This window comes from Phocoena sinus, chromosome 1 (genome assembly GCF_008692025.1).
Source record: "Phocoena sinus isolate mPhoSin1 chromosome 1, mPhoSin1.pri, whole genome shotgun sequence".
Classification (NCBI taxonomy): domain Eukaryota; kingdom Metazoa; phylum Chordata; class Mammalia; order Artiodactyla; family Phocoenidae; genus Phocoena; species Phocoena sinus.
The window spans coordinates 86,261,018-86,405,196 of record NC_045763.1 but is presented as its reverse complement, the minus strand read 5'-3'; the positions used below and the strand labels follow the sequence as shown (position 1 = coordinate 86,405,196).

Sequence of the window (144,179 nt, the reverse complement as noted above, 5' to 3'; positions counted from 1 at the left end):
TGTACCCTGCCAAGTTCCCTGAACAGACTGTGCCACTGTCTTGACTCTGCAGATGGGCAAAGCCACTGGTTGAGACCGTACATGGGTGCTGCAGGTAGGAACTCATTCTGCCAAAATCCAAGTGCTGATTATTGCAAGCCCCTTCTTCCCTTTCCTGTCACAACCAGATTCCTAGTAGTTGAGGCCCGCAGATACCCTGCAATCCCTGTGAGACAAGATTGGAGTGGAGCTTCTCAACAAGTGACCCACAATGCTGGGTGAGCTGAATGTCCACCCTGGGCTCTCTTTTCTTGCTGGAGGAACTGGAGGCTCAGGGGAGACCTCTTGGCATGGTGCTGCCCTAGCCTGGGGGAGGGTCAATGCAGTCAGCATGTTGCCACTCCTCTTATTCTAATATAGGCTCTCTTGGTCTCTGTAGTTTAAAGTGGTGCTTCAGTCTCTCCCCTGTGTTCTAGGATTCTTTCAGTGGTGTCTTGTCCATGAATAGTGGTTAGTTGTTCTCCTTGTGAGGGGGAGCCAAGTCAGGAGCAACCTATGTCACCACATTGGTGACGTCAGTCCTAACAAGAAACTTTACCTCTCTGAACTTCAGTTTCTTTTCTGCAAAGTAGGAATATGAATGAAATCCACTTTGTAATTAAAATATTATGTGAGAATTCTTGGTAAACCATTAAATGCCATTCAAGTGTTGGCTCTTATTAATAAGTAGGAAAAGCAGGCTAGGCGAAAGGACAAATTTGAGGATATGATCAGGAGTATTAACTATTGAGGTAAAGAGTGTTGAGTAGAGAAAGTCCTTGGGATACTTCTGGAAAGGCACTAGATACTGAAAAAAATGGTATAACATTGTCAATAAGAGCAGTGCTTTGGACCAGACTGTCTGGGTTTGGATCTTGAGTCCACTACTTACTATCATTGTTACTTTCCTGAGCCCCACTTTACTCATTTGTAAAGTGAAGAAACTTAGAGCATTATAATGAAGGTTAAATGAGTTAATATACCTGAAGTTATTTTAAAATACTCAGTAAATATTTGGTATTTGATGATATATTAAATATTATATATCATAACTCTATAAAAATCTTGATCTTTCTCCAAAGTTTGGTAGTTAAAAGAAAAGTGATATTTTACTACTAAGATACATGATTATAAAAAAATAATTTTGCTAATAATGCTTCTAAGAGATATCTAATGTTCTTTTAAAACATATGTTTTATTAACAATTTTAAGGATTGTTTTCATTTAGCTGTAAAATACTATAACCTGAAACACTATAACCTGAAATAATATAGCAGATACATAGTCTTTATAGTCTTAAAGATCCAGTGTTACAAATTTCTTATCTTTTTTTTTTCATTTTTAAAAATTTTATTGAAGTATAGTTGATTTACAATGTTATATTAATTTCTGCTGTACAGCAAAGGAACTCAGTTATACACACACACACACACACACATATGTGTATATATATATATATATATATATATATATATATATATATATATATTCTTTTCCATATTCTTTTCCATTATGGTTTATCACAGGATACTGAATATAGTTCCCTATGCTATATAGTAGGACATTGTTGTTTATCCATCTTATATATCACAGTTTGCATCTGCTAATCCCAAACTCCCAATCCATCTGTCCCCCAAACCTTTCTCCCCCTTGGCATTTTCCACATTAAGGATTTTTTCCCCCTTAGGCTAGATTCCCAGAAATAAAATGACTAGGTTTAAGGTTAAGAATATTAAGCCCCCTGAGACACATTTTCAGGCATCTCATTTAAGAACAACATCTAAATAGTGAAGCTACCTGAATGGCACACATGCCATCAAGCCTACTGCTGAGTCATCTTATTTGTGCAGGCTCTCTGGGGCCACCACTTTATCCTAAAATTCGGTCTTTGCCTCTACACTGAACCCCAAACAATTTCTTATCTTTTTAAACATACCATACAGAACAAAACACCACCCAAAAAAGTTGCAAATATTTGTGTTAAAAACTTTTAAAATCTTAAAAAAACACACAAATATTTGCTTAAAGTATTGTCCACAAAAGCAAATATTTGCCTTAAAACTAAAAAAATGTATACTTTTTATGTATTACAGCAAAAATGAGGGTATGTCTCTCTCCCTTTTTTCTCTTAATTGACAAGGATAACTTTTCACAGAGGGGGAGGGTGCTTGAAGAGACCTTCCCAGTGACAGCTACCTTTCAGCCAGGTTGCCCTGGTGTGTGTCACACGTGCTTTAGCTTGGCTAAAGTAGTCTCTTCACTGAGAAGGTGTTGCTTTGGCAAAGGGTTTAGTCTACCTGACAAGTAATGAATTAGAACTCATTCTTCTTTAAAAGCACAGGATCCTGAGGAAGCAAACAGGTTGTAGTTATGGTACATTCAAACACACTGAAAAGGGGATGTTAAAAGATTAAAAGCCTAGCGTTATCTGACCCTCGGGAGGAAGCAGTACTGCAGTTTACTCGCCAATCTTCTCCACAGAGCAACATCTCTGTAGATTAGGGAATTAACCTCAGGTCAAAGGCTAGACCTGATTGGTTTGAGTTTAATCCCATCCCTCTGATTGGTTCAGAGCATGTGTGCTAATTCCAACCTATAAGACAAAAGAAAATGTTTGCTAGAATCTTCAGAGACAGTTTTTCTTTACTCTAAAAAGAATACCATCTCTCTCTTCTGCCCAATTAGTTTCCATTGCTACTGGCAGACATCCAGCTGCCATATTGAGAAGGAGCTAAATCAATTCGAGTTAATTTTATATTACTTACAAAAGTGGACTAACAGATATAGAAAGTATGTTATCAAAACTATATTTCAGGTTGCTGGGTGTTTTATGGTTAAAGGGATTCTGAAAGAGAAAGCAATGTTATAATAAAAGTATTAGAATAGAGTCAGACAAAATTGGTTATTAGTTTTGACTCCACCTCTTACAAACTCTGTGACCTTGGACAAATTACTAAACATCTCTGATTGTCAGTTTCTTCATCTATGAGATATCTACCCTATTTCAAATGAAGATAAATGTGTTTAACTAAAAATAAGGGATACTTATTAAAAGAGAAGTACAAAGCAATGTAAACAAATTTTGCTTTTTTAATGCTTTTCCTAAAAACAGTTATCTCTACCCATATTTCAGTCAGAAATTCCCAGAAACTTCTGTAAGGTGAAAATCTGTATACCATGCACTAATTTAAATATATTTCTAGCAGAACAGGATTTTGTGAAGGGGCAAGGTGACTTTGAATGGAATGCTGTAGGCACAATGCTCTCTAAATTAGATGGTATGAAAAAGGATATTTCAGAAAAAAATAAATCATGTTGGTGGATTTCAATACGTCTCTATAATTAACATTCAAGGGGACTTTATTAGGTGATTACATTATCCTTGTGAAATATTACTTGGTTAAAAATATAATTCTGAAACTGTAATACATAACTGAATGCTTTGGGCAGATGGAATTACTTTCCTCTAGGACCTCAAGGTACTTGACAAACATTTATTCACTTCTGCTTTGCCTCTGTAAGTCAGGTCAAGGTTTTTGTTTTAGGGATGGGAAAACTGAGACCCATGTAGTGTTTGGGAGACTTGGTTATGACAGTCCATCTGCTTCCAACATTGAAAAGCAGATGACTTTATAAAGTTACTTACTTCCATTTCTTATCAATCTACCATCCTGTGTTTGGTGTAAATATTCCAGTATTATATAGATACCTTTCTAAAGTATCAGAGTTGGGATTCTGTCATGGGCTGAATTGTGTCCCCCTAAAATTCAATATTGAAGTCCTAACTCTCAGTAGTTTAGAATATAAATCTACTGTATTTAAAGACATGGACTTTAAAAAGGTAATTTAGTTTTTAGCTTCACTTTATAAGGTACTTAGGGTAGATCTTAATCCAATATGATTGGTGTCCTTAAAAGAAGAGGAGATTAAGACCCAGACACTTACAGAGGGAAGACCATGTGAAAATATAGAAAGACAGCCATCTACAAGCTAAAGAGAGCAGCCTATGAGAGACACTAACCCTGCCCACCATTTGATCTCAGACTTCCAGCCTCCAGAACTGTGAGGAAACAAATTTCTTCTGTTAAACCACTTAGCCTGTGGTTCTTTGTTATGGTTGCTCTAGCACACTAATACAAATCCCATGGGAGTTTGGATCCTGGAGCACAGACGGTTATATATTGCAAATCTTGCCTTCTCCCTAAATTCTTGTAGTCTGAAGGAGTAATTCCTAAGTCCTCAAAACTGCTAGGATTCATATAGGAGGCTTGCATGTTGGGTCTTGTTTTTGGAACTGAGTAAGACTTAAATGTCTGAACTCACCAATTCTAACTCTAGTCGACTTCCACCTGTTCTTAGCCTCCGACTCAGGCTGCACTTTGTGACTTGCAGTTGTAGGAAGTCCCAGGGATGGAGGTTCTACTCTGGGACCTGTCACTAATGAGCTAATTGTAATAGTAGGTGAGTTGACTATCGGTCTCAGTTTCTTTATCTGTACAATGAGTGAAGTAATTTTGACAACAGCTTGAAGTTCATTCTGGCTCTTAAATTTTGGTTCTAATACACAGATAATGATAGTTTAAGGGGAAAAAAAAATTTAGCAAACTATGGTTCATGACCCCAAGCCAACCCACTGCTTGTTTTTACACAACTCATGAGCTAAGAATGGTTTTACATTTTTAGGAGTTTTCTTTAAAAGGTAAAAGAAGAATCATATTTATATCAAGTGCTTTATAATATGTCATGCATGGTACTAAATCTTTGCATTTTTAAATTTATTTAATCTTTACAACAATCCTATGAAGTAGATACTACTTTTCATTTTATAGATGAGCAAACTGAAGTAAGTAATCAAAGGTTACACAACGAATGCATTTCAATTCTACTGGAATTCACACTCAGGGAGTCTTACCCCAGAGCCTGTGGTCTAAAACTGCCTCCCCACTTTAAAAAGAGTCCAATGCTATGAGGTTAGTATATTGTGTACCAAAACAGAGGTGCTGGCAACACATTCTGGAACATTCCCTGGAAAAAAGATCACTGTGTTTCAGAGAAGCAAGAGAAGGCTTTGTAGGAGAATGAGGGAACACTAGATTTCAACCTCAATTAAGCAAAATTCTAACCCCCCCAGAAGAATTCTATTCTTCTCATTGATAGACCCATATTATTTTAAAATGTATTTAATTATTATTATATTAACTGTTATATTGATGAATAATATTTAATTATTATTTTTTAAATTTGTGGACATTTGTTTTCTCTCTTTTATATGAGTCCTTGTGTAATATCCTAGATTTTGCCTCCTGTCCAGAAAACCTAAAATATTTACTCTCTGCTACTTTACAGAAAAGTTTGCTGGCCTCTGCTCTAGAATATTAAAGTGTAAAAATAAATTTGGGTGATTGGAAAGATGATCGACACCATTCATATTAACATTTCTCTCCTTTATTAGCAAATTGTTGTCAGTAAAATTAGGTACATTTCAGCTATGATGCTAATTATATTTTAATTTTTAATATATCATTATAAGTTTAAGAAGTGATTATTGTTTGAATGGCAGGAATAAAAATGTCTTTTGAATGATGACAAAATGGGAATAATTGTGTGCCAAGAAGCATCATACAGTGACTGTTTTAACCAGATATTCATATTTTGTTCCTATCCATGCAATGATAACTGATAACAAACGTTCTATAGATATAAAAAGCAACAACGAGGTAAATCTTTTTGGACGCTCAGGCTCAGCACCCATGGCTCACGGGCCCAGCCACTCCGCGGCATGTGGGATCTTCGCGGACCCGGGCACGAACCCATGTCCCCTGCATCAGCAGGCGGACTCTCAACCACTGCGCCACCACGGAAGCCTAACAATGAGGTAAATCTTAATACAAAGTACCATGAACCTAAGACAGATGTGCTACATCCTCTATTTGGAGTTTAGTTTATTATTTTGCTTATTTATTTATCCATGTACCCCCATATGGAAATTTCCCCACTACACACATTTAAGATCTGCATAAAAACATTGCCATTATTTGTGTGAAATTAAATGTGAGTTAGAAACTGAGCATGAGTAATTCCTATTGCTTTCTCTGGGTTCTTAAACGTTTTAAAAAAAGAATACATATGGTTCAATGAGCTGAGAAATTTTAGTCCTGAGTTCTTTTTCAGTTTGACCTAGGCCCATCAAAATGTTCAAAATCTGTTCTGCAGAAATGCTAACACATTGCTATTTCTCTAAGTGTTGAAAACTGGATTCAGAATTTTTATACAACTGTACTATTTTAGTGACTCTACCCTCACTATATCCGGTAGTGCATGAAACACCTCAAGAGGCAAATTCTAGCAAAATCAAAACCCTGGGTGTTCTATCATCTCTTCAAACACAACATGGGTGAAAGTCCAAGCACCTTGCCAAGCTAATAAATTATCCTCCTGTCTGCTGTATTTCTGAAAAATAGTACTAAAATTCACTCCAGGAATAAAACCTCATAGTCTTTTACTTTTTTTCCTCTATGGCTTCAACAACTAATCAGTTACTAAAACTGTAAACCTTTATCATGGACCTACTACAGGCTTTAACATCTAAGTGTTTCACATATACATATTTCTAATTGTCATCATAATCTTGCAAAGTAGTTTTTATAATTTGATAAAACATCTTAGCCTCAGAGAGATTAAATAAACTGCATGCTTATGTATCTGCTAAATTCTACAGTCTAGATTAAAATCTAGTACGTCCGATTGCAAAGCCTTTATCTTCCCAAGTATTAATGATTTTTCATTCACACAAGTTCTCCTATCCTTCTGTTCCTTTCCACTCCTGACACCCCCCACCAGCTGGATCAGGTGCCAGTCATGTCCCCTTACCAACTTCACAAGCTCCAGTTTCTCCCCATTCAAGCATCTGCCCACTCCCCCTATTACTGAGCTTTCAATAATATGAATGGGGGAGAGACCACTTTGAAAACTTCCCTAATTGACTCCAGAACAATATCTGTCCTTTTGAACTTCTATTGTTCTAATATTAGTTAAATATATGAGTCTAATATAAGGATTAATTTGTCCTTGTATGATAACTTTGTCATCTCTTTTCCTATTAGAGTCAAAAATTTTGGCAGGCAGGGATTTATACCCAGTAAATATTGCTGAACATATGAAAATTCAGCACTTGTTTTTCTGCTCCCTAAAAGAATACATTTGGTTGTTTGTTTCTTCTTTTCTAAGTAATTATTTTCCCCTTCCTGAAACTCAACAAGGCATTAAAGGAAATACAATAACAGAAGGACCTTATCACAAAAAAAACTTTTTTATAAATGTGTGTTTGCAAAGGAAGACAATTCAGCTTTTCCTAGGGAGACTTTTACATCAGTTTGAATACCATTCAAATGACTGTCTTTGCTAAATCTTCCATCTTATTGCCGTCTTTGTGAAAGTCAGGGCACCAGGGAGTTCAAGGTGAGGTTTTACCCACATGGTGTAAAGCAACACTCTGTCCCCACTTGAATTTTCAAAGATCACTTTATATTGTCTACATATCTCAAAATAGCGCTGCCCTTCTTTGCTGTGGCACTGCACTGTGAACTCCTATTCAATTTGTTATCCACCATCCTCCCCAAATCTCACTCAGCATGACAGCTTCCTGAGTAATACCCCCATAATTTGAATCTGTGCTGAGAGTTATTTTCTCTCAGGTGCATATATTATCTTGCATGTCTCTGTATTAAACCTCATTTCACTTTTGTTCAACCAGTGCCCTGAATTATCTATTTCCTGCTGGGTTTGTAATATGTCATCCTCTTTATCTCCCCTACCTGAAAGCTTTGTGCTGTTTGCAAATTTGGTCAATATCGCATTGACCTTCTTTTCAAGGTCAGTTGTAAAAAGGATTGGATGGTAATGATGGGCTCAGGCTCACACCCTAATGGAGCACACAGGACCCATATCCCAATCCTGTGATACCCTGATGATAACCACCCCCTTTGTATCCTCTTTGTAAGCCATTCCAATTTATCCACCAACTCTCATTGTTCTCCAGACAATACTTATCTAATCTCTCAGTGAGTTGTGTGTGATCCGGAGTCAAGTGCCCTGGGAAAAAGAGAAAAGCATCAGGACTATTGTAAGCAACAAGGTGGAAAGGGCAAAGTGGAATACAGTCTCCAAACTTATTTTTAACCTCTCAAATACAGATATTATAAGGATGAACAGCATTTAGTTAAGAGCTGAGGCTGCTTTAGCCACCATTTCGTGTGTAGGGTGTTTTAACCCTACTTGTCTGTTTTTTAACCCAACTGTACTTTCTTTTCTTAGAGTCCCTCATACTTGAAGCTGAATATTATTTATATGTCATTTCCAAATGTGTTTACCTGTTGTCACCACTTTACCTCAGGTTTATTTCAAATTGTTTATTAAATTTTCAAACCCGGCCCAAATGCTTCTCCCCTGTTGTGTTTGGACTCGCCTGTTTGTATTTTTGGAGAGTAGCAGCTAATGTGTGATTCGGAATTCCTTGAATGGGAAGCAGAGCTCTAGTCTGGGGTCAGTGGCCCGAGGGGCTAAAGACAATGGGCTGTGATTAGATACTGCTATGGCCTCAATTCAATTCATCTTTATTCTTACTTCTCCCCTGCCATGGGGACAACTGATGTTATTTGTCATTAAGGTGGATTTTGTAGTATTTTTTACATTTTATTTTTATTTAATTTTATTTTTCCCTTTCTGACTTATTGAGATATAATTGACATACAGCACTATATAAGTTTAAGTGGTACAGCATAATGAATGACTTGACTTACATATAGGTACAAGAAAATGTTTTTTCTTATGATAAGAACTTTTAGGATTTACTCTCTCAGAAACTTTCAAATATACCATGCAGCCGTGTTAACTCGAGTCATTCTGTTGTTCATCACATCCTCAGTACTTATTTATCTCATAACTGAAAGTCTGTACATTTTGACCACCTTCATCCAATCCCCCCACCTCCTACCTTCTACCTAATGGTAACCACAAATCTGATTGCTTTGTCTATGAGTTAGGGGTTTTTTTTTGGCCAGGGGGCTGGAGGGTTTTGTTTTAGATTTCACATATAAGTGAGATCATACGGTATTTGTCTTTCTCTGTCTGACTTATTTCACTCAGCATAATGCCCTCAAGGTCCATTGATGTTGTCCCAAATGGCAAGATTTCCTTCTTTTTTATGATTAAATAGTATTCCATGGTGTGTGTGTGTGTGTGTGTGTGTGTGTGTGTGTGTGTGTGTGTGTGTGTGTACACCACATTTTCTTTATGCATTTATCTGTTGATAAACGCTTAAGTTGTTTCCATGCCTTGGCTATTGTTAATAATGCTTCAATGAACATGAGGGGTGCAAATATCTCTTCAACATGGTGATTTCATTTCCTTTGGATATATACATGGAAGTAGAATTTGTAGTTCTATTTTTAATTTTTTGTGCAACTTCCATACTGTCTTCTATAGCAGCTACCCCAATTTACAATCCCACAGGGTTTGTAACACAAGGTTCCCTTTTTTCTACATCCTCATCAGCCCTTGTTAATCCCTTGTCTTTATTGATGATAGCCATTCTAATAGGTGTGAGGGTGATGTCTCATTGTGGTTTTGATTTGCATTTCCCAGATGATTAGTGACATTGAGCACATTTTCACTACCTGTTGTCCATTTGAATATCTTCTCTGGAAAAATGACTGTTCAGTTTGTCAGCTCATTTTTTAATTGGATCTTTTTGTTTTTGCTATTCTGACTTTTTAGTACTTTTAGTATTTTGTAGTATTTTAATCTGTATGGATTTTAATATCTTTATAATTTTTGACAAAAGGAATGAAATGGCTCTTAATTCTATCTTTATTCCCCCTTTAATAGCTACCTCTCTGACATCTCCACGAACACTCTTTTTCTTTAGACATTTTAAAGAAGTGTTTTAGCTAGAACTGCATCCCCAAGTGAAAGCTATCCATGTACCTGTTATACCCAGAGAAGTCAAGTAATTTCTCAACAGGTGACATAAAATTTCAATCCCTCCTACGCTGGAAACTGGAACACCTGGAATCAGTGTCAGTTCACTATCAGAAAGTTTTCTGCTCCATTTTAGACTCCAGAAATCATAGGGCTAACAACATCAGTCTACCCTCTGAAGCAGTGGTTCTCAACCATGGGGAATTTTGCTTTCCAGGGGATGTGTGGCAATATCTACAAAGCATTTTTGCAGAGAGTGCTAATGGTATCTAATAGATAGAGACCAGCAGTGCTGCTCAACGGCTTACAACACATACACAGGACAGGCCCACATCTCAAAATGTCAATAATGTCAGGGATGACGGAAGATATTAAACCAGAAACCCTGGTTTAATACCTTTACAACACCACACTACAAGAAAAATACTCCAGAAAGAGAAAGCAGCCAGGAAGACAAGTGAAGTGACTCTACACATCACGGCTCCCTGGGTGTCAGTGCCTCGCAGTAAAGTTGAGGTGTTTTCCCCAATACAAGTTTCCCTCTCCATCCGACTCTAGTTGGTCTATAGATCCCTGTTCTGATCTCAGCGGAAACCACGCTACAGCGTCACAATCCTTTCTTAGCACTACAGCCTCATGAAGAGTCCCTTAATTTCCATTTCTCTAGGTGTAGGACCTCTTATGGAAGTCATTTCTCTCCTTCTCTCCCTTCTGGCTCCCATGGAAGGTTTGGGTTTTTTACATCCTCCTTGGACAAAAGTTCCGTAACCTGTGGCTGCTGTTTGGGGTGGAGGAGGCTGGTTGGTGAGAAAAGAGGGAGGAGGGAGAGAATGAAGAGAGGGCAGAGGGTGGGGAGAAAAGAAAGAGAAGGACTGCTGGGTCAGACAGAGCATTTCATTTCCTTCTCATTGGGCAATTAATTTACAGAATTTCTTTTTTCTAGCCATATGCAGCGTGCATTGAGTCACCCCGTTGGTCATCTCACACCTTCATGGTGGGTCTGTTCCCCGATTAATTATTGACCTCATGCAAATAGACACTTACCAGGTATCTGATTAGTGGTGGGAGTGTCACTTTCCTTAATGCCACCGAGAAGTCACAGCCACCGACCTTTCCAAGGAGCCCAACATCCTGCACTGATGTCCCAGTGGCACGCCCAGTAGGTAGCATTGTTAGACCCAAGCGGTCTACGAGGGATTCCAACTCGCCCAAGAACCGCCAAGAGTCGAGAGCCGTTGCAACACGCAAGAGGTTTATTAGGAGCCGATGCACCGGGGTTCCCTGAACCTCACGCAGGAGGCCGATGGGGAACCCCTAAAAGCGGAATCACATACTTTTTATAGGTTTATTTATTCATAGGGCGGGTATATTCTCACAATGATTGGGTAAATGTGGTGACTTTTGAATTCATTGGCTTAGGAACTTTTGTCCCACCTTCTGGCCGTTATAGTTGTCTGTTCATTGTGGCGGTTAGGGCGTATACCTGTTACGGGCAACTGGAAAATTACCCGCTGTCTGGCAAGTCCCCGTCAACTGAAAAACTCCAAGAATTGGTTTCGATAGGGAGAAGGAGTGGCGCACGATAGGGAGAAGAATTGGTTTCGATAGGGAGAAGGAGTGGCGCACGATAGGGAGAAGAATTGGTTTACGGGAACAAGTGAGGGGGTGGAAAGTCCCTAAAGGCCCCACATTCCCCCCCTTTTTTTTTTGTAACTAATTCCAATCATGGAGTTTCAGTTTCTTTTTGCGAGTTTTGGTATTGTTGCCTTAGCATTAAAACTTGTACCGTACTAATGCGTTCTCTAATAAAGGCTATCAGGCGATTCAGAATGCATGGTCCAAAAGTTAAAAGCAACAATAAAATAATGAGGGGCCCTAACAAGGTGGAAACTAAAGTAGTAAGCCAGGGAGATTTATCAAACCATGATTGAAACCATCCTTTTTGATTTTCCCTTTCCTGTTGTCTTTTGTCCAGGCGCTCCCTAAGTTTGTCCATTGTTTTGGTAATAGCCCCAGAATGATCAATATAAAAACAGCATTCTTCTTTTAGTGCAGCACATAGTCCGCCCTCCTTAAGGAACAGCAGATCTAATCCCCTCCTGTTTTGCATTACCACCTCTGAAAGCGAGGTGAGGGATTCTTTTAACTGAGTTATGGAACTTTCTAATGCCCGGAGGTCAACATCTACAGCTTGCCTTAAGGCATCATAATAGTGGGGTTGTTGGATGAGGGCTGTTGTACCCGTTCCTACCCCGGCTGCCATTCCTAGTCCTAGGAGTACAGCCAGGGTGAGTGTTATGGGTTCCCTCTTAAACCTTCCTCTGCCCTCATATTCATCTAGAAAGGATGAATCTGAATGATAAATGAGTCTGGGGACCAGCTGAACTAACACACAAAAATCGGTTGAAGCTTTAAGGACCTCTAAAGAAATGCAGGGGGTCAATCCTGTGTTACATGCCCACCATCCATCCGGAGGAGGGAGGAGATACCCTGAGCCCTGTGGGAGGCTTAAATTGGCACAAAGATGTCGGTGGGACGAGGGGGGCGTTCCTACACATGTACCGTTTCCTAATACTGAGGCCAGGGTCAATTTACTATTTCCTTCTTGTTTCCATCGACATTGATCTGGAGTGTTAACATTATTATAATTAGAATTATATCCTATAGCATCATAATAAGGGGGAGGAGCAGCATAGCAAAGCCAACATGATTTGGTAGCCTCCGGGTTTGTGGCATTTAAAACCTCAAAAGCCGCCTGGACCAATGAGAGCATTCGGTCCCGGGGGGTCTTGGGCTTGATTGTTATTCCTTTTGGCTCAGAAGTTTGGTTTCTTATCTCTGGTAACGCTGTGGGAGGGACCAAAGGTAGCAAAGAGTGCCCTATCTCAGGGTTGGGGCTTATAGGAACTGGAGTAGGGGTTTCAATTTTTAGTTTGATGGTCATTAGTAATCCATCATTATATCCTTCTTTATAAAACCTGATTCCCCATGAATGGCCATTTATCCAGTTTTTATCCTTTTTTCCTGGTTTACTAAAAGAGATCTTAAGGGGATGGCACCATTTAGTACATTCAGGCCTATAAGTTAAGGGGTTGGTTGGGTGTGTATAATTGGCTGTCACCTTAATAAAGTCCCAGCCAGAGGTGGGCTTCCAATAGATGTCTCCTGTGGTTTCACACCCCCAGCTTTTACAATAAAAATGTTCCTTTCCCCCACATTGATAATTTAGGGACCTATGGCGATGAAATCCCGGGCATACATAAAAGGTAGGGTTGCTAAGTTTCTGTCGCGTACCCGAGTTTTGGCAGCCGTATTGGCCGGCCCGACCGGGTATGGATGGGGCATTTTGACGATCATGGGAGTGTGCTGTGTCCCAATTGGGAGCTCCTATGGCTAATTTACAAACATCGGGGAAAAGGTCTGGCCACCAGGTCCAAGGAGCAGCAGTATGGCTAACAGACCATATTACATCTCCAGTTTGGGAAATTACCTGCCAGGTTAAATGCTGGGGCAGGTGAGGACTAAAATTACTCACAGTCAGTAGGGGTAACAGAGTTAAAGTTATAAATCTGATGATCGCAGAAGCTTGAGCTTGAGCGGGTTGCTGGTCTTTTGGGCTCGCCATTCCGATGTTGCAGATGCTGGTGCGGCCTTCACGTGTGAAGCGTGGATCCACGCAGCGATGCCGTCTACCTTTATAGCCGTGGGGGTGGTGAGCAGGACGATGTATGGTCCTTTCCACCGAGGCTCTAGAGTCTGGGTTCGGTGCCGACGGACGTACACGGAATCTCCGACTTGGAAGGGATGAGCCTCTGCTGGTGTTCCTGGTCGGTAAGCCTCTGCCAGCTGGGACCACACCTCCTTTTGGACCAACTGGAGTCCCAACAGCCTAGCATATAAGTCAGTGTTATTCTGGCAGTCAGGACTTAATTTCTCCCTTAGCGTAAAAAGAGGAGGTGGGGCCCCGTATAGTATTTCAAATGGAGTAAGATAATAGCGGGAGGGGGTATTTCTAGCCCGGAACAGGGCTAAGGGAAGGAGCACCGTCCAATCTGTACCGCCAGTCTCTACGGACAATTTAGTTAGGGTCTCTTTTAGAGTTCTATTCATTCTCTCTACCTGTCCTGAACTCTGGGGTCTATAGGCACAATGTAATTTCCAATCAGTCCCCAGGTATTTGGCCACACCCACCCTGACTTACCTGGGCGACGAAGGCGGGACCATTATCTGATCCTATTACCTTTGGTGCCCCGAACCGGGGGAAAATTTCTTCTAAGATTTTTTTGGCCACCACAGTAGCTGTCTCCTTCTTCGTCGGGAAAGCTTCTACCCATCCTGAGAAGGTATCTATAAAAACTAGAAGATACCTGTTACCGTACCTTCCAGGGCATATTTCAGTGAAGTCGACCTCCCAATAGGCTCCTGGGCGGTCTCCTCTAAGCCTTTTTCCGACCTCAAGTTTTCCTTTATGGGAGTTTACCTGTTGGCATGGAATGCACTCTCATGCAATCTGCTCAGCTATTTTGGTTAATCCAGAGGTATCATAACCTGTCTTATGTAATAGGGATACCATCTTCTTGGTTCCCAAGTGTGTCCATCTGTGAATCTGTTGTAGCATGGATTTTGCTTGTTGAGGAGATAATGTTCCTTTAGTTATGGCTGGGGTAATTGTTCCCCTATCATTTGGTTTCCCAGGGCTCTCATCTGATAGTTCTAGTATGATTTCCCGTAGAGCCACTTCTCGTGCCACCCTATCTGCCATGTTGTTGCCTCTTGTCACCGGGGTATTGTCCTTCTGGTGTCCGGGGCAATGAATGATGCTGACTTTAGTGGGGAGCATGAGGGCAGCTAGCAGTGCCACTATTTCTTCTTTGTTTTTAATTTCTTTGCCCGCCGAGGTGAGCAACCCTCTTTGTTGGTAAATGGCCCCATGGACATGGGTGGTAGCAAATGCGTACCTACTGTCCGTATAGATGTTTACCTTTTTGTTTTCTGCTAGTTCCAATGCTCTAGTCATGGCGATTAGTTCAGCCCGTTGGGCCGATGTCCCTTGTGGTAATGCGGCTGCCCAGATGACCTCTTTCCCGTCTACCACGGCAGCTCCCGCCCGACGCTTACCTTCCTCTAGGAAACTGCTTCCGTCAGTAAACCAGGTAACGTCGGCGTTGGGGAGGGGCTGATCCATCAAGTCTGGTCTGCTACGGTGTGCTGCAGCCAGTACTTCCTGACAATCATGGATGACGGTAGTGCTTTCCAGGTCAGGGTCGGGTAGCAAGGTGGCCGGGTTGAGTCCTGTGGCTGAGGTAAACTTAATACGATCTGAGTTTAACAGCAGGGCTTGGTAATGAGTCATCCTGGCATTTGTTAGCCATCTGTCGGGTGGCTGGCGAATTACATTTTCTAATGCATGGGGGGCTGTTATCGTTAGGTTCTGCCCCAAAGTCAGTTTGTCAGCATCTTTGACCAAAGCGGCCACCGCGGCGATTATTTTTAAACAGGCGGGCCATCCTGCTGCCACAGGATCCAATTTCTTTGATAGGTACGCAACCGGGCGATTCCAGGGGCCCAGTTTCTGAGTTAGTACTCCCTTTGCGATGCCTTTATTCTCGGCCACGTACAGATGAAAAGGCTTAGTAACATCTGGTAGCCCCAGAGCCGGGGCTGATAGTAGGGCTCGTTTAATTCGGTCAAAAGCCCGTTGTTCTTTATCACCCCAAGCAAAAGGGATGCCATTTTTGGTCAGGGGATATAAAGGGGCTGCTAATTCAGCAAACCCCGGAATCCATAGCCTACAAAATCCGGCCGTCCCCAAAAATTCCCTAACTTGTTTGGGACTCTTGGGGGCCGGTATCCGGGCAACAGTGTCTTTCCTGCTTTCCGAAAGCCATCTCTGTCCTCCTTTTAACAAGTACCCCAGGTAACTAACCTGTCGTTGACATATTTGTGCTTTCTTTGCTGAAGCCCGATATCCCAATGTTCCCAGTTCTGTTAACAGCCTCTCGGTTCCCTTGATGCAGTCTTCTTGGGTTTCAGCAGCTAAAAGAATATCATCGACATATTGAAGTAGAGTTACCTGGGGATTGGATTCTCTATAAGATGCCAAATCCTGGTGGAGAGCCTCATCAAAAATGGTGGGGGAGTTCTTGAATCCTTGTGGCAGGCGAGTCCATGTCAGCTGGCCTGACATCCCAGAGGCTGGATCCTTCCACTCGAAGGCAAAGTAAGGCTGACTGAGAGAAGAAAGTCTCAGGCAGAAGAAAGCATCTTTAAGATCCAAAACAGTGTACCAAGTGTGCTGAGGTGGAAGAGTACTTAAGAGATTGTAGGGGTTGGGTACCGTGGGGTGGAGGTCCATCACCCGCTTATTTACCTCTCGTAGGTCTTGTACCGGTCGGTAATTATTAGTTCCTGGCTTTTTAACTGGCAAAAGAGGGGTATTCCATGCAGATTGGCACCTTACCAGGATCCCTAATTCCAGTAACCTTTGTATTTGAGGACGGATGCCATCTCGGGCTTCTTTACTCATGGGGTATTGGCGGACCGTTACTGGGGTGGCGGTTGTTTAAGTTCTACCACCACAGGGGGCCGATATTTTGCCATTCCCATACCGGCAGTTTCTGCCCAAGCCTGTGGAAACCTAGTCATCCAATCCTGCATGTCAGCTTGTGGAGGCGAGGGTGTTTCATATATCCTGTGTTCATCTTCCAGTTTCATGGTCAAGATTTGGAGTAATCTCCCTTGGTTGTCAGTTATGGTGGGCCCTTCTGGTTGAAAGTGGATTTGGGCCCCCACCTTAGAGAGTAAGTCTCTACCTAGCAGAGGGTATGGGCACTCAGGTATGACCAAGAATGAGTGGGTTACTCGTCCCACCCCAAGATCTACTGTCCTTCGGGTGGTCCATGAGTACTGCTTATTTCCAGTGGCCCCCTGGACCCATGACCTTTTAGTTGAAGGGGGGCCCTTTGAATGAAGGAGGACTGAGTGCTGGGCTCCGGTGTCCACCAAGAACTGGACGGGTTCCCCCTCCACTTTAAGAGTTACCCTGGGCTCGGGGAGAGGGTCCGAGCCCTGACTTCCCTAATCTTCCTCTTCCAATGTTAAGATTTTATCTCTGGTTGGCCTTCCCCCGTTCCTTTTTTTAGGGCATTCTCTTGCCCAATGACCTTTTTCTTTACAGTAGGCACATTGGTCCTTGTCTAATGGCCGCCTTCTATCCGTTGTTCGCCCTTCCTGTCTATTTCTGTCTCTACTGTTTCCTCCTCTGACTACAGTGGCCAGTATCTTACTCAAATGTCTTTCTTGCCTCTTATCTCGTCTTACCTCACGAGCCTCTTGTTCCTTCTGCTTTCTTTCTTCCCTTTCTTCCTCTGTCTCCCTCTTATTATATACCTTATCTGCCTCTTTTACTAAGTCCTGAAGGGAGAAACCTTGTAGGCCATCCAGCCTTTGTAACTTCTTTCTAATATCAGGGGCCGCCTGGTCAATAAAGGCCATTGCTATGGTGGCCTTATGTTCCTCAGAGGTTGGATCATAAGGAGTGAATCGTCTAAAAGCCTCCATTAAGCGTTCTAGGAACATGGTTGGCGATTCCTGGGGCCCCTGAGTTACCTCTCTTACCTTAGCCAAATTCGTGGGGTGCCTGGCCGCTCCATGGAGACCCGCCACCAGAGCCTGGCGATACATTTTCAGGTGCTCCTTACCTTCCAGGGTATTAAAGTCCCAATTCGGCCTGACGAGTGGAAAACCGGCATCAATCTCATTAGGCAACTGGGTAGGTTGTCCATTGGCGCCTAACACATTCTTTCTAGCCTCCAGGAGAACCCGTTGCCTCTCCTCAGTTGTGAGGAGAGTCTGGAGGAGCTGTTGACAATCATCCCAGGTGGGTTGGTGGGAGAAGACAAGAGACTCTATTAGAGCAGTAAGAGCCTGTGGGTTTTCAGAGAAAGTAGGGTTATGCATCTTCCAATTATAAAGATCTGCGGAGGAAAAGGGCCAGTATTGAAGGGGCCTATTCCCGTGGTTATCGGGGGGGCCATATTCTCTAAGGGGTAAAGCAGTAGAATCCGGGGAAACAGCCCTCCGGCTTCTGGTGCCCGCCGAGGGACCCCCCCTTTCCGCCATAACAGGTGGCCCTACTGGTGTGGAGGGTTGTGAAGCTGGGGGTCCTAGGGGCGACATGGGATTTAGGGCCGGAGGATAAGGAGGTGGGGAATCTAGAAGAAGCAAATCAGACTGCAGGTCAGGATATATCGCCTTTGGCGGGTCCGGGGCAGCAGATGACTTTTCCGTGTCTGGGGTTTTCTTCAGGGCCAATATCTCCGATTGTGCTGGAGCGCATGCAGACGTGCCTGTTGAGGAAACAAAGGGCCGGACCCACGGAGGCGGGGAGAGAACTAGATCTTCCCAGACCAAGATATATGGTATCTGGTCTGGGTGTCCGTGGGGTCCTGTGTTAAAGACCCTAGACTTGACTAGCCCAACCTTATCTAACAAAAAAGATCCTTCGGGTGGCCACCCTGTCTGAAATGTAGGCCACTCAGAGGTACACAGCGTTTGCCATTTTCCTTTCCTTACTTCTACCGAAAGGTTGTGGGCCCTAGCCCTAACTTCGGTCCAGTGGCTTAGGGTAAGAGAAAGAGGAGTCGTCATAGTTTGTCCCATTGTCGTCCGTCAAAAGAAAGATAATAGTACAGAAAAACAATAAAATTTCAAAAGACACACATTGATATTGCCGCCGCGAACTTAAACCCGAAACCAACTCAAATTCAGATGGCAGCTTATATAACCTGCCAGAACCAGCCGCCGCGAACTTAAACCCGAAACCAACTCAAATTCAGATGGCAGCTTATATAACCTGCCAGAACCAGATGAAGGGGAGACAAAATTTGTTTCTCCTTCCAGATGGACCACCAGGGCGTCCCCCGGGGCCCGTGGACACCAGCTTTCGGCACGTCTGCCTAGCCAGGAGTCCAATACAGATTCCACAGCAAGCCGGTTCACACGGCTTTTTCCTAATGGCGGCTAGCAACAAACAAACGACAAACAAACAGACAATTGGGCTCGAGCCTACCTGATACCTCCGACTCCCGATGTTCTTGTGACCCGGGGGCGAGTGGGGATCCCGGACGAGCCCCCAAATGTTAGACCCAAGCGGTCTACGAGGGATTCCAACTCGCCCAAGAACCGCCAAGAGTCGAGAGCCGTTGCAACACGCAAGAGGTTTATTAGGAGCCGATGCACCGGGGTTCCCTGAACCTCACGCAGGAGGCCGATGGGGAACCCCTAAAAGCGGAATCACATACTTTTTATAGGTTTATTTATTCATAGGGCGGGTATATTCTCACAATGGGTAAATGTGGTGACTTTTGAATTCATTGGCTTAGGAACTTTTGTCCCACCTTCTGGCCGTTATAGTTGTCTGTTCATTGTGGCGGTTAGGGCGTATACCTGTTACGGGCAACTGGAAAATTACCCGCTGTCTGGCAAGTCCCCGTCAACTGAAAAACTCCAAGAATTGGTTTCGATAGGGAGAAGGAGTGGCGCACGATAGGGAGAAGAATTGGTTTCGATAGGGAGAAGGAGTGGCGCACGATAGGGAGAAGAATTGGTTTACGGGAACAAGTGAGGGGGTGGAAAGTCCCTAAAGGCCCCACAGCATGACCTGGGATTCAGAGCCGGAAGGGGTGGCTGCTCCTTCCTCATGTGAACTGCAGTCTTCCCTTTCTCCTGTAGAAAGAAAACTTTTGTTTCCTGTCGTCTTGTAAAAGCCCCTGACATCTCCTACAGTGATATAGCCCTGCGTTTCTCAGTGGCCTCTCTAGGAATTATTTTCAAATTTAACCAAATGCCGTAAAAATAAAGAATTTTGATGGGTATCTAGATCCATGTGTGGACTTAGTAGCACTGAGAGTAATTGCACATTCACTAAGCTTGAATCAGGGCCAAAATTTGCAATGGTCCAAGAGATGAAGATAATTGATCTCATATTCCAGATAATGGTGTCTGATATCTTTTTTGTTCCCTGCTGTTCAGATTTGAGGAAGCTTGACAATTAACAAAAGTGATCTCTTCCTCTATTCTGTACCATTACTGCATGAATAGGTTATGTACCACTCTATAAATATAGAGAGAGTGGTATATAATCTATAAATAAACATATTTCGTATGTGCCAATCTTTTCTATTAACTAGATTGTAGAGCATGGTGTGATTCACTGAGCACATATGAGTGTCTGTTTTGTGCCAGGCACCACGCAAACAAAGGTGAACCAGACAAATTAGAATATAATCCATCGAATATCGAGGGCTGTCAATGAATCAGGCACTCTGCTGAGCCTTTTATAAACGTGGTGTCATCAATCCTTATAATAACCTTGTAAAGAAGGAATTTTTTTCTTCTGTTTTTAAAAAGAAAGAGCTCCTCCCTTTCCCAAGGAGAGTTATCATACGTTTCATAAGAGTGATGTCAAAGCTGAGTTAAGGACTTGTATGGGTTGGAATCTCTGTCTGTAAATTCTGATGTGGAATACATCTGATTTGATTTGATTTTTTCATTCAACTTAGTTTTTATCTTGCATGCCCATTCTGCCAGATGGTGAAATCTTCATCTCAGTCAGTTTGGGGTAGCAGCCATCTTTTAGGAATGTTTGTAATGCTTAGGGGTTGTGAGGCTGGGGGTGCTGGTAGCTATAGGGACATCCATTATCCTATCTGTTCCAAAGGGCTGGTCCATGCAGGTCACACTCAGCTCATCCCTCACATCCAATAAAAGACCACTTCCAATCTAGCAAATCCCTCCAGCAGCTTTCTTCCTGCTGCTACTGCTGCTATACTTTGGGAAACTGGTGCTAAAATTTTGTGGCACTTTCATGACATCATTCGAAGATGCCACAGCTCCCTGGACTGGGGCTGCTGCATGGGGCTCCAGGGTTTTCTGCTGAACTGGACGATATCCCTCTCTCTCTCTCTGCGTCTCTTCCCAGGGGTGGGGGGGATATAGCCCCCTGTGCTCTCAGTTACACACACCTCTCAAGATCTGCTTCTCCTGTCCATCTCCCCTGATGCCTCTCATTCCTCATTTCTGCTCCAACTCCTTCCTCCTCAAATAGTAGAGAATTCATCTCTGGTGGCTTCATCTGTATGGTGGAAAACTACTTTTATGCCTTATTATTTTCTCAAACCTATGGCCTCTCTGGGGGCCTGAGGCTTTTAAAAAATCAAAAGGCAAGGATGGACCTTTTCTTGTCTTTTGTTTTCTGCTTTACCTGAGAAAATAGTGTCTGAGACAACTTATTGCTGAGAATAAATGCCCCAGCTGACTGAATAAGGAAAAGTCATAGGGTAAAAAGGGGGAGAGGAAAAAGGTTACACTTGCTATTTTAAAAGAGTAGAAATTATTCAGGTAGACAAGTTAAGGAAGGGATTCCAGCCCAATGGAACAAAATAGAAAAAAATTCATCAGAAAAACACATGGCAGGTGGTTTGGAATAGGTGAGGGGCAACCTGTAAGGTGAGGGATGAAAGCTGGGTTGGGGGGCAGTGTGGAGGCAGGGAGCGGTGTGTGAAAAGGTTTCTAATTCAAGATGGGAGATACTTCTGAGGACTTTTAAGTGAGGAGGTTGTTATGGACTAAATGTTTGTATCTCCCCAAAATTCTTATCTTGAAGCCCTAAGCCCTCATATGAAGGTATTTAGAGGTGGGGCTTTTGGGAGGTAATTAGGTTTAGATGAGGTCATGAGGGTGGGGACCCCATGAAGGGATTAGTGCCCTTATAGGAAGAGAACAGAGCTTCCTCTCTCTGCCAGGTGAGGATGTGGCAAGAAGGCAGCTGTCTGCAGGCTAGGAAGAGAGCTCTCACCAGAACCAACCAGGCTGGCCCCTCAGACTGCATGACCTCAGACTTCCAGCCCCCAGAACTGCTGTTTAACCCACCCAGTCTGTGGTATTTTATTCTAGCATCCTGAGCTAAGACAGAGGTAATGAATAAATCTATGTTTAGGAAGCTTGTCCTGGCACCATGAGAACAGAAACCAGGCCTCAGCATCTTCTGGGTTCCCCACAAGCTCAAGGCTGAAGCACAGAGAAGGTGGCCCATAACTACATTAAAGAGAGAAAGAGTAGAGTTTCCAGATTAGAAACACTGCCAGTAAAACAATCCTGATATTTATGTTAACCGGATTGTAACTCGAGCCTGTGGGCTTGACAGTAACACACCAGAAGGGAAACTTTGATCCCTGCTCCTTAAAATTCCATGCTGTGCTTATCGTCTTCACAAAGGTCTGTGGTAGTTTTTACACTCTTTTATTTTAAATGATGACTATTATCCCCAATTTGACTTTTCAAATTAAAGAAATTGAAATGTAGCTAATACCTAATCAGAATATGGTTTATTTAAGCTGAATTTGAGGGCCTAAGCGCTTGGATTAGTCAATGGGAGATTTTCCCCAGTTTTGTGCCCTAATTTTTAATTAAGAAACAAACCCCTGATTAGTTGCTTACCACATGTACTTAACTAATTCAGAGATGGTGTAGGTAGAATTACAAAAGAATTGCTGAGGAGGGATCCTAAGTCTCTGTATGGGTTATAGTTGATATAAAGCCTTGATTTTCTTTCTCTTGGAGATTTAGTTTTATTATCCAATTTATAATACTCTTATCTGAAAGAGTTAGTCTGTGAAAGTGGGCTGAATCAAACTGTTCTTCCTATAAAGAGGGGCAATTTAAAAATTTCAGTGAAATGGACCTGATTAAGAGATTGCTGCAGAGTGGAGAGGAATGACTGATGGAGGCCAGCAAACTCTGAAAACGCCTGGCAGAGGAAGCTGGGAATCAGTGTTGCCTTTCTTGGTAGCTGCCTATTTTCTACGATTTCAAAAAGGCGTTAACTCCAGGCTGAAGCCGCAAACTCTGATTTTAAGGCAGGTACTTAAAATGACAACTGTTGAATAGAAGCAGTTTCAATTCTACAGCTGAAATAAGGCAGAAAATGCAAACCATATTCCTTTACTGGAAAAACAAAGAACATTGAAATTTATATTACGGTGTTAATCAATGATGTCTGACCTTTTGATGAGTATAGGTTTTGATAGAAGGAAGGAAAATGGAGCAAAGGTATTGGGTACTTAAAGTAAGATAAATCCATAGATGAAGGGTTTTGTTGTTTGTTTAAATCTCAAAAACAATTAGCTGAAACATAGAAGACAAAGACAACATTTTTCACCAGTCTGCTGGGAACATGTCAATCATTAGAAGCACAAAGGTCTTCGGGAACTGTATTTTCCCCCACAAAATAAATCATTTCTGTTGACATTTTAAACTGTTGGCTGTATCACTGTCTCTAATCCAGTTCTTAGTCCTAGAGTCACAACTCACTTGTGTGATGCAGTTACTAGCTGTTGTAATTTGTCACCTTTAATAAATACCAAGATACAGGGACAATTGGGTTTTTCATAAACATTAGACAAGAATCAAGATTATACCCCTGTAGGGCTTCCCTAGTGGTGCAGTGGTTAAGAATCCGCCTGCCAATGCAGGAGACACAGGTTCGAGCCCTGGTCCGCGAAGATCCCACATGCCGCGGAGCAACTAAGCCTGTGTGCCACAACTACTGAGTCTGCACCCTAGAGCCCGTGAGCCACAACTACTGAAGCCCGTGAGCCTAGAGCCCGTGCTCCACAACAAAGAGAAGCCACTGCAATGAAGAAGCCCGCGCACCACAATGAAAGAGTAGCCTCCACTTGCGGCAACTAGAGAAAGCCGGCACTCAGCAACGAAGACCCAATGCAGCCAAAATAAATAAAAATTAAAAAAAGAAATTTTATCACTGTAATAACATGAATTTCCCTCACAACTCAATGTGTTCTCTTGAGTAAAAAAGAAAAAGGTGGACTTAGAACAAGGCTGCCAAGAATTGCATGTAAACTTCACCCAGTCTGATCCTTGCCGGACCCTATAATCTGGGGATAACCATGAGAGTGCGGTGCACTTGTAAAAGCCATCTCTAATATGAGACAAGGAAAAAATTGGGAAGCCATTGATCTAGCGTCACCCAAATCAAAAACAATCTATACTCAGTCCAGGTTGTTTTTCTGAAGGCAGTCAGGCCCCTATCAAGGTCAAACGGAGACCAGGGGCCACGTCCACTTCCTGACCTAGTTAATAAATGTAGAGACAAAGCAAAAGGTGGCATTATACTTAAAACTTCAAAGACCACTTGGCTTTTCCTCTGGCTTTGATGAATTGCATAGATATTTTCCTTAATCAGTTCCGGGGTCTGAGAAAAGCAACTTAAAGCAAACAGAATCTGAAGACAGGCTAACAGATTAATGGAAAGGTTGAAGAGTTGAAAGAGAGTATAGTATGAGATAAAGTGAATAAATAACTAAAGTACCCGCCAGGCTCTCTCTAATAGCCTCCCTAGGACACTGCAAATACATGGGAATTTAATTACACCTGAAGGATGGGCTCTAATGGGCTCTGTTCTGAGAATTTTTAATGTTCTTGTAAACTCTTTGGAATCGTGGTTCTAAAGTCACATATGTTGTTCCCAAATAAATTGGATACACGATGTCCACTGCATTTTCCTGATGCATCAGTGCTGTGGCTGTATCAAAAAGAGAAGTGGGGGTGAGTTTGGCATGATTCACTCTTCATTAACAAGCTTGATTCCTGTTAATTGTGCTTCCTCTTCTAAGTATTTGTAAGCATGTTTTAAAAAGGGAATTCAGTCTAGAACATTGCCCTCCATTGCCATTACACTCATCTGCTTGTACAATAGTTTGAAAGACTTAACCCTTCTCCCCCGACCTTTTTTTTGAAAACCAAGACTATTGCTTCAGTTTGGGGTGCCTCTCCAGGACTCCCCATTTCCTCAAAAATCACTAAGCAGCATTTGAGGGTTGTACCCTTAAGTTCAGAGAGTAATCTGAGATGAAGTCCCTCCACACCAGGACACCTCAGCTTTCCCTTCTCTCAGGTCTTAATTCTCTCTTACATATGTCTCATGTAGTATTTTCTGCTAAAGATAATTTTCCTTGAGAGGAAAGGAAAATGTGAGTTTAATGATTCTTCCCTGTATGTCTCTCACAGGTAGACCCAAAACACTGGTTCCTCTCTTTGCTTTCTTAACCTTTTGAGAGAGAAAGTTGTACAGAACAAGTCAAGGATTTATGTCATCACGTTTTCTTTCAATATGCATTTCTTCTTCTAGGCCAGAAGCAACCTAAAGGTTTAGACTATACATTGTAATTTCCCTTCCTGTCTCTAAAAGCCATGGTACTTAGCACAGTTCCTGGTACAGAAGAGATTCTCAATAAATGTTGAATTGGTGTATTTTATAGAGGTGAATGTGAGTACGAAATGTCAAGGGAGATTGTCTTAGTTATTCAGATTCTGATTCCAATTTCTCCCTGACCAGGAGGGTCAAGGATATCATAGGCTACTGAGGATTTCTGGTTCAGAGCGTTGAGAGGAAGAAGGGTATCTTTTTCCCAGATAAAGTCATCTATTCATGACATGGTTCAGTAAGTATGTGCTTCCTTGATTCTTATTCACACAAGAATAAAGTAGGCTCAGAATTAGTGCAGAGGAGGACCTCATAATCCGTAGCACCCTGTATTAGGGGCAGAAGAAATCCTTGTTTGGTCAGTCATATTTTCTTCTAAGGGTGCACAACGCTTGTGGCTAAGGTTAGACAAATCTGCAAAATTAGGCTAGATGTTGTTCTCTAAAGGTGCTTCCATTCCTAAAAGTCTACGCATCCATAGGAACCTGAAAAAGTTTACTGCTGCTCAGGAAATGCTAAGACTCTCTGCTAATGGGAAATTGCCCTGCTAGAGCCTGGCAATTACTCTGTCTGCAGCTGGGTCTGGGGAACACACAGGCGAGGGGGATGTCATTTCCATTTGGGCGACTTACAGGCACCTCAAAGGCGAAACGTCCAAAACCACACTCATTTCCTCCCCAACAAGCCCAATCCCTCTCCTGTATTCCCATCTTGATGACTGGCACCTTCATCTACCAAGACGCTCAGAAGGGAAATTTGACAGCTATTTCTAATGTTTCCATCTCTCGCGAGACCAACCCCAATTCCTCTCTAAGGCTGTGAGTCATCAGGTCCTGTATATTTTTTCTGCTTAATTGCTGTAATTTGTCCACTTGGATGACTTTCTCACCTGATAATCTAACAGTCCCCTGTGTACAGTCTTACCTGCAGTTACTTTTATCCTCCAAAACTCAGCTTGAGTATCACTTCCTCCAGGCAGGCTTCCTGAACTCACAGTCTGATTTTGGTGCCCTTGAGGGATATATCTGTCAGGGCCCTCACCTTCTGTATTGTGAGTGTTGGCTACCCATGTCTCCTCCACCACCTCCTGAGTTCCTTTGGTGCAGACATGGTGGCTTTTTAGTCCCAACATCCATGAGAATATTTTTACGCTGAAGAAAGGAGGTGTTTCTTGTTTTGCGATTCTTCTTTCTATAGATTCTTGCCAGTAATGGAAATCTTTTCTATTCAAAAACTTCCCCTTCCTTTAACGACAAGAGTCTGTGGCCTTAGGGGTTGCTAGAAAGCCAGCCTGTGAGTCAGCTCCTGGCGTGCAAACTGGGGGCAGCCTATCTACCATGCACACACCTGAATTCTCAGTGGGAGCAGCAAGGCCACAAAAAAGAGACTCTCTCAAGTGGGAAAAATGAGAGAGTGCACCAGAGCTGGGGAAAAGCCCAGGCCATAAAGGGGGCCCTCGTCCAGCAGTCCTCACAAGAGTTGCCTCAAAGAGGAAAGGAAGCATCCTGGCGGCACCTTTGCCAGGGAGGGCAGGAGTGAGCAGGAAAGCAAAGTTGTCAGTATTAACCCATGGGAATGCAAAAAAAAAAAAAAAAAGGGCTGGGGAAAAAAAAATCACTGGTCAGGAAATGGAGTGCACCTAGCCTGCCTCTCTGTACTTAACGGAGGTGATGTAGCTAGTTCCTAACTTGACAGAGAAAGAACTTGGATGAGCCTCAGCTGGCATCTTGAGGCTACAGTTAAGGTACACAAGACTGCCAGCAGCTATAGAGACCTCACCTGTGGAAGCAGCGAGCAAAGATGGCCCTTTTTGGAGAAACAGTAGAAGCAGGCACTGGCAGGCCCTAGTTGGCACCTGGCCCCCAGACGGTTACTCTTCTTAACTACAAATCCTTTTCTCAGAGTCATACTGCCATGTCTGGCTGCCATCAGATAAGCATACACTCCCCACCAGCCAGGGGATGAGTACTTCCTTAATGCAAAGTCGATTCCCCCGGGACAAATCCCTTTGATCAGGAATTTTGTTTTGTTTCAGCTCATGGAGACAGATCACAGTGAGGCTTCTGAGAGTCAATAAGGAAATGTTAATAGATTTACTCTCACTGGGGAGGCCCAGACCAGTGTTTTAATCATCTCATGGCTGCTTAATTAACATTTGTTGGCATTATTTCTGCTACTGTTAGCAAAATGTAAATATTTAAGCGGCATGTATTTTTCATGGAGAGGGAGAGCTGTGAGCAGGGAACTTGAGGCAAAGATCTGGCAACATCTTACTCTCAGCCCTCATCAAACCTCTCCAGCTTTTGGGAAATGTCTCAACCTCCTGACTTTTCCACCTGGGTTTCTTCACCCATACTACAGAGAGAATGCAAACACTTCTAACGGGGGTTATAACGAGTAATCACCAACTATCCAGAAAAATTCTTTGAAGATGAAAATGGGCAAAGGTAGCATTTCCTCCTCTGAGTGAGAGGGCTCAGCAGAGAGAGGACGTGAAGAGACGCGGAATCACACGCGGAAATGTTTCTACGTCCTTTGCTTTCACTCCGTTTTAGCTGCTCAGGAAGCTGCATATTAAGGAGAAGCGCCACAGGATATTCAAGAGGATAAGATAGATAACTCTAAAAATAAAGTTGTTCACCGAGAAGCTGTTTATTTCAAACCACAGCAAATGCCCAGATGAATCCATTAAATCTATTCATATCCCAGCTTTTTGGCTTAAACTTCTAGATTCAAACAGTCTATAAGTCAGGTAAAGAGAAACTGCAGAAATAAGGGTTTTAAGTGTCACAGAGCTAGCAGTCCTCAAGGGGAAACATTATCGTTCACGTCAGCCTATGAGAAGAGAGTTTTTAATGTCTCAGTGGGACTGCACGGAGACTGGTCCATCTTCAGGGGATGCTGGCCCTTACTCGGAACTCATATGATGCAAGAGTTTACGTGAGCAGGGACCCACGACCAAAAGCTGTGGGAAGATGAAAGGGGGTGGAGAGTGAAGTCTGGAACTTCCTACACTGTCTTTAATAGTGAAAAATTACCTTCTTCCTAAGTGCATTTTCATCCTCTCTTCCAGGTTAAACAAAGCAGCTTCCTGAGGGCTTCCATTTTGAATTTAGCCCCAAAGTACTAGGTTTTAAAAGGGAGGTTGTAGGAGGTGGAAAGACCACTAAAATAGGAATTATATTTCTAGCTCCACCACTTAGGCGGAGCCTCTGTTTCCAAACCTGTGAAACAGGGACCCTATAGAGGCTTAGAGCAGGGTGGGGAATGTGCAGGCTTCAGATCTTCTGGGCTGAATTCCCATACAGCTAACATACCTGGGATGAGTTACTGAACTTCTCTCTGTGTTTCCTAACCAGTAAAGCAGGAATGTGATCATCATAGGGGATTCTGTGAGGATGAAATGATAGCAGATATCAATCACTGAGAACTGACAGGGACCCATAGTTAGCGGTCCATTAAAGGTTAGCTGCTCTGATCGTCATCGTCGGCATTATCCTCTAGACTACCTTGGGCCTGTGTAAAGCACAAATGATTGAAGAAATTCATTGCAAACTACAAAGAACCACATGGATGTAAGTTGTAATTATTTTAAATAAAAAGTCCAGACCTGAGAATCTGAGGTATCCCTGACAAGGTAAAACCATAGTAAACAGCTCTCAGAGCGAGGTTGCACATACCACACACAGCTTGGGAGGGATGGGAGCTAGGTGTCAGGAGAGCTCAGCTGCTTATCGCAGCCCTAATGTTGTATGCCGGGAAATTCTTTCACCAGTCTGTGCCTCGGTCTCCTCTTGTCTCCAGAGTGCCATGGCTTCAACTGCCCTGCCCACTGGTCCGCACAGGCAAGGAGGCTACTTGTGCCCTGGGAGAGAGGAGTGTTTCCTGTGTAGAAAGCCTGCAGGAAGTTCAGGAAGTGAAGGAGGAGAGTCAGGCATGGTGAAATGTGAAGGAGAAACATGGGGTCTGCAAACCCAGAGCTGCTTTTCCAGCAGGAGACCTGAGGTAGGTATGATATACCCAGAACAAAGATCAACAGTTGAGGCAGGACAGCCAATCCCAAGTAGGAAGGGAAGGAAAGAAAGAAATGGCAGGTTGGCTTTTTTATGGTAGAAGAGGTATAAATCTCAGTCTGTCAACTCAGGTGAGGAAGAAATGCAACTGTATTTTTCTCTTGCTGAACTAATTATTGAGCCCCTATTTTGAAAGTGGTAGAGATGCTCTCAAGCCATCCCCATCCCAGCCTTTGTGACTCTCTCTCACACACACTGCAGGAACTGCTCGAATGAGCCCTTATTAAGGACGCCTCTCCTGATCACATTCTACAGAATAGCACTCACAACCCTATTCCAATCTCTCTCTACCTTGTTCGGCTTTATTATTTTCTCCACTGCACTTGTCACATTTGATTTATATAGAATTTGTTTATTGTCTGTCTTCCCCAGCCAGAATGGAAGCCCCGTGAGGACTTGGTTGAGAATGGAGACCACCTATGGCTATATGACTTCGATGAGTGTAGACCACTTATGTCAGCCTGACTTAGTTGTCTGTTACAGAAAACCTTTGCCCAGAAAACGCATGGCTGTAAGCCAATAAATAACTTCACTGCTTACTGCAGGAAATTCCCTCAGAACAATTTATCAAAGACAATGACCTGCTCACCTGACAAACACTTTGCTCATCAACCACGGTTTGCTTAGCAAGACTCATTTCAAGACTCTCACTTGTCTGTGTTGGCCAGTCCTGACAGATTATGTCACAATCTCTGTCCAACTTCATTTGAGAGACCCTCCTTAAACTACTTGAGTTCAGACCCCAAAGTCCTATAACATTTTACTTTCGGTTTCTTTCTGAGACACTCTTAACACATTTTTGACCGGAGACGTATTATGGCCACAGGCGTTAGTTTCTGCAAAAATCCCCTGGTCAATAATGTGTTAAAACTCCGTCAAGGTGGTGTTCTCCTTTACCTCAGCAAGTTCTAATAAATTTACCTTTGCTGTATTAACAGGTTGTCTGGTGATATTTTTGGGAGAAACAACATTGTGGTTTATTTCTGTGTTTCCCAGGCCTAGATCAATAATAGAAAACGAATAGGTACTCTGAGAATTTGTGGAATGGATGAATGAACAGAAGAGTGGATGTAGCGTCTCCATCCTCTGGTTCCTGAAGTTCGTTGAAGGGGATTATGCATTGGCACCTGGTCTGTAGTGCAGGTTCACAGCTCAGACTGACATCTGTTACATCAGTCATCCCTTAGGGTCCTTGGCCACTGGGTCCTGAAGGATGCTAACGGGTCATTCCTTTGTTCTTGTCTGTGCTGGCTCCTCCAAGCCCTGATGGCATTCTCAGTTATTTCTGTATAGTCACCATTCTGCTGCTTCCATACCTTGCAAAAGTTGCAAAAAACTCGATAGGACTGTCTCAGCGTTTTATCCATCTTTTTGCCACTTTGAGTGCATGGGAAACTGTCAGATGCATTCGACTTTTATGCGCCATGCTGGTTGTTTGTTTTAAGCCTATCCACCTAAGCGTGCTAGCCATTCATTCTACTCCCAGACAACACTCACTTCTACCTGGGGAACTGGAATTTGCCAATGCCCTAGGCCAAGTGTTGGCAAACGTTTTCTGTGAAGGACAAGGTAGTAAATATTTTTAGTTATGCAAGCCATAAGGTCTCTGTTGCAATGATTCAGGTCTGCCATTATAACATCAAAGCAACCATAGGCAGTACATAAATGCATGGGTTTGTATTTATAAAAGCAGGCAGCTGGCACGTGGGATAGTCAGAGTCTGCTGACCCTGCCCTCAGCTTCCCTAGAGAATAAAATATAGGCCTTTCCTACTCTTGGATTCACAAATTTATCAAAGTTTAATCAGTTCCCCTCAAGTCTCAGCCCACTTTTGGGGGGGGGGGCAGGATGTATGACTTCTATTCAGCCCTTCCAACATTCTAAGCTCTTTACTTTTCCTTTAATCATTTCTTTCTCCCAAGATAAAGTCTTGAGGACAAGAAAAAGCCGGCTTTGACAAATGACTTTTTCTTCCAAATCTATTACTTTATTTTTATACTTCAGCTTGAAGAAATGCCAGGAGTTTGATTCTCTTACCTATTCTTCTTGAGGAAATGATGTGTTATTGGTCCAGTTGGGAGAAAGTAAAAACATAATAGGATGTTCCAGGAGGAAATATCAGCTAATGTTTCAAACTATCATTAGCTTTTTATTATAACACGGTTCTTGGGGAGACAGGGAAGGAAAGGAAAGAAGGCTCAGGCAGCCCACCAGTGAAGTAGCTGGGGGAGTACACTGTGACTGTGGGGTCCCCCGGAGGTCTTGCTTCACCTGGGTTGAAAGCTCTGTGAACCATGACGTGCAGGCTTTTCGTTAACTCAGGTTGGGGCCAACTGGTACGTTTCCTGCCATTCAGACTGAAGAAAGAATTTAGGTGTGGACTACAGACCAGAAGAGAAATTTGACTCTTTCTGGTGGTGGTATCAGAAGAAAAGAGGCAGGTAGAAACTCTAAAATGATATCACCTAGACACTCTGCCCATTTTCTTCATGATTGGAAACTGGATAGTGATGAATTAACAGTTCAGTAAAATCAGCAGAGTGTGGTTTAGCCTGGAAAAAATGATTGTGAGTTAAACCATGGCAGAGGGAGTCTTGCCACGGTTCTCAAACAGGTATAACCAAAGTTACATTATACATGTGGCTGAAGATATCGTATGAGTTTAATGTTACATATCACAGAGAGCGGCTCCTATTTAGAAATGGGCACAGTAGTTCCTTCTCTAAAAATGATTGGATTCCTGTCTGGGAGTAAAGAAACTATCTTGCATTTATATAGTGTCTTATTATTTCCAGTGTGCTTCCTTATCTATGCCCCTGTACAAAAGTATCTCAGAATAGGAGACAGAGACACATAAAAATGGGTCAAAGGTCTGGGATAAAAAAAAAAAAGGGACTTCCCTGGTGGTCCAGTGGTTAAGACTTCCACTGCAGGGCGCATGGGTTCAGTCCCTGGTCGAGGAACTAAAATCCCGCGTGCCAAGCTGTGTGGCCAAAAAAAACCAAGCAAACCAAAACCCCAATATTAAGTTGGGTAATATTTTCCCAAATGAATGTTACAGAAGCTGCTTTGGACAGTGGGGGACACTGTAAGAAGAGAAAGCTGGAAAGGGGAACTTTAGAAAGAGGTAAGAAAGGAGATGGATTTCAGGGGGATGATGACAGCAAAGGCAAAGGAAAAGTTAACTTGACTCAATCAATAGGACAATTAGAAAAGAAAAAGAATACAATTTTAGGTTAAGGAATAAATCCAAATCCTAGAGGAGATAGACATGGGGCTTGCATTTTTTTTTTTTTTTTTTTTGCGGTATGCGGGCCTCTCACCGTTGTGGCCTCTCCCGCCGCAGAGCACAGGCTCCGGATGCGCAGGCTCAGCGGCCATGGCTCACGGGCCCAGCAGCTCCGCGGCATGTGGGATCTTCCCGGACCAGGGCACGAAGCCGAGTCCCCTGCATCGGCAGGTGGACTCTCAACCACTGCGCCACCAGGGAAGCCCGGGGCTTGCATTTTTATGTGTGAGAATTTACATATGAGAAATGAGATAGTGACACGTAAAATGGACAATGTGGCTTTTAATCCTACTTCTACTTTGTCCTCATCTTTGATTTTATTTTCCTTCACTTTTCCTTATGCTATCTGTCATGTAATATATCTTTATACTCTGCCTTTAAAACTTTCTGGGGCAAGATGTGGCAAAAATAAACACCATGTGCTCTGTTCTGATAATAACCAACACTCACTGCCTCATTTGCTTTGAATCCTTTCGGAAGTGGGTATACCATAATTCAGTGCTTCTCACCCTGAGTTCCACAGAGTCCTGGTGGTTATTATAAAAGGTCTACAAACTTTGAAATTATACAAACATTGTATAGGTGTGTGTGTATAGGTGTGAAATTATACAAGCATTGTGAGGTATACTGAAATATTTTTAGTTACATGTGGTTTAAAAAGTAGCAGATCCATTTAAAAATCATAGTTTTCTACTACTGTGTACTCTCTCAATCAAAAGGTACTAAGAGTAGGAGTTTTCATGAAATCATGATTGTTTTTTTGATACAATGATAGGTCCTCAAACACAAAAAGACTGGAGAAATTCTATAGAAGTGGATAGCCCTGTTAGAATAGCACAATTGCTTTGTTTTCCCTATTTATGGATGTTCAGAGAATAGAATATCGAAATAGATTAGTATATTGAAGGTCCCAGTGGAAATTTCTACAGAAAATAATTTTAGAACTTTAATTTAGTGGGTGGGGTACTCTCTTTTGTGTATGTGGGACTCAGAAAATAAAGGGATTGAAAAAGGCATCAGTTCTATTAGGATTACATGAATCTAAGATCTTTCAAGGCAGAATATAAACACTCTTGGTGTGCAAAGACTTTCCAGGGGGTAAGGAGCATGAATGGCCTTAAGGAAATCAGTTTCTGCCCTCAGTTTCCATCGTACTCTTTTGCCTAAGGACCTACCTTAGGTTTGCCTAAGGACCTGCCTGGGTTCATAAAAGACCTTCTTCCCTTTATCAAGTAATGCATACATCTCCTACACATTAAATATTACTATGATTTATTGCTGGAGGTTTGAAAATCTGTTGCCAAAAAAAGGGGAGACATACCTTTCAATAGTTAATCAAGATGCCATAGGTCCATAAAAATTCTTCTATTTTCCTATCATTATATATTCTACTTGGGATAAGCTTGTGTTAGAAATGTGGAATTTTGGTCCATGTTGGGATATCCTGAATCCAGATATTTGTTTCTTCTGTCTTTCAGTTGTTTTCATAGAAGTGGGGAAGGTCTCAAGGAAGCAAAGCAAAGAGAGTTATTGGTAGAAGTAGTGAAATGTAGATGTGGCAAACAGACCCTAAGATGAACCCCAATGGTTTTTTTCCTCTTGGTGCCCTGTCCTTTGAGTGTGGGCACCACTTGGGACTACTTCAAACTAACAGATTATGGTAAATGTGGTGGCATGTCACTTCCATGACTACTCACTCCTCCTTAGAAGACAGAGAGAGATTCTCTTTGCTAACATGATACAGTAAGCAGGCATATTGAGGAAACCTACATGGCAAGGAAGTGCAAACGGCCCCTAGAAGCCATAGGCAGCCTCTAGGACATTCCAGAGGACTCCAGCCCACAACCAGCAGAAAGCTAGACCCTTTAGTCATAAAGCTGCAAGGAAATAAATTCTGCCAACGATCTGAATGAGCTTGGAAGCAGATTCTTCCTTTGCTGAGCCTTCAGAGGAGAACCTGTCTCAACCTCAGTTACATCCTTGTGAGAACCTAAGCAGAGAACCCAGGTAGGCCAGGCCTGGATTCTTGGTTCACAGAAACTGAGATAATTAATGTGGGTTGTTTTAAGCTGCTAATCTTGTGGTAATTTTTACACAACAATAAAAAATGAATACAGTTGATATTTTCATTTTTATAAATATTTTGGTTGCGTATGATGATGTAAGGATAATAATCAGTAAAAAGGAAAGAAATATTTGGAAAAAGGAATAAAAACCCAAAGTGAGGGAGTAAAAGGAAAATTTTTAATTTTTGAATGTCAAAGAAAAGCTGTTACAAATAGATTTTAGGGACTTCCCTGGAAGTCCAGTGGTTAATACTCCATGCTTCCAATGCAGGGAGCACGGGTTCAGTCCCTGGTCAGGGAACTAAGATCACACATGCCGTGCGGTGCAGCCAAAAGAATTAAAAAAAAAAAAAAAGTTTTTAGATGGAAGATGGTGTATATCAAATGATTATGGGTTTTAAATACCATTAGTATTATTTTAAAGAAACACACAGTTTTATTCTTTAAAAAACATAATATTCTGGAAATCAAATCATTTATTTAAATTTATTATTCAAATTTATAACAAAAATTTTCGATGTCAGTTTAAGGTATACCAAGGGGTACACACATTTTCAAAATTGTTTTAAGAGGTACATGAGCATAAAATACTAATGAACACAGTTATATGTTATAAGCTCTTTTATAGTAAGGGCTATGTATGTCTTATTTGTATACTGTACTCCTAGGATCTAATGCCATGCCTAAGATATAGTATAAGTTTCATATGTTTTTGGAATTAAGGAATATTATTTTTCCAGAGATTCTGCTACTATTTTTTTTAAAAAGCAGAAAATACCTTTTGGTGGAAAAAAATTCATAGAATACAAAAACCATGACACATAAACATAAAGGTGGTAGAATTTCCTTTAGGAAAGCACCTTTTCCCTATTCTTAGTTTATGTGCTCAAGGACTCCAGGGATGAGCAAGTGATTCAATCTTAGCCAATCAAAGCATCCAATTCCCCTGGCTACCATGATTGGTTCAGAGGTAGGCACACAACCCCAACTTGCCTAGTCAGAGAAATTTTGTAGTGATGATCTCATCAATTGGTATGTGACTCAAGCTGATCCTATCAGGCTAACTTTTGAAACTTGAAGAATTGTAGGAAGTGGATTTCTTCATCTGCAAAACTGGGATAAGAATATACACTTGATAGGATGTTAGCAAATTAAATGCTGTGACATGTGGAAACTATTTGCTTAGTAAATTGGCAGTTAGAAGGTCATTGATGGACATTAATGATTTGATGAGAGAAATTTCTGTGGAATATTGGTGGCAGAAGTCAGACTGCAGTTGACTGAAGTGGATTAAGTCTTGTGAAATAGTGAGTATAGACTACCCCTGTAAAAGTGTGAATGTGAAGGGGAAGTGAGATTAAATCATAGAAGGGGACATGAGATCAGAGGTGTGTGTTTTATGCAATGTGAATATGTTTGTAGGCTGAGACAGAATCTGTTTTCCCTTATATATTAAGCTTCAGTTTTAAATCTAAAAATTTTTCATAATAGAATAAACATTTTCTAGATGAAAAAATACAGTTGAACTAAATAAATGTAGTAAATTGGGGGCTACAAAGTCTTCATGTTGTATAAATAGACCAGTATAAACAAATGTCTAAATAATTTTTTTTTATTTAGGAAGTGTTTATTAACTTATAAGTTCAATTGATCATTTTTGAACTATATCTTATCTAATCAATTGAAAGAAAAGGCTTAGTTTAATACAACTATCTCTGGGAAAAAAAACACTGCGTTTTTACTCTAGGTAGGATCCTTCCAGTTCATCCTTTCTTCCACATTGACTTCAGAAATGAAATGTTCATTTTAATCTCTAATATTGTATTATTTCAAACAAGTAGTCTTTTTAGGCCTCAAAAATTCTTGTTAGGGCTTCCCTGGTGGCGCAGTGGTTGCGAGTCCACCTGCCAATGCAGGGGACACAGGTTCGTGCCCCAGTCTGGGAAGATCCCACATGCCACGGAGCGGCTGGGCCCGTGAGCCATGGCCACTGAGCCTGCACGTCCGGAGCCTGTGCTCTGCAACAGGAGAGGACACAACAGTGAGAGGCCCGTGTAACGCAAAAAAAAAAAAAAAAAAAAAAAAAAAAAAAAAATTCTTGCTAGAACAAATGTAAATGGAATGGAAATAACCTGTACTTCATAAGGAAAGGTTTGGAATTTAGCAAAAAAACTTAGACATGCCTCTAGGTGCAAAAACAACTCAACATTTAGATGAATATGCAAAAAGAAATCCTATATTATTTGCAATATATTGGTATATATCTTCTGGAATTTTGAAACATGTTAGATTGCAGCTTCCCCCATTTAAGAATAAAATACTTTAAATGTAACAGATATAAGCACACAAATTGTTTATATAATTATGCTTTTTTTAAAAAAAGTTATAGTTTGAGAAATTAAAAGAAATGAAGAGTTTTTGTTCCCACAAAAGGGTATTTTTTGAAACAAAACAGTGTATAAGTATTTGAGCTACATGTGAACAGTTTTAAGAGATATGTATTTGTTCTTGTTTTAGTGAATGATATGTCCTAACTTTCTCATGGATATATCAAGTATTAGATTTGCATCAGTAAATCATGGTTGTTACGAAAGTCACAGCAGCCAAAATTACTTCACAGTAAAATTAATTCCAAAGTGGGAATGATTCTTATATAGCACATAGTACAGTCTCTTATCTCTGTTAAATAGATAGCTGAAAATCAGATTTTTTTAGTTAATATGTATTATACTCAAATCCTTTTACCATCACTACACATCTAAAATCTGTGATATGTAGAGCATGGTAAGCTTCCTGATGTATGTATAGTTAAATAAATAAAGATACACACGTGATGAAAGTAGCAATACACAGAGTACTTACCTTCAGAGAATGCTAAATTGAAATTTATATTAAAAAATAAATATAATAGGTAATAAAACTTCTGTGATTGACTGATAGGCATTCCTCAAGAGATCTATGAGTAAATTTGAACCTCAGAGTCAAAGCAGTATTTTAGCACTGACTTATTTCCTATGATAAAATAGGTTTCCTGAGATTTAACATGAGAATAAATGAAATTTCTAGCAGCTTCATTACAGCAATGAGATGACTTTAAGACAGTGCTTCTTGAAATTACAATCACGACTGTGAATTTTAAACAAAGCTCGAATTCAAAATGACTCAATGTCATGACTATATAATTTCCTTTAAAATACTTTTAAAGAATGGATAAAAACCTGAATGTCTTGTTTTGGTTCCATAATATATATTTGAAAATATAGCACCCTGGGGAACAAAATAGTGTTGAGTTGGACCAATGCAAAGCTTTCAAATATTTTATAAATCAGATCATTAATAATATCAACTAACACTGTAAGTAGTCAATAGCTATAAGAAATATACAGTTACTGCCCTCTATTACTGGCTTGAAAAGTATAGAGTAATGATGTGAAGTGCTTATTACAGACTTGATAGTTATACAGATTTATATTAAGAACTGGCACAAAAATGATAAACTGAACCACAGAAAAGAGATTTTGAAGCAATTACTAATCAGGAAAAGATTCTAATAAATCAGTCAGCATTAAGGTTGCTCTTCATCAGCTAGATTCATGGTATTGCAAATTATTTACATTTTTAAATGGCTCACCTGGCTTAGCAATGATATTCAAATAATTTCCATAATGTTGCCTGACAAGGACATCTTAGAAAATTGCTTATTTAACTCTGAGAATCTAATGGAACAAGTAAGTGGGGGAGGCAGGAGGGAGTAAAGGAGGAGAGGAAAAAAGCCGCACTAAGCCAGGTAGATGAAAATATAAAGAAAAAAATTGCCAAATTTAATGGAATAAAATTTTATCAAGTATCAACAAATATAGATTCAGCCTATCTACATAGAGTGTATATGTAGATCTAGAATTGTGTAAATATTCTGTGATAGTGTATCTAAAAGTAACATATCATTACAGAATAAGCATTGATATTCTAAGCTCTTTTTCATATATTTTGTGAAAACCATACAGTACATAGGCCTATTTGTATGTTGTAGCCTTTCAGATTAGCATATTTTTAAACTTCAAAGGAGAACAATAGAAGTAACAATATATCATTAACATTACTTTCCAAAAAAAAAATAATAACTTTTCTATGTTCTTAAAAAGCCTCTAAGGTGAAACTGTGTTTGGAGTTATATGGCAAGTTCCACAGAACATTCACATTTTTCCCTATGGTGATATTTCATTATATTATACACCTCACCAGAAATTACTTTCCAAATTACTCTCTGTGCTGAATTGAACAGAGAGTGCATAAGCAAAGAAGGAAAAGTGCTTTGAAGATAAGAAAGCAAAGAGGGAAAAAAAATTCTTTAGCAAATACTCATTCCTGTTGAAAGTATCATTTTCTTGTGCTGGGCTCTTAGAAGCATATAAAATTTGAATCAATCCTAGCTCTCAATGAGCACACAGTCTACTTGGGCAGAGAGGACTGATAGAATAGGAAATAGATAAAAATAAAAATCTCTACCCACTCTCTATAGATGACCTTACCCACTCCTATTGCTTAAACTATTATCTATATGGTAAGGCCCAAAGACTCCCCGGACATTATCTCCACTCCCACCTCTTTTACAATCTAATTGAATGTTCCAACAGTCCTTTAAACTGTTGCTCTAAAACTACACTACAAGAGCTACTTCTTTATCTACCTTTAAAATAAAAATAATAGCATAACACTCTGGTCATCAAATTTTCCTTTTCCTTCACATCCTCTCATTTAATTAGTTTCCCTGCCCATCTCTGAAATAGTCCTCAAATTTTCTCCCTTTCCACTGCCAGAATTCATAGCATTATCTTTGGCTTGCTCTGTTCCAAGAATTTCCCCAACTAATCTCAATTACTCCAGGGTCTCTTCCTGCAATCCATCCTCATCATTCCTACCAGTTATCTAATACAAATCTGATCACATAGAGCCCTTATTTAAGTATTCACATTTTCTATCTATAGGGAAGACTAAAATTCTCAGCATGACAGACAAGACTTACCAACTTTTCTAGTCTTATCTCTCCGCACTCCCACCTCCCATACTATATTCCATCAATATTGAACTATTCATATGAGCTGAAAATAATGTCTTTCCATTACTCTGTGCCTCTGCACATATCTTTTATTACATTAAGATACCTTCCTTATCCATTTCTCTTTCTGGCAAGTGCTTACTTAGCCTTTAGTACTCTAGTCAAATGTCACTTCCTCTGTGGCATTAGTTTATCCTTCCCATGTGCTCTCATAGCACAATTTTATATACATCTCTATTATAACCATGGCAATATGGTTGTTTTATGTTTTCTTTGCTAGACTGTGAGTCATTTTTGCAATTTTTGCTTGAATTGAACGGATTTGGCAAGTGCAGTGATTCAGATAAACAGTTTGTTAGGGGAGACAATTTACCAAGTCTAGGCTGAGAAATCAGGGAAGGATTCCAGTAACACAATTCACTCTTAAGAATAAGTACAAAACGGCAGGCTAGGAAAGAGAGAAGAACAGTATAGGCAGAAGGACAAACATGTACAAAAAGTAATGTTATGTACATTGATCCCTAAGTATTTGCTAGTGGTAAAGTTGGGAATAGGTATATATATAGTCTAAGGGAAATATAAAAAGGGAATTGACCTTGGTCCTTAAAATAATTTTAAGATGTGCGAAGTACTCAAAGTTGAGCTAATTTGCGAGGATGTAAGATTTTGTTCAACTGTACTTAGCAATTCAAGCAAAGAACATAGATTTTGATATTGATCTGGGTTGAGATTAGTTGGTCAGGTGTGACATAAATGACAGATATAAGGGAAATGAAGATTTTAGTGAGAATGGTTCAGATGACAATTCTTAGCTCCAGACTAGGTAGAAGAACTGGGAAGAATCAAGGAACATAGGCTCTCTGTTTTCAAAAAACCAGATATACTGAGATTGAAATATTGAAAGTTGTAACTTATGGATCAAATAGGTCTTTATTAAGCCCTTACTATGTGCCAAATACTGTTTTAGGAACTGGGGATATAGCAGAAGAAAAAAGACAAAAATCCCCATAACATTTGTTGAAGTTCAAATTTTCAGGGGCAAAGCAGTTCTGGAAGATACAAAGAGCATACATTGACCTGGGAAGGGATGACTGAAGTGTTGTGAAGGTATGGGTCACTGGAGTTTAGAAGAGCAAGAAACTCTAAGGAGAATTTATTCCATAAGTCATAAACATGGGTAGGAAATCAGTCAAAACATTTGTTAGCACTTGGGTGATAAGATAAAAAGCCAGGTGCAAAAGTCTTCAATGAATGTGAAAGAGTGAACAGGAGGTTGCTATGTTGAAGAGATGAAACTGGGCGAAGGAAGGTGTGGTCAGACGCAAAAGTATCACTGGAGTAGGAATATTTACTTGAAAGTAGATGGAGAGAAGCAGTAGTTGAGAGAAAAAAGCTTGCCCTACCTTCTAATCCCATGGGATATATGTAAAATGAGAAGAATCAGGGTTTAGTTAAGGAAGTGGGAAAGGCATTATGTGAACACTCTAAGGGCTTTGTTCACCATGGAGTGATGAGTGAGGGTTCCACAAAGAGTGTGAAAAGGTCAAGGAGAAAGAGTAGCAGTGGGAAGTTTGTTCAGAAAGAGAAAGCACAGAAAATTATGAGGATTGGTATATGGCAAACAATAAAGGACTTGAGGAATTACATTTTGGGCAGCAATCAAGGAGTGTATTTAGTCGACTCAAATGTTACAAAAAGCATGGGTGCAACAGTTGAGTCCAGATTCTAGAGAGACTTCCTAAGTTAGATTTCCAGCTTTACCACTTATAGACTCTACGACTTTGGAAATTTTATAACATACTTCATGTAGAGCTTGCACATAGCAATTCTTAATTATTAGTTACTATTAATGTGCTGATGCTCAGGGAAGTGTTGGAAGTTGAATGGAGCTAGTTAGTAAGTATAGGCTGACATGCTGGGAAATCAGAGGTCTGAACTGTTGATGTTGAAGCCAGGGCAAGAATAGGTCCTTGGTGGAAATGGAGGCCAGTATATTGAGAAACTCAGAGTGGATTGAGATCTCAGTACATTGATGTCAATTAAAACAGAAATGCCCAACTTAAAGACTCAAGAGCAAAGAATATCATCACCTGGTCTCTGATAACATACTCCCACCAGAAAGTGAGCCTAGTTTTGTGTTTATTTGTCCCATCACTTGGCTCTAAACCCTAGAGCCTGGGGAAGGCAGTAAGACAGGATAAAGAATAAATGTGTCAAAAGCAAATTACACATATTTATGGAGGTGTATGACAAAATGTTATCACTAAAGGTATGTACACTGAGATGATAGTAGAAGGACTGGTATTTAAAACATGGGCTCAGAGGACCTGCAAGATGGCAGAGGAGTAAGACATGGACATCACCTTCCTCCCCACAAATACATCAGAAATACATCTACATGTGGAACAACTCCTACAGAACACCTACTGAACGCTGGCAGAAGACCTCAGACCTCCCAAAAGGCAAGAAACTCCCCACGTACCTGGGTAGGGCCAAAGAAAAAAGAAAAAACAGAGACAAAAGAATAGGGACAGGACCTGCACCTCTGGGAGGGAGCTGTGAAGGAGGAAAGGTTTCCACACACTAGGAAGGCCCTTCGTGGGCGGAGACTGCAGGTGGCAGAGGGGGGGAAGCTTCGGAACCGCGGAGGAGAGCGCAGCAACAGGGGTGCGGAGGGCAAAGCGGAGAGATTCCCGCACAGAGGATCGGTGCCGACTGGCACTCACCAGCCCGAGAGGCTTGTCTGCTCACCCGTCGGGGCAGGAGGGGGCTGGGAGCTGAGGCTCAGGCTTCAGTCGGAGCACAAGGAGAGGACTGAGGTTAGCTGCGTGAAGACAGCCTGAAGGGGGCTAGTGCACCATAGCTAGCCGGGAGGGAATCCGGGAAAAAGTCTGGACCTGCCAAAGAGGCAAGAGGCCATTGTTTCCAGGTGCATGAGGAGAAGAGATTCAGAACACCGCCTAAACGAGCTTCACAGACGGGTGTGAGTTGTGGCTGCTACTGCAGCCACCAAGAATCCTGTGTACAAGCACAGGTCACTGTCCACACCTCCCCTCACAGGAGCCCGTGCAGCTCGTCACTGCCAGGGTCCCGTGATCCAGGGACAACATTCCTGGGAGAACACACAGTGCACCTCAGGCTGTTGCAATGTCACCTCGGCCTCTGTCTCCACAGGCTCACCCTGCATCCATACCCCTCCCTCCCCCCGGCCTGAGTGAGCCAGAGCCCCCGAATCAGCCTATCCTTTAACCCCCTCCTGTCTGAGCAAAGAACAGACGCCAGAGGGCGACCTACATGCAGAGGTGGGGCCAAAACCAAAGCTGAACCCCAGGAGCTGTGTGAACAAAGAAGAGAAAGGGGAATCTCTCCCAGCAGCCTCAGGAGCAGTGGATTAAATCTCCACAATCAACTTGATAAACCCTGCATCTGTGGAATACCTGAATAGACAATGAATCATCCCAAAATTGAGGCTGTGGACTTTGGGAGCAACTGTAGACTTGGGGTTCGCTGTATGCAACAGACTAGTTTCTGATTCTCATGTTTATCTTAGTATAGCTTTTAGCACTTGTTATCATTGGTGGATTTGTTTACTGGTTTTGTTGTCTCTTTTTTTTTATTACTTTATAAATTTTAATATTTTTTTATTTTATTTTTTTTTGCGGTATGCTGGCCTCTCACTGTTGTGGCCTCTCCCATTGCAGAGCACAGGTTCCGGACACGCAGGTTCAGTGGCCATGGCTCATGGACCCAGCCTCTCCGCGGCATGTGGGATCTTTCCGGACCGGGGCACGAACCCGTGTCCCCTGCATCGGCAGGCAGACTCTCGACCACTGCGCCACCACGGAAGCCCTATTTTTTATTTTAATAACTTTCTTTTTTTTCCTCCCTTTTCTTCTGAGCTGTGTGGCTGACAGGGTCTCGGTGCTCTGGCTGGGTGTCAGGCCTGAGCCTCTGAGGTGGGAGAGCCGAGTTCAGGACATTGGACCACCAGAGACCTCCCGGACGCATGTAATATCAATTGGCAAGACTCTGCCAGAGATCTCCGTCTCAATGCTAAGACCCAGCTCCACTCAATGACCAGCAAGCTCCAGTGTTGGACACCACATGCCAAACAACTAGCAAGATGGGAAAAAAACCCCACCCATTAGCAGAGAGGCTGCCTAAAATCATACTAAGTTCACAGACACCCCAAAACACACCACCAGACATGGTTCTGCCCACCAGAAAGATAAAATCCAGCCTCATTCACCAGAACACAGGCACCAGTCCCCTCCACCAGGAAGCCTACACAACCCACTGAAGCAACCTTACCCACTGGGGGCAGACACCAAGAACAACGGGAACTATGAACCTGCAGCATGCGAAAAGGAGACCCCAAACACAGTAAGTTAAGGAAAATAAGAAGACAGAGAAACACACAGCAGATGAAGGAGCAAGGTAAAAACGCACCAGGCCTAACAAATGAAGAGGAAAGAGAATTCAGAGTAACAACAGGAAAGTTGATCCAAAATCTTGGAAACAGAACAGAGAAAATACAAGAAACGTTTAACAAGGACCTAGAAGAACTAAAGAGCAAACAAACAATGATGAACAACACAATAAATGAAATGAAAAATTCTCTAGAAGGAATCAATAGCAGAATAACTGAGGCAGAAGAACGGATAAGTGACCTGGAAGATAAAATAGTGGAAATAACTACTGCAGAGCAGAAAAAAAGAAAAAGGAATGAAAAGAATTGAGGACAGTCTCAGAGACCTCTGGGACAACATTAAACATACCAACATTTGAATTATAGGGGTCCCAGAAGAGGAAGAGAAAAGAAAGGGATTAAGGAAATATTTTAAGAGATTATAGTTGAAAACTTCCCTAATATGGGAAAGGAAAGGAAATAGTCAATCAAGTCCAGGAAATGCAGAGGATAAATCCAAGGAGAAACACGCCAAGACACACATTAATCAAACTATCAAAAATTAAATACAGGGCTTCCCTGGTGGCGCAGTGGTTGAGAGTATGCCTGCCGATGCAGGGGACACGGGTTCGTGCCCTGGTCTGGGAAGACCCCACATGCTGTCGAGTGGCTGGGCCCATGAGCCATGGCTGCTGAGCCTGTGTGTCCAGAGCCTGTGCTCCACAACGGGAGAGGCCACACAGTGAGAGGCCCACGTACAGAAAAATAAAAAATTAAATACAAAGAAAACATATTAAAAGCATCAAGGGAAAAACAACAAATAACATAGAAGGGAATCCCCATAAGGTTAACAGCTGATTTCTCAGCAGAAACTCTGCAAGCCAGAAGGGAGTGGAACATAATATTTAAAGTGATAAAAGGGAAGAGCCTACAACCAAGATTATTCTACCTAGCAAGGATCTCATTCAGATTCAAAAGAGAAATCAAAAGCTTTACAGACAAGCAAAAGCTAAGAGACTTCAGCACCACCAAACCAGCTCTACAACAAATGTTAAAGGAACTTCTCTAGGTAGGGAGGAAACAGCAGAGAAGGAAAAGACCTACAATACCAAACCCAAAACAATTAAGAAAATGATAATAGGTGCATACATAGCGATAATTACCTTAAATGTAAATGGATTAAATACTCCAACCAAAAGACACAGACTGGCTGAATGGATACAAACACAACACCCGTATATATGCTATCTACAAGAGACCCACTTCAGACCTAGGGACACATACAGACTGAAAGTGAGGGGATGGAAAAAGTTATTCCATGCAAATGGAAATCAAAAGAAAGCTGGGGGCTTCTCTGGCGGTGCAGTGGTTGGGAGTCCGCCTGCCGATGCAGGGAACACGGGTTTGTGACCCAGTCCGGGAAGATCCCACATGCCATGGAGCGGCTGGGCCTGTGAGACATGGCCACTGAGCCTGCGCATCCGGAGCCTGTGCTCCGCAATGGGAGAGGCCACAGCAGGGAGAGGCCCATGTACCACCAAAAAAAAAAAAAAAAAACAAAAAAACGAAAGAAAGCTGGTGTAGCAGTTCTCATATCAGACAAAACAGACTTTAAAATAAAGACTATTACAAGAGAAAAAGAAGGATACTACATAATGATCAAGGGATCAATCCAAGAAGAAGATATAACAATTGTAAATATTTATGCACCCAACGTAGGAGCACCTCAATACATAAGGCAAATGCTAGCAGCCGTAAAAGGGGAAATCAACAGTAACACAATCATAGTAGGGGACTTTAACACCCCACTTTCACCATGGACAGATCAACCAAAATGGAAATAAATAAGGAAACACAAGCTTTAAATGACACATTAAACAAGATGGACTTAATTGATATTTATAGGACATTCCATCCAAAAACAACAGAATACTTTCTTCGCAAGTGCTCATGAAACATTCTCCAGGATAGATCATATCTTGGGTCACAAATCAGGCCTTGGTAAATTCAAGAAAATTGAAATCATATCAACTATCTTTTCCAATGACAATGTTATGAGACTAGATATCAATTACAAGAAAAAAGACTGCAAAAAATAGAAACACATGGAGGGTAAACAATATGTTACTAAATAACCAAGAGATCACTGAAGAAATCAAAGAGGAAATCAAAAAATACCTAGATGGGCTTCCCTGGTGGCGCAGTGGTTGGGAGTCCGCCTGCCGATGCAGGGGACATGGGTTCGTGTCCCGGTCCGGGAGGATCCCACATGCCGCGGCAGCGGCTGGGCCCGTGAGCCATGGCCGCTGAGCCTGCGCGTCCGGAGCCTGTGCTCCACAACGGGAGAGGCCACAGCAGTGAGAGGCCCGCGTATCGCAAAAAAAAAAAAAAAAAAAAAAAAAAAAAAATACCTAGATACAAATGACAATGAAAACACGATGATCCAAGGCCTATGGGATGCAGCAAAAGCAGTTCTAAGAGGGAAGTTTATAGCAATATAATCCTACCTCAAGAAACAAGAAAAATCTCAAATAAACAACCTAACTTTACACCAAAAGCAATTAGAGAAAGAAGAACAAAAAAACCCCAAAGTTAGCAGAAGGAAATAAATCATAAAAATCAGATCAGAAATAAATGGAAAAGAAATGAAGGAAACAATAGCAAAGATCAATAAAACTAAGAGCTGGTTCTTTGAGAAGATTAAAAAAAATTGATAAACCATTAGCTAGACTCATCAAGAAATAAAGGGAAAAGACTCAAGTCAACAGAATTAGAAATGAAAAAGGAGAAGTAACCACCGACACTGCAGAAATACAAAGGATCATGAGAGATTACTACAAGCACCTCTATGCCAATAAAATGGACAACCTGGAAGAAATGGACAAATTCTTAGAAAAGCACAACCTTCTGAGACTGAACCAGGAAGAAACAGAAAATATAAACAGACCAGTCATAAGCACTGAAATTGAAAAAGTGATTAAAAGTCTTTCAACAAACAAAAGTCCAGGACTAGATGGCTTCACAGTAGAATTCTATCAAACATTTAGAGAAGAGCTAATACCTATCCTTCTCAAACTCTTCCAAAATACAGCAGAGGGAGGAACACTCCCAAACTCATTCTACAAGGCCATCATCACTCTGATACCAAAACCAGACAAAGATGTCACAAAAAAAGGAAACTACAGACCAATATCACTGATGAACATAGATGCAAAAATCCTCAACAAAATACTGGGAAACAGAATCCAACAGCACATTAAAAGGATCATACACCATGATTAATTTGGGTTTATCCCAGGAATGCAAGGATTCTTCAATATACACAAATCAATCAATATGATACACCATATTAACAAATTGAAGGATAAAACCATATGATAATCTCAATAGACGCAGAAAGAGCTTTCGACAAAATTCAACAACAATTTATCATGAAAACCCTCCAGAAGGTAGGCATAATATAGGCCTACCTTAATATAGGCATATTATAGGCATAATATATGCCATATATAGGCATATATATATGCCATATATGGGCACATAGGCATATTATGTTGCATATAGGCATATTATGTTGCCATAATATAGGCAACATAATAAAGGCCATATATGACAAACCCACAGCCAACATCGTTCTCAATGGTGAAAAACTGAAACCATTTCCACTAAGATCAGTAACAAGACAAGGTTGCCCACTCTCATCACTATTATTCAACATAGTTTTGGAAGCTTTAGCCACAGCAATCAGAGTAGAAAAAGAAATAAAATGAATCCAAATTGGAAAATAAGTAAAACTCTCACTGTTTGCAGATGACATAATACTATACATAGAGAATCGTAAAGATGCTAACAGAAAACTACTAGAGCTAATCAATTAATTTGATAAAGTAGCAGGATACAAAACTAATGCAGAGAAATCTCTTGCATTCCTGTACACTAATGATGAAAAATCTGAAAGAGATATTAAGGAAATACTCCCATTTACCATTGCAACAAAAAGAATAAAATACCTAGGAATAAACCTACTTAAGGAGACAAAAGACCTGTATGCAGAAAATTATAAGACACTGATGAAAGAAATTAAAGATGATACCAACAGATGGAGATACATACCATGTTCTTGGATTGGAAGAATCAACATTGTGAAAATGAATATACTACCCAAAGCAATCTACAGATTCAATGCAATCCCTGTCAAACTACCAATGGCATTTTTCACAGAACTAGAACAAAAAATTTCAGTTTGTATGGAAACACAAAAGACCCTGAACAGCCACAGCAATCTTGAGACAGAAAAATGGAGCTGGAGGATTCAGGCTCCTGGACTTCAGACTATACTACAAAGCTACAGTAATCAAGACAGTATGGTACTGGCACAAAAACAGAAATATAGATCAATGCAACAGGATAGAAAGCCCAGAGATAAACCCACACACATATGGTCACCTTGTCTTTGATAAAGGAGGCAAGAATTTACAATGGAGAAAAGACAGCCTCTTCAATAAGTGGTGCTGAGAAAACTGGACAGGTACATGTATAAGAATGAAATTAGAACACTCCCTAGCACCATACACAAAAATAAACTCAAAATCAATTAAAGACCTAAATGTAAGGCCAGACACTGTAAAACTCTTAGAGGAAAACATAGGCAGATCACTCTATGACATAAATCACAGCAAGATCCTTTTTGACCCACCTCCTAGAGAAATAGAAATAAAAACAAAAATATACAAATGGGACCTAATGAAACTTAAAAGCTTTTGCATAGCAAAGGTAACCATAAATAAGATGAAAATACAACCCTCAGAATGGGAGAAAATATTTGCAAACAAAGCAACTGACAAAGGATTAATCTCCCAAATTTACAAGCAGCTCATGCAGCTCAATAACAAAAAAACAAACAACCCAATCCAAAAAAGGGCAGGAGACCTAAATAGACATTTCTCCAAAGAAGATATACAGATTGCCAACAAACACATGAAAGGATGCTCAACAGCACTAATCATCAGAGAAATGCAAATCAAAACTACAAGGCGGTACCACCTCACACCAGTCAGAATGGCCATCATCAAAAAATCTACAAACAATAAATGCTGGAGAGGGTGTGGAGAAAAGGGAACCCTCTGGCACTGTTGGTGGGAATGTAAATTGATACAGCCACTATGGAGAATAGTATGGAGGTTCCTTTAAAAACTAAAAATAGAACTACCATATGACCCAGCAATCCCACTACTGGGCATATACCCTGAGAAAACCATAAATCAAAGAGTCATGTACCACAGTGATTACAGCACTGTTTACAATAGCCAGGACATGGAAGCAACCTAAGTGTCCATCGGCAGATGAATGGATAAAGAAGGTATGGTGCATATATACAATGGAATATTACTCAGCCATAAAAAGAAATGGAGTTATTTGTAGTGAGGTATGGATGGACCTTGAGTCTATCATACAGAGTGAAGTAAGTCAGAAAGAGAAAAACAAATACCGTATGCTAACACATATATATGGAATCTAAAAAAAAAACCAAAGAAGTTCTGAAGAACCTAGGGGCAGGACAGGAATAAAGACACAGAAGTAGGGAATGGACTTGAGGACATGGGGAGGGGGAAGGGTAAGCTGGGACGAAGTGAGAGAGTGGCATTAACATATATACACTACCAAATATAAAATAGCTAGCTAGTGGGAAGCAGCCGCATAGCACAGGGAGATCAGCTTGGTGCTTTGTGACCACCTAGAGGGTGGGAGGGAGATGCAAGAGGGAGGGGATATGGGGATATATGTATATGTATAGCTGATTCACTTTGGTATACAGTAGAAAGTAACACACCATTGTAAAGCAATTATCCTCCAATAAAGATGTTAAAAAAAAAAAAATGGGCTCAGTCTTTTTTGTTTACCGTGTGACTTTGGTAGTAACATCTACTGAGCCTCATTTTCTCTAATATGGAAATAATATATATTTACCTTACAGTGTTGCCACAGGAATTAAATGTACAAATATATACAGGGTTCAGCATTATAAGTATTACTATCAAATACTCTTTAAATTCTATCTCTTACCTACTACAGGACCACAACTGCAAATCCAGACCTACAGCACATGAGATTTGTGTTTCCTGTTGCCACTGCTCCAACTTGTGTGTCATTTCCTGAAGTTTTATCAAACCCTCCCTCCCCCCCGCCCCCATTATCTGAAAAAGGAAAACAGATGTTTTCATGATCATCCTGTAGGAGAAAGATAGAAGACAGCAAAGAGAAAGATAGAAGACAGCAAAGAGAAAGTTCTGGCTCTCTAGTGCAAAAATGCACTAAAAGTAAAGATCTTATGATAAAAACGTACAAGATTTACATCCAAAGGACAGAAGAAATGTTATGTAATGTAAAATTGTGTCAGGGATAAAAGGTATACAGATAAGCAACCAGGACCAAGAAGAATCACATTAAAAAAAAAAGATCTTTTCTTCATCTTCCTTTGACTGAAGGGTTACCATGTGGATAGTTTGCTTTTAGTGTTGGTTGTATAGACAAAAAAGTATGTCTCCTTCTGGCACTACAAATCTAACAAAGCTAGATTAGGTCCATGATTGATTTTGATCATGTCTTTATGATAGCATATAAAAGTATAAATTTAGGTTCTTAGAGAACACATAATACTTTTTCCCCCCTGAAGGAAGACAGGGAAAGAAAAGGGTACACTGTGACTACAGATCTCTATACAAGTGTTCATTGTTGAGTATGAATACAAAAAAGGAAAAGGACACACTTAACCATGTTTGCGTTTTCAGAAATCCTGTTAAATGTCATATGACTTTGCTGCTTTCTGTGTCTTGTTTTATCAGCTGAATTGTCTCCTATCACTTGCTTCAACAAATCTACAAAGACCCACATACTTAAGCTCTCCTACCCTAACAGAAGACAACATCCTAACTACTCTTGAAGAAACAAACTCTCCTGTATTAGTATACTAGTACCTGTGTATATCATGTTCACATTTAGAATTTAGCAAAAATAGGTGACAAATGAAAACAAAATTTGGATTAATTCTGCCAATTATTTTGCATTTATTACTCCATAAGTTAGACCAAGATGGTATGATACTTATGCAGTAAATATATTAAATACAGAATGAATGAGAGTTCTTTGATCTCCTTAGGTCAAACACTATTAAACTAATTAAAACTAAATTACATGTTTAATAACAATTCATTTAATGTGTCAAAAAAATTGACAGTCTTTGGAGTTTCTAAAGTGGGATCTGACCTAAATTATCAACTCCATACATCATCGCAGTTAAGAATGATGAATAAAGAGAGACGAAAGAAAATATACTTGAGGGAGACAATATATTGGTAAGGAACTTCTAGAGTTCTAGGTCAGGTATAGTGATTCAGTAATCAGAAAGAAAGCAAATGCTAACAGAAATATTTTTGGCAGTTCTATTTATCTAATATAAAGCACAGTATTCCCAAAGATATCTTGTCTACTTGATTTCAAGTAATTCTCATTAAACTTAAACACATATGACTTTTGTATACAAAATGATAAGCTAAGGTAGATAGCAAATTTAGAGGAACAGATGGTGAAGAAAAATGTTGAATTTTCAATCAAACTGTTTTTGAGTGTGGTGGTAAACTCAAGAATATATTGCATGTATAAATCTGCTTGAATTAGCTGAAAGACAAAAATCATGGTTAACATACTACTTATTAGCAAGTAATAGTTAAGCTTACTGTGGGACTTGAAACTTTTTTTAAAGGGGTCTTTGCTCAACTACATTGTCTTTTGACTCAACAAAACTGATATTTCAGATTTAAAATTTCTATATTACTTAAGAATAGGGATTCTAGAATTCTCAAGCCAAAACGGCAGCATGAACAGCTTAGGCGGTTCAGGCAATATTCCTATGGGAATTTGAATCACTGCCTAAAATGGCCGTAAAAGTACAGTGGCTAAAATGGCTTTGAAATTTCATTTTAAATCTTCTGTTGTCACTTACATGCTTTATGTTTTGCATTCTTCTGATATGTCCATGTTTGTTTTAATGGGAAAATATTTTTAAATTATCACAAAAAAAGACAATGCCAAAACCACGCATCATGTTTGTTTCATGGATTTCTTTAATCCTTATCATATAATTAGAAAGGTATGGTCATGGGGTCTAAATCGTCAGAGGATGACGCAGCATTAGAGTAAGGATCTTCCTTTTAATGGCACTCAACGAGATACTTTTGGAAGTCTTAATTTTATATTCTTTAGGAGAATTTAGTATCAAGTTTTGAGGTTTTTATATGGACAGATTTAAACAAACTTAATACTTGTGATTTTTTTAGAATTAGGGAAAAAAAACCCTCTATATTTAAAAGGTATATTTTAATGAGCAGGGTAAATTTATCAGTTTTGTCACTCCAACCCTGACCCTTCTCTTAAATCCACTTTACCAATAATTGTTTAAAAACACGGATCTTAGAGTCCAAATGTTTTAGCATGACCTGTAATTTGACCTTTTCATACCCAAACACATTTCTCTACTGCTTCCTTGTCTCATAATTGGTGACCTAGCCATGTTAAACTTTTAGTTTCTCCAGGGTGCCATAATGTTGACTCAGTACTTTTTTTTTTTTAAACAAACTGTTCTGTCTTCAACACTTCCCTTCCTCATCCCTCCAACCCAGCTCTCAACTGTAACTACAGTTGACCCTTGAACAACACAGGTTTGAACTACACGAGTCCACCTAAATATGGATTTTTTTTCAATAAATACATACGTACTGCAGTACCACAGGATCCTCAGTTGAATCCCCAGATGCAGAACCAAGGGTACAAAGGGAGGACTATAAAGTTATAAGCCCTGACCCCACGTTGTTCGAGGTTCAACTGTAGCTCCAAGAATCCTTTCCTAACGGGTAAAGGTTGAGTATACTACAATACCGCCCAGTAGTTTCTGCATAAAACTTACCAAACTATACAACTGCTATTATTTCACATCAGACTGAAAGCCCCTTGATAAGAAGGAACTGTGTTTCATGCTGATTCACAGCTTCTAGTTAGCATGTAGTAGTATTTGCAGAATGAAGGTGTTAGCAAGTAAGTATGGTTTGTTTCTAGTTCATAGAAATCCAGTTTGAGGAGCTGGTGGTTCATTTGAAAGCATAATACTGGATGTTTTATACTGACAGCCTTTTAAAAACCGAAATCTATCTCTTTATGTGTTCTCCTGTAATTTTTATAAATAAATTCAATTATTATCTAACAAAACAAAAATGGAAAGGGAAAAAACTAACCACAAATAATTTATATCACTTTGTTATTGTGGTGTAGAGAGAAAAGAGCCATGGGCTTTGAGGTCGAAAATTACCTCCATTCGTTCAGAAAATTGTTAAAATAATCTCACCTTAAAATTGGTTCAAAAGGTGATTCTTTTTTCTATCACTACAGACATTCCCAAACTGTATTTCTACAGCAGTAGATATGAAGTGCTTGCATTAATTATTTTGTTTGAAACTAATCACTTTTATTTTGAAAATATTTGCCATTTTTGTTGCCTATGCTATTAATCTACACATTAATTTAGCAATAAATATACTATGATTACATAGAGTGCAATATTTTTAGTATTCATGACTGGTTGAAATTAATACTATTATCGTCTCAGGAAAGGAATAAATACCATGCCCAGATTACAAACTAATGCTCAAGAGATTATGATAAACAAAAACTAGAAAAGAAACATCTTGGGCTTTATCTTTTTAAGCATGATTCCTGTAACAGCATAGACAAGATGGAAAGGCCATAGACGAGAAAATGGGCTCAGACTAATATGGCTTATTCAAGCTGCCATGATCTATAAATGGTGATGCCCAACCTCAAACCCTGTTTTCTCATGTCCAGCATCACAATTTGCTATATACCTTCTGTCATAATGTGAATTGGCCTAGAAGCTCCTTGAGAGTAGACAACTCTAACAAAGCATAAGCATTTCCAGAAACTGCCACATTATGCAAAATCACACAATAAAAACCACAGGGCTTATGGGACACAACACTCAAAAACATCACACAAAAACAGAAACAATAAAAAAATGGCAGCACACTTTTGCATGTTAAATGCTTAAGAAATATATAAATACTATGACACCTTATTTAAAAAAAAAATTGAAAGCTTGCTTGTGGAAGTGGGTGTTGGAAGTGTTGTAGTTTGTGAGTCATCGTGGTGTTGGAAGGATTGTATGAAATTGGACAGAAAGTTGTTAACACCAGATGTGGGTAAGTGTGCCCCCTAACATGCGAAGAGCTGAGGTAGGTAGCTGACAGATGTCTGAGGTGTATACATGTGTGCACCTGGTGTATTTCTAAACAGCCTGGATTAGCTGGGTGCAGTTTTCTGCTTTCCATGTTTCCCATGATGAAATCGCACATTAAATGCAAAATGCATGGAACACTTAAATTCTTCCTTAATATATCAAATATGTTGGAACAAATGTGCATTTTCAAAGTTCAAAAAAAAGAGCTGAGTGTACTGTGGTTCCATTTATCTTTCATTCCCTACAATGCAAATAGCAAATTCCAACAATCGTCTTTTGAAAATGTATAAATTAACACTTATGGGAAAAAACTTCCATAAACAGAATGCCAAGAATCTTCCCCAAGCAAAAGAAAAACTACCAAAGGAATGAATCTGTATTTCACATAATCCTCAGAGTGAACATATGAGGCAGATATTATCTCTATTTTACAGAAGAGAAAATTAAGGCTTTGAAAGGTCTCATCACTACTGGGTAGCAGAATAAGGTCTTTGAATACAGTTCAGTCTAATATCAATGCCTATGCATTTTCCAGAACAAAAAATATTTATAATATACATTATAAAATTCCAAACTCAGGGAAGAGACAACTACTGCAATGTTACTATGGTCTCCCTGGGGCTGTTTTACTTAAATCTTTAAAAAACAGAATTATTCCTTTGAACATATATATGTACTTTAACTTCTATGAATCATTACTAAGTGAACTGGAACCACCTTTTTAGAACTTTACAAATGTCAACATAAGGAGCTTTTTAACCACAATTCTTTGACTGATTCTCCACTAGCGTTGAACACACTAGTGATAAATATCATTAATACTTCAGGTTTCTGGAGCCTTTTAGTGATTTCTACCATCTGGAATTGTTACAATACCAGAAATTAAGAAACAAAATTTTAAAAAAGGGAAGATTTTAAGCTGAACCAGACAAAAATAGAAAAACATCTGAATATTACAATTTGCACCATCATTTATCAGTTCATTAATCAGTTCATTAATCCTTTAATCCATGAAAGGATTCACCTAACTGGTTGGTTGTGGTTATAAAAATGTAAGTCACAGGAGCAAGAAATTAACTGCAAAGAGAAGATGGATGAAAAGTGAAGAGAAAAACAATATAAAAGTGATAGCTAAAGCAGCAACAAGGTTTAGAGACAGCAATGGGAGTGGTACACAGGAAATACTCAGCAAGACAGGACAACAGAGAAAACTGCTAGCCACAAGAACATGAAAAACTATGCTAAGGATATGGGTAATAAGTCACTGAAGGCATAGTACAGCACAGCTAAATCTGTATTTTTATCACAGCTCTAACTCAGTTATCGGCAGCATCACTAGTAAAGTTTAGGTACTGCAACTTCAGAACTGTGCTATCCAATTGGAATTGGGAAAGGAACTGAAGCAGCATTCAGTGAATAAGAAAGCTATTTACCAAAATGACCCAAGGGTCATTTTATTATAAAGTATGATGTAACAGAGACAGGGCTTAAGAGAGTTAATTTCCAGTCATTTAACAAAATCAATTCACATGGAAGTCCTTTCCCTGTCAGGCTAAACTTGATGTTTATTACTAAATAAAAAATCGTATTGATTTCTGTTATTAGCAATTTACCTATTATCTTGTACACTAAATTAATTTTAATTTATGAATAACAGCAGGCCTCTACTTCCTTTAATTAGTTTAACACATTGCCGGACTGAACTGGAAACCCAGGTACCTGTAATCTAATTACAGGTAAGTCAATACAAATACGTTGCTAAACTGTTCACCTGACCTATCTAGAACAGTTTAAAATGAAGTTAAAACTATATACATAAGGTTCTTTTCAGCTCTACAGTTATTCCTTAGTGTTAACAGTACATATCTCTCGAATAACTTGAAATTACCAAGAAAATATAACAATGTTCACACTCAGCAAAATAATAAGAAAAAACTTTTAAGCTGATTTTCACTGAACTGAAAAAAAAAAATTCTACTAACATAGAACTTGAGTGTCCAAATGGGTCACACCTACCAATCTTGTCAAAATGTAGTTCAGCAGGTCAGAGGCGGGGCTAGATATTCTGAGTTTCTAATAAGCTCCCAGGTGATAAGTGCTGTTGGTCTGGGGACTGACTTTTGAGTAGCAAGGTTCTATGATCTGAACAAACTGTAATGCTGACAAGCTAGGCTAGCCCAGATATTGTTGCAGAATAGTGACCATGACTAGGAATAAAACACTATAAGGAAAACATTCCAGAAAACCTGATGATGAAATACGTCTGGGAGGTGATAATATGGGAGGAACGAGAAAGATCATTAAGTTGGTAACTGAAGCGGAATGAGGGAGGTTTGTTATTTTCTAAGCACTAACACCAATTAAGAGGAATACTCTTTCTGTCCACAGAAATGGGAGGGAGGCATTAAGTTGCACGAAGTGTGGCTATAATGTGAAGCTGGAAAGGATATCTTTGTATTTGAGGATCTCACACGTAATTTCAGCTTTTAAAATACTAACGGTAGCTCCTTGTTTACTTTTTACATCTTTGCCTTAGGAAAAACTTGAGACTCAAACAACTCATATGGTATTTATTGAAAAGGAACTGATTTAATAACCTTAAAATTGGTTAAATGTCATGAGATTTGATAAGGGGATTATTAATGTCCAGACATCCTAATCTTAACAAAATTTTAAAGTGTGTTGAACAAAATATCATACCATTTAATAAACATCATAAATATTTGCAGTATTTTTTAAGGTACAAAAAGAAACAAGACTACAGAATACAGAACAAATTCTCTTTGAAAAACCACCACTAAATTTAAAACATACTAAATTCAATGTAACGATTACCTGTGGAGAAGGGATATACAGGGGCTAAGATCAGGGAGAGTACATAAAGGATGTCAGTTCAATCTGTAATGTTTTATTTCTTTTAAGTCATATATTAAAATTACACAAAGTATGGAAAGTATTAGGTGGTGAAATAGTAAGTGCATAGCTGTTTATGTTCTTTGTATTTTTCTGCGTATCTGAACACTTCATTTTGTCCTTAATGTGGGCAATCTGGCACTTGACTTTAACATTAATACTTTATTGGCAAAATCTAAAACAAAAAAAGATAAAGGGAATAAGTATACTTAGGAGAATAAAGAATAACTCCAAAATTAAGGGTTTTGATAATTGGTACACATATCCTAATACTCTGGCTTAAAATTGAGATTTTCTACTGAATTCTTACCAACAGATTTTCTTGAAACAAATATTTAGCCAAAATAGAAACCCATGTATGTTCTATTTCACTGAACAGTTCCATACCCTTTCCTCCTAAATGAAAAAACATTTTCAGATTTTTGCTCTATTTAAAAATATTAAGGCAGTGAGGAAATCTTGTTTGAAGTCCCAAGCTACTCATGAGAATGTCTTTTCATATTCTCCAAAGACTTTGTTAAAATTACCTGTTTCACAGCAACCTTTAAAGGTATATACACAGAAAATCTCATTTTTAAATGGAGTCCATAATTAAATATGTATCTGTGTTGTGTTACTAGGCTATCAAATAGTTCAAACAGAAAATACAAGGCTAAATCCCGATTCTCCTTTCATTTGGCTTTGGGATGCATTATAGACTTGCATTCTACATCTTTTTGCTTTAGCAGATGTTATCACTTAAATAAACTTAAAAAAAAGTCCTCTGTAGCAAAGAGATATCGCGGTATTATTTATTGTAGATAACTAAGATCTGGCAGACATGAAACTGACATTGCAACTTTTCCTTCTACATAGCAATTTATCAGTTGCACAGCATTTCTGCATTCCTACTATTTGAGTTTCACAGTACCCTGTGAGGTGGGAAGAGCAGTACTGCCTACATTTCCCATACACAAGGGATACTGAGGCTTAGAAAAGTAATTTGTCCTTTTCTGCTAACTATATGTTGATCCAAAAATAGAAATAACCAATTACCACAATCTGATTATACTAACCTTATATTTTGAATAAATGCCTCAAAAAAGTGTTAATATATCCCTAATGTAACTAAATATGATTCCTTAGTCCTGGTTAAGCCAGGGTGTTCTTAGCTGCTTTCAAATATTAAATTAGATTTCTAACATTAAATGTAAACTTTATGAATCCATTCCATAAGTAGGTATTTTGAAACCCATTTTCCAAAATAAATCAATGTCAAAAAATCAGTTTCTCTCTCAGTTGTAGGAAAAAATAATCAAGTTATCGTTCTTAATATTCAAGGTAAGACCTCTATTAAAAAGCAGCTGCATCTTAAGAACACTTCACAGTTAGCTAGCTCACTTGAGAGATAAGACTGAGGCATATGGTGGTAATAATAATGATGACAAAGCTATTATTTTCACCTAATTAAACAATTTACTATATGAGGACTGGGTTAAAATAATGTATGAAAATAAAGCACTCCAAAATGTCAAAATTCTCACTTCACTGACTTTTGCTTTGGAAGGAAGGTTGCACTGGAGTGCACCCTAAAAGACTGAGGAATCTGCCACTCCCTAGGCAGGAAAAACTTGGGTTTCTGGTCACTCCCCCATCAGAAATACTGGGAACTCCTTAGCTCAGTAATTGGAGCAACCCCAGTTCCCACAAACACCTCAGAACTTCTGTTTCTTCTTCCAAGCCAACCCCAGCCACAAGGAACTACCTGAAAAACAGATACAGCACCTACTTTCAGATATTTCAACTACCACCCAATACTGAGAAAAACTTCACTTAAAGAAAACTGTTCGATTACTATTCATTCATATTATGGGTTTTTACAGACTTTTTAGGCTCATGTGCTGTTGCTAGAGTTCTTCTGTACTACAATGTTATTTTAAGAAAAAAAAATTGTGATAACTTGGCGTCCAAATCACCCCCCCATGTCGACCCAAATGTAAACAATTATTTACTATATTCTTTCTTTCTTGGAAGTGACTGAATTATTGTATTAATATAGCACACTTAAATGAACTGCATACTCCTTCATTTGTTTTTAACTTTCCTAATGTATGAGTATTGCATAATTGTCAGTTATAACAGAACAAACTTAAGGAACATGTATAACAAAGTTATCAGACACCAAAATGCCTGTTTAAAAAAAAGGTGACCCCCCCAAAATATTGAGTACTACAAATAGCACCCTAATCGAAACCCTTTAAAAAGTGAAAATCGTTAACATCACATACTACCCTTAAACTTTTAAATACCTGAATGTGTATCTTCCTTCCCACCCAAGGCAAAAGCAGATGGTATACTGTTTCTTCCCAGTAACATCAAGTACCCTTTGTTAAAACTCACAAGGTAGGAAATCTTTAGCAGACACAAAAGATGAAAGATGAAACTGCAGCAAGAGAGCATGGCAAATCCAAAAGATCTATTAGTGCATAAATCTACTGGAAAAAAAACAACAACAACAAAAGAGATAGAAAGAATTAACAAGATACAATAAAAGTTATGTCTTTAAAGCAGTAGATTATAACAGGGTGGGAAATGTTTAATATGTGTCCTCCTGAAAAGCAGTTACCATCTTTCAAATTAAAAAAAAACCAGCTGGTATATTTTCACAGCATCTAGATTTATTTATGGTATAAAGCCATAGAATTGTAATATTATTATTCCTTTCCCACCCTGGCAGAGAATAAACATGAATTCAGAAGCACAGTGGAGTGAAAACAAAGAAGAGAGAGAAAAGGCAGCAGAGAAAGACAGAAAAGGTGAATACAGAGCTACAGAAGTGTTTATTGAGCATGCTACAGAGGTAAGCAGAGTACACACAAAAGGAAATTAAACAACCATCAAACCTCCCAACTTTGTTAGAAAATTAATTTTTAATTGTGCCGCTTTCAAACTATACTGAATTTTACATTTCTAAAGATGTAAAAACTCAACTAATAGAAAATATACATGACCATTCTGTCTACATAGATAACAGAATCTATGAACCTTGAAACTAAGTACATCAATTTGAAAAAGTATTGGTCATTTAAACAGAATCAACAATTCAGATTGACAAGAACTGTTCAAATTAATTTGACCTGTAGATTCTGAGCCATGTTTTTATTAAAGTCAAAGTCAGATCTATTCCTAAATACAAAATATTTTGAAGATTTATTAAAACTGAATATTACAATGCAAGGTAAATTAAGACTAAAGGCACATAAACTTTGGTCCCACCTGGTTGTCAGTTTTAGAAAACTGCCACAAAATTAACCTTCCTGCAAATTTTCGCAGTACACTTTCTTTTATCTTTGAAAAATACATGCACCAGTTCCTGAACTAGCTAGACCAGTCTGCACATGCTCAGAAATCCACAACCGTATTCCAAATCTTAATTACAAACTAAGGATGGCAATATATATTTAAATGCACATAAATCATGTCAACTTCAAAAACATCTACGAAAAATATTCAGCCACAAACAAGACGTTACTTAGTGCTGACATTTATATGATACGTCCCACAAGAGTGTGTACAAAAAGGTTAAGATTCCACAATGCTTTCCACATAGGGCTCAAACTTACAGAAATCACTTTGTTGTCTTAAGAAATTAATACTCTGCATCTTGTTAATTTTAACTAATGCCTACATTCATAACTGAATCTAGACCAGAATTGTGAGATACAAAAGGCCAATGTTTTTTTTAAAGCAATAAAGCCTAAGGTAGTAAAAACTAAAAAAATGCTGCTTTATTCTTTCAGTATCATGTATCTTATTTGATTAAATAGAAAGAAATGTGACAAGCCAATAATTCAAAATAAGTTCCAAGCAGGAGAAACAAAAACTTAACCCTTTTTACACACCCCTGCCTAAACATATTGTTAACTCCCATTTAACAATGTGCCCTAGACAACCAATTCCTTTCTCTAGCAAATGCACAATAGCAACACTAGTTTTCCTTTTTAAGGCACGTATGTCAACTAAGTTGAAAAAGGAAAGTAAAATTAAAATTTTAAACAGACAATAAAAATGGCTTCTCTACAGAACAGATGAAAAGGAGCAGTTAATAACTCTGCCTTTACATATGCCATTTCATTTTATAACCAAGGAATGATAACAGCATGGGAAAAAAGAAAAGAAAAAAGAAAACAACAAAAAAAATCAAACTCTGGTCCCCACTTTTCTGAACAGTCAATAGGTGTTGACACCAAACAATGTGATTCATCGCCAATCTTCAATCTCCCCTTTTTTAAATTGTTGACTTGGAGAAAGACACTCTCAGATGATGGTTTTCACCAAGGTTATAATTATGAAGATCAATCAAGGCCTGAATAGCTTCTTCCACTGTTGCCATCTGAAGAAGAGCCATTTTGTGATCTCTTCTGAAACAAAATTATGAAATTAGATACTTCATAAAAATTAGGAAGGGCTTAAATACTTAACTTTTGCCCATTCCAGAATCAAAGACTTCTAGAAACAAAAAGAACTACTTGAAGAAAACTTTTACTTCTATCAAGTCACTAATTTAAAGACAAGAAAGCTTGCTTACTGAAAAAACTTAAATGCTTTCACAGTGCCCCCAGTGTTAGCAAACAGTGTTCGTAGATCCTCTTCTGCTACTGAAGGACTGGGAAAATTAGAGAAAAAGAGTAACAATTAATAAAAAATGTTTATATTTTCTTCCTAAAATGTATATCCTTAATAAACTACTCCAGCTTTAATACTTACGGGATATTGGATAGGTGGAGGGTTGCAGAAGGAGGAAAAATGTTCTGAAAATTTTTGGATCCAGGTTTCTTGAAACGATGCAGTGGGGAATTACCAAAATCTTTTGTTAGCCCTTGATCATCAAGTCCCTCTCGAGGTAGTTGTACAGTCTGATGTTTAGACAGAGTAACACGAATAATTTTTCCATACATCTTCTGTCCATTAAGATGATTCATGGCTATAAAGGGGAAGAATGCCTATTAAAAGACAGTATCAAGGTTCAAAGCAAAAATAATTCTCATTTTAGATAAGCTGAAATATCTGAATTCTGTTATGATTTTAAAATAAATCATGAATTTACAACAGCCACTGGTGACAAAACAAGTTCATTTGCACTAGGCAAGGCATTGAGGCAAAAAAGCCAGCTTCTTTTATAGAACGAAAATCCAAAATGTGAGTCTCCCTCTTCCTTGACAGTCCTGCTAAATGCCCAAGAAAGAAACTTAGTACTCATCTGCAACATTTTCTCCCTGCTGATCTATATCCTAATTGCCAAGTCCTACCATACCCATCCTCTTAATTACTCTCAAATTCATCTTCTATTTCTACACTTTTCACTGCCATTATTTTTTTATCTGGATAACTCAATCAGTCTCCTAATTTGTCTTGTTGGATTTTTCTCTACTTTTCTCCAATCCATTCTATACAAATCTATGTCACTACCTGCTTAAAACCCTTAGGGATAAAGTCTAAACTTACTCTTTCTTTAACATGGCTTATGCGCCTTTCTCAGTCTGACCCTAACATCTCTATCAAGCCTCCCTGAATAAACATTTATTGATGATATACAATACTAACCACTTTGTTAATGCTGGGAATCAAGTGGTAAGACAAGAACCATCCTAGCCCTCCTCATGGAACCTACAGTATCTTAGTACTGTACTCCTTGTACTTAATGTTCCAGGTGTACAAAACGTATTTTCTTAAACACTAGTTTTTTTTTACCTTTAGCCCCGTGTGCATGCTTTTCTATTTATAACAAGTTCTTATCTCCTTCACTATCCCCCCTAATCTATTTATCCTTTAGTATTACTTCCTCAGAGGGCCTTTTCTTCATCCTCTAGAAAAGGTTCAGAACCTCACTAGATATTCCCCCATGCAGTACCCTTTACTTATTTTCATAAATTCATTACATTTTAATTATTTATATCCTCCTTCAGACTGTAAGATACATGAAAGCAGGAACCAGTGTCTCTCCCCACAGCACACAGCACAGTGCCTAAACACAGAACATCACATAGCTACTTCTTGAGGCAGCAGTTGGGTTACTTTTCAACTAAAAGAACTGGTCTGAGATTAGAGAACAGTTATACGTTTTATGTTTTATTCACTAGTCACAACTGAAGAAAACCATGTCATAAGTCATATAGTTTAGCTAAACTGAAGGTCTATTTGACTACTCAAAGTATTAGAGTATTAAACAGAGAGGTAAAGGCAGTATGGAAGAGCAGGAAATTGAGAATAAAATCCCTACTCTCAAATGTTTTAATTTGATTAGTATACTACAGTACACAATCTGACAGAGGAGATACCCGGAATTTGTTAAATCCATGCATCTTGTCATACTTACTTGTATAGAATAAACCAGTTAAATATAAAACAGGTCTGAAAAGGAAAATGCTATAGAAGTATAAGGTACCATTCCAAAAAATCTTTTTCATTTATAGCTTCCCTAATTTGTAAAAATAAGTTTACTATTCCAGTTATAAGATAAATACTAAGGATGTAGCGTACAACATGATAAATATAATTTTAACACTGCTGTATGTTATACATGAAAGTTAAGAGACTAAACCCTAGGAGTTCTCATAACACAAGAAATTTTTCTATTTCTTTTATTTTATAAGTACATGAGATGATGGATGTTCACTAAATTTACTGTGATAATCAACTCATGATGTATACAAATCAAATCATTAATGCTTACACAGTGCTGTATGTCAATTATATCTCAAAACTGGAAGGAAAAAAAAGTTTACTCTTCCTGATTTACTGCAGTGTTATACATTTGTAATAGTTTTTTCTTAGATCTTTAACTGAGGCTAATAAAAAAAATAAGCTGTCAGGCCTTAACTTCCTTACACTGTATTTCGCATATACTTATAAAATCAACTCAATTATCCATAGTGATGGTATGTAAACTCCTTTTATAATAAAGCTTACTTGAATTATAAAATATTTTTAAGGTTCTATTAATTCTGTTGTTTTAAGTGAACAGAACTTTGCTTATAATAAAGTGCTATTACCTCATACAAAATGTGTTATAAGGAATGAGTTTGGGGAATAAAGTGGCATAAAGTAGTCGTCTAAGGTTGTCATAAGAAAAGGTGTATTAGTGCAGCTTTTGAGAAGTTATAAAAATACTACACAAACAGTTGAGCTTTGAGATATTGAAGGGCACAAATAACAAGACAAGAGGTCCTAGGCATAGTAAGTAACTGCACCAAGAGGAGATGGATGATAGAGAAATGGGGTTAAAAATAAAGCAAAACAACCAAACAGCTAACTCAGAAAGTAACCACGTAATAAGGGAGATTCTAGTCAGCTGATTGCTGATAAAAGGATGTGAGTAAATTTAAAGTGGATGGGGGTTAAGGAAAGGGGTAATTAGAATACCAGGGCTTTTAAGGGTATTAAAAAATAAAAAGCTCGTCAAAAATGGAGGTATATATTGATTAAACAAAGCAGAAGGAAATGATTAGAAAAATTTTAAATGAATCAAGTTTAAATAACAGGACTCTAATATCTTGAAATCTGTTCCAAGAAATATGGCATCAATGAACAATGCAATCAATGATCAAGAAGAAAAAAGTCAATGCTGCATAGTGGAAACGTCATTTTTGGTTGAGTATTATTTTCTACCTCTCGCTTTATCTCTGAAAATAGTAATGAATAACGAGAAATTAAAAGATGGTAAAAAAAAAACGTACAGTTTACATAATGTGGAACTAGAACTCTATCAATAATTATCCCCTTTATAATTAAAAATATTGTGTTGCCTCTCCCGTTTAAAAAAAAATGAATCTTGATATCCACTTGTTTATTAGTCTTGTCAAAGGACCCAACTTTTGGCTCTTTTTTTTTCTCTCAACTGTCTTCTATACCATTGATTTCTAGTCTTGTCTTTATTATCTCTTTTCCTTGGGTTTATGCCATTATTCTTTTTTTTTCTAAATTATTTATTTACTTATTGGCTGTGTTGGGTCTTTGTTGCCGTGTGCGGGCTTTCTCAAGTTGCGGCGAGCAGGGGGCTGCTCTTTGTTGCCGTGCGCAGGCTTCTCATTGCAGTGTCTTGTTGCAGAGCATGGACTCTAGGCATGCAGGCTTCAGTAGTTGTGGCTCACAGGCTCTAGAGCGCAGGCTCAATAGTTGTGGCTCATGGGCTCAGTTGTTCCCCGGCATGTGGGATCTTCCCAGACCAGGGCTCAAACCCGTGTCCCCTGCATTGGCAGGCGGGTTCTTTTTTCTTATAAATTTATTTATTTATTTTTGGCTGCGTTGGGTCTTTGTTACTGCATGCGGGCTTTCTCTAGTTGGAGCGAGTGGGGGCAGTATCTTCACGGCAGTGCACGGGCTTCTCATTGCGGTGGCTTCTCTTGTTGCAGAGCACGGGCTCTAGGGTGAACGGGCTTAGTTGCTCCTCAGCACGTGGGATCTTCCTGGACCAGGGCTTGAACCTGTGTCTCCTGAATTGGCAGGCAGATTTTTAACCACTGCGCCACGAGGAAAGCCCAGGAAGGTGGATTCTTAACCACTGTGCCAGCAGGGAAGTCCCTATACCATTATTCTTAACAGTTAAAACATTCTGTAAAACATCACTTTCACTGTACCACACATACTAATATGTACAGTACTTTTATTACCATTTAGTTTTACATATTTGAAAATTCCCATTAAAATAACTTCTTTGAGACATGAGATATTGGAATTATTTTTCAATTTCGATACCTGGAGATTTTAAATGTATCTTTCTGTTATTAACTCTTTAACTTAATTGCACAGTAGTCAGAGAATTTGGTCTGTATACTTACTCTCTGAAATTTACTGAAGCTTGCTTTATAGTTTAGTTTGTGATCACTTTCTGTAAGCATTCCTTGTGTACTTAAAAAGAATGTGTTGGATGTATAACTATTAGATGCCTAATTCTATACATGTGTAATTCTGTTAATCTAATTGTGCTGTATCATTTGCGTCTTGCTGATTTTTGGGGGGGAGGGGTTTCTGCCTGACATAATTCAGCAAGGTGTATAAAAACCTCCATTATCGTGGTGAATTTGCTCAATTCTCCCTGCAGTTCTATCCATTTATAATTTACACATTTTGAAGCTATTTCATTAGGCACACATACACATAAAGCTTGTCATCTTCTTGGTGAACTAATAAATCTTTTATTAATAATCTTTATCTTAAATGAATATAGGTACATAAGTTTTCTTTTGCTTATTATCTGTCAATTATCCTTTTTATATCCCTTTACTTTCAATCTTTCTACATCTTTGCACCTCACATCTCTTGTAAAGAATAGTGGCTTTTAAAAAATCAAATCTGTCTTTTAATTGATGAATTTACTCCTTTACATCTGTTATTATTGATACATCTGGACTTGATTCTATCATTACTTTCAAATTTCTATTTTCCCCCATTTTCTCCATATCATTTGCTATTTTTCCCTCCTTTCTTTTGACTTTTTTTTGGGGGAAGGTCTATTGAGAGCTCCCTTCTATGAGACCAGCAATACCTCAAAGTGCGACTTAGAGTTTTCCATTACTCACAGTAATGAAGAAGTGAAAGCCAATATATACACATACTTAAAAATTGCTCAAATATCACAACACCAGAGTTACAATTCCTACTCCCTTTACAGCACACTTCGCTAGATATAATTTAGTAGTTAAAGAAGAAGTTTACTTTTGAGATGGCAGCTACATATTAAATAAGAACAGTTGAGGCTTTCTTGTAAGTAGTTCTTGAAAATATGAATTGGAGAAACAAGATAATTATTTTAACAAGGAACTACTCTTTGACATTTCCTTAGAACTCATTTACTTTAACCGTTGAAGATCAGTACACTACTTCAAAACATAATTTACAAATTATATTATTCCTAAAATATCCAATTTAAGAAAATTCCAGTATCAATTAAATAGGTTATGGTAGAAATTGAAACATCTTAATGTTTGCAAATTTTAAAACTCTAGTCTAAAATGATTTAACGTGGCCTCTAAGATTTGCAACAATCCCATTCACACTTGTATACTACTGACTATACCTTGCCGTTTATTTCTCCCATACTGCTTTCTGAGCATAAAAACATCTGCCTATATTATAAAACAATGAGTATTTCCAAACAGAGTCCCATGAAAACCAAAAAGAATGAGAACAGAGCCCATAAAAAACGTATACTACATTTTAAAAAATTTCACTTATTTTTTTCAATAGCGCGCCCTAGTTTTGTATAGGATTTGTGTGTTTGTGTGTGTGCTATAAAGGCATTAAAGGTGCAAGTACATATTTTTATGGACATATACTTCAAGAAAGCAAAATCTAACCTGGCAGCAATGAGAAATAATAAATTATTTGCCACTACATATAGTTTGAAACCTGTAAATTATGCTATTAGTAAGTCAAAGCTTTAGTAAAAAAATCTTATAAAAATTAGGGGTAAAAGATTTATCAATGTTAAGTACTGTTAGGCACTGAACTGTATTCTCCCAAAAGTGATATATGGAAGCTTTAATCCCTCAATGTGACTACCTGGAGGCAGGGCCTTTAAGGAGGTAATTTAGGTTAAATGAGGTCACATGGGTGAGGCCCTAATCCAATAAGACTGGTGTCCTTATAAGTACAGGAAGAGAAATCAGAGCCTCAGAGGCTGAGAAAAGGCTCAGAGGAAAGGCCATGTGAGGACATATGGAGAATGGAGCTGTCTGAAAGCCAGGAAGAAAGTCCTCACCAGAAACCAAATCTATTGGCACCTAACTACTGGCCTCCAGAACTATATGAAAATAAATTTCTGTTGTTTTAGCCACTCAGTCTGTGGTATTTTGTTATGGCAGCCCAAAGAGACTAATACAAGTATAGCAAAAGTATCAGTTATCTAGTCCTTACATAAAACAAAACCAAAAATATCGTGAAACATTTGGTTAAATTCTACCTCAGGTACTTCTCAACTGTAATGATTGCGTATCCTTTCTTTACATGAGGGTAATGCCACCCACAGCTCACACAATGAGGAAGAAAATCAAACATTTAAGAATGCTTTGACAACTATGAAACAAAAACTGTAAAATGCTACTCGCAAAGTTTATAAAAACAATGGCAATGACTACACCCACCAGAGTACAGAAGTGTACACAAGCAGAGGAAGAAGAAAAGATTTAATTAGCATCTATGACATCATCAGCACTTTTATATAACTTCCACTAAAGATGGATAATAGCTGGTAAGAAACACAGAATTTCAAACTTACTTCTGACTCCAAAGGCTAAAAGGTCTAGTTCATCATGTTCTTAGTTTGTGAGTCTCACTGGATATAACAGCAAAAATACACTAGTCTTTACCCCAAAAATGGCAAATTTCAGAATTAATAACGTGAGTACACCCAGTCTAAAGTACCATCATCGCCAAATCTCAACTAACAGAATTATAAGCTAAGAACATATTGACTTTACAGTCAATCACACCATGAATATGCAGCTACATTCTAGATTTATGTGATTTGGCTTTGTGCATGAATTCAAACGAGATGTTAATTAAGTCATCAATTATTTATCTAATAGTATAAGTGTAACTTGTCTGAAGTACATTTTAAGATTTCAAAAAGGATTAACAGTGGGGCATTTGGTGTAAATTTTTCATTTTATAAGAACCTGGTATCTCTAAAATACATTTCCCATGTGACTCTTTACTAAGTTTAGTTAAATACTTGCAAATGACTTTAGAAGAATTAAAATAACACAGCGTTAATCAGGATTCCATGGACTATATGAACCGTTAACTTTGATTACAAGGAGTATCCAGGAATGAAAAACACTAAGGATCTTTAATATGTATGTCGTAATTCTTATGTGAAATTGTTATTGTAATTTTGAAGCCAAAACATTTCTTCCTTAGACTTCACACAAGGAATGGTTAAGAGGACAGCAGAAAAATACAAATATGTTCATCATGTACAACTATTCATGTTAAAATATGAAAATTAACATGACATTTTGAACCCTGGCCATTAATAAATGGCTTCTTACTAATATAAAGTTTATATTCACAGGTTTAGATTATATATTTGAAATCAGATTTAAAGATGTATAGATAACATATAATTTAATCTTACCCAGTTGTGATTGGTTTCCATCAGCCATCTGTATTAGAGCACTGTCTTTCTTGTTGTACAAAATCTTCACACGCTGCACATCTCCATAAACACCTTATTTTAGAGCCACAGAGAGGTAATCCAAAAATGGAATTAATTTTACGTGCAAGTCAGCTAAAGATTATCTTTCTGACATATTAATGAAACATTCAGACATCAACATGATCACTCATTCAAACTCATCATTCTCACAAATGAATAAAGAAGATCAAGATTTTGAACAGTGAATTTTGAAAAGAATAATCTCTGATAAACCCTCAAAGCTATGTGAATGATATTAAATTAAAGATCATGCAAAATAAATCAGCATGCATTAAAACAAATTTTGTGTCTATGGAGAGTTTTAAATAGCAAAGAAAAATAGCAAAAGATTTACTATTCAACTTTAAGCCAAAGTGCTAGCTACAAATAAGAATTAAGGTGAAACAAAAATCAAATCAATAATAAAAGTATAGTGCTAACAATAACATACCGAAGAGGGTAAACAGACTTTGGGGCGTAACCATCTTTAGAAGGAGAGAAGAGCAAGCAGCGTAAGACAAGAAGAGAGAAGAGTCGAGGAAGAGCGGAGATGAACAGATCATCCATAACGAAGGGTGGTTCCCGCAGAATGGTGAGGTGGTCATGGATCATGGTTCAAGGCGGTTAATTGGGGCAAGTTGGTCCGAGGAACATTTGTTCAAGCACAGAAGCATGAACACAGGGAATGGAGACAGGGGATGAAGACAAGGACAAGGAAAATAAAGGATAAGACAGGGAAGGGAATGGGCATTTGGGAAAAGACAAGGAAAGGGAAGGTGAACACACAGGGAAAAGGATGAAATGGGGAAGGGAAACAGCAATGCAGAAGAAAAAAATAAGGAATTGGGGAACAAAAAAAAAATAAAATATAGGTCAGTACATAGGAAATGCAGGATTTGGTCAGAAAATGGTTGGTTTATGTACTGTACAAGAAAAACTGAGTAAAATGTAGTCATCCAAGACAAATATGGGTAAAGTACATCTATATCAAAGAGTAAATTACAGCATTTCATCTCAACATAGGGAAGGAAAGCATGCACAGGAACTTTAAACTTTGAACTTTAACTGCATAAGCATGGCTGGTTATGAAATGCAGGCAAAATTCTTAAGAGAAAAACAAAGGCACTCTGATTCAAACATTTTAGCATGCAGAACTGTGGATGACAATAGTACTAAATGATAAAATAGCTTAATGTTCATATTAACAGAGGCCAATTAAAAATGAAATATTCAAATTAGACATCATAAACTGATACATTGAGCTTCCCACATTTCATACCAGCTTCCATAGCAATCAAAATAAAATATACCAGACATAAAATGTACAACTAAAGAAAATAACTCAGCAATAAACTTTATTTAAGGGGGTGGGAGGGGTTCAGGGAGGGGTAAAGTTGAAAAATATTTTTAGAAGACAATGACTAATAACTGCAAAGAAAAAATTACTAAGAAAGACTGGAAGAGTGCCTCGTCAAGATCTTTGGAAGAACCTTCAAAGAAAAATGTATTAGAGTAGTTCACATAAAATAAGATTTAAAAAAATGCAATGACACATAAGCATGAAATGAACAAGCAAATAATTAGAAAAGGCAAAGAGCAAAATTGTTTTACAGTTACATCTGCAAATTAGATCACATTTGCCTTTTGAGAACAACAAAAAGATAAAAAGCCAAACTACAGTACTTCACCATATTTTTCTTAGGAAAAATAGGTAGTTAGGTTAAAAAAAAAATATATATATATATATAAAGAGATATGACTGTCTACGGAAATAAAGTATTACCCAAACAAGTACATAGATTTTATTCGGAAGTAGAAACACACAGAAAATACTTTGACTAATGAATGTACATAAAAAGAAAGGCAAGTGCAAAATGAAATAAACATGAAAAACTTTCACAAATGAAATGAAGTTAAAAAATAAACACTAGAAAATTATTTTACTAACCTCTTCATTTAAATTGCTAACCAACAGGACTGTATTGCCACCAGCTGAGACTCCAGGCATACCCACTCGGCCAGCAGCAGCTGCAGCAGCTGCTGCAGCAGCATTTGGAATAGCCAAAGGACTCAGAGCTCCTGGAACAGCTGCAACAGGAAGCCCTAATTTTAAAATAAAGCATATTTTACGAAACACACACAAGTCGTTTACAAAAACCAATTTAAGCACGATGGCTGCACGGCTTAGGGCTGATCGTTCCAAATGGTTCCTGAAAGTTAATGTTTATAACATTTAGAAAAATTAGTTGCTGATAAGTAGATAAAATTAATTGGTTTCAATGAAATCATTAAATATTAGAACTAAGGTACATACCTGTATTATGTTAAAAAAAATTAAATATACAACATTCCATTTCCTATGGAAAAGCAAACACAGCATAAAGAATATACCTCCAAGTCAGAGACTTGAAAAATTCACTTCCATGGTTCATAGTGAGGAGCCAAATCTAAAAAAAAATCATCTTCAACATAACAGTAACTCACTTTTTTATACAAGTGCTACCTTCTTTATAAACGTGCTTGAAATTAGACAAATAATTACAGCTTACAAAACATATATAGTAAGTCCTTCATTTTTAGAGACAAAATCACCCTGAACATCATTATTTAATTCAAGTGACCTAAAGAAAATCTTACCATAATCTGTTTTCCTTAATTCCACACTCAAATAGGTATAACACAAGTTTCTCAATTACAACACTTCCCCCGTAGAAAGAATGAGAAAAAGTCTCTATATCACACAAGCTTTCTCTTTCAATATTTTCCTATCCTTTACCTACCAGTTTTAACATTTCCTTATTTCTACTGTTCTACTTTCCAGTCTTACTGTTGTTCTGTCATCTTCAGGATTCTTCATTTATTCCACGGAATTCCCTTTGTCTCAGCATCTTTTATCCGTATTTCAATTATCAATAAACTTGGATTCCTTTCATCCCTTAAATTCTTACATACCAGCTTATTTCTCAATAAATATTAGTTTACTAAAGAAATGAGTTATATGTTCTTTTTTTTCCTCCTCATGATAAAGGCGACAAACATTCAACCTACATGAAGTTAATTCATGACATACCTGGGTAGAACTGGCCCTTAGTACTGCTGTCCCATAAGTTCATGTTTTATTTCTTCTTTTCTCTTTCCAGCTTTCTTGTACATGTCATAAGGATGTGCTGTTACCTCTGGTTTCAGATGTTACTCTTTTAGCCAAGTTTGTTTATCTTTTTACTTTACAGAAACTATGACCTTTCATTGGCAGGGTGAACGGCTCTTGAAGACTGACAATTCTTAACTTCTTTAGTTTTTGACTTACAAAATTTTTCCCTCCCAATCTCCTTTTATCTTTTCTGAGTACCTCCCCCATCAGTAGAATGGTGTTTCTCACTTACATTCTTGCTCTGTATGAGTTTATTTTATAGTCCCCCACCACCACTCCACATACCATTTTTGGGGATTCCCTCCCCCCCATCTTTTTTTATTTCTCCACTTTTATTTTTTAGATTTTACTTTTTGTTTTGGAAATTTTCCAACATATACAAAAGTCGAGACTAGAATAATGAGCCCCATGTATCCACCACAATTGTTTACCAATTATTAACTCATGGCCAATCGTGTTGTATCTACTCACAAATTTCATTTTTAAAGTAAATCCAGAAATAAGGATCTAATTTTAAAATAGAAACTTCTCACGTCTAATAATTACTCATGCATAATAGACTTTAGTGCCTTTTAGGATCCACCACTTTAACTGTTCTATGGTATTACTAACTTCTCAATGTTAAATATAATAGCTCTCATTACATTTGATAGGCTGTTTCCATTTAACATTCAATGGGTATCTTAAAATGCTGCCACTGTAAGATACATTCCTAATTCCTAGGTATGTACTCACAGTCATTTTGATCTTGCATACTCTTATTAGACATGTAGTTAGATTCCAAAACTTATAGTTTTAAGTTACTTATCATTTGTCTTTCTCTGTTGATATTTCAAGAAAAATTACTAATTCATGAAACACATATAAAAAAACATCAATACATTTATCAGTCTAAACACAACAGTCTAAACACTTCATTTTTGCAGAAAACGGTTTCTTCTAAAATACATCTCTACCATGCCAATATACAATTAAACATCATAATACTTCACCAAAATATTCAATGATGAAAAATTTATTCAAAGAAACTTTAAGTCTGGGATTTGTAATGGAGATACCGTGGTAGCACAATATTATTTAAAACATCAAGACATCATGGAAAAATAATCACTGAGAATTAAAATAATTAACATTAATTAAAAAACGGTAATTAAGAATTAAGAGACTAGGCTAAAGCCCTTTTTGAAGTGTGAAAGACTTAAAAAAAAGAATGCCACGTTTTAATAAACAACATTACACTTTAGTAAAAATAAGACTTAATTTTCTTGTGAAAATATTCGTGAAATTTTGTGGCTCCAAGTAGATACAATTTATCTCCTTCTAGTAAGGAGATAATGGAAAGCTCAGCAAAATGTGGAATGTAAGCTATGAGGTCCCCACTGTTCTTGCTACTATCCAAATGCTACTTCATCATCTCCCTACTTCTCCACTTATTCTCACCATTCTGGGTCACTTGCTACTAAAGTCAAATGATCTATCCTCTTGCCAAATGTTCTTTCTTCATTTTAGGCAGCCCAGAGCATGATGCAAAAGTACTTCAAGAGATGAGGGCAGTCACTGTCCTTAGCACCACTAGCATGTATTTCTCTTCCACTATTTCTTCTCCTAGTCGGGTAACTTAGAAAAACTATTTCAGTCATCTTTCACAGTTCCAAATCACTAGAATAGTCTTGAGGTTTCTATTGGACTTTTAAAGCCTCTAAGGATAGTTTCCACCATTTCCTTCAGTATACTCTTCTCTAAAAAATTTTGTCAATAAGGTAATTTTTTTTTTTTTGGTTTAATCTCAGTGTTGTCTGCTACACAAAAATATAAAAACCTACAAAGTATTTCATGATGTACTATTATAATGAATTCTGAAAAGGAATTCTGCACTGTATTTTTCATATTAATGTTAACTCCTAGCTGTGAGAGAAAATACATTTACTATCTTCCCTTTGTAAAAAAACATATAAAACACGTTATGCACACTGGCTCTAATGGATTACTTTTAGCTGTAGAAATTATTTTAATTTTAACGATTTACATCTTCAAGGCAGCAGGTATGCTGTAAAAAACACTATGCATATTGAGATGGGGGATAAAAACGTGTTTTACTTTCAGTATTGTTGTAAGAATCAAATAACGTCAAAGAGCTTCATAAACTGCCACATGAAAAGGAAGGTGTCACAGGGATCCCCCTTCTATGTGAAATGATCTTCATTGGCTGGGCCACCCAGAATTTTATAAATTTCTTGTATTAGTTCTGACATATTACTAGCCCCTTCTCCCTGAGACTGATGGCCACACTGCCATGTATGTACCTATCTATCTGATAGAGATTCAAAGTCCACAGGGATGAAGTGACTACAAATTATGCATCTATCTATCCCTCTATCCCTCAGGTCATATTTTGCTGAGGCACACAGACATCCCTAACCTTGTCCATTACAACTGAAGAATTAAACTGTTCTTGATAACTTATCTTAAATCATTTGCAAATTTTATCTATAATTTTTAATAAGCTTACTTTAGAACAGTTTTAGATTTACAGAAAAATTAAAAATTCTCCAGTTCTTATAACCTGGGCACCCCTTTTCCCCCATTATTAATATCTTACTATAGCATGATATAGTTATATATCATGTATATTATAAATAGATATATTGTACTATCATACAATAGTATGATATATGTTCCAACTAATCAGCCAGTATTAATATGTTATTATTAATTAAGGTCCATAAAGTATTCAGATTTCTTTAATTTGCATCTAATGTCCTTTGTTTCAGGATGCCGTTATTAGATTTAGTCATACCTCCTTAGACTCCTCTTGACTACGACAGTTTTATCCATGCTTTTTAGAGATGCAGAATTTGTTCTATCTTTTCATTTCCTATTCTGAAACATCGATCCAAAGTCAATTACATCATATCTTTTGGTCTTAAAGTTCTTTCCCCTGTTTTGTTTCTTTTCCCTGTTCAAGACATCTGGTGGTTGTTATTCTCACATACGACTGAACAGAGGATTGGTGGTGGGACTTTGAGGCCTGTTATAATTCATGTAGTATAGGGTCCTGGGTGAGGGGGGCAGTTTTTACAATATTTTATTTCCTGATTTGAAAATAAGAATTTTACCTTTGACAAGAATGACAGCTGCTATTTTTTCCTCAAACAATCCATTCCTCCTCTTCCACCAAGCTTCCCTTCAATTTTTATTTTACCCTCTAGAACCCATTTTTCTTTTCTATCATTAACAATTGCATTTTATTCAATGTGTTCCTTAGAGAAAAATTTTAATTAAAAGCTTGCTTGGTCCTAATGAAACTTATAACCCTCTCAAAAAGTCATCTTTACCTCCCTAAACCCTTCCCCAAAGGAAAGTAAAGGGTGCATTATTCATCCCACTATCTCACCACCCAATGTTACTTTCAGACTGCTGTTCCGCCATCACCAATTAGAATGTCTTTGAGGTCGTACCATGCCATCATTTCTTATCAAAACAGCCATTAGGTCACTGGGACATTTTCTCTCATTACATTAAGACTTTGGCACCTGGCTTTATTTCTTCCTTCTATCTCAGCTCTTGTCCTCATCCTGTGATCTGACACACTGGTCTCACTATTTCTTAAAAACTTCTACTTTGATGATTTTTACTGTATCAGTCTGTTTTACCAACTTCTTTTGCTACATCTTTGATTTTTTTTCTTTCTTTGCCATTCATTTCTAACATTACATCCCCTTTCCTGACTTCGTTCTTCCATCTTATAGATCCTCCTACTCACATACCAGCCACTGAACCAACCCATTTTTAGCCTATATGATAACTTTCCCTTTCTGCTCTCCCTTGGCTAGACTATACTATGTCTAGAGCATTTTGGCTTGCTTGTTCCTAATCCATTAATGCTCTACAATGCCAGACTTGGATAAATCAAACCTTATATTTTGGATATGCTTTCATCTAGGTTTGTAAAATATTAGTGAAAACACACACACACACCCTACAACCCCAAACTGATTCCACATTTTATTTGATGTTAGCCGCATTTCCTATTCTATTTTCAAGAATTCCCTAAAAATCCACTAGACTTAAGTCCTGTACCCTATTCTCAACCTTGTTATGTTCAGCAAGTATCTTGTAAGACTGAGATCAGAATTCCCCCCAAATTTTCAATCAACTTCAAAAGTCCTCTCTCTTTCTTCATCTGTTCCCCTTTCTTCATAAAGATACAAATGGTGAGAAGAAAGAATATGGACTATCAAAAGCTGATGACTTTAGTTCTGGCTCCAGCTCTGCCCCTAAATCTTTCTGTGAGCTTGATAAAAAATTCCTTCCAGTTCTCACAATGGTCCTGAAAAGTATCTCTGTATTTCGTAGGCCCCAACATTTCCACTATATTCTTGATCCAATCTACTACAATCAGTTCTAGGACTTAAGCTAGCCTTCAAAACAAATACTAGCTAATATGAAGTTAGCATTCATTCTATGCCAGACACTGTGAAAAGTTCTCTGTATTAAAACATTTAATCCTCACACTAGCCTTAAAACATGGGGATTACTATCATTATATCCATGACAAATGTGAAAGCTGAGACAGTGAAGTTGAGCCAGCTTTTGAACTGAGGATGTCTGGATTTGGACCACATACTCTTAATGATTATGCATACTCCTTTACTGTAAACATTTCCTCTTGGGCCCTGATTTGCTCCTCAACTACCATCCCATTTCTCCTTCCTTCCTAAAGCACTTATTCAAAGAGTAGTAAGTACTTTCTTATCAAATTTACATTCCTAATCCATTATAATTTGATTTATACCCATTCTTACGAATAAGAATAAACTTTATGGTAACTACTAAACTGAATAGGCACTTCTAATTTAATCCTATTTATTTCATCCCTCAATCCCTTACTTCTTTACTTTCCCACAACATAAATGTGTAGTGCTTAAAGTTTCAATTTCAAGTCTTTAGCCCTCTTGCTCTTATACCTGAGAATCTTAAACCAAAGTTTTTTTTTTCTTTCAGTTTTACTGAGATATAATGGACATACAGCACTGTATAAATTTAAGGTGTACAGCATAATGATTTGACTTACATACACCATGAGATGATTATCACAATAAGTTTAGTGAACATCCATCATCTCATACAGATACAACATTAAAGAAATAGGAAAAAAATTTTTTCTCCTTGTGATGAGAACTCTTAGGATTTACTCTCCTAACAACCTTCTTATATAACATAGAGCAGTGGTCGTTATATGTACCATGTTACATTACATCCCTAGTACTTATTTATCTTATAACTGGAAGTTTGTACCTGTTGACCACCTTTATCCAATTTCTCCCCACCCCCAAGCCCTGTGTCTGGCAACTACTAATCTGATCTCTCTAAACCAAAACAACACTCCTCTGGCCTTTCAAATTCTCAACCCCACAGAACTCCTGCCTAAGTCCTAGGCTGAATCTAGGTGGACTCCTCCACAAGTTTAATTATTCATGAGTCATCATATTGTAAGGTGCCAAGTCCTATTACTTTTACATTTAATTTTTCCCATGTTTCTTTCTTTCCATTCTCACTTCTGTCCCTAGTTTAGATTCACAATTTTACCTTACTTAGACTAATAGTCTCCAGTATACTCCTTGGGATAGCATCAGTTCTAAGATCTTCTCTCAAACTAGTTCTTTCTAACATCACTGCCTCTCATGTTTTCCCAATTACCCTATGCCTCATTCACAACTGAATACTTGTCACTTCCTAAACATGCATGACATATTCTTCATCAATTTCTCATGCTGTGTTTTTTAAATCCTTTATTCTTATCCAAATCAAATGCCTTTGGCCCATAAAGCCCTTCCACTTTCTCCTTTGGATGATAAATTACTCACTTCATTATGCTCTAATACTACATTAAACTCTATTATATATTTCAGTTTGCCTCACATTAGAGATATTCAGGCGTATGCTGCCTCCACCAGAGTATAAACAAGATTACAAGCACAGAAACCTTGTAATTTTTCTGAGCCCCTACAGTACCCAGCACAGTGCTAAAATGACTGCTGAAAAATGCAATTAATGAATAAAGCAGGATGCCACTGAGGTGAGGTAGAATCCTTCTAGGAATGTGAAAAGCTCACAGCAATTAAGGAGGGTAAGAAAAATTCAGAAAGTGGGGCAAAAAGGAGAGGTAGATTCAGAGACAGAATACCATTTTTAAATTAAAATCAAGATTAACAGGAAAAAAAAATATAGAAATTAAAAGGAAGAGAAATATGAAGTTAGGAGGAGCTCAGAAAAAAAAAAAAAAAAACACTAAAATTTCCTGTATGTATCTATTGCTTTCTTGGTGCATCTTTAGAGACTGAAAAGTTCCTGCATAACTTTTACCTCCTTCAGATAGAGGCACATTTTATACTATGGTCACAAATGCATAGTGTTTCTTCTACTAATTGCAGAGGTAGCAGTAATATACTTTAGAAGGCTTTACTTTGTCTTAGCCATACCACATACATAACTGTCAACTCTTAAAAATTTTACAAGATTAAATCTACAGTATGATTTAATTTAAATCTGTCTTCTACATCCAAAGGCTGAAGTTGATTACCACTGAATCAATTTCTGTTGTTTAGCTGTTTAGCTTTAAAAATATGAACACCAGGATAAATATAAGGTTTTCAAATGTGTGACAGGGTATCATGGAAAAGGAGGAGGTAAACGTAGGATTAATAAAAGAAATTTCTTAAAGCTATAGCTGAGAACAATAGAATGGATGACCATAACAAATCAGTTTAGGACTATAAAATCAACCATTAAGAACTCTGAATGAAAATGTGTACCCTGGATAGTTAAAAAGCAGCCTATGAATAACATTTTAGTCCTACAGTTGTAAGCTTGTTCCATTTGAGAAGGCTGGTAAATAAGTAAATATGAACTGATGTAATACTGTATTTCTCCTAATGTTTATGGCCCACTATACCTCCAAAGTATGAAGTATGCAATTACCACCAACTATTTCCTTTGCTGAGAAGACAAAAAAATTTTCAGAGTTAAAACATATTAATTCAAATATTATATAAAATGTACTTGGAGTTAAATAAATTCTTTAAAGCTTATTGCTTCAAGTTAATTCATGATTCACAAGTAAAAATGTAATCCAAATTTTAAAATGAACAAGTCTACCCCAGCTCTTGCAACTCCCTCTTTAAAAGAGACATTTTAAAGACAGAAAGTGGTTAAGACTCTGTGCTCCCAATGCAGGGGGCCTGGGTTTGATCCCTGGTCAGGGAACTTAGAGCCCGCAGGCCACAACTAAGACTCGACACAGCCAAATAAATATTTTTTAAAAATGAATAAATAAATATGAATACACAAGAACACGTGATCTTAAAAAAAAAAATAAAAAGATGACACTATAAGGAAATAAATAGCCTCACCAATCCAGATTGTGGCATTTTCTTAAAGAATATAACTAGGTTTCCACAATAAGTCAATGGAACTGAGAGTTGGGGCAGAGGGAGAGGACTTCAACAGAGTAATAGACATTCAGGAGACATAATTACCAAATGCCATGTGTGGCCCCTGAGAAGATCCTATTCTGAACAAATCAATGCTTAAAAAACATTTTTTGAGACAACTGGGGAAATGCAAGATTGACTGGGTATTCAGCAACATTAAGAAATCATCATCAATTTTGATAGGTATGATAATCAGGTTTTAATCAATTTTGATCAGGTATGCTTGGTAAGAAAATGTCATTATTTTAGAGAAATTATGGTAATGTTTGAGATGACTTGATGTTAAGGATTTGCCTCAAAATACAACAGAAAAAATGAACAGATAAAACAAGTGTGGGAACAAGTGAATTGAGATAATGGATATGATAACTGAAGTCTCTGATAATAAAAACTTAAAAAAAAACACCATGTAAATCACTTATTCAAAAGTAACAAAAACAAAAGCTTTCAGAAGTCATTTAAAAATAAATTTTAAAATATTAAGTTTAAAGTAAGTTTTAAAAAATATTTTAAAAACAAGTTTACTTGTTAATTTTATGCATCATAAACACATAGAAAAGAAAACCAAATTCAATTTAACAGCTAAACAGTATCAGTGGAATTGTACCGATACCAAGACAGATTTACATGGCATGAATAAAGGAAAGTATCAGAATACTGGCTCAATAGGTATAAAGTATGTTTTTATGAGAACACTAATAACTTTGCTAAAAAACTAAAATAAAGCACCTAAAAAATTACAAACTTTCCCCTATAGCAGTAATTCTCAACTCCCACTACATCTTGGAATCTTAAAAAATTAGAAACCCACTAATCATTAGGGATTCTCAGTCTAGGGTAAGGCCTGGTAATTTTGATGTGCAGGAAAGTTTGAGAAAAACTGATCTATAAGAACTACATATTTACCCTTATGAATAAATGGTTGTTATATCTGTTCTCAATTATCAACTATTTTCACCTCAAAAGATATCCTATACAAAGTTTGCTTTGCTTTTCTGTTAAAACCATATGATGAGAACGGCTGCTACTTATTAACTCAAAATACACAGAAGGCTCTAAAGTATTCTTTGTACATATTATCTGCATTAATTTTTAAAATGTAGACAACATGATCATGAAAAATTAATTACTTCTAGCAGTTTTTCTAAAAGTGACCACCCCCTAATAAATTAACTACACTTCTTAAACATGATAAAATCATTATAATGACATCTCAATTTATAATCTCAAGGATTTTTGATCACCTTGTTCTCTGATGTAGAATATGTGAATAACTAATAGTCTGCCAAGTTTGTGATTATGTATTTAAATGTCAGATTTCTAACTAATTAAAAAGCCCTCAGTCTCCATTCTTGAATAAATCACATTTTTGGAGACACTGTGGTCCCTAGCACTAAAAAAAAGAAGCCGAGAATGCTAGTCTTAAAAAATTACTGTGTAAAATAAACCAATTAAAATTTATAATACGGATTCCAAATTAATTAGTCAAGTGCTTAGATATAATATAAAAATCATACAAAGTAAAGTGAATCCCCCTAAATATTTAGCAGAAAAGAATTATCACCTAGTATCTGTGTTCTTACAGAATCTTTGAAATAAAAGGATACCGAGCAATTATTTCATTTTGCACAAGTACTGTTTGAGGAAGACTCAAGCAGGAAATGGATCCTATCAATATTAGTTTGTTGTACTCTGAAGTCACCTGACTTACTAAATATCACTAGAAGCAAATAAACAGAGAAAAAAATTTAGTCACCATTCCAGAAGGCATGACCTCACTAACATAACAGTGTATGTCACTATTAAGAGTGTTTGATGACTACTTTAAAAAGCAAAACAGTAAGTGGTTCCTCATAAAGATAACGGTACCCACCAAAGGTGTGGGGGGTAAAAAAAAGCCACCTTAATGTCCTGTAAATGGAAACGTTTGGATTGTGATGAATTATTTTAAAATATTTTTCCGTAACTAGCCAGTCTAAAATATAAGTATAAAGTTGAATGCTTAGTTCATACCAAATATGAACATAATACCCTTAATATACATTTTACGTTTTGTACATCCTAATAGAAAGAATCCAGACAACCAATTCAGAGACTTGTAAGTACCTAATAAGCAATGAAAAATTATAAACTAGTTCATAAAATAATAACATAATAAGCTGGTAGAGGAAAAAGTACAATAGCCAGCCTCATATACAATTCATGTTAGTTTAAATTAATATCACCATTCTAGAAAGAAATCTGCAACAAGATTCAGAAGGCTTTAACATTTTCTTTGACCCAATGATTCTAGTTCTAGGAATCTAGTCTAAGTAAATAAGAGACAAAAAAGTTATGTACAGGTGTTTGTCACAGCACCATTTATACTAATGAAAAGTATGAAAGTAGACTAAATGTCCAACATACTTCCAAAAGTATTATATATCCACTAGAATGTTATAAAGCTAATTATCAATTTTCAAAAAAATTCTCAGTAGAATAATTCAAATAAAACAGTGTGATTTTAATTTTGTACAAATATGTATTTACATAGAAAATAAGAAAAAAATCAAAATATAAGTTATCTCATAAATTATAAATTCCATTATTTGATTTTTAAAACTTATAACTCACCCATTTTCAAAAACTATCTGCAGACATTTAAAATAAAAAAACCCAGTTATAAGATGTAAAACCATTAAAACAGGTAAACGATGAAGTCGTTTGGTAAAGGAAGGTGAATTCACATAGTTTCACCACAAAATATTTTCCTTGTTCTTATCAGGCAGAGCACAGAAACAAAAATACAGACATACCTTGGAGATATTGCAGCTTTGGTTCCAGACCACCACAATAAAGCAAGTATTGCAATAAAGTGAGTCACACAAATTTTATCATTTTCCTGTGCATACAAAAGCTATGTTTACAGTATACTGTAGTCTATTAAGTGTGTAAACATCATTATGTCTAAAAAAAATGTATATACCTTAATTACAAAATACTTTATTGCTAAAAAATGCTAACCATCATCTGACAATGCAGGGTTGCCACAAACCTTCAATTTGTTTTTAAAAAACAAAAACAAAACATTATCTGTGAAGCACAATGAAACGAGATATGCCAGCATATTATATTAAAATATTCAAGACAGAGCTGAAGAAGACACCAAATTTATTTACTAAGAACTGAGCAACTTTACTCATAATCTTTTAATGCAAAAATGTAGAACACTTGAAAAATGATAAAAGCACTGAATAAGACAGAAGTTAGTTATGGTGTAACTTTATAATCTTTTATGAGACTTATTATTACTTTTAAAAAATTCCATCAAAGCCATGAGATTACAAGGAAAACGATGATGAATTCCCTCTAACCATGACTCCACCCAGAATCAAAAACACATACAAACTCATCTAACTACACCCAAATAAGCAAACACACATAGCTTTTAGGGTCCAAGAAAGTGATTACTACGGTCATATGTTTGACGCTAGCTGAAGTTTCTTGGTATTTTACCCTTGTTTCTTTAATGAGTTGCATGTAATATTTTTTTTTTTTTGCATGTAATTATTTTAAACTTCTTAGAAACTACTATAAAAAATCTTGTTGTCATCTTCTACTTTGGTTATTTTAAGGATTAAATAATGTATCTGCTAATGACTTGCAGAATGCCTATGACATAGAAACTATTCAGTAAATGCTGATTTTTGTCTTTTCTATAAAATAATTTCTATCAGTTAAAAAATTTAAGAATTCACAGTAACAATTACAAGCAAAGGCCATGTATCACTCATTACTGTCTCACTCTTGACTTTAAAAAATGGTACACCATAGTCAATATTATCTACTTACAAGCCAAGTTGAGGGAATAAAGCCTTAAATTAGCCCCACACAGTGACAGGGATTCTCTCAAGAAAGAATGTTACCAACCTAAAGAATCTATTATGGTCATGATAAACTGCTATGACTTGTGCTAGATGTATTAGACAACTAGAATAAAGGGTCAGTTTTGTCTAAAATTACCAGAATTAATTTCACATATCAAATGCTTCTCTTGTGCATTAGTGTGTCTCAGTTCATAGATGTATCACTTATATTACATATTTATAAATGGATAACACATGCTATATATTCACAGTAAGTAAATATCTATTTCCAAAAATTACTTCATTATAATGCTTTTTCTTTTTTAATTGATAAACATAAACTAAACTGTAAGAACTAGTTTGTGACTCATCAATCTTGGGTTCCATATGTATAGAAACAACTGATTTAATGATAATCTTACAAACTTCAGAAACCAAGAATTTCCTGAATACATCAAATAAAACTGTAAAATTTCATCTTAAATTATAAATCACTTATTTTACTTACAAAATAACATTTTCCTTTATTTTTTCTTCATCTTGACTCTGTCAACTATTAGTTGCAAATTTGTGTTTTGTTTTGTTTTTGATTAGGTGGGTCAAATCCATTGTAGAATGAGGTGAAATACAATGATTAAGACAAAATGCAAATACTGATAAATACCAAAATAAATTTTATATAAAATTCTTTCTAGTTAAAATTGTTTAAAAGAGAGAGTATAATATGCTTTGAAAAAATTCTATACACCTACTCCCATTATATGTTGCATCTGTTAACTTTTCATTGTCTGTGCAGTGCTAAACTGAAACAATTAGACTGGCCCTAAAGAATATGCATAAGGGGTCCTAGACAGCATGACTTCAATTTAAAGTGTAAACATTTTATTAAGAACTCAACAGTATTTCTTCATTAGAGCTTTTCCTCTTCTATTCTGGGAGAGAAGATGAGAGTGGTGAAAAAGAATATAACTGATATAATTTTCATTATACTTATGAACTTAGGGTTTTCTTCCAACAGCATACATATGCTTTCTTACCTGATGCGGGGAGAAACCTAACATAATTTCTTAAATTCCAAAATGGGAGATTCATTATACTTACTGGAGTTTAACAGGCACTTTCCCATTTGGCAAAATGGGAGAAAAGTGGTATAGACAATAAAAATCATACCTAAGAGAGATGTCTCCTTGGCAAATGCTGCAGCAATAGCTGGGTCCAATGCAGGTTGTCCATCCCCAGATGGAAGATCAGGTCGAGTATAATCCCTACTTTTATCATTGTTGTATTTTACATTCAAATTCACAAGTTTAGAAAAATCAATCCTTAGGGTACAGCAAGCATTATAAATATTCTGACCATCTAGGGCCTGTAAAAGTGAACAAAATATATCAGCAATCTTAAGAAATAAAAATTAGAAAAAGTATGACTTTGACAATAAAACTCAACGATGAAAAACTGCACATAAAAGTCACCAGGAAAGGGATCAAATTCCATACCCTGTTCTTTACTATTCCAACCAATATATATTGGTTTCCACAAATACTATCTTCTTTAAATAGAAAAGTGTTATCTAAATCTAAAATGTAACCAGTTAAACATATGTGCTAATACTTTTAATTTTAAAAACCTGCAAATATTTTAATTTAAAAAAATTAACAAGGGTCACAAATATAGTCAGTGCTGCCAAAGTAGTACCATAATAGTCTGCACAATACTTTAAAGTTAATTTTATTATACACGTATCTTTTGCTGTATGGTAACACTTATAAAAATTGGTATAGGTATAAGGTAACTTCTGTTTGATGCCACATTAAATGAGGTGCCTCAAGACAACTAAATATCACTATGATGCATAATAGCAACTACCATGAAATGAGCAAAAACTCTTGGGTTGGCCAATAAGTTCATTTGGGTTTTCCATAACATCTTAAGGAAAACCCCAACAAACATTTTGGCCAATCCAATATTATCTTCCTTAACCTAGGTTGTTCAACCTGAATCAGAATAACTTGCTGAATAAGCAAATTCAATGTCATCCCAGGAAAGTTCTGGAATAGAAGGAGTACACCTCTAGAGTTGAAAGGTCATCTTGAACAAGTTATTTAACCTTTCTGAATCTCAAAATCTTTCTGAACCTGGAAAACAGATACGACGATGGCTGCCATGTTTCTTTGCAGGGTTATTATGAGGATTAGATAAAAGATCACATATGTAAAAGCACATATGTATATTTCACACATATGTAAAATATATGAATTATAAAAGGACTGTGCTGCTGTTATGATTATTATGTTTTTTTCTGTTCCTATATAATCACCAATGCTACTCCAGCTGGATGGAAACCTGGAACGAACTAGAGAACAGGGGAACACACTGTTAATTTTTCATTAGAAGAATAAACATTTACTATATAAAATAACAGTCCAGAAATGAAGAACATGTTTAGCTCTATAATTCACCTCAAAAATGAAAACAATTCTTCTGATAACAATACATAAATAGATCAAGCCTGATATCTATGCAGACCAAGATTAAGTGTGTAAAACCAGACCTATATTAATAGTAGACCAACGTATTTTTCACATTTGATGTTTGAAAGAATTTTTGTATTACCTCAGTATGAATATTTTAATTGTCACACTGTTGAAGAAGGAAAGTAACTGAAACAGACTAAAATATAATCAAGAGTGCCCTGTTATGAAAAAAGTAAACCTCTATAATAGCTCCTTATGTATATAAAGCTTATAATTAAAATATTCCCACTCTAAAAAAAGAAAACCCGTTCCTTTAATATACAAAATTAAGATTTATCCAAGAGGGAAAGTGTTGGGGGTGGTGGTGGTGGTGGGACGAATTGGGAGATTGGGATTGACATGTATACACTAATATGTATAAAACAGATAATAAGAACCTGCTGTACAAAAAACTAAATAAAATAAAATTCAAAAAAAGTTAAGATTTATGTGAATATATTTACCAAGCTAAAAACTAACCTAAAAACACAATTCAACCCAAGTTCACCAATTTCAATAATTACCGATGAAAACTCACTTAAAGGGACTACATACACATCAGGATTTGAATTATATTTGAATTAGGCAATGTACCTATCATCATATGAGAATGAAAACCAAGTATCAACTCTCTCAGCCAGAGTAATGTAAGTATTAATTCAATACTCTTCTGTAAAGACAAACAAAGCATTGAAAATAGGTCTTATTTTACTCATTCCTATAGGGGAAATGTTGAGCCAAGTAATAGAATCTATATCTCTCCCCAATATATGAACATCAAAAGATGAGGAGCAAAATTCACTCTTAGGTGACTATTTCAATAACATCATACAAAAAAATCTGATATCTTGTAAGAAAAGACCTGGCTTTGGGTCATATTATCTAAATTAATGCAAAAAGCAATGTACTGACACAAAATCACTAACTTCACTATAAGCAGAGTTTCTTTGGGGCTGAGTTCTTTCAATGAGGTTGACTGCCAAATATCTACTATGAATATGCTAACTGCTAGAAAGCCCTCTAGAAGCCTTTGACATTCTTCCTTTAATTAAAAAATAGTATCTTTATGTAGATGGAAGACACACAAGTACACCTAAGATACAAAAGCTAGAGAAATGAGGAAACAATATGTAAATTAAAATTACCTGTTAGCAACATACGAGAGGAACAAGAGCTGAGGATACACAAGAATAGAAATCCAGGCACTTTCAATAGCTGGCTGAGGGAAGATGACTACAAATGAGTAAACTAGATATGCAAGCTCACTTCAAGCTCGTGTGTTTGCAAAATTCCAGGAAATAATGGCAGCACACAAGTCAGTCTGTGTTCAGCAATCGGGATTGCAGTGATCTTGCTAGAGCAAAGATTTCTCACAGTAAAAGCTCAAGTTAATTTGCAGAAAGGCCTCTCAAATGTGTCTATGCAAAGGGAAGGTTTGGAGTACACAAAAACAATCAGGAAAAAGTATTTTCATACTAAGTATAAGATTTATGGCAAAAACATGATAAACTCAGTAAAGATGTTAAATAATGTATAGTTAACAACACAATAAACATTGCATATGGATTAAAAACAGGAAAAGCCACCAATGAAACTAATGAAATACACTCTCCTGGAAGGAATCATTAATGAGAAACAATCCACTTGCATATTAAAACAGAGTGACCATATTAAAGGATTTCCAAAAGACACAATGTCACTGTCCAGTGTCAACTGTACACATTCCTAATAGAGATAGATAACACACTTGAAAAGCTGTCTCTAATAACAAAAACAAAAACAGCTACTTTCTACCATGTGTGTTATAATTTCAGGGTTGTATAAAACAAATAATTTTTAAAAGTCAAGGTAAAAAGGAGATTACTTCTATTTCTCAAAAATATAGAAACTAAACTAGATAGAAAGCCACAGTTAAGTGATATCTTTGCCCAATACACTGCTTGCCAATAAACAAGATTTTTGAAAAAGGCATTAGGGCATTTTCTTTAATAAATGTGAAGATCATTTAAAACAATTTACTTTTTACTTGACAATTATGATTGTTAAAATGACTTGTGATTACCACCCTAAATGTCAACCCTCAATATACATTATCTTTTCTGTTGACTTAAGAGCTTTTTAAAGCCAACCTCAGGACAAATTCAGGAGATAGTTACATTTTTCCCCTCCAACCCTCACTAATAAAACTCCACTGTTAATGTTTTTTTCCGAGTTGCTCTTCTCTTATAAAGCAAAATGCTAGGGGGAAAGAATTCCAATTAAATGAAAATAATTGCCAAAGATCATAACTAATATATGGAAAGTTTGGTTGGCTCTGTCACTCAAGCTGCCTTTACATGGCAGTGATTCCCAGGGCATTCAAGACAAAACAGAGTAGTGGGCTCCCAACCCCAAAGATTAGAACTGTTAGTTCAGAATGGCCTAAGAGTCCCATTCTGTGTAAGCAATCTATATGATAAGAATGTATCTGGACCAGTCTGATAAGAATGGGCTCTGGACCATACTTTAAAGAATACTATAATTCTCTTCCCCCAAACCTAAAGGTACACTATGCCTGCTAAATGAATTCCCAGGGCGTAAGCAATATTTTGTCATTCTCTCATTCATTTGAACAACAATCACTATAGAAGTGGAGAAGCAGGCTTAAGATTCCCTTCCCAAATTCTTATTCCTTACCTATAAATTTTACATGATCTCTACTGTTTTAACAAGCATAAAAATACAGCAACTGAATTACAAAGTTTAGAATCAACTCATTTTATAATACACTGAGATGTACATGGATGGTTGAAAGGTCGGAAGGATCTACAGCACTCTAGATGCTGGGAAAGTTGTGACATGGGTTGAAAAAGCCCTAATACCTGTAATACACCATACACTGTGCTAGGTTCTAAAAATGTAGCAGGGAACAAAGTAGACATGATACCCACTCATATATAACTTACAGTCCAACAGATAATACAGACACTTAACAACTAATTATAAGTTTGATGTGCAGTGATGAGAACTAAGAAAGGAAGGGATCCAATCTAGTTGAAAGGTTATAAAAGACCTCTCTGAGAAGAGACTTCTAAACTGATACTTGAAAGAGAGGTAGGAGTTGGGCATAAAGGGATGGAGAGAACAGTTTTAGCAAACAGAACAGCAAGTTATAAGCCCATGAGATCAGAGAATATATAGAATATGCAAGCATTTAAAGAAGTCCAATATGGTTAAAGGTGGAAGATGATACTGGAGAGGCAAGATTTAGTTTTATAAGCTATGTTAAGGAAGGAGGATTTTATATTTAGGACAAAAATCAGTCACTGAAGGGCACTGGGAAAGGAAGATATATGACTTTGAGATCATTCTTAAAACTCAAAGTGGTGAGTTTTGTCAGAAGACCAATGAAACACAGATTTAAGAGATGATGGCTTAGATCAGTGCTACTCAAACTGTGGTTCATGGACTAGCAACCCAAGTCACTCTGCATGAAGAGAACTTTGTGTCCAAATTTATTATCAACACTGACACTACACAAACTATAGCTAGAAGTATGCTGATTTGTATTTTTGCACAAGTGCCTTGTAGCATCTAAAACTAGCACTTTGAATGACACTAGCTTAGACTATGGTGATGGCAAGAGAGTTGGAGATAAAAGGATAGATTCAACAGAAATTTAGGGTCTAGAATGAGTACTATTTGGTGATAAGCTGAAAGGAAGAGGAATAAAGGAAGATTCAACGTTTTCTGGCTTGTTTCTTAGATTCATAGTACCTTGACCTTTATTGATACAGAAAATACAGGCTTTCGTATTTTTGGTGGTGGGGGGTGGTGGTGACAGGAGTTAATTGAACACGCTAAGTTTGAAGGTGCGCCATGGTCCATGGGTTCCTAATCTGGGTCTCTTAGAAGACGTCTGAGCTAGAAAAAGTGATGTGAGTAGTCAGAATCACAAAGGTGTAATTGAGCTGTGTGTAACAGCTGAGGTCCCCGTGGTGGAAGGGGAGGAATGTAACAAGGAAGGGACAGAGAGGTGGGATATATCTAGGTGAGAAGTGTCAGAGACCAGGAGAAAAGACGATTTTAAGAAAGGGACAGAAAGGTTCAATGTCAAATGTTACCTAAGGTTAGTTAAGATAAGGACTGAATAATTCTGTTGAGATTTAGCTACTCTAGTGATCACTGGTGACACGAGGGAGAAAAATATGGATAAACAGGGGCTGAAACCAAATTACTCTAAGTAGAGAAATAAGAAGAGGATAATAAGTATAAACAGCAAATAAAGACAGCTTATTTAAGAATTCTAGTTATACAATAAATGCTGGAGAGGGTGTGGAGAAAAGGGGACACTCTTGCACTGCTGGTGGGAATGTGTATTGGTTCAGCCACTATGGAGAACAGTATGGAGGTTCCTTAAAAAACTACAAATAGAATTACCATATGACCCAGCAATCCCACTACTGGGCATATACCCTGAGAAAACCAAAATTCAAAAAGAGTCATGTACCAAAATGTTCATTGCAGCTCTATTTACAATAGCCCGGAGATGGAAAGAACCTAAGCGCCCATCATCGGACGAATGGATAAAGAAGATGTGGCACATATACACAATGGAATATTACTCAGCCTTAAAAAGAAATGAAATTGAGATATTTGTAATGAGATGGATAGACCTAGAGTCTGTCATACAGAGTGAAGTAAGTCAGAAAGACAAAGACAAATACCGTATGCTAACACATATATATGGAATTTAAGGGGAAAAAATGTCATGAAGAACCTAGGGATAAGACAGGAATAGAGGCGCAGACCTACTGGAGAACGGACTTGAGGATATGGGGAGGGGGAAGGGTGAGTTTTGACAGGGCGAGAGAGAGTCATGGACATATACACACTAACAAACGTAGTAAGGTAGATAGCTAGGGGGAAGCAGCCGCAAGGCACAGGGATATAAGCTCGGGGCTTTGGGACAGCCTGGAGGGGTGGGAGGGGGAGAGTGGGAGGGAGGGAGACGCAAGAGGGAAGACACATGGGAGCACATGTATATGTATAGCTGATTCACTTTGTTATAAATCAGAAACTAACACACCATTGTAAAGCAATTATACCCCAATAAAGATGTTTAAAAAAAAAAAAAAAAAGAATTCTAGTTATAAATGAAGAAAGGGAAGAGAGACAAGGTGTTAGATGGACAGATATATGGAATACAGAATTAAGGGTAAATTCATTTAAAAAATGAGAGAACACTTAAGCACACTTGAAACACTGGTGAGAAGTAACAAAGAGAAAAATACAGGAGAAAGAGGGGATGAAAATGCAAAGGCTCTTATGAGGCAGAACAGGATGGTATCTGGTGTTTACTGGTCTTAGAAATATCTATGCCTTTTATTTAGAAGAGACAGATATGTGTGGGTATAAGTAGATTTTGTGAGAAATACTGATGGAGTTTCCATCTGATAGTTTCTATTTTTTCTGAGAAGCAGCAGGCAAGGTCGTAAGAAAGAGTGAAGACAGACTTGGTGGAAAGAGAAATTTCTATCCGATATAGTCACTGTGGAAAATGGGAGAACAGACCGAAGAAATGTGGTAAGATTTTGCAAGCGGAGTCTATTTGTAGTTGATGCTGAAGAATTTAAATTAGTACTGGCTAGATTATGTGATATCCTCTAGGTACAGTCCACAGTCCAGATAAAGGCACGAAGAAAAATGACTGGAGTCATTATATGTTTAGGGCTTCCCTGGTGGCGCAGTGGTTCAGAGTCCGCCTGCCGATGCAGGGGACACGGGTTCGTGCCCCGGTCCGGGAAGATCCCACATGTCACAGAGTGGCTGGGCCCATGAGCCATGGCCGCTGAGCCTGTGTTGCGCAATGGGAGAGGCCACAACAGTGAGAGGCCCGCATACCGCACAAAAAAAAAAAAAAAAAAAAAAAAAAAGAAAAAAGAAAACCTATCAAATGCTGAAAGATATATATAAACTGCTTTAACCACTGAATTGTATAGCCCAAATGCAGTATAATTCTGAATCAAATTCCATTTCACTGGTCCTTCACCAAATACTCTTCCTCTGGATCGGAAGGGAATGACAAAGAAAATATTCCATGTTAAGAAAAATGTGCACTATATTTAAATTTGTTTGAAGTTGTGAAAAGTGTCATCGAGAACACGGCTTCTAGATTGTCTGCTACTGATCAAACCTCATACCACAATGATTTCAGTAACTCTTTAAATATAAAATATCTCCAAAGTTGGAGGGCTGGGGCATGTTAGGAAAGACAATTCTTTTTTTAAAGAAGAACTCTAATTGCTGAAAAGGGAAACATAATAGGATTAGATCATGCAATTGGGAACCAGTGAGTAGGAACACACTGGAGAAAAGTAGACTAAAAAAATGTCAACTTTACAGATAGTGTACATTATAAGTAATTTACCTCTTTAAATCTTAGCATCCCCTTGTAACACAGGAAAAATTCCTGCTCTGTTTATAACATGGAGTAGTCAGAAAAAAATGAGGTAACAGCACTTGGTAAACCATTTCAATTATGTTATTATTACTAGTAAAGCCTTTCTGCTACCTGAAGCTATTTTTGCTCCCCAAATGAGATTCTAAGGATGGAATACAATGAAACAATAATTAAAAATGGCCTGGTTCCATACAACCTATCTTGATCTGGAGGAAGTATTGAATAGACCATAATTAGTCTGAAAGTAAGTGTGAAAGGGAGAAAAAAGGTAAGACAAATATAAGTACAGACAGTTGATTTAATAATAAATATTTAATGTTTTAATAATGGAATAAAAATGAGATACTACAGCACAAGAAGTTAAAGAGACAGAAAAAGGTAGATTTAAATAAGATACACAAACAGAAGGTTAGGCATTTAGAAACAAAGATGTGGTATGCAGTTTTCAGTGGTAGCTATGACGGGTAGATTTTACTGCTTTGAACAGTTTCTTACCCTCCATATATAACAACAACAACAAAAAAGGTAAGTAATGTGAATAAAAGGGAGACTAAGAACTTATTCAAAAAACCTATCTTTTAAAAAAATACTTAAAAAGAATACTGGAAATAGCTGAGCCTATCATAGAATTGAGCCACATGTCTACTGATGTATTTCAGCCAAACTATCTTATAGATAAATTTATTACTTTGAAACTCCCACTGGAAAATGTAAAATCTTATACAGGTATGCATGCACAATACAATCCTGATATATCCTCAAGAGCACAAAACTTCTGGACCTAAATCAAACAAAAATGCAAACTATAAGCCTATATTACATATAACTACAAATATGACTTAAAAATAAACATCTTTTTTATCATAAATACTAAGCTTTTCCAATATTACCTTAATGACAATAATGTGTGCCATCTAAAATGCTATATGGTATCGCTAAGTTATGTCAGTATTAATAACATTAGCTACACATATATATGTGTATATACATATCTACCACTGAAAATTATTGCTATCTCAAAAAAAAGCTAGACTTACTAGTTTTGCTTGCTGAGCATTTACTGGATCGCCATACTGGAGAAGAGCTTGAAACTGGTTATTTTTTGTAAATGTGATTATCTTCAATACAGCACCAAACTTAGAAAATATCTGTTAAAACATTAAAATCAAAACAAATTTTATCTACTGTATTATTATTTCTCAATTTTATAGATAAACATGCAAATTAAACTAAACTTACTTGGTGAAGAACATCAAGTGTTACAGGGTAATACATATTGTCAATAATTATTCTAAGCACTGGACTCTGGGCTGGAGTCACTGCACTCTCACTAACTGTGGTGCCACTAAGAGGAGTATTTGCTGTCTGGACAGCTGTCACTGCTTGAAGAACTGCTTGAGCACGCTAAAAAAAGAAAGATAAACACTTTAGAAACATTCCTGGTATTTTCACCTATACTTTGCTAAACGTTACAATATTAAATTCTTTTCTAAAACACATAGATTAAATAAAATTTAACACTCAATAAATACTTTTGAGCACCTGCCATGAGCCAAGGATTATAATTCAAGTATTATACTAGTATTTATTTTACTTCAAAACAATTATCTAGGGTTTGGGACCAATGTGGAACAAGAAAGACAGTTGGTGTAATTTCCTCTTAAAACAACAAGATGTAGTCTGACAGATTCAGAAAATGTTTTAAATAGAAACTTTTAGAGAACAATGAAACTAACATTATTCATTCCATAAAAAAGGCACATAGTAAACCTTAAGGGGATTACTAGATTATCCAAAAGAACTCCCATAAACATTATTTCCAATAAATCCTAAAAGAAGAATATTCAGATACAAATTAAGTCTTTTTTTCATACTAGCATAACTTCTGAAACCAAAATTTTTAGAACAGAAATTGATGTATACCATACTACAAAGCCATAAAATTTTCAGGAATACTTCAAAATAAAATAAGAATATTTTCCATACATGTTATGGTATCTAATACACTATAATTTTACGTAGGACTAGGAAGATATTGATAATTGAACCATGACAGATCAACTATTATAAGACACATCTTGATTTCTGAGATTTTAAAATGTGAAAAAAATATATATATGGAGCTGAAAAAATACAGTATTTTTGGGAAATCTGTCAACTAAATCATATGTTAAATGTTCCAAAAAGACTGCCTTTATTACTATTATGCCTTTCCTATTATTACTGACAGATTCACTGATAAGGAATAATTTCTTTCTACCTTATCTGGGGTCAGAAAAGCTATATAAAGGCAAATAACTGTTAGATATAATAATGACAAATACCTCTACACTGCTTTCTTTATAGTTTGAAAAAGTTGTATTGGCAGATGAACAGGAATATAAACAGAGCACAGTGATGAATGAAAAGGAAGGCGGATACAAAAGAATGAGAACATTTATGATAATAAGGAATGATCAGTGTTCCCTTCAGCAGCACATATACTAAAACTGGAACAACACAGAGATTAGCATGGCCCTATGCAAATATGACCCCAAAATCATGAAGTGTCACATTTTTTCTGGACCTATTAACTAATGTGGTGGTGGTAATCATTTTGCGAAATATAAATATATCAAATCACCTTAAAACCCACACAATGTATATGTGAATTATATCTCAAAAAAGGTGGGAGGATTGTCATTTCACTGAAATATTACATAACCAGGAAATGATATAGCTTGGTACTCAAGGAGATCACACACTCATATAGTCAAACTTCATCATCTAAATGCTAATAAAATATGACCTATAAATTTATGTTAAAGTGACTTGTTAATTCAAATCCAACATTTTGAAACATACAATAAATATTTAATACAATGGGCACATTTACACTACTATAAAGAATATAGTTATAAAAAAAGAGGGATAAAAAGATTTCTAGAACAATGTTTGTTAATTTAAACATCTGAACATATTTAACCCAATATATATTTAAATAAAGTATTTTAAGTAGCTCATTGCAAGTAGCTCACTGTTCACTTTCTTCATTAGTGAACATGTCTTTATATACATTTATTATAATAAGCATGGAAATATCATAACTTAGAACAACTCTAACATCTGCTATTTTAAATAATGGAACGTCTCCTTAAAATAGGAATCACTTGATCATGGTGTACTATCCAAACAGTATAAAGTTAAGCTTCCTCTGCAACTCAGTCACCCTGTCTGCTTTCCCTACATACACAAGCATATATGTATATATGTACTCCATACAAGCATGTTAAGTACTTATCTACTGCATACTTTTCTTTCCAATACTATTCACTGTTCTCCATCTTCCTTTTTTACCTTAACAATTACGTTCTCTATTATCATTAACAAGTAACTTCATACATTTTTTGGTCTCATTTATGTGTAGCTTTTTTGTTTAACATCTTTATTGGCATATAATTGCTTTACAATGGTGTGTTAGTTTCTACTTTATAACAAAGTGAATCAGCTATACATATACATATATCACCATATCTCCTCCCTCTTGCATCTCCCTCCCCCATTTTTTTTTAAATAAATAAAATGACATTTATTTATTTATTTTTGGCTGCATCGCGTCTTCGTTGCTGTGCGCTGGCCTTCTCTAGTTGTGGCGAGTAGGGGCTACTCTCCATCGCGGTGCATGGGCTTCTCATTGTGGTGGCTTCTCTTGTTGCAGAGCACGGGCTCTAAGCGCGTGGGTTTCAGTAGTTGTGGCATGTGGGCTCAGTAATTGTGGTTTGCAGGCTCTAGAGAGCAGGCTCAGTAGTTGTGGTGCATGGGCTTAGTTGCTCTGCAGCATGTGGGATCTTCCTGGACCAGGGCTCGAACCCGTATCTCCTGTATTGGCAGGTGGATTCTTAACCACTGTGCCACCAGGGAAGCCTCTTCATACGTTTTTTAAAAAAATTCATGAAGCAGAGTTGGCTTGCCAACCTAGATTTTAATTAAACTTCATATTGAAACAATCATATACACATAAAAGGACACAAATCATAAGTATATACAGCTCAATAGAATTTCACAAATAGAACATATCTGTAAAAGGACTATCTAGATAAAAAAATAGAACATTACCAACACTCCAGAAACCACACACATGCTTTCTCCCAGTTATATAAATGGAACCATATAGTATGTGTTCTACTTTGATCTGGCTTCTTCCAATAAACATAATTTTTATGATGTTCATCCAAGTTCTAGAGATACCAGTGGCTTGTTCATTCTTTTTGCCAGTCAGTATTCCAACGAATAAATATACCACAACACATTCTACAGCTGCTGAACATGTGGATCATTTCCAGCTCTGGGCTATTACATACAGTGTGCCATGAACTTTCTTATACATATCTTTTCATGCACATATGTATTTATTTTCTCAGATACATGACTAGTAAAAATTACTAAGTCAAAGAATATGTATATACTCAGCTTTAGTAGATATTTCAAGGTTTTAAAAATGATTCTACCAATTTACATTCTCATCACTTATTTACGAAGTTCAAGCTTCTCTACATTGTTCCAATACTTGGTATTACCGGTCTTAATTTTATCCAGTATGGTATACATGGCAGTATCTCACTGTGATTTTCATTTGTATTAAGGGTTCTTAATCCAAACCTAATCCACTCTGTGGATCAGAGGATGGCTTTCAAGGAAACTAACTAATGGGAAACCTGAAGATGTCTAACAAGTGGCCATGTGAAGTAAGGGATGGAAAGGTGGTACAAAGGCAGGCAGGCCACAATATTCCAGGTAAAAGTGACAGCACAGAAGCACAATGGCCTCCAAAGATAAAATAAGAGAAAGCATGCCAGGTTATAGGCGCTACAATTACTACCGGGATAGAAGCACAGGAAAATAGGGTGGGAGTAGCCATAAGACAGAAACAGTATTCATCTCAAAGGGCCTTTACCCTGAGCATGAAAAGGATTTGCTGCAGATGACTGTGTCTGAGCAAACGAAGCAGCAAGAAAGAAGAAAACTGGGCAGATACTGAAAAGAGTGAATTCACAGAACCTACTGATTTGATGAAAGGTTCTGGAAGAATTCATGATTGACACACACATTCATTTGTCTCTCTTCTATTATAAAACACTATTAAAATGACTATAAATAAGTACAAAATGGAATAAATGCAGATACTGAAGAGAAAAGGTTATCACTAGCTCAGAATAATTTTATCAAATTCCCAAAACTCAGAAAATGCATGGACAGAAGACATAGTGAACACATAGCAAAACAGGGTTTGCACTGGTAGCATCCATAGGAATCAAATTAGAAATTGGTAGGTACACAGGAGGAAGGAGAATGAAAATAAAAGGGTTAACAGAAAGTATGGCTAACAAACATCCTCTTCCTCCTCACCATCAACCAACTTATTATTAAACAATAAAAACAAAAGCAACAACAACTAAACACTCCCTTAAAAGAACAAAAACTCTAAAAGGAGTTTTGAAGGCCAAGAATAAAGACCTCTGGCATTTGGGGGGGGATCCCAGGTTAGTATCCAAGTCCTCATTACCTTACTCTAGAGGAAAGCATGCAAGTCCAAAAAAACCTAACTGTCCATTCTGAAATATAAACAGACAATGAGGGTGGGTGGGAGGAAGAGAAGAATAGAGAGAACAAGATAAACATAACAGCTAATTCTAAAGAAAGTAAAAGATACAGTCAAGTATTTTAAAATACCATTAATTAGTAACTGTAAAGAATGACCAACTACGACGTAAAAAGGGTATCAAAGAAAAGAAGAACTTTTGAAAATCAAAAATATGGCTGTCAAAAAAATTTTTTTCAACATAAGAACATTGCACTGACTGCTCCCTATGTCTGGAACATAACCAAGACTGCAATAAGTGCCTTATTCTCTAATCACCTTGAAGTTTGTTACTCAAATGTCACTTGTTGGTTGAGCTTCCACTGGTTATCCTATTTGAAATTACAAATCCCCCTCCCCTACATATATCTATGTATCTATCTATAGATGCCTTATCTTTATTCTTTCCACAGCATTTTCATTTGAATCTTTTTAAATGAGAATGCATTCACTAATTACTGAAAATACTAACATGTAAAATAAAATTGGGATATTAAATGCCATTTTAAACTCTAAGTAAAAAGAATAGAGAATACATATTTTCTTTTGGTATATTTCCTCATGATAAATTCTGAGAAGTACAACTTCTGGTTCAAAAGAAATGAAAATTATCAAATTTAAAAAGCAACTGAAATTTTAGCCTTATCTTTCAGGCAAAAAGTTTTACAAGCTTATTTTTCATGAACTATCAAAATGATCTTAAATTATTTTTTACAAAGGTTAAAATCTATGAGGAATTATTTTCCATTTAATTTTTGATAAGACAAGAGCCACAGTTTAGATTTTACTAAAACAGATATAATTAGCTAAAAACTACATTTGAAGAGCTTTTAGACCAGTTTTTATTGCAATCCTATGTATTTAGATCTAAAACCATTCTTATACTTTTTCTAAAAAAATAATTTTAGATAATTAATATCTTCTACATCACATTTTTAAAAGATCAACACATATTCTCAACATATATTCTCAATTCTTACATTTCCCCCCCCCCCCCCGGAAAACCATTAACACATCCTCAGTAGGAGTTTTTCCATAAGAAATTAAGACCTATTAAAAGTCAAATTACCAAAGGGACTGAACTTCGTACACTGAAGTCTAAGCAGCAGAGTTGCATAAACAGTTTATGCTTAAGTCCTACCTAAGACAGTATGTATACAAAAACTTTAATTTGCACAAAGAAAAAGAACACTTTGACCAGAACCTTAAAATCACTGAAAAAAATGCTATTTAACTAATTTATCCAGTATTAATTTAAAATATGAAAATAAGAGACCACACATACTTTCTGTAAATTAACATAATGGTTAATACTTAACAGGCTACAAGAAAATGCCACAAAAAAACCAGAAAACAAAAAACAAGAAAATGCTCACAGAAAAATCTTCTGAATGGTAAAAAAATTTTTTTCTGCTAATATGTTTATGAGATTCTTAATACGTTCTAGGCCATTTTATTTATGTACCTACACATACTCACTTGGTTCAATGTATTATCTGTTTTTAGTTCTTTGTGATTGGAGTACTGAATATAAATCGGTTGGTTACGAAGGTGAGGTGTCACAGCAGAATAGTAATTAACCATAGTAATAGCTGCTTCCTCTGTTGCTAGTTCCAAAAATGCCTGAAAATTTAAATAGCAAAAATCTTAATATTATGAATAAAATTCAAATAAACTTCAGTATCTGTGTAATCTGTTTGGTTCATTAGAAAAATCAGTATCTAGAATATAACCTTTCAAGTTACATTTAGATGCTCTAGTAGGTAGAATTAGAAATCTCTTACTGAAGTTTAGAGATACAATTAAACTCAGAAGCTCTTAGAATACAACTTCCACCTCTGATTTTCCATACACTACAAATGTACCCATTTCAACAAAGGCTAGAGAAAATAAAATCTAAACATTTTCCAGCACCAGAATTTTACCACTCCTAACCTAGAAAACATAAGAGAACACCAAGTCATTTTTAAAGTATTTACAATTTAACAAAGAAAAAAATTAAATGTCATATTATTAGTGATATTAACTATATTTAAGAGAACATTAAATTTCTCTAAATTCTTCTAAATGGTATCATTAGAAACTTTAAAACAAAATTTGATTTTTAATATACCTGGACCCTACTGCTACAGGTATAACTATTCAATATAGAATGTCTGGGACTAATGACTATCTTTTTCTAATGCTATCAGATAAATATTTCCCTGGGATAAGCTTAAAGGATAAGATGCTGCTAGTGTCCTTACTGATTTCCGATATTACAAAGAGCAAAGCCACAATAAAAGAAGTATTTCATCTGTATTTCCTACAATCTCATTGACCAGTAGTTCAATTAGAGTCCTAAAGGGAATTTAAAATTTGAAATTTGAAAACTACAGTGACTTACTCATTTTAGCTCCCTACCATTAGTTTCCCAAACACAGCTACAAGGAGAAGTCAGAGTAAGACTTCTGTCGTGTTCTTTAAGAAAAGTAACCTACTATATACTATCCTTTCATGAGGCAACAGCTAATTCACACCTGCTGGATAGTTGGGGCTTAACATTTTATAAGTCCTGAAAGAAATATACCTGATTTTTTCCTTTCAGCATAAGGATGTTGGTCACCTTACCAAAAGGTAAGCCTAAAGCAATAACTTCAGTTTCTGTCACTTCACCAGGTAATTTTCGAATATGAAGTACACGAGAAGGAGCACCATCCATTTTATCTTCTCCTTTAAATTTTTTACTATCATTACCATTGGCTGAAAGACATTAAAGAAACAGTCTTTAGTATATTGATTTTCCTTATTTGCATAAAAAAATCACAAAACAAACTTTAATAAAGAACTTAAAAACAGAGCTGAGCATAGTTGGGATACTTCCTAAAAATTCAAAAACCAGGTTTGCAAAGTAACAGAGAAAATCATATCCACCAATTACTACTAAATGAAATCATCAATTAAGATTACTATTGGGTAAATATATTTCTGGATAGCATATGTAAAGAGTAGCAAGTGATAATCAAAAACATTAAAATGCAATTTCATAAAGAAATGGTCAATGGCTATAGAACACAATTACCTTACAATTCAATCGTCTTATTAGAGACTAATAAGGAGTCTAAGACTTAGTCTAAGACTAAGGAAAATACAAAAAAGTGAAAATTTTGACTTAGCAAAAATTAATTATAATTTTACCTGAGAAATTCTAAATTGTTCAATTTGAAAGATGTGCTAAAAAACGGAATCAAAGAAGGCAATGCTGTAAAAATTATTATGCAGTCACTCCACACTATGGGTCACATTCCTCTACCTAAAATGTTTTGTCACTATCAAAATCTACTATAAATCACTCATGGACTTGATTATCTTATTCTGTTACTCTGAGCTTTAAAGTGATATATTTTAAACAACAAATTAGTTGCCTGCTTTTATTCCAAAGCTTTACCAAAACACACAAAATAAACAAAAAACCAAAATCCAAACTTACTAAAGAATCAATAAAATATGTGATGTTTTGATGGTTCTTAATCTTCTAAGAACTCAAGGATATTTCTGAGACTATAACCTGAAGAATCCTTACACAGTGAGAAATATGCATGTATACTCCACTTTGATATGATTTTTGGTACTTTACAGTACACCCCCAGAAAACATTCAATATTATCTATAAAATTCTAAGACCATCGGGATCTTCTAAGTGCCTTCAAAATTTATTCAAACATTAATTCTTTAAACATTACTGAGTTATCAAGAATATGTCTGGCACTTCTTTAGGTTCTGAGGGTACAGCAGTGAACAGTAAGCAGTAAGATCCCTGATGCTGTCCTGTAGTCTAGTGGGAGAGATGGACTACCCAGTACACGAACCAGATTATTTCTTATAGAGATTAAGTGCTATGGAGAAAGTAAAGCACAGTAATGTGATTAAAAGTGACTTAGCAGAGGACTGGAAGAGGGTGATGTGGTAGTTATTTTACTGGATGATCAGAGATAATATGTGAATTCACCTGATAAGTATAACTTAGTGTCAATTAAGTCATATTTTAACAGTTTCACTCAAGTTTATATACATAAACGAACAGCCAATACATTTAAAAATTCCCTTAAGTTGACTCTGTACAGAAGACAGTAGTAAGCTATGGTTTCTGAATATATTACCAGAAAAATCTTGCTGGTTAGCTCTTCATCATTCCAAAAATAAGAACTACAAAAAGCTCTCCACACTTCCTTTCATAAGTAAGGAAAACATCTATGTACACAGGCACCTGAACCTACCAGAAACAGGCTGAATTTCCTATTTTGTGGCATCTTATTTTAACAAAATCATCATTGGGTCTGTTAAATGATACTGCAGGGAATCAAAAAATACACATATACCTTAAAACATATAACTGACATACAAATGCATATTCTTCTAACGCCTTTTCTTAGCAAAGCAATCTGATAGACTGTGCTCTTGTTCATTCATTTGTTTAAATAACAAGAACAAATAATTCAGTCCAACGTATAGTCCCATGAATTATAGGTTATGATACCAGGAAACTCAAACAGCAAACTTCTGTTTTTCCTTTAGGGAAAAAGGCAAGAAAAAAAAATCACAATAAAGATACTACCCATCACTACACATATAGGGCGAAAAAAACGCTTCCCTTTTCAAATGATTCTTAGAATATGATTCCCAAAAGGCAAAAACCTGCCTAAACCTATTATTAAAAGAATACAAGAGTTTATTGTTTTGAATTTGTGTTGGATGATTTCTTGACAGTGGATGGTGATTAAAACAACTGAGTAAAAAAGGTAGATGGGACAGTTTTCAGTTAAAGATGATGATAAATAACTTGTAGAAAAGAAGGTACTTTTCTTTTGTGTTGATATTTAACATTCACTGAAAGTAACCTACATGCCAGGCACTTTACAACTCTTAAGACTATTATAACCCATCAATCCCATTTATAAATGAGAGGTACTTAAGCTGCCCAAGGTCAGAGTTACTAAGGGGTGAAGACAGAAAATGGCAGGAAAAGGATTAAAACTCAGGAGTATGACTCCATAGTCTGTAGTCTCAACCCACTACTACAGGAGGACCCTTATAAAGACAAACTTCAGGTAATATATAATGGCCTAGAGAACATCTGTTCTTTTCTCCCAAATGCCATGTAACTAACAACATTTACACTGTCTTTACACTACTTGATACTCCTCTCCATTAATAGCTTCAGAAAGGGTGGCTATTAAATATTCTTATTTTAGTGCTAAATATTATAGAAGTCTCAATTTTAAATGATACTATGAGAATGTAAAATTGAGAAATGATGATTTCTTTAAATAAAACTAAGCTGACTTTCATATATAAAAGTACCCGAACCCTGGAAAAGAGAAAGGGCACTGAATGTGTGGCCTTGGGGCTTCCCTGGTGGCGCAGTGGTTTAGAATCCGCCTGCCAATACAGGGGACATGGGTTCGAGCCCTGGTCCGGGAGATCCCACATGCCACGGAGCAGCTAAGCCTTACACCACAGCTACTGAACCTGCACGCTAGAGCTCGCGAGCCACAACTACTGAGCCCGCATGCCACAGCTACTGAAGCCTGCGTACCTAGAGCCCATGCTCTGCAATAAGAGAAGCCGTCCAATGAGAAGCCTGTGTACTGCAACGAAGAGTAGCCCCTTGCTCGCCGCAAAAGCCCGCGTGCAGCAATGAAGACCCAACGCAGCCAAAAATAAATAAATAAAACAAAGTGTGGCCTCAACTTATGAAACATGTAGGCTATTTATGACCCTATTAGAGAAGTAAGGAAGATGGGGTCTCTCTGGGTTACAGATCTATGATTCTTCAGAAGACAAAGTACTATAATTTGGACTTCTTTCCACAATCCTTTCCCTTACACTTCCCAGGTAATTCCAGACAGAAACTTTGGTTTAGGTATGTAAAACTAAAGAATTTTAAAGACTGTTTTTCAACAACAGATTTAGTAATGCTTTTACTCATGCATGTAAGCTGCATATAAATTGTAGAAATCTTTATACTGTCTTCCATATATGCCTTCTTAAAAAAGCCTTTGGCTTAATGGAGCTCTTCTACTCACAAATTCAAAACAAGACACAGAAACTTGTTTCTAAGTGAACATTCCAATATAGACTTAAAAGTTTTCTACCTCAGTTCTAAAGTGAACATCTTCACTTTTGAACAGTCCCAGTCCATCTCTTTTCTCTTTGACTGACTTTTGTCTTCTACTGGCTTTTTAACTGTAGTTTTCACACAAAAGTGTCTCACCAAAATCCTGGGTAATTTGTTAAATCCACCTGTGGCGGAAGAGCTGTGAGCCCTCTCAACCTTACCAAATCTCTCTGTTCTCACAGCATCCTTAATAACTTACTTCTAGTTTCCTTACTTCCCTGACTCATTTGATACCTGCTTTGACCCCTCTGCTAACTCATTTACTTCCCAAAACGGTTGGACTGCCCCAACGTGTTCTGGTCTCAAGTCGTTCCCATTTTTACTTGCTCATATAGACACTCCAGTAAGGGGTTTCAAAAATCAACTTCTATTTTATAAGTCTATTATTTTAGTCCCACTCATTCACCAATATTTCTAGTTCTATACTTTCAACTGTATATACCAACTTGAAGTGCAACATCTCAAAACTTTTTACTTCATCTGTCCAGTGAAAACTATTTTAACAAAATATAAGTACATTCTCATTCTCCAATTCTTCCAGACTCAAGCATTTATAAAAAGCACTTGTAACTTCCTTTATCGAAATATAACTGAGAGGCAAAGCAGTTTTACTCTCAAGTAGTTTTAGTTAGACTTCTGGGCAAAGCACAGTGTTATACAAGCTGCTGGCTTTAGAAAAACAAAAAAATAAAATAAAGTTAATCTGAGCTAAGAAAAATGAATGCTCATACTCTTTGCATTCTATATGGGAAACAGAAATTTCAAAGAACAATTAAACCAGAAAAGTAGGTATATACAGGTAGAGAATACTTCTGTTATTCTACTAGCTTTAGTTAACTCCAACAGTCACCGCACACACACACAAAAATCTTACTAGGTTTACTGTAAAAGCTGCCTGTAACTCTGCATTTCTGAGTAGCTGCATAGCCTAGTTGTCAAAAGTAACTTATGCATGAGCTGGAAAAATATAGAAGGCTACACTAAATTAGAGGAAGGCTCACATTATCTCTACACCTCTATGCAAGAGGACATGCTGTTAGGACCCTCATAAACAAACTGAAACAACGTGCTGGAATAGTCTCAAAGTATTACAAAAAAATGAAATAACATATCAAAAATGTCTGTATGTAAAAATTAATTGGAAATCTCAGAGAATTCTGAACATGTAACAGAATCTATAAAATGATTTCAGTTCTTTTACATAGAGAAAAAGTCATACTTTCAGCAGTAATACTGATATTAAAGAAAAGCAGTAGCACTGGCAGAAACATGTATACCTAACTTAAAGAGGTATTCCATTTCCACACCTATAAAAAAATGGACTCAAGAGAGACCATATTTTACAATTGTCAAGCCTCCTCCCCACTTCCAAAGAGTTAAAAATTCCTTCCCATAAAATCCAATTCCAATACTAGTTAGAGCTGTGTCTTTGAAATGTTACGCTTCTGAAGGAACTAGTTTATTACAAAATAGTTTTGAATAAGATTATTTCCCCAAGACTAAGTTTCTAATAACATTAACTTTTCTCACTTCTAAAATTCTTTTTTTCTTTGACACAAATATACATGTAGAGAAAGAAAGTCTGGACAGGGAAAGGCTGTTGAGATAGATGCTGTTGGAAAAAGAATTCTAGTGAAGTCAGAAGACACATTTTGGGAAAAGCTGGAATGTAAGAATGAAATTCTGTTTTGTATCTGATAATGATAAAAATGTCCTTGTAATCCTGTCTGTAAAAGTCCCTTTTTGAGCCACCTGGATGACAACTGCATATTTGTCCAGGTAAGTATAGTCACTGGTTTTTAAAGGTCTTATTATTCAAATTGGGGTCTGTTTGAACATACACAGACTCTCATCTTTCTATGTTAGGAAAAACACAGAACAATTTTAAAACTCAATGTTTCCTTTGTTCAAAAAGGTAAAATAAATTGAATCTATATAAACTTCTTAGGTTGAAACAGGCTTTAAGAAATTTTACTCCATCACTACAAAAACATTTGATTCATTCTTTAGTCACAAAGTACATTATCATTCCTAAACATACTTTAAAAAAAAGGAAAACAGTAACAGATTGTTCTTTCTTTTCAACAAAAACAAATCACTTTCTCTACTTTGCTCCCTTTGTTAATGGAACTACTATCCATCAACCCAGTGATTCTAGGCCGAAACTCTTAATACTTCTACCAAAGTCTACTTCTAAATAACTCAGAAATTGTCTAATTTCTTCATATATCATTCTCTCCATATTCTACTTCTGAGACTCTAAAATTCAGGACCTCGGTGTCTCTAAAGCAGATTATTGTAAAGTTTTAAACTGTCCTATGTACAGTAGTAACCCCCCTCTGCTCCCTAAAAAATGCAAATGGAACAAAAATCCTTTCTAAGTGTAAACATCGTGAAGTCCAATCTCCTTAGTACAACAAATCAAATCCTATATCCAGACCCCTGCCCACCAGGACATTTTTACTCATTCCCCTTCTCACATTTTACATTGCAGAAAGACAGAACTCTACAAGTAGTTGATGGGTTTCCACAGGTAGCCTACTATTTCAAATTGTTATTTATTTTACAGCTTTGTTCATTGACAAAGAACATGTCCATCACCCCAGAAAATGTCCTAATACTTATTAATCCCCAACACCCACAAGCAACGATTATTTTGGTTTCTATACTGAAAATTAATTATCTGCTCTTTACAGAAAGGGAATCACACAGTATATACTCTTTTGCATCTGGCTTCTCTTGCTTCATATAACGTTTCTTAATTTTCACTTGTGTTGCTACATGTATTAATAGTAATTCTTTTGCTCTTAATGAGTAAGTAGTAATCCACTGTATGACTAACTTCTTAATCCATTTTCCTGTTGATAAGACACTTAGATTGTTTCAAGTTTGGGACCATTATAAATAGTTTTTTTATACATACATTTGTACAACTAGAAATGGAAGTACTGGGTCATAGGACATGTTTATGTTTAACTTTATAAGAAACTGCCAAACTGTGTTCCAACTATTTTACACTCACCAACAATGGCATATAGTTTCAGCTGCTCCACATCCTCATCAACATTTGGCATTACCGATTTGTTTAACTTTAGCCTAGATTCTAGTTGGTCTGAAGTGGTATCTCATATTAGTTATAAATTGTGATTTCCTTATGACTAATAAATCTTTTCATGTGCTTATTTAGCCATTCGTGTACCTTCTTCTGTCCATTTAAAAAATCAGTCTCTTTGTATTTGACATGCAAGAATTCTTTACATACTCTGGATATAAGTATTTATTATGTCAGACATGTATTGATATCTGAATGAATATTAATATTTTCTCTCAGCCTGTGCCGTGCCTTTTCATTCTCTTAATAATGTCGTTTGATGAGAAGGTTTTCATTTAGATGGACTCTAGTTTGTAAAGTATTCCTTTATGGTTAGTGTATTTTTGTACCTTTTCTAAGAAATCTTCATTTACCCCAAGGTTGAGGATACATTCTAGGATTTTTTTTCTTAAAAGCTTTGCATATTTAGATTTTAGGTTTAGGTATGTAATTCATCTTTTTCCGTACGGCATGAAGTAAGGTTTGAGTTTCTAATTTTTTTGTTGTTTTCATTTGTGTATCCAACTGTTCTAGCACCACTTGTTAAAAATACTTCCCTTTCACCATTAAATGACCAAGGGACTTTTGTAAATAATCAACTGACCTTAAATGTAAGAGTTTATTTATAAATACTGTTCTGTGACACTAATCATGCTATACTAAACTGCTGTGATTACTTTACTCTTGAAATCAAATAGTATTCCAACTCTTTTTTTTCTTTTTCAAATGGCTTTAGTTATTCTAGGTCTTTTTATTTCCATATAAAGTGTAGATCAATTCATCACTTTCAACGTAAATGCCTGTTCAGCTTGACTGATTTATAAATTCCATCCCAATTAGGGGAAAAATGACATCTTTAACACATTGAGCCTTCTACTTATGAACATGGTGTATTTATTTATTTAGGTCTTTAATTTCTCTTTGCCATGCCTTGCAGTTATTGATGTAGTTATCATGCACATTTTTTGTTAAATTTATTCTTTGATATTTTGTCCTTCTGATGTTTCTATAAACAGATTTTTTTAAATTTCATTTTCCAAAACTTTGCTAATAATATCAGAAAAAAATTATCTTTGTATGGTGAACTGTATCCTGTAAACCATTCTAAAATCATTTAGATTCCTTTGGGTTTTCTATTTTAAAAATCATGTTGACTGTGAATAATACAGTTTTACTTCTTCCCTTCTGATCTTTATGCTTTTTATTTATTTTACTCGCCTTAATGTAAGTAAAAGCTAGAAAAATTGTGGAAACAGACATCCTTACTTCATTCCTCATTTTAAGAAGAAAACATTCACCCCTGCAGGTTTTGTTGTTGTTACTGTTGTTTTCAAGAAATTGATTACTTAAATTTACCTGGAAACACAAAAGCTCTAATCAATTAGAAAAAAAGAGCAAAGTTCCTCAACCTCATTAGTCATAAAAACTAAAATTAAAACCTTGAGAAACTACTTACACACCCATTAGAAGAGATAAAAAGATAATACCAAGGTGAGGATGCTGAGCAACTGGAACTTTCATATACTGCTGGTGGGAATGTAAAATGGTATAAGCACTTTTGAAAACTGTTTGGCATTAAATGTACATAAGAATTAAACATACACCTACCATACAAAACAGGCATTCCACTCCTCAGCATTTACTCAAGAGGAATAACAGTGGATGTTCACGTAAAGACTTGAACATGATTGCTCCTAACAGTTTTACTCATAATAGTCCCCAAAGGGAAATGACTTAAGTGTCCATCAATGGCTGAATGAATAAACAAAATGCAAACACTACTCAGCAGTAAAGAGGAAAGGAAGTGAAAGCAGTAAAACACAGAAGAGTACATAGTACATGATTCTGTTTATACAAAATTCTATAGAATTCAGTACATGATTCTGTTTATACAAAATTCTATAGAATTCAAACTAATTAATAGTGACAAAAAGCAGATCAGTGATTGGGAAGGGGATAAAACAGGAAGGGATGGCTACAAAGGGCTATGAGGAATCTAGTATGTGTGATGGATATATATTTTGACTGTCAGTGATTTCATGGGTGTATACGTCTTTCAATACTTATCTGACTGTACAATTTAAATGGATGCAATTTATTGTATGGAAATTATACCTCAATAAAATTGAATTTAAAGTGGAAAAAAAAAGAAAACATTCAATATTTCACCATTATGAATGAAATTTATTGTAGGCTCTTAGTAGATGCCCCTTGTCTACCCTGTAGAAGTTCCCCTTTCTTATTAGTTTTCTGAGAACTTTTAATCATGAATGGATGCTGTATTTTTGTCAAATGCCTTTTCTGCTTCTATTAACATGATGATTCTTTTTCCTCCATTATTCTATTGTGATAAATTACACTGAATTCCTTTTCGACTGTTAAACCTTACAATCAAGAGGTAAGCCTCAATTAGTCATCATGAATTACCTTTTACATACTGCTGAAAGTGATTTGCTAATATCTTGTTAAGAATGTCTGCATTTATGTTAATGAAAAATGTTAGTGTGAAATCCTGATTTCTTATATTATCTTTGTTAGATTTTGGTTTTGGTAGCTTCATAAAGTGAATTAGGGAGTATCCCCCTTCTCTTTTTCTAAAAAAGGTTAAAAGATGGCTATTATTTCTTACTTTGAAGTTTCATAAAATTCAACAGTGAAACCGCCCATGCCTGAGTAAAACCACCTACAAGTGAAAACCACCTACGAGTGAAATCACCTATGCCTGAGTAATCTCCGTGAAAAGATGTTTTTTATTATTAAAAATTCAATTTTGATAACAGAGATAAAGGTAATCTATATCTATAATATTATAATATAAAGATAATCTATTATATCAATTTTGGTTCACTAGATTTATAAAAGAGTTTGTCTATTTCACCTAAGTTGCTGAATTTATCAGCATTACCGATGCTTGTGATACTGTCTTTCTGTCCTATTACACTGTGTAGGATCTGTAGTGATATCTCCACTTTCATTCCTGATTCTGGTAATTTATGTTTTCTTTTTCTTTCTTAACAGAAATTGTAAACCGTTCTTTTTTTCTACTACAGATATTTTCCAATGTAGGTAGATAAGTACTAATATAGATATAGAACTATTTTCCCCCCATGCACTTCTTGTGGGGAAAATATTTCTATATTTTCTTCTATATTCCAAGAAAATATAGATGTATTTTCATTTGGTGTATGACTAAAATATGATGTATTTTCATTCAGTCAAAAATATGCCCTTTATATCGTCTGTGATTCATGTGCTTTTCAGAATTGTGTAAATTTCTAAATATTTGGTAATTTCCTAGATTTCTGTAAATCCCACTATAATCAGGTACTATATGAGCTTCAATCATTTGAAATTTATTGTAAGTTATTTTAACATCATATTGAATATCCTATGTACATTTAAAAGGCTATTGTGCAGTTATTGGATGTCTTGTAAATGTGACTTAAGCCAAGCTGACAGCATTGTTCAAATCCTCTACGTATTGTTTTTTTAAGATCAATTCGTCCTATTGATTACTGTGAGGAATGTTAAAATAGCCAATTGTAAATTTAAAATTGTAGATTTCTCTGCTTCTCTTTTAATTTTGTCATTTTTTAAAATGTACTTTGAAACTGTTATTACTAATATACAAATAAAGGAATGTTATATTTTCCAATATATTGACTCTTTCGACCCTAAGAAATATGCCTTTTTATACCCGGTAATACTCCTTGTCTTGAATTCTACTTCATCTGATGTTAATACAATCACATCAACTTTCTTGTGCTTACTGTTTGCGTGAAATATTATTTTCCATCCCTTTTACTTTCAACTTGTGTCTCTGTACTTCAACCTGACGACAGCAGTGGACACCGTAATTAGGTCTTACTTTTTAATCCAGTATGATATTCTTTGCCTTTTAACTGGACTTCTTAGACTACAAATGTCCAAAAGAAACATACTAAAAGCCACATAAATTTTAAGTATTCTAGTAACCACATCAAAAAGTAAAAGGGAGTGAACTTAATTTTTTTTGAATTTCAGCAGGTTCTTATTAGTTATCCATTTTATACATATTAGTGTATACATGTCAATCCCAATCTCCCAATTCATCCTACCAGCACCACTCCACCACTTTCTCCCCTTGTTGTCCATACGTTTGTTCTCTACATCTGTGTCTCTATTTCTGCCCTGCAAATGCGTTTATACGATATCTGTTTTTCACTTTCTGATTTACTTCACTCTGTATGACAGTCTCTAGATCCATCCACGTCTCTACAAACGACCCAATTTTGTTCCTTTTTATGGCTGAGTAATATTTCATTCTATATATGTACCACATCTTCTTTACCCATTTGTCTGTTGATGGGCATTTAGGTTGCTTCCATGACCTGGCTATTGTAAAATAGTGCTGCAGTCAACACTGAAGTACATGTGTCTTTCTGAATTATGGTTTCTCTGGATATACGCCCAGTAGTGGGACTGCTGGGTCATATGGTAATTCTGCTTTTAGTTTTTTAAGGAACCTCCATACTGTTCTCCATAGTGGCTGTACCAATCTACATTCCCACCAACAGTGCAAAAGGGTTCCCTTTTCTCCACACCCTCTCCAGCATGTTGTTGGTAGATTTTCTGATGATGCCCCTTCTAACTAGTCCGAGGTGATACCTCACTGTAGCTTTGATTTGCATTTCTCTAATAATTAGTGATGTTGAGTAGGTTTTCATGTGCTTCTTGGCCATCTGTATGTCTTCTTTGGAGAAATGTCAATTTAGGTCTTCTGCCCATTTTTTGATTAGGTTGTTTATTTTTCTAATATTGAGCTGCTTAAGCTGTTTACATATTTTGGAGATTAATCCTTTGTCCACTGATTCATTTGCAAATATTTTCTCCCATTCTGAGGGTTGTCTTTTCATCTTGTTTGTAGTTTCCTTTGCTTTGCAAAAGCTTTTAAGTTTCATTAGGTCCCATTTGTTTATTCTGGTTTTTATTTCCATTACTCTAGGAGGTGGATCAAAGAAGATCTTGCTTTGATTTATGTCAAAGAGTGTTGTTCCTACGTTTTCCTCTACGAGTTTTATAGTGCCTGGCCTTACATTTACGTCTCTAATCCATTTTGAATTTATTTTTGTGTATGGTGTTAGGGAGTGTTCTAATTTCATTCATTTACATGTAGCTGTCCAGTTTTCCCAGGACCACTTATTGAAGAGACTATCTTTTCTCCACTGTATATCCTTGCCTCCTTTGTCATAGATCAGTTGACCAGAGGTGCGTGGGTTTATCTCTGGGCTTTCTATCCTGTTCCATTGATTTATACTTCTGTTTTTGTGCCAGTACCATATTGTCTTGATTACTGTAGCTTTGTAGTCTAGTCAGCAAGTCTGATTCCTCCAGCTCCCTTTTTTTCCCTCAAGACTCCTTTGGCTATTCAGGGTCTTCTGTGTCGCCATAGAAATTTTAAGATTTTTTGTTCTAGTTCTATAAAAAATGCCATTGGTAATTTGATAGGGATTGTACTGAATCTGTAGATTGCTTTGGGTAGTATAGTCATTTTCACAATATTGATTTTTCCAATCCAAGAACATGGTATATATCTCCATCTGTTTGTGTCATCTTTGATTTCTTTCATCAGCGTCTTATAGTTTTCTGAGTACACGTCTTTTACCTCCTTAGATAGGTTTATTCCTAGGTATTTTATTCTTTTCATTACAATGGTGAACGGGATTGTTTCCTTCATTTCTCTTTCTGATCTTTCTTTGTTAGTGCATAGGAATGCAAGAGATTTCTGTGCTTTAATTTTGTATCCTGCAACTTTACCAAATTCATTGATTAGCTCTACTAGTTTTCTGGTGGCATCTTTAGGATTATCCATGTATAGTATCAAGTCATCTGCAAACAGTGACAGTTTAACTTCTTCTTTTCTAATTTGGGTTCCTTTTATTTCTTTTTCTTCTCTGATTGCCATGGCTAGGACTTCCAAAACTATGTTGAATAATAGTGCCAAGAGAGGACATCCTTGTCTTGTTCCTGATCTTAGAGGAAATGCTTTCAGTTTTTCACCATTGAGAATGATGTTTGCTGTGGGTCTGCCATATATGGCCTTCATTATGTTGAGGTAGGTTCCCTCTATGCCCACTTTCTGAAGAGTTTTTGTGTTGAATTTTGTCAAAAGCTTTTTCTGCATCTATTGAGATGATCATATGGGTTTTATTCTTCAGTTTGTTAATATGGTTTATCACATGGATTGATTTGCATATACTGAAGGCTCCTTGCATCCCTGGGATAAATCCCACTTGATCATGCTGTATGATCCTTTTAATGTGTTGTTGGATTCTATTTGCTAGTATTTTGTTGAGGATTTTTGCATCTATGTTCATCAGTTACATTGGTCTGTAATCTTTTTTTGTAGTATCTTTGTCTGGTTTTGGTATCAGGGTGATGGTGGCCTCACAGAATGAGTTTGGGAGTGTTCCTTCCTCTGCAATTTTTTGGAAGACTTTGAGAAGGATGGGTGTTAGCTCTTCTGTAAATGTGTGATAGAATTCACCTGTGAAGCCATCTGGTCCTGGACTTTTGTGTGTTGGAAGATTTTTAATCACAGTTTCAATTTCAGTGCTTATGACTAGTCTGTTTATATTTTCTATTTCTTCCTGGTTCAGTCTCAGAAGGTTGTGCTTTTCTAAGAATTTGTCCATTTCTTCCAGGTTGTCCACATTACTGGCATATAGTTGCAAATAAACTAATTTTAATAATATATTTTAACCCAATATATCTGAAATATTACCATATCAACATATAAATCAATATTTTAAAAAATGAGGTTACTCTGTGGTTTTTTTTGGTACTACGTCTTTGAACAACACACAAACCCATTTACATCTCAGTTAGGAGTAGTCACATTCCACATGCTCCACAGTCTCACAAAACTAGTGGTTACTGCACTAAACTATGTTAGTTTAACCAATTTACATTTACATTTATGACTGGGTTTAACACCTAGCTCTTTATTTTCTAACTGTCCAGTGTTTTGTTGTTCTTCTCTTGCTATATTTGATAGTATTGCATTTTAATTCCTCTATGGGCTTTTCTTTTTAAATAGTCTTTTTGAGGTACAATTCACATAAAATAAGATGTCTATGAAGTTACAATCTGACAAGTTTTGACATATATTTACATCTGTGAAACCTTCAGCATAAGGGAATATACATATCCATCACCCCCAAATTTCCTTATGCCCTTTACAACCCTCTCCCTTGCTCTACCCACCTCTAAATTCCAAGCAACCACCAATCTGCTTTAATATGCAATCTCTTAGAGTTTTATATAAATAGACTGATACAGGACATACTCTTTTTTTTCCCATCTTTCACAGAGCATAATTATTTAAGAGATTTATCCCTGCTGCTGCATGTAACACAGGTCACTCTATATGGCCAAGCAGTATTTTACTGTATGCAATGGAATTCAATACCAAAAGAGCTATCTTTTTATATATTCATCTGCTGATGGACACTTGGGTTGTTCTGGATTTTAGATATTACGAATAAAGCTACTATGAACATTCATATGAGTGTTTTAATGAGTATATGCCTTCATATTCCTTGGGTAAGCACCTAGGAAACAAATAGCTGGATCATACAGTAAATGTTTAACTTTTTAAGAAACTGCCAAATTGTTTTCTAAAGTAGTTGTACAATTTTACTTTCCCATCAACAGTATATGAGTGTTACAGTTCCCCCGCATCCTTTCCAACACTTAGTATGATCAGTCTTTCAAATTTTAGCTGTTGCAGAGATGTGTAATGTTATCTCACTTTGCATTTCTCTGACGACAAATGATGCTGAACATCTTTTTCATGTGCTTACTTGTCATCTGTACATCTTTTTTGCTGACCAATTCAATTACTTTTGCCAATTTATCAAATTGGGTTGTTTGCTGCCTTACTGTTGAGTTTTAGAGTTTATATATGTAGTCTGAATTTATGTACATTCTGGATAAAAATCCTTTATCAGCTATATATATACATATGTATATGTATCAGACATCTTTGTAAAGATCTGCCACTCCATGGCTTATCTTCTCATTCTCTTAACAATGTCTTTTGAATAATGTAAGTTTTTAAAACTAATGAAGTCCCATTTGTTCTTTCATAGATTGTGCTTTTGGGGTCACGTTAAAGAAATCTCTGCATAACCCAAGGTCACAAAGATTTTCTACTATGCTTTCTTCTAGAAGTTTTATAATTTTTAGGTTCTACATTTACATCAAAGTCCATTTGGAGCTCATTTTTGTATGAAGTATAGATCCAAGTATCGATAGCTTGTTGCTGCTGTTGTTGGCAGCATATGGATAGCCTATTGTTACAGAATCCTTTGCTGAAAAATCTATTATTTCCTCCACTGAATTGCCTTTGTGCCTCTGTCAAAAACCAGTTGTCCATAACTATGTGGCTTTATTTCCGGACTCTCTATTCTGTTCCATTAATCTATTTATCTTTCTTTATGCTAATACGACTTTGTTTTGATTACTGTATGGTTTACAATAACTTTTAAAAGCAGGAGTCAGCCCTCCAACTTTCTATTTGCTTTTGAATGTAAGTCTTTGTACTTTTTTAAAGACATTGTTTCAATATGCAACTTTAATTTACCAGAATATTCTTATGTAAGAGTTAATAATCTATCATTTCATGTAATATAAAAACCTTAAACTGTAAAATTCCATTTATCTTCACTTTGTGCTAATCACTGTCATATAAACATCTATGTACAGAATGAACCACATAATTCAAAGGTTTTCTGTATCCCTAAACAGTCTTTCAAAGAAGTTTAAAGGAGTAAAAGAGATAGCTTTTTAAAATTTTCACACATCTATTTACCATTCCTGGTACTCCTTGTTATTTCCTGCAGATCCAAGGTTTTGTCTAGTGCTATTCCATTCAGCCTAAAGAACTTTTTTTTCTTTTAATGCAAGGTGTTAGTCTCCTGTGAGATATCTTTTTCTTGCTTGCTTGTAAGATTTTCTCTTTATTATTAGTTTTCAATATTTTGATTATTGTGTGCCTTGGTATGTTTCTTTTTATTTATCCTAACTGACAGTTTTCTTCAAATTTTAGAAGTTTTCAACTATTACTGCTTCAATTACATATATTTGGCACCATTCTCTTTACTCCCTCTCTGAAACTGCAATTACATGTATGTTAGACTACTTGATCTCCCCAAAGATATACTTTTACTCTCTCTGGAAAACTGAGTAATTTCTATCAATCTGTATTCAAGTTCATTGACCTTTCTTCAGTAGTCGTCAAACTGCTGTTACTCTCAACCAGTGAATTTTTCATTCCAAATTTTGTATTTTTCAATTAGAGCATTTCTATATGCTTTCTTTATAGTTCTTTTCTCAACACATTCTTCCATGTTCATTATTTCAATATTTTCTTTTATAGCTTTAAAAATATATATAGTCCTTGTCTGCTAATTCCAATATCAAGGTCATTTTGAGGTCTACTCTTATTGAATGCTTCTTCAAAGGATTCGTAAAATTTGATGGTATGCAGGATATTGTGGATGATAGTTGTGGGAAGACTGAATCATGCTGTCTTCCTTAGGGCACATTGTTTTATTTAGGCAGGCAATTCAACTACTGGTGAATCCTTCATGTCTTGTCAGGCTGGACTATCAGAGTTTATTAACTTAGTCTTATGGCTGTCACTTACTATAGTGTATGATCCTTTCTCTTAAGACCTGAGCTTTTTGCAGTCTAAACAGAATATCTATCTGCAAGACATATGCATTCTAACTATGAAGAACTCCAATGTCTCAGAGCACTGCACAACCTATGGAATCACCATTCTAGCTCTGACCCACAGTTGGTCATTTCTGATAGACCAGGAGAGTCTCAACCTACACATATGCAGCCCAGCCATTATTCAAAACTCTGAATTAAGTAAGAATCCCCACACCAAATTCTGCCCTCCAACCTATGCCCAAACCCCTGAACAAGTTCCTTTTTCAGGATCCTTCTCCATAAATCCCACATGTCTCAGCAGCTTTGAATTCCAATCTTAGTCTCTTCAGCACAGTGAGACCTCCATGCTTTACTTCGGCTCCACCTCCATGTGCTACAACAGTAGGGTACCCCAAAGCAGAAAAGCTAAAGTATTCATGAGACTCACTTCATATGTTTCCCTTATCTCAGGTTTCATTATCTTGTACTATTTACTCATCAATTCCAGACAACAGTTGTTCCATATATTTTATTCAGTTTTGTAGTTTTTGATTTTGGGGAAAGATGGAAAGAAGGAAAGGCTGCTACCAGTACTCTGTCACAGCCCTACATATTAATTTAGAAAACATTTCCATTATCAATCATTAAATGTACTATTTCAAAAAACATGTAACTGGCAAAGCAGAGATACAGATATTTGTGCCTGTTTGTTCAATTATTTGTACATGGTACCTTAACTATCAAAATCATGGCCTAGTGACTTTGCTTTGTAATCATGACATGGAAAACTCAGTAATGATGATGTGCAGAAAAATTCATCTTAACATCATTATATTTGAAAAATACTTCATTATAATTTTTAATTAATTGTCAGGGATGTGTACATGTGCACTGAGGTGTACATATACACAAGCATGGCTACCTGAAGGAAATCAAAATGCTTCCATTCTTTTACAATCTTTATATTGCCCAATACGATTCCTAAAACAAGTAATTCAGAAAAGGGTTTAGAAAAAAGAAACTTTGGCTTTAGGTAATAATATAAAATGTAGGGTTATAAGGCAAACTAATTCAATCATCAGATTCATATTTGGTCCACTGGCCATAAAACTAAGCTCTAAAAATTAGTCTGTATTTATTTAGAGACAGACATTACAACCAACCAACAGTAATGTTTCAAACATATAAAGCTTAAACACCCTATGAAGATTAAATAAATCATTTTATATTTCCAAGTAAATAAATAAAGGAAACCAATCCAAAGAGTTAAAAATACTGTTACCACACAGAAAAAAAGATTTAAAGCACATAAAAAAAACAGCTATGCAACTGAATCTTATGGTATTTTTTTTTTTTTAGAGTTTGGGCTTTAGGATTTATGGGATAGAGAAGAAATACTTAAAATAAAAATATTTTATGACACACAATAGAAGCTAAGCACAAAAGTACAAAAGGAGTGAGAGTGAGGGAACTTGTAACATGAAAGAAAAAAAGGTTACATTTTTGTGATTAAAAGCAATACTTTCCCACAAATCACCCACTTCAAGGTTTTTTCACTTGACACATACATACTATAGTAAAATTTCTCTAAACTGTTTCAACACAGAGTATTTAAAAATAAAGGCTATTCTGGTAAAACACACTAAACTTTTAACATTCTGCTCTGCAAAATGGCAAATAATGAGACTGTTAAGAGAGTTAACACTTACCTGTAACCACCATGCTGCTCATGTTAGAGTTTGGACTACTGAGAACACTGCCTGAGAGTAGTTCGTCAGATCCTCTCTGTTAAAACAAGAACAAATTAGCATAAGACCCCTTTACATTTAAAAATATTAATCTGAAAGTCTGTCACTTATCTGGTAACTTTTCAAACAGTGTCACTGAAAAACAAATGTCAAAACAAATGTCAGGTGTTACACTACTGGGAATAAAAAATTTAATCCCTAAAATAAAAAGTTAACTCCACTCTCCTATCCATCTCTTCCTTTTCCACAAAGCCAACAGTGTTTCCTTCCTTCCATTCACCCTAGTCCAACAGACAATAAATAGGAAAACTGATTAGGTTTCATAATCAGAAGCCTTGGAGAACTACATCATTTTTTTAAATAAACAAACTAATGCCACAGCACCTGGACTTTCTCACAGACACTGTGAATCCTTCAGCCTCATAGCCCTTTACTCATCCAGATAACTCAGGTCTTTAGAAAATGAGAACTTCACAATGGTGAGTTGGACAACTCATTTACATGAGCTGGACAATTCATTTTCATAATCATTAAAATTAAACAATTAGGTATATATTCTAATGGCTAGAACACTGTAAACAAAGGCAAAAATCTATGGAATGAGAAATTTCCTTCTACCAATATAAAGGGATTGAATCATGTCTTTAAATCCTTTAAAGAAAAGGTTATAAGTCGTATGTTCTCAGAACTGCAGTTGTTCAAACCAACCAATGTTGTTTCAACTATTTTAAAAATGTGTGTACATACAAAAGTATGTGTGTGCAGACTAATATTTAAAATAGCTAAATCAACTGTTTTGCATATCTTAATTATGTGTATACTTACATACATGGGTTATTAATATTTAAAATAACTAAATCAACACTAGCTGATTTAGACAATCAGGACAAAGTTGAATGCAACCACCAAAGTGGAAAAAAATGTACAAAGGAGATAATTTACCAAAGCATTTTACAAAGTCCAAAACAATCCAAATTAACCATAAAATTTATGTTAATTTGTGTTAAACTCATACTTTAATAAGCTGTATTATAATAAGTATCACAGTGATGAAAAAATATTTATACGTCATCCCCTTTTTAAAAAGCTTTCTACTTGCTAGCATCAAGTTCACAGAAATACAAGCATGAGAAAAATAAAAACATAGTATCAAGTCACGTTAATACCATGTTTACATCATATTTAATTTTTTAATCAAAGTATGGAAGATTCAGCATGACACTGTTTTATAAAGACATGATATGATATACAGAATTAGATACTTTAGAGATTCTTAAAGTGTGGTCCCTAGAGCGGCATTAGACGTGGAAATTTCCTTAGCAACGTATGTTCTCAGATCCATCCTAGATATACTGAACAGAACAATGGAGACAGGATCCAACAACCTGAGTTTTAACAAGCCTTTCAGATGCTTCTGATGCATGCTGAAGTTTAAGAACTGCTGACATCCATTATTGGTTCACTATCAACAACAAAAAATTTCCTAGTATTTTTAAAAATTTTTTAGAACACTTTTAGGTTTAAAATAAAATTGAGAAGAAGGAACAGATTTCCCATATACCCGCTGCCACCAAAGATGCGTCACCTCCCCCATTATCAACATCCTCCACCAGGCTGGTACATTTATCACCAAGGATGAACCTATTTTGACACATCATAATCACCCAAAGTTCTGTTTACCTAAGGGTTTAATACTGTACATTTTAATACCTAAGGGTTTGGACAAATGTGTAATGACATATCCGTCATTATAACATCATACACAGTATCTTCACTACCTTAAAAATCCTCTGTGCTCTGCCTATTCATCCAAACTCCTCCCAACCCCTGACCTTTTTGTTGTCTCCTCAGTTTTGCCTTTTTCAGAATATAGCTGGAATCACATAGTATGTAGCATTCTCAGTTGGCTTCTTTCATTTAGTAATTTGCATTTATGGTACCACGTACCCCTCATGCCTTTTCATGGCTTGATAACTCGTTTTGTTTTACTGCTGATAATTACCCCATTGTTGGGATGCACCACAGTCTATTAATCCATTCACCTACTGAAAGACATCTTGGTTGCTTCCATGTTTTGCCTATTATGAATAAAGCTGCTATTAAGATCCACGTGCAGGTTTCTGTGTATACGTAAGTTTTAAACTCCTTTGGATAAATACCAACGAGTTGCTGGATCGTACAGTACGAGTATGGTCAGTTTTGTAAGAAGAGCCAAACTGTTTTCCAAAGTGGCTATATAATTTTGCATTCCCAATATATGAGCATTCCTGACACTGCACATCCTTGCCAGCATTTATGGTTTCCAGTGTTCCAGACTCTGGCTATTCTGACAGTGTAGCAGTATCTCATTGTTATTTCAGTTTGCATTTCCTTAATGACATATGATGTGAAGCATCTTTTCATATGCTTATTTTCCATCTGTATATCTTCTTTGGTGAGATGTCTGTTAAGTTTTTTGGTCTATTTCCTAATCGGGTTGTTTTCTTATTGCTGAGTTTAAAAGTTTTTTGTATATTTTGGATAACAGCCCTTTATCACATGTATCTTTTGCAAAAGTCCAGCTTATAAATTATTTTTTTCATGGATTATGTCTTTGGTGTGGTACCTAAAAAGACATCTTTATACCCAACTCATCTAGATCTTCTCTTACCTTATCTTCTGAAAGTTTTATAGTTCTGCATTCTATATTTAGGTCTATGATCCATTTTGAGTTAATTTTTTTGAAGAGTGTAATACCTGTGTCTCAATTCATTCTTCTGTACATGTATGTTCAGCTGTTCCAGTAGCCACTTGTTGGGGAGACTACCTTTGCTCCTTTGTCAAAAATAAGTTGACTATATTTATGGGGGGGGGCTCTATTCTGGGCTCTCCATTCTGTTTCACTGATCAACCTGTCTATTCTTTCACCAAAACCACACTGTCATGATCACTGTATCTTCATACTAAATCTTGGAAGTTGAGTGGCATCAGTCCTCCAACTTTGTTATTCTCCTTCAATACTGTGTTGGCTTTCTGGGTCTTTTGCTTTTCCATATAAATTTCAGAATCAGCTTGTTGACATCCATATAACTACTTGCTGGAATTTTGACTGGGACTGCACTGAATTTATATATCAATTTCAGAAGAACTGACATCTTAACAATACTGAGTCTTCCTATCCATGAACGTGGAATATCTACCCACATTTATTTGGTTCTTTGGTTTCATTTATCAAAGTTTTGTAGTTGTCCTCATGTAGATCTTATATGTATTTTGTTAGATTTATACCTAAGATTTTCAAATTTGGGGGTGCTAATGTAAACTGTATTTTGTTTTTAATTTCAAATTGCACTTGCTCACCACTGGTATACAGGAAAGCAATTTACTTTCCTATTAATATATTAACCTTGTACCCTGCAATCCTGAAATAACTACTTATCAGTTACATGAAATTTTTTGTCAATTCTTTTGGATGTTGTACATAGACTATCATGTCATCTGCAAACAAGTTTTATACCTTCCTTCTCAATCTGTATACCTTTAATTTCCTTTTCTTGCCTTACTGCATTAGCAAGGAATTCCAGGAGGATGTTGAAAAGAAGTGGTGAGGAGGGACATCCTTGCCTTGTACTTGATCTTCATGAGAAAGTGTGGAGTTTCTCACCATTTATATGATGTTAGCTGTAGGGTTCTTTGTCAAGTTGAAGTTCCCCTCTGTTCTAGTTTAGTGAGAATTTTTATCATGAATAGGTGCTGAATTCTGTCAAATGTTTTATCCTCATCTAGTGATATGATCATATGATTTTTCTTCTTTGGTCGATTGATGTGATGAATTAACCTAGTTTTCTTTGTTTCTATGACAATTACGCCATATGGCATTTAAGAAAAAGGATTCTGTAGTTCAGCTTTCACCTACTATGTCACTGGTAAATTACTTACCTGTTCTAAACCTTAACTTACTCATTTAAAAAACAGAGATAACATCTTATCACAGTCCTTGGGCTCTGACAGGTTTCAGGACTGAGACTAGCCCAACAACTTTCTCCTCTGGAAAAGAGAGAACCATGACAGAAAGACATGGGACAAGGATGTGAATATCAAGTTCCTGAGGAAAATTAGATTCTCAGAGAGAAAGGAAGGTTCTCACTCATGTATTTCTGGCCTCCACGAACACAAAGGTGCTACAAAGGAGGTGGACTGAGTGCTACCTACCTGCTAAAAGCTGTGAAAGCACAAACTCATACAACCAATAAAAATATAAAATACATACAATGACATACCAAAGAGGATCAATAAAACCAAAATTTGATTTTTTGAAAACAAGACAACAGAATAGACAAACTTTGGGTGAGAATTAGGTAAGCAAAACAAAAAAAAACATAATTATATATCATTAGGTCATGAAAAAAAACAGATGAAAAAAACTTAGTCCAGTGAATAACCTCATGGAGCATACTGATACCATTTTCTTACAACTGCAGGACTTTCACTTATGAAAAATCAACTTCTAGGTTATTTACACCACTATGTTCTGCATTACCATTTTGTTATAGTGGCTTAGCCTTTACCCTAAAATATATATATCTGTAATGTGAAAAAAAATGACACTGCATATTTTAACTGGCTATCTCTAAGACAGAAGAAAAATGAAATTGGATCCCCACCTTGTACAATAAATGAATTAAATTTTTTTCTGATGAATTAAGAGACAAACGCAACAGATAAGACTTTAAAATTTTTCAGAAGAAAATATTTTATGTTTATACATGAGTATGTAAGTCACAAAAGTGGATCACATACTATGTAATGAATACCTCAGTAAGTTCCATAGAGGAGAAATCATACAGATCATATCTGGTCAAACACAATAAAAATATTTTAATGAAAATAAGAGAAAAAAGAAAAATAGAACAAAATCTAATCGTTGTAGTTTATTCAGATAAAATTTTGAAACTGTTCCTAAAACCCTGAGTCAAAAATAGAATCAAACCTTCAAATACAGATTCCTATGAAAATTTAGACCAGTTACTCATAAAAAAATAGGCAAGAGATAAGATTAGTTTTCAGCACACACGAAATGGAAATTATCCGTAAACAGAAAAGTTGTTTCATCTTGCTCACAGTAAAAACAAATTCAAATTAATACTAGATTTAGATGTCATTTCACCTCTCAGACTGATAAAACCCCAAGCATTTGACAATATACTATACTTTGGCTAGGGGGAACTGAGGCACTTGCATACTTTCTATACAGTGGTATAAAGAAATGAGATTTTCCATATATACCCATGGAGTGATTTCCAGAGTGTATTTCTCATTAAGTAAAAAAGGTAAGATATTAAACCTTGTGTATTCTGTGCTACCTTTTCCCTAAGATGGTGGGAGCTAGCACGTAAAAAGAAATTCACATTTACTTCTATTAAATAAAAGAATAAGCCAAAAACTAGTGAAAATAGATACCTATAAGGGGATAGAAAAAGCAAAGTAGAGTGGACAGGAGTGAAAGACTAGACATCTATGAATGTAGCTTGTTTTGCAGTTCTGACTTTGGAAAATTTATTCAACATGAAAAAAATTCCCTAAAAATGAAAACCAAAATGTAACAAATAAACCTAACTATTAGCTTGGTGGTAGAACCGCACACAGAATTATCTCAATAGATTTAAAAATTCTGTGATTTCACTATACATTCTTTGCAAAATACACTTTAAGGACAAAAATAACTGCAAACATCTTAAAACTGTATTACAATGTTAATGTTAACACTGATGTTGCTTTTTACAGAAACTAGTATATATGCAATTATGTTAACACTAGCAAGCAAGAGTTTACAACATACAAGAGATACAAACAAAAAACTGGAAGAGGAAAAATTGTAAAATTACATACGAACTGGAAATAAATGAGTTCAAATACATTTGTCTCAAAAAAATTTTGTTAGCTTTGTGAATTGAAAAAATCTTGAAACAATAACAACCTAAAAGCAACTGGCACCTTTGCACCCACATTACTGTGGTCGCTAAGGACCAGGTCTCACCAAAGGACCATTCTTTTTAAAGAAATGGCTAATTGAAGTTTTGGAGGAAGAAATGATACTTTAGGTAAGTATCAAAATTACCGGTATTATGAGCTGCTGCTGGCCCAAGATGAGAAAATTTAAACATTTTTAAAGGAATGATCATTGCAATAAGACTGGAATAAACGTAAAAATCCTTGCCTTCACAACGACCTAACATCAATGTTAAAGAACTCACATTACACTGGAGTTACTGGAGTTACCAGCTCATGAGCAAAAATTTTTTAACTGAAAATCTACCCTGCTTTTCTTTTGATAAGGGTGTTTCAGTATGACCAAATATTTGATGAAAAAAGTTCTTCCAACAGAAAAATATTTAAAAATATATGCAGGAGAAAAAAATAGTATCACCATTTTTGCAATACCCAATGAAATTACTCAATTATCAGCTACTAAAGCCCACTAGGTGAAAGGATGATAGAGCACTCTACACTGGATGCATCAAGCTGAGGACACTTGAAGCTACTGATAAATGTCAGTACTGAACCTACTGATAAAACATCACAAAGAGGTAACTAGACATGTTCCTCCTGGTGTGATACATTAGAAATTACAGAGTACATTTATAAAATATTCTTGCTAAAAATTAAACCTGAATCTAATCAAGCCTCATCTAACCACAAGTACACAGGAAATATAAGACATGGGAAACACACAAAATGACAACATGAAGGTATAATCAGCAAAATTATAATTTTCAGAAAATTGTACAGAATAGATGACCCAGTTTCTCTAACAAAGAAAATCAAGAAAGGGGGAGGGAGAAGGAAAACTGACATAAATAGACTTAAAAGAACCAAATCAACATGCTGACTTTCCTTGATCCCTGATTCAAAGAGAAAATATAAAAGACTTCTTTAAAGTGACTGGGAAACTTTGACTACTGTTAGACATTAGATGATATTAAGAAATTATTTTAGTGATGGGGTGGGATTGGGCAAAATAAGTGAAGGGGATTAAGTGATACCAACTTCCAGTTATAAAATAAATAAGTTACTGGGATGTAATGTACAGCTTGGGAAATATAATTAATAATTTTTTACAGTGACAGATGTTTATGGTGATCAATCTGTAATGTATGTAAATTTTGAATCATTATGTTATACACCTAAAACTAACATAATATTGTATGTCAAATATACTTCAATAAAAAAGGAAAAACTTATTTAAAATTTTATTAGGTGTGATGATATAAATGTCATCTTTAAGAGATTATATCTATTAGAAATACACATTGAAGTACTTAGGAATGATATAAAATAATCACTGAGATTTACTTTAATATTCTCCCACAGGAAGGCAAAGGAAGTATATTATTATACCATTCACCCTACTTTTGTATACCCTGAAGCTTTCACAAAGCTTAAAAAAGTGAAAAAGCTGTAAGACGTTGATGAAACACATTGAAGAAGACACAAATAAGTGGAAAGATATTCCATGCTCATGGACTGGAAGAATACTGTTAAAATGTTCACACTACCCAAAACAATCTACAGATTCAATGCAATCCTTATCAAACTAAGGATTTAGTATAACTAAGCCCCTTGGCATCAGTCTTAGCAATGACTTTTTGGCTTTGACACCAAAAGCAAAGACAACAAAAGCAAAAATAAATTTGGACTATATCAAACTTTTAGCTGCTGCAGAGCAAAGGAACCCATCAACAAGATGAAAAGGCAACCTACTGAATGGGAGAAAATATTTACAAATCATATATAGAAAGTTAGTATCAAAAATAAAGAACTCATACTACTCAGAAAAAATGAACAGTATGATCAAAGAATGAGCAGAAGACACAACAGACATTCTTCCAAAGACACACAAACAACCAACAGGAACATGAAAAGGTGCTCAACATCACTAATCAGGGAAATGCCAATCAAAACCACAATGAGATATCACCTCACACCTGTTAGAATGGATATTACCAAAAAAATAAGAAATAACAAGCACTGTCGAGGATGTGGAGAAAAAGGAAGACTTGTGCACTGATGATGGGAATGTAAATTGGTGTACCCACTAAGGAAAAGGAAAACAGGTTCCTCAAAAAATTTTAAAAAGTACAACTGTATGATCCAACAATACCACCTAAGTATTTACCCGAAAGAAATAAAATCACTATCTATAAAAGATATCTGCACCCTGTATTCATTGTAGCACTATTTACAACAGTCAAGACATGGGAACAACCTAGGTCTCCATCAACACATGAAGAAAATGTGGTTAATCTATACAATGAAATATTATCCAGCTATAAACAGAAGAAAATCCTACCATTTGCAACAACATGCAAATGAGGTCATTAGGCTAAGTGAAACAAGTCAGAGAAAGACAAACACCATATGATCTCATTTATATGTAGATTCTTAAAAAAACAAACAAAAACCCAAAACACTGAACTCACAGATACAGAAAACAGTGGTATCCAGAAGCACAGCCAGGCCTTTTAGGGAGGGACGACGTAGGGGGGATAGGAATTAGTGAAGGTGGTGGTCAAAAGGTACAAACTCAGAGTTATGACATAAATGACTCCTGACAATATAATGTACCGCATGCTGATATAGTTAACAATACTGTATATCTGAAAGCTGCAGAGAATAAATCTTAGAAATTCCCATCACAAGGAAAATAATTTAACTATGTGTGGTGATGGATGTTAACTAAACTTATTCTGGTAATCATTTCACAATATATACATACATCAATTCATGTTGTGCACCTGAAAATAACACAATGTTTCTACATCAATTACACCTCAATCTTAAAAATAAAAAAGATAAAAGGGAACTCTAAAAGTCAAAGCTTACTGCCCAAACTATCAACTGATCTTTCTTCACCTTGAATGCATTTTTAAACAAGAAAATAAACATGTTCGGGATGGAATTTAAAGTGGACAAAAAATAATAATACAGTAAAATAGATCTAGTGTGGGCAAAAAAAGACAAAAGCATAAATTAGTGAATCATGAAACAAACAAAAAAAATTAACAAAAGCTGGTACTTTGAAAACACCAGTAAAATAAGGTCTCTGATAAGAAAAAAAAAAAAGCAAAAGGATAAAATATGAATGTGTACTGTTAATAAAAATTTTAAAAGGGAGAATTTTAAAATGCTATAAAATTCTGGGAAATAGAAAAGTACTGAATAAATCAATAACTTTGGAAAAAAATCAAACTGGCAAAGAAGCATCTCTCTTTCCTCATGCCTACACATAAGCTTTTAAAAATCCTTCTAACATGTAGGGAAAATGATGGGAAGTACATACAGTCCTGATTAGCTTTGGTAAAATTATCAGTGAATTAATTTACTTTCCTTTTTGCCTAAAGCATTACGTTTCTGCATTAAGCATTAAACAAAATAGTATGGAGAAGTAAAGGAAAAATTCTTCAAAGAAAACTATCACTGTTCTCTCCAGCTCTGCCATCTTATTTTTTTGATAATACAAATACAATACTCTCCAATTAACTTATAAATTTAGTACAACTATAATCAAAACCTGAGAAGTCTTCATGGAACTTAGCCAACTGATCTTAAAAATATATATACAGTGAAGAAAATGCCAAGACAATTTTGAAGTTGCAAAATTCACTCTCCAAGATTCCAAAACTTACTGTGATGCCACATTAAATTCAGACATTTGGGTAGTAAGACAGTAATAGACAATGAAACAAAAGAGATAGCCCAGGGAAAGTTTCACACATATATGGAAACCTGACAACTAACACTGCAGATCAGTAGGAAAATATGAACCATTCAACTGAGTTTGTACCAGATTTGTTAGCCATTTACAACACATTACACAAAAATTAAATTATAGGTAAACTGAGGCCCTAAATGTGAAAATCAAAATTTAAAAATTTTCAAAATAAAATCCAGAAGACTATATAGTATAAAACCTTGAGTTTAAGAAAGATTTCTTAAAACTAAAACGTAGGGCTTCCCTGGTGGCGCAGTGGTTGAGAGTCCGCCTGCCGATGCAGGGGACGCGGGTTCGTGCCCCGGTCCGGGAAGATCCCACATGCCGCGGAGCGGCTGGGCCCGTGAGCCATGGCCGCTGAGCCTGCGCGTCCGGAGCCTGTGCTCCGCAACGGGAGAGGCCACAATGGTGAGAGGCCCGCGTACTGCAAAAAAAAAAAAAAAAAAAAAAAAAAAAAAAACGTAAATTTAATGTTAAAATTTCCTACTCTATTCATCAATGCAAAAAAATCAAGCCACAGACAGGAAGGAATTTATCTGTACCATATATAACTAACAAAACTTTAGTACCCACAATATATAAAAACTCCTAGAAATCAGTAACAAAAAATAAAAACTTCAAAGTTGACTTCTAATAAAGGGCTCCTTCTAAATAGGATTTACAAATTAAAGAACTACAATACCAAGCATCATTTGAGCACTTACGGCCATTCTGTGCTAAATCTTTTACATATTATTCAATCTTCAACATAATTTCTGAGGTAGGTCCTGTTAAACCCATCTTAAAAGTTGTAAAACTGAAACTCAGAGGTTACCTTGTTCAGTGTTAGAGGCCAACTCTAGTCTGTTAATTCTACATCACGTGTTTTAATTTGACAAGCCCTTCATTGAAAAAAATTTCTTGTCCACCATCAGTAATGCCAATTTATGTTCAATTTTAATATATTTCTATTATAGAAAATTTAATTGGACTTTCAAGATATACTTCTTTGTACATATCCTTTAAGAATACTGACAAACAGGGCTTCCCTGGTGGCGCAGTGGTTGAGAGTCTGCCTGCCAATGCAGGGGACATGGGTTCAAGCCCTGGTCTGGGAAGATCCCACGTGCCACGGAGCAGCTGGGCCCGTGAGCTACAAATACTGAGCTCTGCGCGTCTGGAGCCTGTGCTCCGCAGCAAGAGAGGCCGCGACAGTGAGAGGCCCGCGCACCGCGATGAAGAGTGACCCCCGCTTGCCACAACTAGAGAAAGCCCTCGCACAGAAACGAAGACCCAACACAGCCAAAAATAAATAAATGAATAAATAAATTTAAAAAAAAAAAAAAAAAAAAAAAGAATACTGACAAACAGATGTCTATTGAGCAAACTATGCTGAGCATAAACAAATTGAAGAAAAAGTTATTACAAAATGTTCTTGGAAAAAACATCACACAGACATATGCAAAAAAAAACAGATATCATATATCTTCTAATGGAAAAACATATCACCACTTATAAAATATTACTAAAAACAGAAAGAGAACCTGATGGTCTGTAGATCCATCTACCAACCGACTATATGGACAACATAACAATTATAACATCAGAATACAATCAGTATATGCAGACTATGGACAACTCTGTAAGACCAACAACCAGTTTTCTTCAAAAATAAAATGTAATTATGAAAAACCTCACAGTGATAAAAGGAGAATTCGTAAAGTGAAAGAAATTTAAAAGGCATGTCAATTTACTGAATGTGTTCTTATTTGATCCTGATCCCTCCCCACCACGAAAAATGAACTCTGTAAAAATATTATGACTTTCATGAGACAAATAGAAATCTTACAAATCTGGCACTTAAGAACATTAAGCAACTGTTGCTATTTTTTTGGGGGGGGGTGCACTAACAGTACTGTGATTGTATTTCTTTAAAACAGAAAGAGAGGGAGGACTGACCCTATCTTTTAAAGAGACAGACCAAAACATTTATGGATGAAACAAATAACCTGGAATTTTTCTCAAAATAATACAGGAGGAGAAAAGTAGAGTGTGGATCTCCTAAGTTTTAGCAATGGGTTGTTCGTTGATGACTGTTGGGGCTGAGTGACATATAAATAACGCTTCGTGATACTACTGTGTCTTTTTTTAATGTTTAAAATTCACCACAACAGTTATAAGACGAATCATTGCTCAAAAACACATACCTTTCATAACTGTTGTATTTTATTACTTTTAAAGTAAAAATATTACCTAACCACCTTAGCCCTTAATGAAGTATGTCTGAAACTAAATTAAGAAAGCTATTACAGTTCAGGAACACAAATGGACCAAGTAAGAGATTAGAATAGTTAACGACTATATTCTAATTCATGATGCTCCATACAGTACCAAAGCCAACTATTTTGCAGCTCAGTCTCCACATTCTAAAGATAGCAGAATAATGAGCTACTTTCATGTATGGAAGCTTACAGATATATGGAATACTGCCTACCACATGAAATACTTGAAATTTTCTCCAACCTATCGGCCATTCTATTTTTTCTCTCCCTCCCATATATTACACAAACCCTTCGCTGTAAAATCCATCATTCAGCTAAATTGTTCAAGGGCTATGAATTTGTGCCAGCCTACTGACAAAACTTTGGCCACGTCTTCCCCTCAGCATATACTGCTCACTTCTGCTCCCAAACATTTACAATACAGAGGTCACAATCCACTGATTTCATGAAATCTACTCTGATTCTACCAATCAATCTTCCCTAAACGTAGCCATAGGGCATTTGCTTAAACCTTGTATATTTGTTTCTTCAACTAGATGAGGTTCTAGAAGATACAGCTCTTTTGGATCTCCAGCAAAAAGGAAGAATGTTGTGCAATAAAATTGGTATTTACCTTTTTACTGATAAGTGGCTCATGAGATTATGGGCATGTTGAAGCCAGAGACCCTTCAATAGTCATTAAATATATACTGAGTATGTACTATTTAACAGGCACTACTGATGACACAGAAACAATAAAACAAAAAAGGTCCCTGCCCTCAAGACACATATATTCTATTCTTAATGTCTCTGAATCACCAGTCTTTAACACAGTGCTGACATTCAGCAGACACACTGATGTCTCTAATTTGAAATTCTAATACAAATACCCTAGCAAGCATTATGTAATGTTTTAAGAAAATTCAAAATCTAAAAACCCAAACAACACAGTTTTTCTTAACCTACCTGTTATAAATCAGTTATGTTCAACTATTAAAAAAAAGTTTTCTTTAGCATTATTTTACTGTAATTGTCTAGGAAAGCCAATGATGATGAATAAAATAGTCATATCACAACTTAAAACTGTGCATTCAGCAATTTACAACCAGTGCTTTCAAAATTCTAGTGAAATTTAACTTGAAAAAAGCTAACTACTTGGACCCATTATTCTGCAAGAATTTCAAAGGCAAAAATGGTTAAGAGTACAGAAATGAAACCTCTGAAACAAATTACAAAGAACATAAAAAAACATTTTAAACAAATGCAACAAACTTCATATTAAAAATTCACAAATTTCCTTTCTTGTTTTAGTCTCACTGACCTGACCAAATACAAAGGAGTCTAAAATCATTGAGAACTGAGTAAGTCTACAGCACATTTATAAGGATAATGAAAAATGAGATTTCAACATACCCTAAAAGCTATAAAAATTGTTTGTTCTTTATGTAGTATAAATTGGTTAACATTAACAAAGGACCTAATTCATGGAAAATACTTTTTATGCATAAACACTTTTAATCTTCAGAATTTATAATCTCAATTTTAAAGAAACTGAAATTAAAAATGTTTAAGTATCAGAGACAAAAAAAAATAAATTATACTACTTCATAATTCAAACACACCTAGATGCCCAAAACTGTATGAGGTAAAAAAGTAATAAACTGTAAGAAAAAGTACCTATGATGTATATGAAACAATTTTCTTTTTATATAGAGTTGTAACAAACAAGATAATCATTGAAATAGATCACATATACAAAGAGGCAGTTCACAGAAATAGAAAGTCAAATTTTGAAAATCTCACCCATTTCAAATTACAAAACTTTTTTCTTTACCGTGAAATTAGCTAGTATTCTAAATTTTTATTAAAACCCAGGATTGGTAAGGGTGTAGAAGAACAGGCGCTCCCATACACAACTGTAGAAAACAAATGAGTAAGGAAACTTGTGGCATTGTGGTTTTAACAAACTTTTTAACTGTAAATTTCATTTGACACTGCATTTTTACTTCTATTTTTAGTATGCTTCTATTTTTAACTGCAAAGGGAATCAAACCAAAATGTTCATCAATGTGGATCTAAATCGTGGTATTTCAAGCAACTACACTGTGGTGCATCCATAGAACAAAGAATAAGATAAATCTATTACTGCAGAAATATTACATAATTTTTTTTTTAAAAAGTGAACTTCTAATTTTGGCCAAGAAGGTATATAACATCAGCCACTTTGCCCAACTGAGAAAAATAATAAAAGAAAAAGAAAATCACACATAATATATAGAATGATGTTCTTCAAGACCACTGGACATCAGACAATGATGAACAATGATCCCCCAGAGTCAGAAAACCACCATGGGGTAAGGCCATCATCATCCCAGCTTACTCACTTGAGAAAAAGTCCAGGTCAAGGCACAGCTCAGATAAGGAAACCAGGTCGAACTTGGAAAACTCCCTGACAGTTAAGAAAGAGGCAAGAATCCAAGGGGACCAAAGCAACTAGAGTTTGTATGGCAGAGTTCCAAAGACAGCTGCACGGAGAGAACTCTGGAAATCTGCAGAGAATCCTCCCTAAGTATCCAATGCATGTGCATAACTATGTTAAGGGTAAAGTAGAAGATTATTTGTCTTGTTGTTTAAATCTTTTAAAAAGATAAATGGCTGTTTAAACAAATAAAAAGAATGCCGTATAGAATTTATAACACGTAGAAGTAAAATGTTATAATAATAGTACAGAGGACAAAGGGGGAGAAGTATTCTAATATTCACATAGTATATGTAAAGTAGCATAAATACTACTTGAGTTAAGACTGTGATAAATTAAAGATGTATGCTATAAATCCTAAAACAGCTATCAACATAACAAAACAGCTATAAGCTAATCAGCTAAAGAGATTAAAATGGAATTAAAAAATTTACTCAATCCAAAAGAAAGCAGGAAAAAAAAAAGGGAATGAAGAACATAAGAGACAAAACAACAAAGTGGTACTTTTAAAACTAACCATATTAATATAACAATATTGATTGTGAAGGGTCTCAACAACCAAAAGAAGAGGGTGTAAGATAGGATTTAAAAATCAAGTCTCTATTTTATGCTGTCTACAGTAAATACACTTTAAAATCTAAGGATACAAATAGTCTGAAAGTAAGATAATGGAAAAAGATATACCATGTAAACTGTATTCAAAAGAAAGCCAAGATGGCTGTATTAATATCAGAAAAAGTAAAGCAAAGAAATTTAAAAAAATGAAAGCAAAGAAATTTTTTAAAATTTTAAAGCAAAATAGATTACTAGGGATAAAAAAGGTCACTGCATAATAATAAAGGGGTCAATGAATCAAGAGGACATAGTAATCCTGAACGTTTATGTACTAATTATAACTTCAAAAACATAAAGCAAAAACTGTTAGAACTGCAAGGAAAAAACAAACGAATGCACAATATAGGAGATTTCAATATTGTTTTCTCAGTAAGTGACAGAACAATAAAAAATCAGGAAAGGCAGCTCACTTGAGCAACACTACCAATAAACATGACCTAATTGACATGCACAGAACACAACAATAACAGAATGCACATCCCTATCAAATGCACTTAAAACAGGATATATATTTGAACCATAAAACAATAAAATAATTACAAAGATTCAAGTCTTACAAAATGTTCTCTAAGCACAATGGAATTAAATTAGAAATAAATAACAGAAAAATACATGGAAAATTCCAAATACTTGGAAATCAAATAACATACTTCTCAATAATCCATGGGTCAAAGAAATAAAAAAGCATATTGGAATGTATTTTGAACTGAATGAAAAGAAGTATAAATGTCAAAATTTGAGGGATGCCATGAAAGCAACACATGTATGAAATACATGGCATTAAACCTCTCTATATTAGAAAAGATATGTCAACTACATCAACTTCAATGTTAACTAAGAAGAGAGCAAACTAAATACAAAGCAGAAAAACATTAAAACAGAAGCAATCAATAAAATGGGAAAGAGAAAACTCCATGAAACCAAAAGCTGATTTCTGTTTTATATTAATAAAATCAATAAATCAATCTTTAGCCAGACTGATAGGGAAAAGACACTATCAATACCAGGAACGAGAGAAGCAACATCACTATAGATTCTACAGATAATAAAAATATAAAAATGTAATAAAACAGGGCTTCCCTGGTGGCGCAGTGGTTGAGAGTCTGCCTGCCGATGCAGGGGACACGGGTTCGTGCCCCAGTCCAGAAGATCCCACATGCCGTGGAGTGGCTGGGCCCGTGAGCCATGGTCACTGAGCCTGCACGTCCGGAGCCTGTGCTCCGCAACAGGAGAGGCCACAACAGTGAGAGGCCCGCGTACAGCAAAAAAAAAAAAAAAAAAAAAATGTAATACAACAAACAACCCTATGCAAATAAGTTCAGCAACTTTGATGAAACAGACTAATTCTATGAAAACAAAATTACCAAAGCTCACTCCAGAATAATGTGAATAGTCCTATATCTATTCAATAAATTGAATGTGGTTTAAAACCTTCCCACAAAGAAAACACCAGGCCCACACAGCTTCACTAGTGAACTGTACCAAACTTTTAAGAAAAAAATATCATTTAAGGTATTTACCCTAATATCAGGAAAAAAGTAAGAAGGTCTGCTCTCATTATTTAAATATTGTACTAGATGCCACAGGCAAGAAAAACAAAAGGCATCCAGATAATAAATATGATGAACAGTGTATATATAAAATCTGATGGCATCTACCAAATAGTTGTTCGATCTAATAAATGAGTTTGGCAAAGGTGCTGAATACAAGAGCAATGGGCATAAATAATCTGTATTTCTATATATTAATAACAAATACACATTTGATTTTTTTTTCTTTATTTTGCAGTACGCGGGCCTCTCACTGTTGTGGCCTCTCCCGCTGCGGAGCACAGGTTCCGGACGCGCAGGCTCAGCGGCCATGGCTCACAGACCCAGCCGCTCCGTGGCATGTGGCATCTTCCTGGACCAGGACACGAACCCACGTCCCCTGCATCGGCAGGCGGACTCTCAACCACTGCGCCACCAGGGAAGCCCTGATTTTTTAAATTACTTTAAAATAGCACCAAAAAACACAAAATAAGGATAAATCTGACCAAAAAAGTACAAAATCTATACAGTGAAAACTAAAACAATGCTGAAAGAAATGAAAGACCTAAGTAAATGGAAAGATAAATTGTGTTCATGGATGAGAAAACTCAACATTAAGATTTTCCCCAAATTGCTCTACTGATTCAAGTTAATTTCAATTAAATCCCAGCAGGCCTTTTTGTAGAAACTGACTCACAGGAAAATGTGAAGGACCCAGAAGAGCCAAAACAACTTTGAAAAAGAACAAAGTTCTACTTGATTTCAAGATTTAATATAAAACTACAGTAATTAAGACAGTACGCTTTTGGCTACTAGGTAGACAAAAATGGGTCAATGGACGAGAATACAGTACAGAAACAGAATCATACGTACATACATAATTGATTTTTGATACAGGTGCAAAGCCAGTTCAATGAAAAAAATAGTCTTTTCAATGAGTGTTGCTAGAAAAAGTGAATGTCCATATGGAAACCCAAAAAACCTTGATTCATACATTGCACCATATTAAAAAAATTAATTCAAAAAGACTTAAATGCAAAACTAAAAACTGTAAAACTTCTATTAGAAAACAGAGAAGAAAATCATCGTGACCTTGGGTTACACGAAGATGGCTTAGATATGACCAAAAGCATGAGCCACACCAAACCAAAAAAAAATACACACCACAGAACACCTGGTAAACTGAAATTCATCGGAATTAAAAACTGCTGCACTACTGCTCTTCAAAACACTGTGAAGAGAATGAAAACACAAGTGGCAGAAAATATTTTAAACCATATATCTGATAAAGAACTTGTAACCAGAAATGTAGACTTCTCAAAACTCAAAGAAATAAATCAATTTAAAAAGTGTACAAGAAATTTAAAAAGACACTGTACCAAAGATGATACACAGCTTGAAAACAGCCCATGAAAAGATGTTCAGCACCAAAGACATTAGAGAAATGCAAATGAAAACCACACTTCACATCCACTAGAATCTCTATCATCAAAAAAAAACCAGACAACAGGCACTGGAGAGGATGTAGATGGACTGGAAATCTCATACCCTGCTGGTGGCAAAATAGTATAACCACTTTAGAAAATAGTTTGCAGTTTCTTAAAAAGTTAAACATATGCCTAACCATATGGTCTAGCCATTCCAATCATAGGTATTTCCCCAAGAGAAATGAAAGCTTACATTCACAAAAAGACCTGCACAGGAATGTTCACAGAAGCTTTACTTATTATAGCCCAAAACTGGAAACAATCCAAATGTCCATCAAGAGTTGAGTGGATAAACAAACTGCTGTATATCCATACAATGCAATATTACAAAGCAATAAAAAGAAATGAACTACTGATACACAATATGGGTGAAATCCCAAAATAAATATGCTGAGTGGAATAATCCAGGCAAAAAGAAGGTACATACTGTATGACTATTTGTTTAAAATTCTAAAAATTGCAAACTCATCTATAGTGACAGAAAGCAGATCAGTGGTTGCTTGGGGAAAGAAAGGCAGATGGGAGAGATTACAAAAGGGCAAAATGATACTTCTGGGGTTCATTATCTTGATTGTGGTGATAGTTTCATAGGGGTATACATGTCAAAACACTAGTATACCTTAAATATATGCAGTTTATGTCAAATTGTATCTCAATAAAGCTTTTTTTAACAACAAGATATGGAGCAGTACACACGGCATGAATCCATATGTATTGCTAAACAAGGATGTTTACATGTGTGCTAATATATAAACTAATAATTTCAGGAAAAAATGCACCAAAAATAATGTTAACATAATTAACTACACCTAAGAAACAGGACTGGATATCAGGGAGAAATACTTTTCACTTTAAATTTTTTTTTAACCATGAACATTATTTTTTTTTAATTTCATAAAAGCTTAATTACTTGTACCTAAGTCTGACGCCAAAGCAAAAATTCTTAACCATTATCCTAGAAAATTATTTAAAACATAACTTTAGTTATCAAAACTTTTATATTAAACACTGGACAAAAAAATTAGCTAGCAATTACTTTTATATCATTTTCTAATGTTTTCAAACTACTAATACAGAAAACTGCCAGTAAACCAAATATGTACATCCTCCTCCAGGCATCCTCATTTCTCTCTGCTTGTTTGGGGTCCTATGAGTTCCTTTTCTCCTCATCCAGTAACAGCTGACAACTCAGACATGAATCATTTATTCTTTTAAAAAATTCACTTCCAGAGGCTGTTTGGATGATAACTATAATATCTACATCTTGCACTCTCAACTTAGAAAACAGCATTGCCAAATAAAAATAAATACACCTTCCCACAAAGAGCTCATCATTTCTCCCCCAATCTACGTACATAATATGAACTTGACAAGCCTAAATATTAAAGCATGGACAAGTACTTAGTTTACTAGATACAAAGGACAGGAAATAAGCAAAACGCAAAATATCTCCAAAAGCGTTCTGAATAATATCACACTGTTACGGATGAAATTTTAAGAATTCCAAAAATTATTTGGAACAATCAGCATAACTGGACTAAGCACACAGCCTCTCAAGACTACTCACACTTGAAGGGGGGAAATGTCACTGCATCCAATGTCATTGCATCCAACAAGTATCTTAGTACTAGGCTTGGAAGATGGTGTCAGGCTTGGAAAATTGAAGATTTAAGACAAGAACCATGCCCTAAGAGGGCAGAAAGGCTTACAAACAAAATTTATAATAAATCACGATGTTAAAATATGCAAGGATTCAAGAAAATGAAACGCCTAAGCACTAGAACTAAGGTTTAAAGTATGAGTAGTTTTCCTGGCCATAGTGAGTGAGGAAAGATTCCAAACGATCTCTACCATAAGGCCTATCTTTCTTTAACAGACACACAAACCAGCTTTATAACTTCTGACTCAAATTTGAAGCTAACTGCCTAAACAAGTTTCTTTTCTCTTTAAAGATCAGAGCAACTGATTTCTAATGAGGCTTATTATTGGTGAAAATATTTTAGTCTTCGTAAGACAAAAGCAGAGCTAAAAAAACCTTAGATTACTAAAATTATATGATTTAGGTCAAATCACTTATCTGTCCATTTAAAACCATCATATCCTCTCAGAAAATTGGGTTATTTTCTATTCACAAGAAGCCATGTCTGAAAGCTTTTTAAATTCCTTGAACACCATTCATAACTATTTTAAAATGTTATTCTCACAGACTGCCTTTCTAAAAAAATTTATGGTGGTTGTCTATTTAGATTAAAACTATTTATATAAACCAACTTTAAAAACTGAACAAAACACTTTACACTTGAATTTTGTAAGCTGTATTATAGTTTTCAAAAGCCAACAGAAAGTTTCCACTAATGATGATAATATGCTCAGTTGACTGAGGAATCCAGTTTTCATTAGTTTTAAACTTTTTTCCTACCTTCACGCCAACTGCAACTTCAGTGACAATTCTGTAATAAAAAAAAACAAATTTCAACCTCTTGTTCTTCAAATGGTCATTGTTTGAAACTTTTTAGGGTAGTTCATCATTCATGAATTTTCTACTCACAACACAGACAGAAAACAAAGATGGTCAGTGGCACATAATCAACTTGGCTTTCTAGAAATGACTTTCAAAGGTGTGATGAAACTCACCACACTTTTTGTATTTTTTAACACTTCAAATAGCAAACTGAACAAGCCCCCAAAACCTATAATACCCCTTTACCCTTTGATTTAAAACTTAACTCTTTAGTAATCTTGATAGAAACAGGAATCATGAATTCCAGGGCAAGTTTTGCCATCTATTTCCATATTGATCTGGGGGAAAGAGTGAACTTCTCTGGATTTGTTTCATCTGGAAAATAATCTCCAGAGAACCTCTAGGAAGATTCAAATTTTGTTAATCTGTTAACTTTTATGTGACCTGCACTTAGTTTCTTCACAAAATACCGAACTCCAGATGATTAAAATAAACTCACATTTTACTTCTGACCCTTCAAATACTGTCAAGGATTCCAATAAACGTACTTTTTAAGTGATACTGTTTTCCTATGCCCCCAAACGGGATGAATACGGCTATATTTTCACCCTAAAGGGTGCCTCCTTTCTAACAATGAGTTAAATTATTAAAGAGTCTTTTCAGATGGGGAGCGTTAAGTACCAGGGAGAGACCCTGGTCCGTATCATTTTCCGAAGCCCTTGCCTCACCTCACTTAGCACTATCGCCAGCCTCAAAGATGCAGCACGGCTCTGGCTTTTGGGAGTTGTTTTTGTTTTTCCAGAAACTGGTCAAAGTAGCTGAAAAGATGGCCCTGTGTTGACTATCTACTCTTGTTTCTGCCATGGCTCTTGGCCTTTGCCCATGTGACTGATGTCGACCACAAACACTTCGTTTTTGAGATGATTTAATTGCTGGGCCCTTCTGCCAAGCTTGGAACGATCTTAGGCCACACAAAAAGGCGTTTTTTCAGCCTCCCGCCCCCACTAGCGGACTCCAGTGAAAACAAAGGAGTGTGACATCTGCCCTCCCCCTTCCTCCCGCCACCGCACGCCTCCCCGCCCCCCCCCCTTCCCCCGCGGCTCCCACTCAGCCTTCCCGGGAGCTCTCGCCACCGGCATCTCCCGCAGCCGGGGCGGGCCGGGCGAAACCGGGGAGGCTTGGGACGGCTTGGAGGGGCCTAGGTGGGGGCGGCCTCTCTCTCCGCAGGGAGCCTCCCACGCAGGCCTCGCTCTCCGGCCGCTACACCCGCTCCCAGCCGCGCCACTCGCCCGCGGTCCGGGTCCCAGGTTACGGATCGAAATGGCTCCTAGAGGGGGCAGGGCCGGGCGAGACGTCCTGGGACCCCCCAGAGCCCATCCCCCGCTGCCCCGCCGGGACCCGCTGTCTCCCCGGGGTCGTCGTCCCGCCGTCTCCCCAACGCCTGCCGAGTCCACAAGCCCGCTTTCTTCCCGTTTTCTCGACCAGAGCCCGCCAGGGGGAAGCCCAAGGAGGGGTGTGTGCGATGGGGCGGGGGTTGGGTAACGGCAGCCCAGCCCTGGGGAGGGACGGCCGGGGGGTTTCGGCCCGACCCTGGACCAGGCCGAAGGCGGGCCCCACTCCCCTCTCGCACACCTCCTCGCCGGCCTCGTTACCTACCCGTCCATTGCCGAACCGGACAAAGCTTCGCTCACAAGAACCGAGCCACGCAGCCGGCGAGACACACAAGCGGAGAGAAAATGGCGGCCAGATCCCGACGGAAATTGCCGAAGGTGCCGGAGCGCACGGGGCAGCGCGCGGCAGCGGCGGCGGCGGAAAGAGCCGAGCGCGCCGGCGCCCGGCTGCGGGCGGCGAGCGGCGGGGCGCGGGGACGAGGGGGAGTGGGCGCAGCCGCCGTCGCCTCCTACGCGCCGCCGCGCGCGTGAGGCCCTCCGCCCTCCGCTCTCAGCGCTGTGGGCCGGGGCCTGCTGCTGTGCAGCGTGGCGTGCTCCGTTTCTTTTGTACGTTCCTCTCCGAAGTCCCTGCTGCCCTCCTAGGGCGCTGTGGGTGCGACACCGCCCAACCCTCCACACCCACTGCCTTAGACCTCGGGAGCCTGGTCACTGGACCGCAGGACTCCCCCCAGGCAGCCTCCACTTTTCCCTCCAAATCAGGCTCCAAGTTGGCTCCCCCCTCGACCTAGGCGGGCCAAGGAAAAACTATTTTATAGCTTTTTTTTCTATGCCATCTTTTATTTGCAGACCTCTCCATCCTCTTAAAAAACAACCAACATTTTACCCCGTTAACCAAGACCACTGCTTAGTAAAAACAGTATTTCCAAAGCAAGTACACATCATCAGATTGAAACATACGCTTTTGCTTCCAGACACTTGAAGTACCAAGTGGAGAAGGATGTGATTCTCACCTCACTCAGTTGATGATTAGTGGGGACCCCTAGGAAATATTCACAATACCTGGATGGAAAAGAACACAGGTTGAGCGATGTATTAAAGAGTTGGTACAAAAACTGGTACCAAGGGTAGGATCTATGATTTGGGGGCTTGAAAGAGCAAGTGGGGATGGGAGCGGTAGCTCCATCTTCACCACTGATTAGAGATGGAAGAAGCATTAAGAAAGGCTACTCAAATTGACTCCCTTTTCTATACAGTATCTCTCACTGTCTCTGTTTTATTTTTAATAGCATATTGGAAATTTCCTTTAAAATGTTTTTATCAGAGGTTCTACAACGTTTGAAAAGGCATCCATTTTTGAAAAATTTGCTCAGTGGGTAACTGCTTTGCCAGCAATTTTCTCTGTCCTCCACCTTTCCCCCCCCAACCACAACACACACACACACACACACACACGCGCGTGCGCGTGCACACACACACAAATATCCCTTGTCTCTCCAGTTACTCTCAATGCCTATTATGGGCTTTCCTGTATCTTCTGCATACAAACCTCTTATCCTTTTACTATGTGGAATTTCACTGTACTAAATGGTACTTTCTGTATGATTCATAAAATTATATTATTTTTAACTTGGGCAAACCTTATAGAGCATCTTGTCCAAATAGAACTCTTCAAAGCACTCAAATGTTAAAAATTCTTGATTTGGTTCAGGGATTGGGATTCCTTAAAAACAAAAACACCTATTTCCTACAATGCCTTCTTTGCCTTAATCATTGACTTATGATACATAAAGGGCCCATTATCAGTGCCATTAATAATCACTTTTCACGTGTTTGTGCCTTTTTTTTTTTTTTTTTTTTTTTTTTTTTTTTTTTTACGGTACGCGGGCCTCTCATCGTTGTGGCCTCTCCCGTTGCGCAGCACAGGCTCAGCAGCCATGGCTCACGCGCCTAGCCGCCCCGCGGCATGTGGGAGCCTCCCGGACCGGGGCACGAACCCGTGTGCCCTGCATCGGCAGGCGGACTCTCAACCACTGTGCCACCAGGGAAGCCCGTTTGTGGTTTTGTACATGTATTTTCACTCAACAATGAAATATGTAAGCTCCCAAAGGGCAGGAACTCTAGCATAGTTCTTTGTATTCCCCAAATTGACTCAACCAATGTTGATTGATTAGCTCTTGCTTTATCCTGGCAAAAACAAACTGTTGCATGGGGGCAAACCTGGCCTTAGGAGGCAAAAGAAAATATAATACTCACAAAAACACATTTTTCTTTCTTTTTCTCCTAATAAAGCAAAAGACTACAAACAAACAATAGTCAATATGCTTGCTTATTTAAACCCCACCACTTTCTAGAAAGATTTAAGGTTCTTTACAAGTCAAGACACAAAAAGTGAAATATAAAAAGTGAAATAAGAAATAAAACAAAAGGACAAAATACAACATGGAGTCAGGAGTGAGGCTAATGCAACAATGTATATCACAAAAGCATGCTGATTAAAGACTGGGTTTAAATTTGAGCTTTCATTTAGTAGCTGTGTGACACTAGACATGTTCGTTAACCTCCAGGAATAAATTTCATTTACTGAAAATAATGGAATTTCCATTCCTGAAAATGAAAATGGGATTAAAAATAGGGCCTTCATCCTAGGTGATTGTGAAACCTAAAAGACATAATGTACATAAAGCACTTCTCTAGCTCAGTGATGGGTTACAGTAAATACTCAATAAATGCTGCTATCATCATCCTTATTATTTTTGTTATTAAGTATTATTATTCACTTGAGAAGGAACAGGTCACAAATTTGGCCCTTGGATTTTTTAACAGCAACAATATTCATATAAATAAATCTATACAGAGACTTTCACAAAGGTTAAACATGTCACCACTAACATAATTAGATTGGCTG

The 144,179-nt window shown here is 36.6% G+C and overlaps 1 protein-coding gene and 1 non-coding gene across 5 annotated transcripts; one reads left to right on the top strand and one right to left on the bottom strand.

Moving 5' to 3' along the window:
- Positions 1-58,547: 58,547 nt before the first annotated feature.
- PTBP2 (polypyrimidine tract binding protein 2) lies at positions 58,548-141,795 on the bottom strand. 4 transcript variants are annotated; one of them, XM_032626819.1, is made up of 14 exons: positions 141,540-141,795; positions 139,842-139,872; positions 119,283-119,358; positions 101,193-101,365; positions 100,103-100,246; positions 94,246-94,410; positions 94,044-94,154; positions 85,222-85,417; positions 71,511-71,665; positions 70,014-70,047; positions 69,503-69,595; positions 62,134-62,350; positions 61,955-62,032; positions 58,548-61,784 (listed from the first exon to the last, which is right to left on the bottom strand). In XM_032626819.1, the coding sequence occupies exons 1-14, from the start codon at positions 141,545-141,547 to the stop codon at positions 61,655-61,657; spliced, it is 1,611 nt and encodes a 536-aa protein (XP_032482710.1). In that variant the 5' UTR covers positions 141,548-141,795; the 3' UTR covers positions 58,548-61,654. The 4 variants fall into 4 exon arrangements, with proteins under 4 accessions (XP_032482710.1, XP_032482730.1, XP_032482700.1 ...); XM_032626839.1 differs by having other exon boundaries at positions 71,511-71,650; XM_032626809.1 differs by having other exon boundaries at positions 58,548-61,787; positions 141,540-141,668.
- Positions 95,466-95,567, top strand: LOC116745316. The gene has a single exon (XR_004347379.1). It is a non-coding gene; the product is annotated as a U6 spliceosomal RNA (small nuclear RNA).
- Positions 141,796-144,179: the final 2,384 nt, after the last annotated feature.

Coding starts and splice junctions, on each gene's coding strand:
- PTBP2 (XM_032626809.1), bottom strand. Junction 85,418..94,043: donor ATGCTCAGCAAGCAAAACTA/GTAAGTCTAGCT, acceptor TCACTTTTACAG/GCCCTAGATGGTCAGAATAT. Junction 62,033..62,133: donor CTCCACCTATCCAATATCCC/GTAAGTATTAAA, acceptor TAATTTTCCCAG/TCCTTCAGTAGCAGAAGAGG.